This window comes from Spermophilus citellus (genome assembly GCF_964194105.1).
Source record: "Spermophilus citellus genome assembly, chromosome: 15".
In the NCBI taxonomy this organism is placed as follows: Eukaryota; Metazoa; Chordata; class Mammalia; order Rodentia; family Sciuridae; genus Spermophilus; species Spermophilus citellus.
In genome coordinates, this window is record NC_138195.1 from 97,396,133 (window position 1) to 97,497,163 (window position 101,031).

The 101,031-nt window shown below is 53.2% G+C and overlaps 6 protein-coding genes across 14 annotated transcripts; 2 read left to right on the forward strand and 4 right to left on the reverse strand.

Annotated features, from left to right (window-relative positions):
- Nucleotides 1–4,735: 4,735 nt before the first annotated feature.
- UTF1 (undifferentiated embryonic cell transcription factor 1) lies at nt 4,736–5,839 on the forward strand (the record flags this gene model as incomplete). Its single annotated transcript, XM_081267306.1, has 2 exons — nt 4,736–5,288; nt 5,370–5,839. 2 exons carry the CDS (start codon nt 4,736–4,738, stop codon nt 5,837–5,839), a joined length of 1,023 nt encoding a protein of 340 aa, XP_081123432.1.
- Nucleotides 5,840–43,020: 37,181 nt separating this feature from the next.
- Nucleotides 43,021–48,386, reverse strand: LOC308634448 (sperm flagellar protein 1-like; the record flags this gene model as incomplete). Its single annotated transcript, XM_081268264.1, has 7 exons — nt 48,119–48,386; nt 47,685–47,796; nt 46,463–46,631; nt 46,045–46,096; nt 45,551–45,638; nt 45,366–45,465; nt 43,021–43,140 (listed from the first exon to the last, which is right to left on the reverse strand). The coding sequence occupies exons 1-7, from the start codon at nt 48,252–48,254 to the stop codon at nt 43,021–43,023; spliced, it is 777 nt and encodes a 258-aa protein (XP_081124390.1). The 5' UTR covers nt 48,255–48,386.
- A 105-nt stretch (nt 48,387–48,491) lies between these two features.
- ADAM8 (ADAM metallopeptidase domain 8) lies at nt 48,492–63,170 on the reverse strand. Of its 7 annotated transcripts, XM_081267608.1 has the most exons (24): nt 60,753–63,170; nt 59,773–59,876; nt 58,614–58,690; nt 58,425–58,503; nt 58,274–58,350; nt 57,746–57,935; nt 57,448–57,510; nt 57,303–57,371; nt 56,860–57,026; nt 56,634–56,715; nt 56,211–56,359; nt 55,956–56,133; nt 55,589–55,678; nt 55,311–55,500; nt 55,146–55,227; nt 54,738–54,903; nt 54,309–54,386; nt 53,887–53,971; nt 53,309–53,423; nt 52,549–52,717; nt 52,022–52,084; nt 51,736–51,786; nt 49,724–49,801; nt 48,653–48,836 (listed from the first exon to the last, which is right to left on the reverse strand). In XM_081267608.1, the coding sequence occupies exons 1-24, from the start codon at nt 60,796–60,798 to the stop codon at nt 48,789–48,791; spliced, it is 2,496 nt and encodes an 831-aa protein (XP_081123734.1). In that variant the 5' UTR covers nt 60,799–63,170; the 3' UTR covers nt 48,653–48,788. The 7 variants fall into 7 exon arrangements, 6 of the variants coding, with proteins under 6 accessions (XP_081123732.1, XP_081123734.1, XP_081123731.1 ...); XM_081267605.1 differs by lacking the exons at nt 59,773–59,876; nt 60,753–63,170 and having other exon boundaries at nt 58,614–59,636; XM_081267607.1 differs by lacking the exons at nt 48,653–48,836; nt 49,724–49,801; nt 59,773–59,876; nt 60,753–63,170 and adding an exon at nt 51,270–51,339 and having other exon boundaries at nt 58,614–59,636.
- A 133-nt stretch (nt 63,171–63,303) lies between these two features.
- On the reverse strand, nt 63,304–80,552 carry TUBGCP2 (tubulin gamma complex component 2). 2 transcript variants are annotated; one of them, XM_081267611.1, is made up of 18 exons: nt 80,295–80,552; nt 78,738–78,928; nt 77,768–77,896; nt 76,849–77,025; nt 75,596–75,755; nt 73,094–73,301; nt 72,628–72,827; nt 72,141–72,330; nt 71,312–71,457; nt 70,484–70,664; nt 70,003–70,183; nt 67,716–67,888; nt 67,461–67,589; nt 66,719–66,839; nt 66,285–66,428; nt 65,501–65,629; nt 64,448–64,611; nt 63,304–63,761 (listed from the first exon to the last, which is right to left on the reverse strand). In XM_081267611.1, exons 2-18 carry the CDS (start codon nt 78,885–78,887, stop codon nt 63,626–63,628), a joined length of 2,718 nt encoding a protein of 905 aa, XP_081123737.1. In that variant the 5' UTR covers nt 78,888–78,928; nt 80,295–80,552; the 3' UTR covers nt 63,304–63,625. The 2 variants fall into 2 exon arrangements, with proteins under 2 accessions (XP_081123737.1, XP_081123738.1); XM_081267612.1 differs by lacking the exon at nt 67,461–67,589.
- A 106-nt stretch (nt 80,553–80,658) lies between these two features.
- ZNF511 (zinc finger protein 511) lies at nt 80,659–83,498 on the forward strand. 2 transcript variants are annotated; one of them, XM_081267613.1, is made up of 6 exons: nt 80,659–80,861; nt 80,943–81,016; nt 81,445–81,646; nt 81,722–81,846; nt 82,494–82,628; nt 83,285–83,498. In XM_081267613.1, exons 1-6 carry the CDS (start codon nt 80,709–80,711, stop codon nt 83,361–83,363), a joined length of 768 nt encoding a protein of 255 aa, XP_081123739.1. In that variant the 5' UTR covers nt 80,659–80,708; the 3' UTR covers nt 83,364–83,498. The 2 variants fall into 2 exon arrangements, with proteins under 2 accessions (XP_081123739.1, XP_081123740.1); XM_081267614.1 differs by lacking the exon at nt 83,285–83,498 and adding an exon at nt 83,088–83,211.
- A 7,920-nt stretch (nt 83,499–91,418) lies between these two features.
- On the reverse strand, nt 91,419–92,742 carry LOC308634033 (homeobox protein MSX-3-like; the record flags this gene model as incomplete). Its single annotated transcript, XM_081267624.1, has 2 exons — nt 92,472–92,742; nt 91,419–91,822 (listed from the first exon to the last, which is right to left on the reverse strand). The coding sequence occupies exons 1-2, from the start codon at nt 92,683–92,685 to the stop codon at nt 91,419–91,421; spliced, it is 618 nt and encodes a 205-aa protein (XP_081123750.1). The 5' UTR covers nt 92,686–92,742.
- Nucleotides 92,743–101,031: the final 8,289 nt, after the last annotated feature.

Consider the following 101,031-nt stretch of genomic DNA (forward strand, 5'->3'; position numbering starts at 1 on the left):
AACAGCTACCCTAAGGGACATGCCCAGGCGAAGGCTTCAGCCCTGGAACAGGGTATGAGGCACTAACAGCAGCTCCAGAGCAGGGAGGCCACCTGAGCTGAAGGCGCCTAGGCACACCTCACAGCCAGTGCGGCAGGGCTACCCATGCCTTTAGCTGCCAAGCATGTGCACTCCTGACCACCACATCCCTCTGCTTGGCACCAGCACTAGCTCTTTGTCAGACACGGACCTGAGGCTTGCTGCCCAGTGGTACCAAGCCCTTCCCTGAGTTTTGGTCTAGACAGTCTGTATTGAGCACTGGCTCAGCGAGTGGAGAGCCCCTCTGTCTGGGGGACCTGGGAACCCATGGAGTGCAGTGGGTCAGGGAGACTCACCTGCTAGACACATGGGCCGTCCCAGGAGCCTCCTGCTGTGAGACCCAAGACTGTCTGTGTTTTAGAGGCGGTGGCCCCAGTGAGCCACTAGTGACGTTTCAGGGGCAGCTGCGTGCTGTACTGTCAATGCTGAGGTTTTCCCCACCTGAACCCACTGGGACCGAGCCCTGCTTCCTCGTGTGTGAGGGTGCAGGGACGTGCCCTTGTGACTCACTGTGAGGACCCTTGTGTCCTGCCGATGAGCGCTGTCTTCAGATTTTGTCTGTGCCCAGCGCAGCAGCACCCCACCTGTCTCTGGGGAAGCAGCGGGCTTCCGGCTTCAGCACTGTTTGCATGGCACCCTGATGTCACGCGGTACAGATTTCTGAATAAAGTCATTTCTACCAAGCCATTGCTGTGCGGCTCATTCCAAAGCCATTCCCCATGGAGGGTAAGGCGAGGTATGCACAGTAGCAGATGTGCCTGGCCCAGGCCTGGAACCAAACTGCCAGGCTACAGCACCGTCACATGGTCATACTCGCACACTCAGTGACAACCAGAGGGCCCCGTCTGCAGACTTACCCTGACTCAGGTGCTACCAGAAGCCAAGTGCCTTAAATTCCCAGGAACGTGAAAGCAAACCTACCTCCTGCTGCAGGAAAGAGCCTGAGTGAGGACTGTGGACCCTAGGAAACAGGCCATTCTGCCATGTGCCCCGCTCACCCCAGCCAGTTCCCCCGCAGCCCAAACATGGCCCACAGCCATGTGAGACAGTGAGACGGTGGATCCCTTGCCCACCCAGCCAGGCCTCACCAGGACTCCGGCCCTGGCTCAGAATGGGGTGAGGTAGGGCGCTGGTGTGGGGGCTCTCGTGCCCACGTGACCACTGGTCATCGGTTAGGACTGGTGACACCCCAAAGGAGGTGTGAACTCTGCGTGTTTTTATGGAAGTCCTGTAATGAACAGTGCTGCTGTCTGCCTGGCTGTCTGCCAAAAAGACAATGGGACCGTAATGGGGCAGCCATTCCAGGTGAGTGGTCCAGGCCTCACCCACCCTAGCGTCACTGAAGCCCTAGCCCTGTGTGCCACCCCTTCCCCTCCTGCAAGGCTGGAAGACACTGCTCAGGAAGGTCTCCCATCAGGGCAGCAAGCCTGTGAACTTAGACCCGGGAGAACCCAGGGCCAGTACAGCCTCCAGGAGTGTGCCTCTCCTAGCCGACTGGAGCCTGCCCTGCACACGGCAGCAGAGGACACCACCCACACACAGGAGGTTCGAGGACCCTGCGGCCACCATGCCAGTGGCAAGCCCAAGAAGCCACATGGTGGCCTACACAGACAGACATGCCCCAGGGGCCCCGTCTAGGAGCCACCAGGCACCAGCACAGGACACCTGCAGAAGGCCTGAGAACCTCAAAAATAGCAAGCTGTAGCCCAGAAATACTGTCCCCGGGTGGGAGATATAGCTCAGTTGGTAGAATGCTTGCCTAGCACACATAAAGCCCTGGGTTCAATTCCCAGCACTACAAACAAACAATAAGAAATTATCAAAGAAAGAAAAAGTAGTACTGCCCCAGACAAACCAGGTTCATGTGGCCAGCCAGAGGCTGCCCTCACCTGCCTCAGGCATAAGAGATACAGGCAAGCAGTCCCTGGTCCTCACCCAAGCCCCTGACCAGAGTCACCAGCTAATGAAAAGGTGGTTCATTACATCCCACCTCAGATGACCAACTGTCAGGCAGGACGCTCAGCTAGTCAGCTCCCTTCTTGGAGCCTTGGTCTCCCGTCCGAGGGTTCTCACAGTCCAGGGACACCAGGGAGCACCTCATGGCTGCAGAGGCAGCATGACTCTCATGGAGGTACTGGGCTTGAGCCACCCTCTGCCTGCCCCTCCTCACCTCTCTCAGTGCCCCCACCTCCCTAGACCCGACTGCCTCACAGAGAAGCACACTTGGGGTCCCCAGCTTAGGACAGATCATGCTCCCACACAGCAGCTTTCCAAGGAATGTTTAGGGAAGTGAGCATCCACCCCACTGATCCCCAATCCTACTCCCCCACAGGACCAGATAGGGGCTGCCTTGTGGTCCATCAACGTCCTTCTGCAGGTTCTAGGGGGACATCTGGTTTCGGCTTCTCTAGATAAATACCATGGGTGCGCCTGATGGATCCTTGGGAGAGAATACTTTAGTTTTACAAGAATCCATCAGACTGTCCCAAAAGTAGCTGTTGTATGTAAACCAGGCTGAGGCAGGGGGATCCTCAGAAACTTAACAAACTGTTTGGATGACCTTAGCCTGAGCCTAAGCTACTCCATTTTAAAAACTCCAGTTTAACCTGCCGTCATTAGGCACACCCCCCAGATCCCTCCAGCATGACCTCAAACAAGTTACTTCCCCTCACCCTGCTAAAGAGAGTGAACCCCTGGGAGGCTGTCCTCGCCTAATAAGAGGGAAGGGGAGAAGATCAGGGTGGAGACCACCAGACCAGATGTTTCTGACCCCAGGGTAAATGATGTCACTGAGAAATCCAGTGGTAGCTGATAAGGATTGAAAGGGGGGTCAAAAGCCCCCAAATTTAGTATAAAAGACAAGAATTCAGCCAGCCAAAACAAGGATGCACTCGAGCTGGAGAGCCTGATGAGCACATGACATCCCATCACTTGTCATTGTTCCTGAGCCTCTGCGTGATCCTCACCACTCTCAAACTCTACCTCCTCCTCTGGACCTTGGTGAGAGCTGCAACTTCTCCCTAAGACCCCCTCCTCAACCAGTCATCCACTCCACGCCAGGAAAGGCCTGCCTTGGTTCCGGACCTGATCACCCCTGATCACCCCTGATCACCATGGTCTGAGTGAGTGTGCATCTGCTGGACTTAAAGCCTAAGGCTTAAGACTTTTGAACTTAGCATGCAGAGGAAATGTCTGTTGTTAGCTTATCATGATTAAGTAGGTTTTGCAATGCTTAGAATTAATCTAGAATTGTTTGCTGTGAATTGATCATGTCTATTGCAGTGCCTAGCATTAAGGATTGTCGTTTTCTTGATTAAGAACCTATAGAGTGAAATTGTAGTGAGTGATTTGAGTGAATAAACCATTGAAAGGGGCAGAAGTGCGTGGACATTCTTTATTTCTCCCCTCGACTGCATATGCTGCAATTTTGCAGCCTCCCAACACAAACCCTATCTCAAAATAAAAAACAAAAAGGGCTAAGGACCTAACTAAGTGGTACAGTCTCTCATATAAAAAAAAAAAAATGGTAGCTGTCGTTCTGCATCCCCACCAACTCTGGTGAGAGCACCCATTCTTCCTCACCAGCACTGGGTGTGATCAGTGTCTGGCTGGGGGGTGGGGGGGTTGCTAGGTCTCTAATGACAAATAATGGTATCTTCTCACCATTTGCCATTGGGGACCTGGAGATTATTTTTTAGTTCCTATGTACACAGTCTTCCCATCTGCAAAGAATGAGTATCTTATTGCTTGTTTTCCAGTTTTATAAATCTTATTTCTTTTTCTTGTCTTACTGCACTGGCCAGAACTTCTAGAATAAGGTTGGATGAAAGTGATGTTGGGCATTCTTGTCTTAGTTCTAGTCTCAAAGAGGAAATGCCCAGTACTTTAAGTTACCTATATTGACAGCTGCAAATACACTTTACCAGGCCAAAGATGGTCCCTTTCTGTAGCGTGTGTGAATGACTTTAGGCCCAAGAGCGGACTGATGCTCTATCAGATCAAGCTCTATCTACCTTAGGGAAGCAGCCTGGCTTCAAGGTGAACACCCCATTGATGCCTGGATTAGTACAATGAACAGGCCTGATGTGCATTTGCCAAAACACACAACTACACTGGGGAGAGGGGTGAGCCTAGCAGAGCCAGGATAAGCACTATTTGGAAAAAACACACTCCGACCTACTGAGGTCCGAAAAGAAGGCGCGACCATTTTTGTGGCTGGAAGTGTTCCACCGCTGGATATGGGCGGTGATTAAAGGGCATGGCACATGCGTAAAAATAAAATGACCCCTGAGCACCTTACTTGCATTTCTGTATTATACTGTACCTCAATACATGGCTTTAAAAATAAGATCACTAAGATCCCTATTGTTTTTGCAATTTCTTACACGTCGGACAGAGACTGAGCTCTGCTCTGTGAACTTTTCGGCCTAGGCGCTCATAAGTCAAATAAACCTAGACGCACAGACAAGCCAAGCAGAACTCGGCGGGCCTGATGGGCGGGGCAGCCGGGGGCGGGGCGCCCAGCGGTGGGAGGGTCGCGTAGACCCGGCACCGACGCGGAGGGCGGCGCAGGGTCCTCAGAGCGCGTGTGGGCGGCTCGGGCGCCTCTACGGTAAGGCCCCGACCCCCGAACCGCGCGCCCCGGCCCAGCTCCGGGATGCTGCTCCGTCCCCGGCGGCCGCCACCGCTCGCGCCTCCGGGGCCGCCGTCGCCAGACAGTCCCGACGCCGACCTGCGGCCAGCCGGGGACGGCCCCGGGACCCCACCTGTGGGTCCCACCACGCTAGGCGCGCTGGCGGAGCCCGAGTCGCCGCAGTCGCCCGTGTCCCCGGGATCGGCACAGCGCACGCCCTGGAGCGCCCGGGAGACTGAGCTGCTGCTGGGCACGCTGCTGCAGCCGGCCGTGTGGCGCTCGCTGCTGCTGGACCGCCGCCAGGCGCTGCCCACCTATCGCCGCGTGTCCGCCGCGCTGGCCCGCCAGCAGGTACGGCGCACGCCAGCGCAGTGCCGCCGCCGATACAAGTTCCTCAAGGACAAGCTCCGCGACGCACAGGGCCAGCCGCCCGGGCCCTTCGACGCACAGATCCGCGAGCTCATGGGGCTGCTGGGCGACAACGGGCGCAGGCGGGTCCGCCGCCGCCCCTCTGGACCCGGACGCCCCCAGCGCGGCCGCCGTCCGGCCGCCGCTGCGCCCGCCCATGACGACCCAGGTATGTGCGGGAGGAAAGGCTGGGGGAGGGGGAGGAAGCGACGCGCCGGGTCCCTGACCCACCACGCGCTCCGCTCCTCAGGCGCTTCGCCGCAGCCGGCCGCCCGGGATCCAGACGTGGACGCCGTCTGCGCGCTCAGGTTCAGCCCATCCGTGCCGAAGTCTGCGAACTCCTGCTGCGCCCCGGGCTCCCCACCGGCCCCCGCCCAGACGGCTCTCCGCACACTCTCCCCCGAACGCGGCCACGCGCCGGGCTCCCCACCGCCGCCGGACCCCGCCCCCGCGGACCCAGACGAGCTGCCTGGCAGCCCCGAGGACCGCGCGCCCCCACAGGCTGCGCCCCCGTCGCTGAACGCCGCGCTGCTGCAGACCTTGACGCACCTGGGCGACATCGTGGCTGTCCTGGGACCGTTGCGCGACCAGCTGCTGACCCTGAACCAGCACGTGGAGCAGCTGCGTGGCTCCTTCGACCAGACGGTGTCCCTGGCCGTGGGTTTCATCTTGGGCAGTGCAGCCGCAGAGCGGGGCGTCCTGAGGGACCCGCGAGAGTGAGGCCCGGCCGGGCCAGCCTCCCTCTTCAGGGCAGAGCCCCCGTCTGCCTAGACCCCTTCCTACAGCCCTTACCCTCACCCAAACCTAGGTGCGTTCAATAAAAAGATTGTTTTTGACCTGATCCTGTGAATGAGTGGTTAGGGGCTGCAAAGGTCAGGGCAAGGTTAAAATGCCTTGGGGTCCAGGGAGGGGCTCCAGCTTGCTCCTGATGTTTTGCTGACACTCTGGGGAGTGCTGGGACCTTGAGCACTTGTGGCACCGCGGTCTCCTCGGGGAGGACACCGGGTATCTTGTTACGGGTCCCCGTTACCACCCAGCGCTCGCAAGTCCACACCGGACCTTGCCCACCAGAATCTCCGGTTTCAGGGACCAGCGACGAGAATCGACCCTCTGCGGAAGGGCTGAAAGGCCGGAGGGGGAGGGGTAAGAAGGTGACCGCGCCGGGTCCGCCGAGCGCAGAGTGGGTGGAGCGTCCCGAAGTCCTGCCTTAGCCTGGGCTAGTCTGGAGCCTCTGGGCTGCCCTCAGTCGGAGGCTTCTCACAAAGACGATCTTAGAGCGCAGCTCCTGTGAAGGCCCTTATCTTGTCCCTGGGGAGGTGGCTGGGCTGGGGTCTAAACTTTTGGGTAGCAGAGGTTCGAAGCAAAGCTACCCAGAAGTTTTTTCTTTTTCTTTCTTTTTTTTTTTTTTTTTTGAATTTTGTAACATTTATTTATTATTCTTCGGTGGTCACAACATCTTTGTATGTGGTGCTGAGGATCGAACCCGGGGCCACACGCATGCCAGGCGAGCGCGCTACCGCTTGAGCCACAACCCCAGCCCTACCCAGAAGTTTTTTCGCAACTGCAGTTCCTGAGCCGTTCTTGGACTGGAGAGTCAGGATGGGGGAGGGCGGGTGGCCTGAGGCAAGGATGTAGCCTGAGGCCCTTCACTAGCATGACAATGTGTGCTTAAGCGAGACAATGGCCCCATTTTACAAGTATGGGAGCCCATCCGGGCCACACAGCTGAGGGGTTTGCCCAGTGGGTAGCAGGGCCACAGCCCCTCCCCCACATCCTCTGGGGAGACACCAAATAGGTCCTGGAGCTCTGTAAGAACCAGTCGGGAGCAGACTTGGATGTCACCTCATCTAAGACATGTGCCATGTGCCCCCACTCTGTTTTGAGAGTTGCAAGCCCCCAAAACCTTTTGGATGAGCCAAGCTTGCAAACAACCCGTACAAGTGCATACTCCCTGAGAAGTCAGAGACACCACTGGAGAGACTACAGGCCCCCTGCCTGGGGGCCTCAGACTTGGCAGGATCCTGTCTCAAAAGTGAAGACAAGACTGGGATAGAAAATAGCTTTGTTTAACAAAACATGGATACAGCTCTGGTGGAGTGCCCTGGGCTCAATCCCCAGTATCCAAGGGTAGAAAAAGAAAAAGATTTCTGTATTTCCCAGCAAATACACCCACATCCTAAAGATGGATCCTCTGCCACCCTCAGCCTGTAAGAGATCAGTTTCTCTGAGCTGAGGTCCTTGAGGACCAGAGAGATGCCCCCTGCCTCCCTGCTGCTTATAGTGAATGGACACTCCTGCACTGGCCCTCTTCTCATCTGGAGAGGAGCATATTTTGGTTGTGTGCTCTAGGGGCAGAGGGAGTTGAAAGGGCCAAGCTTGTGGCTCCCCTAAGTTCCTTGGCTAGTTTCCTTAGACTTTAAACCTGCCTGTGTTGCCCAAAGCTGCTGCGTCTTCACCCTGCCTACTGGAGAGGACCATCTCAGACTCATCTTGTGCCAGGCATCCTGATCTGCCCTGGTGAGTGGTGGGGCATCCCCAGCCTCAGCCCACAACTGTCTCTAACAGGGTCCCCAAGGGCCACTCCTCAGGTTAGTGCCCTTGTGGCTTGCCAGTGCCCCCTTGGCCAGCAGATCCAAACCTGTTTTAATAATATGTGACCTCTGAATCACCTCCTGCCCTTGTTGAGGTGTGGTTCAGCCAGGTACACAGCCACCTCGTGCAGCAGTACTGTATCAGAACATCTTCCTGATCAAATATTCCCCACCCACCACATTTCTTCTGTGCTGGCTCTTTTCCTCCAGGCCTACCCATTCTGTGGTGTGCACTGGGAGTCCCTTCCTTCCACCTCGCTGCTGTGAGAAATGAACACGGGTGCACACGTCTCCTAGAGACCCTGATTTTAGTTCTTCCCAGGGTGCTGGGAGGTGGTATTACTGGCTCATACAGGAATCCTCTGTTTGGGAGGACATACTCCACAGGAGCTGCTTCTTTTTAGGTTCCTACCAGCTGTGCTCAGGGCTCCTGGTTTTCTTCATCCACAACTCTCTTACTTGCTGGGTGTTTTATTCTTATTACCACTACTATTATTACTATGTTCCCAGTGGACATGAGGTTTGCCCTTTCATCTTATTTATGAATTTTGTGTCACGAAGGAACCAAGTGGCACAGATCTGTGATTTATGAACTGCACCCACCCCCACTGCACAGTAGTATTCAGGGCTTGGGGTACTGAGGCACCCCCAGCCCCCCATGTTAAAGATTTAATTAGAGCATTATAGGTATACATTGGGTCCATTCTGATGAAATCATACATGCGTGGTATTTGATTTCTGTCCCTGCTGCCCCCTTCCCTTTCTCCTCCCTCCCCCTAGTCTCCTTCCTCTATGCTACTGATCTTCCTTTTCCTCATTTGTTCATTTATTTTGATGGGTGCTTTCCACACATATATAAAGGTGAAATTCCCCATGGTATATTTCTGTGTGCACATGACATGATTTTGCTAAATGCATCCCGAATTTCCTCCCCTTTCCCATCCCCTCACTGCCCTCCAGTCTTCTACTCCACAGATCTTCCCTGTCTTTGTGATATCCTACCATCCCTCCTTTCTTACCTTTCTTTGTGCTAGCTTCCACATATGAGGGAAACACAGCCTTGACTTTCTGAGTCTGGTTCATTTCACTTAGCATGGTGTTCTCCAGTTCCATCCATTCACTGGCAAATGCCAAAACTCCTCCATTATGGCTGAGTAAAACTCCACTGTGTAAATATTCCACATTGTCTTATTCTATTCAACTATTGACAGGCAACTGGACCAGCTCTACAACTGGGCTATTGTGAATTGTGCCCAGCCCCTTTTTAAAAAATTATTTTAATTTTGCAGGACTGAGATTGAGCACAGTCTACCTCTGAGCTGCATCCCGTTCATGGCTTTCACAGCTCACGGAACGGAGAGAAAACCTTTCCTGAAGTGGTGCCTACCACACAGCTGTCAGTCATGTCCTTCATTCATATTCCACCCTGACCTGGTGCTGAGCCCCGTGGATTTGCTTTTCTGCTCAGAATTCCCCCGCTGTGGCAGGTGGAGTGTCTGCTCCCACCCAGGATGACCTCCTCTCCCATGCTTCCCACCTACCAACCAAGTAAATCTTTTCATTTTCAGGTTAACTGGCAGCCAGACTATCACCTTGTATGGGGCCAGGCTCCTCCTGAGAGATGTTCCTGAGGGAAGTTCTGGGGAACCCGTTAAACTCCCTGCTGAGCTCAATAACCCCCTCCAGGTCAGCTGGGGCCTGCCCTCTTCCCTGGAACCTTAGCCACAGTGCCTGGCCCCTGTCAGGAGAGGACACTTGGCCCTTGTCACTGTCACCAGCAGCTCCAGGATTGTTAGGGCCCTAACGTGCTCTCCAGCCATAGCTTCTGCTCAGAGCAGGAGTGAGCTTGCATCTAGCGCGCGCCCCCCGCCCCCTTTCTCCTGGGGCCTTGGTCTTGGCCTTGATTTCCTACTCAGAATCCCTTAATGCTGCCCTGGGGTGGGGGTGGGGGTGCAAATATTCATAGTTTGTGCCACCTGAGCCCCTGTGAGGTCAGCTCTTCCTAGCAATTCAAATTATTGGCTGTAAATTGTTAACTGAACTTATCAGTTTAGGATTTATTCTTTACCCCAGAAGAAGCCTATACTCTTTTTCTTTTTCTTTTGAGGCATTGGGGATGGAGCCAGGACCTGTGCATACTAAACAAGTGCTCTACCATTGAACCATATCCCTTACTTGTTAAGCTTCTAACCAGCAAAACTAGTTAACAGGGCTGGGGTGTAGCTCAGTGGTAGAGCACTTGCATAACATGCATGAGTGCCTGGGTTCCATCCCCAGCATCTCAATTAAACAAGTGAACTTGCTTTAAACCTTCAGGTTCACAGTTGCCTATCTTCCTGATCTTGATATCTGTCCAAGTCATTGTCTGCATAACAGTGTCCACTTTATGCTGTGAATATAACCCTTACTGCTCTGCCACTGCAACGGATTTTTAAAATGGTCAGGTTTCTTTCTCTTCCTCTCTCCCTGCTCCTCCCTAATCTCTTCCCCTCCCCAATCTCAAAGGAAATAGGATTACCCTGAGCACACACCCACCACAGAAACAAGGTCATCCAGTCTTTGGGGATGGTATCAGAAGATCTCAGAAATTACCATCTCCCAAATTAACAAGTAAATTACAACTCCAACAGAGAACTTATGGAATGTAGCCTTTGAGCCACTTCTTTAAAAGCCCCCTGCTCCTGCTGTTGGGCAGAATCACAACCTCTGGGACAGGAGTCCCCTGTGTTTCTCCTTTGCTAGCAAAGCAATAAGACTTTTTCCTTTTTCTCAAAACCATGTCCTTGTTAATGGGTTGGCATCTGGGACAAGGACTGAGTTTTTGGCAACAGTTCCCCCAGGGACATCCTTTGTACAGCGTCCCATCACCAAACTTGATGCTCTCTGCTCTTTGGACGGCCCGAGATCTGCAAACTTCCCTAATCTGATTTTTTTTTTTTTTTTGGCACCAGGAATTGAACCCTAGGGTGCTTTACCACTGAGCCACATCCCCAGCCCTATTTTTGTATTTTACTTAGAGACAGGCTCTCACTGAGTTGCTTAGCACCTTGTCTTGCCGAGGCTGGCTTTGAACTCCTGCCTCAGCCTCCAGAGCCACTGGGATTATAAGTGTGCACCATCATGCCCTGCTTAACCTCACTTTTCTCACTCTTAATAATGGTGTCTGTGAAGAACTTATCCTTGAGGTTCTAGAAAACCTGTGCTCACCCTTTCTGTGACTTGGGAGTCTTCACTGCTCACTGCAGCATTCTGTGGCCATTCAGCCAGTCTGACATCACTGACCACAATGCCCACTGGGGGCTCCCATCTCATCACCAGCTGGTCTTCCCAGTACCCATTCCGCCTGATCTCCAGAGAGGTCCTCGCTCGCTGCTCTTTCAGCTTTTAACAGAAGATGGCACCACCAAGGCAGGGCCTCACTTTCCCTCACCCGCCAGGCTCTTGCACTTACTCCAATCCCTCCCAGGCCTCAGAAGCAGCCCTCCTTCCCCCACTGTGGGCAGCTGGAGATTGCCAGGTTGGACCTGTCTGCAGCAGGTCTGCCACATGCTATTCCTTCTGGTAGATTTTCCACTGGTGCCCTGGGGTCTGTCAGTTTCCTGCCTACCTAGAATGAGCCGCTAGCACCTGCTCCTCCCCCAGTTCTCTGAGGCCTCTGTTCTCATCTGTACTAACGGAGGGTCCTGTCCAGACAGGTTGTAGGGCAGAATCAATCCTCCCACGTTCCTGTCCCTACCAGAGGCCTGGTGCACCTCAAGTTGGATTCCTGATTGCAGAGTCACCTCCAATGCCACCCCCCACCCCATAACCCATCCAGAATGTGCTCCAGAACTTCAGGGACTCCTGTGCCCTCTCAGTACAGCCCTCCTGTGCATGGCTGCCTGTGCTGGCTCCTGCTGTCACCTCTGCCACCATCCTCAGGTAGAGCCTGGCCCGCTCCTTACAGAGTGGCAGTCTTTCCTACATTCCCCAATGTCTGGATGTGTCGTGGGTTTCCACAGCAGCTAGCATATCCTTTGCCATCCGCACAGTGCTGAGCAGTACACTCTGGAAACATGGAATGTTCTAGAACTCCACTGGCCAGTAGGACAACAAACAAGTCCAGTGCAACCATGGGACTGAATTCTTTCCTTGATTTTGTTTAACTAAAAACACCACCTCTGCCTGAATCTGCAGCGGGCCTGTTTAGTTCTATTACTCTGGTGTTATCTGTCACCTAAGCCTAAATGTGTTCACTTGAAAAAGCCCATTTCTCTCACCACAGGTCCCAGGCTGGGTCTCCTCCACTCCCCAGTCTCGAGCAGAGCATCAGCTCCCAAGCCCACTCTAACCAGACTCCCTTCAGCACCTGCTCTTGCCACCCCTCTCTGGGGAAGGGCTGGCCACAGGCCCTCATCTCACTGTGGACTGCACCTGTGTAAGGCCCACCCAACTGTAGGACAAAAAGTCTCATGCTGCCACCCACGAGGCCTGGAAGTGGCACCCTGGATGTCAGGAGCACTACAAGGCTGATTAAAGCAAAGGGAAGGTGACGTGTACTGTGAGGGGAGGGTGCTGCACTCACCCCAGTGCCTGGACTCTGTAGCACTGGCCTTCAGTGGAATGGGGGTGGGCAACATGTCTGGGACTCCTCCAGGCCTGGGAATCCCATGTGTCCTGGGAAGACCCTGTAGACTATCATGGTATCCTCAGTAGGAACCCATCAGGCTTGACTTCTCTGGGCCAACACCCTACCAGACCTGGGTTTTATTCCTAGTCCACGCAGAGAGTGTGGCCAGAGGTGGCCAGCTGACTGCCTACCTGGCTTCTGCCTCCCTCTTGCCTACCACAACTCTCAAGGATCCCAGTGAGAGTCCAGATGGAATTCATTACTGCGTCCCACCAGAACCCCTGCTGCAACCTCTGATGGGCAGTGGGCAGGGTGGAGGCAGAACAGTCCCTGAACCTCCGGGAAGGGGTGCAGCAGGCCCCAAGAAATGAGGAGACATAAGGCAGCCCCTCCCCACATGAGCACTAGGGGCTCTGCCCCCACGGAATCCCACCCACAGGAGTCTCTTCCCCTACTGGTCTGTACTAGCAGCCAGAGAGCTCTGACCGCAAGAAGGGAGGGGCTTCCAGGGCAGAGGAGCCGGCAATCGGTGAGCAGATGCAGTCACAGGATTGAAGGAGGCAGAGCCACGAAACTGTCCTTTTCTTTTCTTTTTAATTTTTTTTTTTTTTTAGTTGTCAATGGACCTTTATTTTATTTGCGGTGCTGAGAATTGAACCCAGTGCCTCACACATGCCAGGCAAGCGCTCTACCACTGAGCCACAACCCCAGCCCCCCACCCCCACCCCCGAAACTGTCCTTTTCTCCTAGGAGTTTGCAGGGGAGAACACAGTTCCTCGGACAGGTCTTGGAGGTGCTGACGAGGAGATGCTGGTCTGAGAGCGCAAGCTCAGAACCCGGCCTGCACTGTTTCTGGGGAGTTTGGCTTTGGCTCATGGGGAGAACAGGTGCTGCCGGGCCCCCCAAGTCCTGCAGTGGACTTGGGAACATGGGCTAATGCCTTTCGCTGCTGGCTTCTACAGCGCCCAGCCCCGGGCAGGTGGGTGTGCGGGGAGCCATTCCCAGAGGGGCCGGGCTGCCGTCTGGGCCTGGAGATCCGCGCCTAGCCGCGGGTGTTTGGAGCGGAGGTGGGCACGGATCCCAGAACCGGAAAGGTACTCCTAGCAGCCAAGTAAGAAGCTGAGGCGGGGTGTCCGGGACTACAGTCATGGGCTTCAGCAGCCCCCGCGGTGCAGAGGGGCCTGTTCTCTAGAGCTGTCCCAGCTGGAAGTAGCTGACCGCTAGGGGAAGCGAGGGGACCACCCCTGGCAGCCACAAGGAATTGGGGGGCGGGACTTGTGCCCCTGCTGAGTGGAGGCTAGGGTGAGTGCCGGGTGCAGAAGGAGTCGCAGAGCTGGGACTGGGCGAGGGTGGGGGGGAGGGGCAGCATGCAGGGCAAAGAGCCCACCAAGAGATTAGAAAAAGAAATGAGTCGCGCGATGGTGCGTGCCTGTAATCCCGGCTACTCCGGAGGCTGAATCTGAGGATTCCAAATTCTAGGTCAGCTTGGGGAATTTAGACCCGGTTTCAAAATAAAGGGCTGGGGATGTAGCCCAGTGGTAAAGAGCCCCTAGGTTTATGTTTCAAAGTGAGGGAGTTAGTGATTTACAATTCATAATTAAGGCTCTAGAGCGCAAAACGCAATAATTTCCACAAGTATAATTTACTTAAGGGCCTTTGACCTTTTCCCGGCTGAGCAGCTGGGGGGGGGGGCTTACATTTGCCCTAGTGAACAACCACTCCCGGGGACAGCCTCGCCCTCGGGGCCTCTTTCCAGGGAACAAGACAGTCCCTAGTGTCGCGGTGGGTGGGAATTCCACACAGGGAGCATCCTTGGAGCAGATACCGGACACGTCCGAGGGACTCTCCGTGCGCCCTCTGCCGAGGACAACCTGCATCCTGGAAGCGTCTCGGGGTCATACAGTAGTGACTCGGATCCCCTTTCCCGGAGAACCGAGAGCTCTAGGAAGTGGCACAGCCTCTAGAGATGAAGCGGGATGGCTGGCCGTCCTTCTCCCGGAGGCCACGGCCAAAGATCCTCAGCGAGCGCCCCTCGCCAGCCTCACGCTGCAGGAACGGGAACGCTAAGGTCTGGTCTCCGGTTGAGGAAGGCAGGTCAGCGGTGCTGCAGTCCCAGCGTCGACCCTTGGCCAGCTGCGGGTCAGTCCCCCGCTGGGCTGCGGGTCCAGTGGGCTCCCCGCTCCGGGTGCCCTTTGGCTTCTCCGGGTGCCCTTTGGCTTCTCCGCAGAGGCCCGGGGGCGGGTCAGAGCGTTAATCCTGGGCCCGGTCAGGTGCGGCTGGCGCCGGCACCCCGGGAGTCAGAGTTTCGGATTGGACCTGGTCTTCGAGGGGGCCGAGGTCTCTGCGACTCCGCCCTGCCTTGGTGTGGACTTGTAACCGCCCAGCGCTCACTGGCCTGCGAACTTGGTCCCGCCTGCACTTCCACCAGCACGGTAGACCAGAGCCCTAGACGCAGACTCACAGTGCAGAGGCTTGGGTTCAGGGTGACAGTACCCGAGGCCAGAGCACGATAAGCTGGGGCTCGGGCTCCAGCCACAATTTCAGCGACACAGGTTGGTGGTCCCTTTTCTTTTCTGCTTGGAAGATGAGGTACACGGCTGTTCATGACTTGAGCCGGCAGCCAGGCAGAACAGAAGCTGCCCAAAGGGCGACAAAGTGCATAGAGGGGCCAACGTTAAAGAGCTCCCTGGGGGGCTGGGGATGTGGCTCAAGCGGTAGTGCGCTGGCCTGGCATGCGTGCAGCCCGGGTTCGATCCTCAACACCACATACAAAGATGTTGTGTCCGCCGATAACTAAAAAATAAATATTAAAATTCTCTCTCTCTCTTCCTCTCTCACTCTCTCTTAAAAAAAAAAAAAAAAGAGTTCACTGGACCGCGGTGCATCTTGTCGTAGTGTCCTTCCCTTAAATATCTGCCCTGCTGGACAACCTGGATATGCTCCACAGCCAGTGCACCCATCTTGCCAAACAACTTCCCAGGTGTTCACACCTATCACCTCTAGGCTGGGCACTGGCATGGAGTGGGGAGGGGGCTTGCTCCAGAATTAACCTCAGGAGGTTGCACCACTGGGGTGGGAGGGGACAGTCCTCAGGTTCCAGCAGCCTGGGCCAGGGTTGGCAGGGGAGATGAAAACATGTGACTAGGCCCCATGCCACACTTCCACCCCTGCTCCAAGACATCCTGGAGTCTGGGGGGTGTGAACCGCCTCCTTTGTGCTGGGAATTGAAGGCAATTAGGTGCAACTTATTTGTGGATTTGCAGCCCCCTATCCCACCTCCTCTCCCTGAGCTTATAAATTCAACCCCTGCCAAATCAGAGTCATTCCTCCATTTGGCCATCCGGGCTGTACTCCTCTCTCTGGAACTCTGTGGGTGGCTCCTACCCTTTCCCCCAAGGCTGTCCCTGGATTCTCCTCCTGGCACAGCCTGGCCTCTGTCCCTGGGCGTCCCTCCTATGTCCTCATGTAAAGACACTGCTGAGATTGGGCTACTGGGCTCCTCAGGAGCTCCTTTGACCTTGACCATCTTCTCTAAGGTCCTGCCTGGGGTTAGGACTTCAGGGTAGGGGTTTTGGGGAGACACAACTTTCCAGACGGGAAGGGCTATGGCTTGCTCATGGCTTATGGCTGCCAGCTCTAAGGACTTAGCCTTTGAGGGAAATGCTCTCTCCGTGGACTGCTCCTGCTCTTCAAGGGACAAGGGACAAGCTGGGGTTGCCTTGCCAAGCCTTGCCTTGCCTTGCCAAGCCTTGCCTTGCTTTGCCAACCCTTGCCTTGCCAAACCTTGCCTTGCCAACCCTTCCCAACCCTTGCCTTGCCAAGCCTTGCCTTGCTTTGCCAACCCTTGCCTTGCCTTGCCTTGCCAAGCCTTGCCTTGCTTTGCCAACCCTTGCCTTGCCTTGCCTTGCCAAGCCTTGCCAAGCCTTGCCTTGCTTTGCCAACCCTTGCCAACCCTTGCCTTGCCAAGCCTTTGGTGCCTGCCCCGCCTGATGGGCATCCTCCTCCAGTCTCCACTGGACAAAAGAGTGTGCAAAGAACAGAGGGTGGGAGGCTTCTGTGGAGTTGGACCCTGGATCAGGGAGAGCCTGGGAGTTGCACTAAGGACAGGCCTGGTCTGTCCTGTCACCACTGAGAGAAATGTGGCAGAGAGTGGTGGCAGAAGGCACTGAACTCACATGAGCACCCCTTGTCTGCACTGCATCAAGGGCCTCTGCTCAGGGAGGTGGCTGTGTGTGCACTGAGCACTCAGGACACAGTGAGGGGTACCTTGCCCCCAGGACAGTGTGTCCACCTGCCCGATCCACCCCAAGTGTCCTAATGAGAACAGAGGTGTGGTCCTGTGTGATGGTAACCTGCGGGACACAGTGAAAGGCGGGCAACAGTAACATGGTGTAGCAATATGCTGCCGTGGAGTTGCTCATGAAGGGACTCTGAGTTCCTTACTTAAACTCCCCTCCCGCCCTCAGGCAACCGAGACCCCAGCATGCTGACCTGCAGGTGAGGGGACCTCAGTGCCACTGACTGCTTTGTCACTGAGCCACGTCTCTCTGGTCCCCATCCTACATGAGGACAGGGAGGCCACAATGGGCTGCTAGTCATGAAGGTGGCAGTCAGTCTGCTCTGGCTGGTCTGTGTCAGGGCAGAGCCCCTGCCCTCCCAGCCTGCGCCATGGGGTGGTACTTTCAGCCAGGCGGACCTGTGCCCTGTCCTTCTCTCCAGGGTTGAACAGAGAGCCAGACCCCGTGCAGGCCGCCCCCCCCGCACCACCCCACCCCACCCCCCACCCTCACAGCCTTCACCTGGGAGCAGCTCATTGCCCTGGAGCGCACCTTCCAGCACCACCAGTACCTGGGTCCACTGGAGCGGAGGAGGCTGGCCTAGGAGGTGCAGCTGTCAGAGGCACAAGTAGGGTGAAGCCTGGGAGGGGTGCTGGGCAGGAGCCTGTTCTCACCCAGCTCTGAGCTTGTTTATCCTACAGATAAAAACGTGGTTTCAGAATCACTGGATGAAGTACAAATGTCAAACCCAGGACCCTCTGATGAAAGTCCCCTTGTCCGGGCCTCCCCACAAGGTCCTGGGCTGGGCCCTGCAGCTGCAGTACTCACAGATATCTGAGCCCCAAGCTCTGGCTGCTTCTGGTGTCTCTGCCCCGTGGAACAAGCTCCCCTAACTCCCCTTCATGAATCAAGGGCTTCATGCTGAGGCCGGCCTCTGGCATACCTTCCAGACCCTGGGAGCTACCTGCACACCTGGGACCAGCCTTGTCCAGCAGACCTTACACTCTGCTGGAGCCCAAGGGTGCCTTCTGAGGATGCCAGAGGCTCAGGCCCTCTCCTGCGCCCCCTGGAGGCTGCTGGCCATTGACATCCACCGCACAGTGGCCCGAACCCATAACTGGCCTTGACACTGTCCTGTCCACAGGTGGAACTTCAGCCCTGGCCACCCAAGACCCTGAGACTTTAAAGCTGAAGGAGTTTTGTGTTTTGTGTTTTCTTTTTCGGGTTGGGGGTCTTACTAGGCTGCCCTATGGTGGCACATATCCCTGGACTCATGGGATCCTCCCACCTCGGCCTCCCAGGTGCGGGGTCCCTGGATGTGCCACCATGCTCAGCTCTGGAGAAGCTGTAAATCTACCCCTTCACTGAAAATCTCTGCAAGCCTCAGTTCAGGAGCAGTTGATGATCAGAACGAGCTCAGAAGCTAGAAGTGGGCTTGTGATGTGCAGGGCTCCCAGCAGATGAAAGGTGTTGGAGAAACTGGTTTTCTGGCTGAAAAAACTATACATTAAAAGATTTTAGGAAAAGGAGCCTTGGACGGAAAGAAGGTGCTGTGTTGCCCTGGGCCTGAACTCCTGCAGAGCTCCTTGGACCTGCAGGGCCCATGCCCAGGAGTGTCACCGTGCCTCCCTGTGCAGAGTAATTTGAGTGAGTAAAGCATTGAAAGGGGCAGCAGCACGTGGACATTCTATTTCTCCCCTCGACTACATAGGTCACAATTTTGCCTCCTTCGACAGTTGGCATAGTCAGCAATCAAAGAAACAGACACTGTATCTGGGCAAAATGTCTTGTCCTGCCTGTGTGACAACCACATATAGGATTCAGAAACTTAACACAGTTAAGCTTATTATAATATTTACATTGGCAGTTATAGCAATAAACCCCATAGGACATTACACCTTCTGCAAAAACATATATTAAATTGGTAATAACACCACACAGATATGCCATCATATAGCAAACTACACAATCTGCTTCCTAGACAGATACATACAATAACACATGAACTGGATAGAAAAAAGCTTACACAGACACCTAGAAAGTCAAATTGCAAAAGCACTAAAGCAGAGAGACACAGACACGTCTTTTGTGTGGTATTGTAGAAAAAAGTATATTAAATTGGTCTATAGCATATTGATAAAATGAGGAATTAATTAAAGAACATCTTTAAAAAAAATTAACCAGGAGCTTAGTTCTGATAGTCCCTGGAGAGAACTAGAAAGGGCAGTACACAGGAAACTGCCAGGATTTAACAAGGGAACTGAAGGAATTGATATCCCCTTATCCCACCCAGAGGTAGTTCAGCCAATCATTGCTAGAGCCACTCCAAAAGAAATCCCGGGATTGCTAGTTAAAACTATTAAGGACATGGATGAAGACAGAACTAAAGGTGAAACCTTGGTAAGAAAGGCCCTGGAAAGGCAGAAAGTCACCCAGATAATCGTGAAGTTTTACTACTACAGGAAAGGAGCCCAAAACTCCAAGGAAAAGGGTGTCAGAAGATAGTAATGATGAAGAGGAAGTGGAAGTGAGAACTTTTAGTAGAATAGAGCTGCAGCAGTTCAGGAATGAATTTGTCCAGAAAGGGTGGCAAGATGTAGAATTTTTACTAAGACTATGGGAACATGGAGCCCACGCCATCAGAGTTAGTGGAGATGAAATGCATACAATATCCTCTATAGTAGAAAATGAATCTACGTATGAGGCCTTAGTGGCTGAAACTAGTGAGACAGGATCGCAGGAGCACACACTCCTGGAGTAGGTACATCAGCTTGGGTGAGGGCATTTCCCTAGATGGCTATAGGCAGTTTGAGTCACAGATACAATGGACTACACACCAACAGGCTATTAAATTAACTAGGAAATTAGGAATATGCTTTATGATATGCAATATACACCCATGTAGCATGCCATGACAAGCAGAGCTGTTACCTCAGATGAAAAGACTAATAATTAGAGGGGTCCACCTCATCTCAGATTAACTTTACATCAGCATCACAAGGCATGCATACACTACAAGACGTGGTGACTTATTTTAAAGAAGCCAAAGAGCTGGATGGTGCTACAGCTTTTTTTTCTTTTTTCCCAGCTCAAACCAGTTAAGTTTTCCAGCTCAGTCCTCACAAAACCCGATTAGATTCCCTTCTTATAACAACAGACAGCAAAGCAGCCTCCCAGACAAGATCCCTGTCTGGGAGGAGCTTCACACCCCGGAGGCCCAGGGGCAGTACACCATTCAGAGGAGGAATCCAGATTCCAATCAGGAGGCAGATTTCATTCCAACAGATGATCCACACCAACAACAAAGAACACAAAACAACAACTTCCCCAAACACAACAGCAATTTCAGGCACACAAACACACCAATTTACAACAGGAACATGACATTCAACAGACAAGGAAACCCAGGAGTCAGACAGCATTTTCAATATTAGAACAGCCCGGGGATAATAGAATATATATATATATATATACACACACACACACACACACACACACACACCTTTAATACTCTCAGAAAAAGCAGGAAAAATAGAAACACATAAATTCCTAATAGATACAGGAAGCCCAGTAACTATTTGGGAGTAACATAATATTATGCAAGGTGATCATAAGATAGCAGGAATAGGGAACAGAAATTAATGCAAAATGGAAAAATGTAACTATCCTTTTATGGGCCAGAGAAATCATTAAAACCAAGATACTTTTAGCTGAAATACCTTTTAAGGTCCTAGGAATGGACCTTATACCTAAAATTTTTCCATTATGGGTAACTTACAAAAAGTTTAAAAATAATACGACCAAGTCTCAGACACACCTAGCTTTTTTACTAATGGACCCCATAGTCCTACCTAAAATTAAACATTGCTTCACAAAGCAATACCCAATAAAAGGAGGACACACTGAAATAACTAATAAAATTGAAGAATTGTTGAGGGAAGACGTCAAAGAAAGAACTTTCTCATTTGACTATAGTAGCCCCATTTGGCCTATGATAAAACCTGATGGTAAATGGAGATTTACAGTTGATTATAGGGCAGTCAAAGCACTAACCCCACAGATGTCAGGAGACTTGCCAGATATTACCACAATATTACAACAAATACACTCCAACAATTTTAAATTTTTTGTAGCTATAGATTTGTCAGATATGTTCTTTGCTATCCTCATAGCAGAAGAATCCAGAGAGATGACCACATTTATGTGGAATTCTGTGCAGTGTCGCTTCAAAAGATTACCAAAGGCTATAAAAATAGCCCACTAATAGCGCATATTGCTCTATCAGAATCCCTTAAGGATCTTAAAATTAGAGATGCCTCAATATACACATATGTAGATGGTACACTAGTATCAGGATATGACAAACAGCGTCTGCATGGAGTGTCAGAGAAAGTGACCAACACCCGACAGCAAAAGGTAGACAGTCAACAGAGGGCAAGTACAGGGACCAGACCAGGCAGTGAAGTTTTCAGGAGTTTTGATCACAGCAGAAGGAAGGCAAGTCCCAGATCAAATTACAGATAGAATATTGGGACTACACCTCCTACCAATACAAAAGAAGCACAACAACTGATAGGAATATCAGGGTATTGGCGCAACCATATACCATATTTAAATCTTATTTTACAACCAATATATGCAATAACAAGGAAATCACAGGACTTTATCTGGGAATCACATCACCAAAAAGCTTCAGATATATTAAAACAGTATATGACAGGATTTAGAAAATTGCATAACCTCCAAGGAACTCTGATTGTGGACATCATTTTCACACAGGACTATGGTATATAGGGACTTTATAATAACAAAACTAAGCCCCAACCAATAGGAATCTTTTGTAAAAGATTCCCATATGCATCCAATATTCATTATTTGAAAAAATGGCATGGGTTGCCTTTGAGGCACTTAAACAAGCTAAAACCATGACCAATGATCACATTATATTAAGAACTCCTATTTTGCTTAAAGACTGGTGTAAACTCACCCCTAAAGAGACACAAAATATTGGATGGGAAAAGAAAGTCCTGATATGGCAATGGTACCTACAGCAATTTCTACAAGAGGAGGATCAAAAAGTAGGCACATATAAAATCACAGAAGAAGTAGCAAAGCTACCATTTGTACCAGTGCCTGGTATCCCAATACAACCCACACTGAAAAATATAGGCACATGGGGACCTGAATACAATGGAAATAGACAAAATGCATGGTTTACAGATGGATCACACGCACAGTAGTGAAAGGAGTCACTGAGTGGAAAGCAGCAGCATATAACCCTAAGACAGGCAAGATCTTGACAGAGCAAGGAGGATACAAATCAGCACAACATGCAGAACTTGTAGCAGTTGCATTAGCCGTTAGAGAGGCCTTGTTAACAAAATGTAAAGAAATGTGTATTTATACAGATCCATGGTGTGTTGCAAATGGCAGAGCGCTCTGGTCAGGGAAATGGGCTTCTTCAGACTTCATGTCAATGGGAAACCTTTTGGTCAAGAGGTACATGGAAAGAACTCTATGAAGCCAGTACAAAACTTAACATAGGGGCTGGGGATGTGGCTCAAGCGGTAGCGCGCTCGCCTCGCATGCGTGCGGCCCGGGTTCAATCCTCAGCACCACATACCAACAAAGATGTTGTGTCCGCCGAGAACTAAAAAATAAATATTAAAAATTCTCTCTCTCTCTCTCTCTCTCTCTCTCTCTCTCTCTCTCTCTCTCCTCTCTCACTCTCTCTAAAAAAAAAAAAAAAAAAAAACTTAACATAAAAGTTACACATGTAGATGCACTACAAACAGGGACACAGGCACCAGTACACTTAACAACACAGTAGATAAATTATCAAAAATAGCCACAATCAACCTACAAAGGAATTGGGAATTGCAACCCACCAAAGATCTTTTTAAACTTAAATTTAAAGGAACAAGGAAAAACATCAAACCTGATAACATAATAATAAACATTACTGAACATGATATTATAAAGTTACATGAGCAATTAGGTCACATAGGAGTACTTAGATGTGGCATGGAAGGCCATCAGCACTGCTGTACGTAGGTGCACCACATGCCCAAAGATGAAATTGAGATTTAATCTACATAAAATTCCCCAACCAAATTTAGAATATAAAATCTTTAACTACAGAATACAAACTGACTTCATAGGACCTCTTAAGGATTTCCACAATAAGTATGTTGCCACATTGGTGGACACATGTACAGGTATTGGGATGACACTTGCAGCTAACAAACTAGCACAACACCTCACTATAGTACGTATCCTAGGTTGGATAGCAGCTTATGGCAAACCCACTATCATCGAATCTGATCAGGGCACCCATTTCACAGGAAAATTAGTCAAACATCTAATAACAACTCTTGATATGCAATGGAATTATCATCTGGCAAACAATCCAAAGCAGCAGGGAATCTAGAGAGATGGAATGGATTACGTAAAAATGAACTGCTTTCTCACAAAGATGAACCCTTACAGAAAGCCCTACAAGAGGCTACAATGAATTTAAACAATAGACCTAGGAGAAACAGACTTTCCCCAGTTGAGGAAGTTATAGCTAGACAAGATATTCCCCTCACTTTCAATACACAAGATAACCCCATATTATTACCATATAAAATAATCAGGAGAGATAGGAAAGATGCTAGCACTACACCAGGAGAAATCATAGCACGAGGCACAGAAAATACTGTGTGGCCAACATCAGGGAAAGGAGAGTTAAAACTCACCAAAATAAAAGACATATACTAATAACCTCCTTCCCCTCTGTCCAGGTAACACCTGGACAGGCGGACAGATGTGACGCTCAGACAGTGACAATGTATGTACTGATGCATCAAATATTGCTTCTATCAATAACATTTTTGACAGCACAGACATCACAGCCTAACCCTACATTGCCAATACAGAGTGTTGATATTAATGACATATGGCTTATAGAAAACAAATACATTGAGGCTAACAGAATAGTAGACAGGGAAAGACACAATCTGACACTCATAACTAAAGCCTTTTTCTCAAAACATGCTCATTGTAGAACAGATATATATCAATAACTTAGTTTGATGAATACTATAAGGCCACCAAAGCATTACCACCACTGGCCACAGAGATTTAACGGACTTAGATAATACTAATATTTGGGACAAAACCCTTTAAGATGTGCATACATTGAATATTATAGAAACCTGACTTCCCTGGAGGCCATTAACCCCTTCTACTTCACTTCACTTAAATCCACAGAAAAATCACTCACAGGATTCAGACCTAATGGAACACAGGCAACACACATATATGAATACACAAGAACCTATATTTCCATGCAAAAGGGCTACAGAATTTAAATTCCTATCACTCTTCTTTTCACCTATGTTCCCACAAACCTCATGCCTAGAGATCACTAATGAGCAATGCATCTTAACATACACATACCTCAATGGGGACAATCCCCAAGAACTCCTACACACACCAATTACATAATCAACCATATTATCCTGAGGCAAAATTCCATCATTACAATCAATCAGCATCTATGTTCACATGTCCTGAGAATGTATGGAACTTCATTACAGGGAATTGTAACGAAGACACCACAGTGTGGTGTGTAATAGATTTTCCTGATCTCCCATACTATGGTAAATTTGACTTAGTACATGGGACATCAGATTTTAAGATAGATAATGACTCATTTCCAACAGCTGAGACATGGTTAGACATATTAGCATTAGGTACACAAACATATAAATTTCCTATAATTATTACAGATCCCATATCTCAGCCTTACAAACTGGTGAAACAAACTTGGCCACCTCCAAAACAGGAATGCCTACATTGGGATTACCTTTGCTTAAAAACAATTTTCATTGATGGGTACACTGCACAGTTTCTACTCTCAGACACCCCTGATGTACAGCCTTACACAAGAGAAACCTCACAAGCATTCTTAGAATATTCTTGCTTTAACTACAATCATAAGAATGTAACTATGTATAGGAACATAAAAACAAACAACTTTGGAGATGTATTTCAAGCTTTAGACACCAAATATAATTTCTTAAGAAAAATAGCACAAGATACCACCTTTACACATTTCAATAATTTCACACATTATGCTAATAAATCATATCTTTGCAAAGATAAGAAGGAAAACTATACATTAGAATCAGCATGTATAAAATTCGACTTAATAAACTATACAACAGGAGAACACTTATCATGTTTCATGGAATTGGACACACAATGGTACACATTGGGACTCACCTAAGCCACATTCCATGCTTCTAGAAAAGAGTCCAGTAGCATTCTTTGACTATACAGCACTTTCTAATGTATCATTCATAACACCATATAGCCCTCCACAAAACAGAAACCCAGACATATAGCAAAATGTTGGTCATATCTCTACAAGAACTAATGAAAGTAAAAAGACTTATGAATACATCCCATAGTATAGATGTCAATAAATGCACATCTAGATTATCTGTATTCTTTATGTGTGACCAAATAGCTGCAATACACATGGACAACACATTAGACTTTGAAATTCCCTTAGACATAAAAACAGACAACCAACCACGCATAATACCATACCTAGACAAAGGATCAGACCATAAACTTAACATAAGTGGAGCTGTGTGGATAGATGATCATGTAACACCAGACATACTAATGGGATCGCTACAGTGGGGTGAGTGTAAAAATGAATACACCTACTTCTACCCAGGTATAAGATAAAAGCAGCAGATAAAAGGCCTTTATCGTGGTGGAAATCAGAAGGCATGAATTTTGATAGGGTAGCACAATATAGAGTAGATTATACTTATATGCCGTACCCATTTCTATATGCTACTACCACAATGGAACAAGCCATGGGAATTAATTCAATATGATTTTGTGGCTCATACACCTCTACTTAACCGATCTTTAATTACCAAAAGATCATGGCAAGAACAGGAACATGTATTTGTATTACCTATGTCCTTTTAAAGATGTTACATTAAGAACTACCTCCAACCATGTATAATTGATAGAGGAAGTATTAATTCCACACATAAACTATTTACAGCACATTACCCATCAGGAGTAAAATTATATAGACAAAGTCCAAGACTAACCACAATCACCAGAGCATCTTATGTAATACCAAATATAAAAATTCCTCTATAACTAGTTGTAAATCCCATAATTCAGAGGATGACATTAACTATTGACACAGCAATATATGCTAAGGAGCTATATAGGAGACGCCCTCAGAAAACAACATGGCACATTACCACAATACAGAGACAACACATTAGGAGAGCAAGGGAGATTTTAGGATGGATAGCTATACCTGGACTAGCATTAGGAGAAATTGTTAATAGAAAACATATAGAGGACTTGGATGTTAGAATTACAGCCCTGGAACACACTAGAGACAAAGAAATTCATGGACTCAAAATGATTTCTAAATCTTTATATACAATCACAGAAATCATACATCAAGCTGAACTACAGAGGCACACTATAATTCAGACACTAACAGCCCAAAAGGAATATTATGATGCTTTTATACATAAAATGGATAAGAAAATGAATATAATAGCATCCAAATATGAATGTACATACTTGGAACTGTTACAAAAACAGGCCAGAGCAGACTTACAACATTTGCTGAATACAGGACAAAGTGAACAAACAAACTCACATAAAAATTATACTAGATCCCAGTAGAGACACATACTGCACTGAAACACTTTGTCAATTATCTTTACTAAAAATTCTGTTCACAGACACATACACAGCATACCATGGACGCACACTATACAAGAAAATGGGAAACACTTTCATAAAACCAGTAAGATCAGGCATTCTCCTAAATGAAACAATCTTACCAGAAGAGTCAGTGATACCAATTGGCACACTGACTTACCTATACTTAGGACATATAAACCATCATGAGTTACATACATCTAAGGTCACTATGATGACCCACAGGAAGAAGTGATACCATAAGAAAATAATCTTTTTGCAGTCTGTTCATCTAACACCTTTAGTACAACTTATCCATGTAAACACATATGCCCTACAACACAAACAATGCCAACTACACGAGACACGTCTGACAGCACCGCCCACAGTGAGGATTATTACTATTATTACTCTGAACATCCTGACACCAATATATGTTTTGATGAATGTAAACAACCCATGAAGCAGGATGCCATATGGTATCCAACACATGGAAGTTGACATTACACACTAAATCAGGTAAAACTACAACAGCATTCCCAAATCAACAGATACAGATGAAACACACATTACAGACTAATGTGGTATTTGATGAAGATGAGGATAAAACAGACATACAATTGGAACATATGAAGCAACTTCCAAACCAGATTGAACATAATATGGAACAGCTAGCTACAAAAACAGGATGCCCAAGTAACACTGGATATAGCACACCTTAACAACACAAATCACATTGTTTCACAGACAATACATGTGATGGAAACAGATTCTTTAGCATACAAACATAATGTAGTCAATAGACGATGTTCTTGGGCAGATTCATTCTATAGGCTCCTCAAGTTTGACACCGAATGCTGGCACATCCCAAATTGGTTCCAGGACAGAAAAGAAATTGTCCATTATACACTGCTGATACTCATATTCATGATAGCTTTAAAAATTTCAGGATGCATGCTAAATGGAATAAAGAAATTAAAACCAGACAAGAAGAACTTAAAACACATGTAGATAATATTAGATGGCTGTGTGACCACTCTACAATCACCTCTGATTATGGAGAAGTGGACGTAACATATATGATTATTATCTGCACTTTACAGCTCACTTGGATACCACCAGTATCTCACTTATCTGTGTTAACACCTACCTGGACTTCCTGAGAAACAGACTGTGGAGCTCAGAATATCAGTTTACGACATTGATTGAAAATCGCTTCCGCCTTCTGCTTGATGTTAACATTTTGACTTAAATCGATTGTGACAAACCTTATGATTCTTGCAAAATTGTTGTAAGTAATCTTAAATTTTGGTTTAAGACTTTGCTGTGTGCTACAGATTTGAAGTACTATATAGACACACCTCAGTTGAGTTGCTGTGGCAGATAATTCATAACAGAGTCACTAGAAAATTAAGATATTTAGGATTTAAGAGAAGCAAGACCATTTATCAGGATTTGACAGATGTTTTAATGAAAAATGAAAAGAAAGGTCATGCAATTGTATCTCATATACAACACTGTAGTTTTGTGGTGTGTGCTTCAGAGCAATGCTTGGATTTCACACAAAGCTTATACTGAGGGGTGGATATATCCATATAAACTACCACCTATTTGGGATGCTTTTAAAAGTCAAATAACCCATCTATTCATTTTTAATTTTCATGACTCCCACTTTAATATAGAATCTTGCCAGAATATAGTAAATATAGATCATATAGTGATATTAGAACATAATAGATTTGCCAGTGCTGACATTGCTCCACAGAAGCTTAAGCTTGAGCTTTATTCCTTTTATAATCTTACCCACAGTTTAGCTGTCCTGCTGCTCCCTGATCCAACTAATAACAAGACTCGTCCCTTCTCATTAGATACAAGATCCCAAATTGCAACTCTTTCAGATATGTACTTTTTATGAATAAAGCATATTATCCAGAAGAAATAATACAGGGCATAATACCTATACAGGCTGCAATACTGATCTTAATAGCAGGATCAAAGCCCATATCACCATACCAGGTCGATTTCCACATCTTACAGACAAGTTTTAAAAGGACATAATATGAGAACAAACCAGAAAACAATATGTTTTTTCTGTACAATATGTTCATGTGCAAACTTAGGGCAATACATTGACCCAGATCTCAGAGAGCTCCATAAGGATTTTGATCTAAAGGAATGGATAGAACCAGGGTGGATTCAGGAAAAGCCAGGCTCTGTTTTCCAAGATGGAAGTTTGTATTATTATAAATACAGAGAGATAGAAGTTGGGATTGCAATGTCTATGTATGTATGACCAGAGGAACCACCTTCATTCTTGAATTTTAGTCAATATTTAGATTCAGAGCATTTGACAATCTTATAGTGACTATTAGAATCAACTGGGACAATGTAACAGAATTAGTCCATTGGGACTTACATATGAGACAAACTTATAAATGTCTCAATCCTATCATACCACCTGATTTTAATTATATTATAATTAAATCTCTGGGTACATTGTGACCACTTTGGTCTCAACCAGGTGTAATTGGACTATGGTCACTATTGGTGGTTATGGAACAATACAACAAACCACAATGAGAAGTGACTCTTGAACATATGTGGAGTCCTGTCTTTGGCCGGCAGAATGGGTGATGCCTCTGTATTGATTTGCAGTGCCCAGCTTGGGCACCCCCCAGCACGGACACTGTGAATCAAGGGGTTGAACTGTGAGGATGGCCTTAGGCCTGAGCCTAAGCAACTCCATTTTTAAAATTCCAGCTTGAAACCTGCAGTCTCACCAGGCACCCCCACACAGCCCTCCAGCATGACCTCAGACAAGTTACTTCCCCTCACCCTGATAAGCAGAGTGAAGCTCCTGGCAGGCTGGCCTGGCCTGCTAAGAGGGAAAGGGCAAAAGGAGGAGAAGATCAAGGTGGAGACCACCAGACTAGATGTTTCTGACCCCAGGGTAAATGATGTCACTGAGAAATCTGGTGGTAGCTGATAAGGATTGTAGCAGAGTCAAAAGCCCCCAAATTTAGTATAAATAATAGAGCTGATAAACAGGGATTCAGCCAGCCTAAACAAGGATGCACTCGAGCTGCAGAGCCTGATGAGCACCTGACATCCCATCACTTGTCATTGTTCCTGAGCCTCTGCGTGATCCTCACAACTCTCAAACTCTACCTCCTCCTCTGGACCTTGGTGAGAGCCGCAACTTCTCCCTATGACCTTCTCCTCAACCGGTCATCCACTCCACACCAGGAAAGGCCGGCCTGGGTTCCAGACCTGGCCACCACAATCTAAGTGAGTGTGCATCTGCTGGACTTAAAGCCTAAGGCTTAAGACTTTTGAATTTAGCATACAGAGGAAATGTCTGTTGTTAGCTTATCATGATTAAGTGTGTTTTGCAGTGCCTAGAATTAATATAGAATTGTTTGCTGTGAATTGATCATGTCTATTGCAGTGCCTAGCATTAAGGATTGTTGTTTTCTTGATTAAGAACCCATAGAGTGAAATTGTAGTGAGTGATTTGAGTGAATAAAGCATTAAAAGGGGCAGAAGTGTATGGACATTCTTTATTTCTCCCCTCCACTGCATATGTCGCAATTCTGCCCCCTAGCGACACTCCCCTTCCTGGCTCCGCCCAGCCAATTGATGTCCTCACACCCTTGTCCTGGCATGGGGACCTCGCTTCCCACCCCACAGGCCAGTCTCTGGGGAACAGAAACAAGGGACATGGGTACAGGGCCTGCAGATGGCAGACGATGCCTGAAGGACTGAGGGCAGCAGAGCAGGGCAGAGCAGGAAGGGGCAGCAGGGGCCAGGAAGGGGCAGCAGGGGCCAGTGAGGGCCGGAGGATAAAGTGGCTCTTTCAGTACTGGGTGGGTCGGGAACACAGCTGTCTCAGAGCCTGCGTGATCCCCAGCCGACATTCAAAGCATTCACAACGGAGTGGGATAAAGCAGACCCTGCAGGGTGTTCACTGCTGGATTGGGGTGGTGAGATTCTGGGTGGTATTGTCCCTTTTCTTCCAAATTTTCTCCTCAAAGTATCCTAGGAAGGTTCTGGGAAGGACTGCTTGGACCACCTTCTTCCATGGCCAAGGCCATCCCGAGCCCTGGGGTGCCGAGGCCTGAGCTCTGGCAGGGAGGGGAGGTGCCCTCATGGCGAGGGGCATCTCCAGCCTTGACCCAGAGTGGAACTGGGCTGGGGAAGCCAGACTCCTGGGGCCCTGCCCCTCCACAGGAAGCTGCAGCTCCAGGCTCCCCATACCCTGCTCCCCACCAGGGGAGGGAGGCTGCTTCCCATACTCCTCCAGCATCCCCTGGGCCCCTGGGGACAATTCACTTGCAAGGGTCCTGTGGAGACAACTGTAGGGCTGAGGGGGACTGAGGCTCATCAGCAGAGCCCCTTCTTGGGGCAATAGGATGACTGGTGACCACTTGTGCAGGGAGGGCCTCTTGGGGGCTGCCAGCCTGGCCCAGCACCTTCTACCCAGAAACCCCGTCTGCCTATGGGCTGGCTGATCTTTCCCCTCTCCACACCATCTGCACCGGAGGAGGGAGGGACCAGCTACGACGTCAGGTGAGATTAAGGACAAGGTGCGGCCCAGCCCAGGGCAGGCTACCGCTGATAGAGGGCTCCACCCCCAGGCTGATTGCCTTTTGTGGGGCTTATGAAGACCCAGCAGCTGCCCAAGACAGGAGCCCAGACTCTGGGCCAGGCTGGAGGGAGAGATCCCGTCAGAGCAGCAGTGGACGTCACTGTTCACCCTGGATCCAGGGGAGTTAAGGCCACCCACTCAGGAGACTCTGCCCTGGGCTCTCCCACCCACCACAGCATCCCCAGGCTCTGGGCTTCAGAGACGGGGCGCCAGGCCCACCTCTGGCCTCCAAGCCCTGCCAGTCCCCTGAGAACCATTTTGTTCTTAGTCAGGGTCCCTGGGGGACAGTGCCTGGGCGAGAACTGACGAGGATGGAGGAAAACAGCACCACACAACTCTCTCTCTGGACTTTTATTTTTTGTTAGTTGGCCACACTGATGAGTTCCAGTGAAATCCACTTTACTGACATTTCCGCTTGCTTGCTTTGTGTTTGGATGCTGGGGATGGAACCCAGGGCCTCACTCATGCCAAGCAAGAACTCCCCTGCCAAGCCACACCCCAGCCCCAGTCTTACTGACATCTGATGAGAAAAGTCAAGGCATGCCCATTCTTTCAAAATATCATAAAGGTGTCGGGAAGCAGCAAAATCTGCACCCAGCACCACGACACACCCCTGGCTGGCACTTGGTCTCCTCCAGTGTCAGACCCACAGTCATCCACCTGTGTGCAAAGAAAGGTCACTCCTTGTGCTTTTCCACCTGTAGAGAAGTTACCAGAGAATGAGTCCTGGGTGCCCACCCCGCCCCAGGTCCCAAGCCAGATGGCCTTGCCCCACCAGGCAGCCCGGAACCCAGGCCAGCAGGGTGCGGGCACACAGGAAAGCCCACCCTTGCAGCCCTTGCCCTGGCAGGCCTGCCCGCCTCTCCCCAGGAGGAGGGCAGCAAAGCCGGCTGGATCCAGTAGAAAGGAGGTCGGGGCTGGCAGGATGCACGTGTCCGGTGCCAGCTGGTGAGGACTCGCCGCCCCATTTTCCCATGCCCTATACCTCTTTAGGCCAGATCCTCAAAGAAGTATATGCATAGGAAAAAGGAACGGCGAGAGCTTCCGGCTTCAGCCAAGGTGGCTCTTCACCCTGGGAGGGCCATCCACCAGGAGGGGTCCTGCGAAGCCAGCAGCGAGGAGCTGCTGACCAAGGCCTGTCACCCTGTGCTGTGAGGAGTGCCCCGTCCGCCGACTGTGTCCTCAGAGGCAGCCCGAGCCTTACCTGGTCCAGACTCCCGGTTGCTGGATCCTTGGTGGCCAGGGAGAAGGGCGGAGGACTCCTCTACTGTGCGGTGGCGCCCTGCTGCTGCACGGTCCCAGAGCCCCATTTATGCTCAGCGGAGACCTTGGCCAGCAGCTGTCCCATGTGGTCAGAGAGCTGCTCTGTGCCAAGGACCCCGTCCCACCCCCGCACCTGCAAGGCTGGGGCACAAAGACCTGCTCTGAGCAGGCGGGTGGGCGGGTGGGCTGCTAGGCCCCGGAGCTGGGGCTGCTGGCTCAGGATCTGGGATGGGGCCAGCCCTGGCAGGCTGCCCCTCAACACTTATCTCACAATGTTGCTTCTGCTTGCGTCAGGGGCCCAGAACATGCACACGGGGGAGAATCGCTCATCCAGGAAGGGGGGTATCTCCCCCTCGAGGGCTGCCCAGCTCGGGGACAGCAGCACCTCAGCCGGCTCTGCTGGACACTGGGCTGTGAAGACCTCAGACTCAACCAGCATGCCATGGCTGCCTTCACTCTTCCGGGCACTGAGCCCCAGACCTCTGCCCCTGGGAAGGCCACCCCATCTGGGCCTCTGGTGGCCTCTGTTCTCAGGGTCAAGTGAGGCACAGACCTCTGTCCCAAGTGTGAGGCACAAAGAGCCTTCCTGGGGGTTGCAAGACAGGGCTCTGCAGCATTGGGGGCAAGAACACAGGGCCAGCAGGGGAAGGCACCACAGAGACAGTGGACAAAAGACCCCAGGCTGCCCAGCAGGACCCTCACAGACAGGTGCTGCTCCCCAGACAAAGGGCCCTCAGGCAGGGCAAGCTCCCCTCTGCACAAGGAGAACCCCAGAAAGTCCCTGCCCTGGGGGGCGTGTGAGCCGTCAGTGTCATCTTCCCAGGACCTGGGGCAGGGAGAGGCAGCTGGGAAACCAGGCCCAGGCTCCTCAGTGGGTTCCTGGGCCTGCCTGTGCGGGCCTCTGATCCCAGACCCTCTCAGCCTGACCTGTAGAGTGTGTGTGACACAGACAAAGAGGTACACGTAGACACACAGCACCCCTGCCCAGGCTGAGTAGCTCAGCTCCTGCAGGTGAGGAATTAGGTGCTTGGTCAGTGCTGGCCAGAGCTAGGGGACAGTGGGGTTCACCTGACAAATGTCCACAGGCAGTCCATGCTCTCACCTCAAGCCCAACTGTGTCTGAGTCTGTGTGAGTGACCCGCTACTGTGTGTCTGGGTCAGCCTGGTCACTCACCCCCATCTCTGGCAGGAATTCATGGGCAGGGAGGGTTAGAGCCAGGCAGGAGGCCCACAGGACAGGCAGGGCAGGGCAGTGAGAGCCTGGGCTTGTCCTGAGGCTTGGGTGGGAGGAGCCCCTGGACCAGGCATGACTGCTGACCCCTCAGTAGATACCACTACCCCACCTGGTGCACCACGCAGGCCTGGACTTTCGGCCAGTAGGGGTGCGTGGGTGCTGTACAGGAAGGGAAGCCTGGCCCTGATGGGCTGAGCTCCACAAGGCCTGGCCTGGGGCCAAGGGGCCTTCCGGGGAGGAGGGGCTCACAGCCCCTTCCGAGGCTCAGGATCAGGGGGCAGGGGCCCCACTTTCCCCACACCCTGCACCTACAGAGAGAGCCCCCAGTGCCTCAAAGGAGGCCCGTCCTCCTGAGGGTCCATCCTGCATTGGACCTCCCCCAGGACAACCACCTCTAGGCTGCCCTGTCCTCCCTGACCTTGGGCTCTTCAGCAAGGGCAGAGGTGAGAAGAGGAAAGCCAGAGACAGAGAAGTAGAGATAGAGACAGAGACAGAGAGACAGAGACAAAGACAAAAACAAAGAGAGACACACAGAGAGACCAAGAGAGACACAGAGATAGACATAGAGACTCAGAGACAGACAGACACAGAGAGCCAGTCAGAGAGACAGAGACAGCGACAGAGAGGGCAACAGCTGAACAGGGCCCTGAACTGTTCTAAAACACCTCTCATCAAATTCTTCACTTTGAAACTGACACCTGCGATTTCCAAAGTGTTAAGACCAGAGAGGTCTAAAGAGAAAGTGGTGGTTCCCAGGTCGAGTGTGAGGATGCTGTCCCTCTGGAGGGGAAGCGGGGCTGGTACTCCTGCCAGCCTGGCCTGGCCCCAGTTGGAGCCTGAGGAACAGACCCACGGTCTGTTTTCTCCCAAGGCCACAGGGAGCCACTGAAGGTTGTGGGGCAGGGGGCGCCTTAGGGAAGTTGCTTCAGGAACCAGCCTCCCTCTGGCTGCCCTGTGGTAACTGGTCAGTGGAAGGTGGTAACTGAGGGACCAGAAGGCTAAGTGGGGGGGGGGGTTCCAGTCCCAGCCGGGCCTTCCTGGCCACGATCCCTGCAGAGTCCTGTGACCCTCGGGGTCTCAGCCCCTCTTGAGCACTGCTGTGTGGATTCAGTGAGATGAAGAAGAGGGCTTAGGAGCTCTCAGATCCTGCGAGCTGAGGTCAGGAGGGCCACCAGCAGGTTGACCTGGGTTTCCCTGCGAGCTCACCACAGCCACCCCTCTCTGTGCTCCTCTGTGGCTCCCCAGTGCTTTGAATGAAACATAAACCTGTGAGCAGGGGTGTTAGGACCCTGAGGCTGGCCCCTGACCTGCAGGCCAGAGGGCCATACAGCCCAGTTCCCATGTGTCCAGTGAACTCCCAGGCAAAGCCTGGCAGGAGCAGGGGTGACAGGGCCTAAATGCAAGTGGGCAGTCCAGGTGTGGACCCCACTCCACCCTAAGTGGTAAGGCCTCCACAGGTGTCCTTCCTACCATTTCGTCAGTCTGAGGCCTCCAGACTCACGGCCCACCCCAGGAAGACCCCAGAGTTTTGGCAAGCACAGCCAGGTGGCAAGTGCTGGTCCCGATTGCATCAGCTGGGCTCAGGAGGACCCCAAGGGACAGGGCCATGTTGCCAAGTCCTGGGCTCCATGTTCCCTAAAGGCAGCCCCCACATCTCCAAACAATCTGGGCCAGCCTCCCTCTGCTTAGAGGACAGAGAGTATCCTTGTGGCCCTGGAAGGACGTGCCTGGCGCAGAGCTGGTGAGCGATAAGGGTGGCCTTCGGGCCAGCCTGGTCCCTCCTTCGTGCTTCCTCTGGAGCGGGTGGGGGTGGGTGCAGGGTGCAGCTGTCTTCAAGCAGGCCAGGCTGCAGCCCTCCAAAGGTACCCGCTGTTAACCTGTGGTGGACTTCCCCTGCTGTACTCCCCAGAGAGGGAGACCCAGGCCCTGCACCAACACCCCTGTGTTTCACTGCAGAGTGTGGGTGAGGCCCTTGCACCCCAGACTGCCCCGCACCCCTCCCTGGGTCCAGCACCCTGGGAGTCACAGCAGTTTACCTGAATTAAGACCCTCCACCTTTGCCACCCCCAGGGGCAGCCCTGGTGGATGGGGTGGCCACTCCACACAGAAGCAGCTCACAACTGGGCTGGGCAGGCTGCTACTCCTGGCCCTAGTTTCTCCACCTCTGGGAGGAAGTGGCACAACCCCCTCAGAGTCTTATAAACTAAACCTGCATCACCCGGGGCCTGGCAATACCTTCCCAGATGTGTGCCTAAAAGGAAGGAAGTCACTGGTCCCCAGGAAGACTGTCCTCAAGCTGGGTTGCCCCAAGAGTCCCTGGAAATCTGGGGGGTTCCGGGGAGGAACAGCCTGGGTCCAGAGTGGCCATCATGGCTGTTGGGGCACTGTGTCTCACAGGGGCAGACCACAGACTGCATTTGGGAAGCCCCTGAGACTAGACACTGGAGACCGTTCACCCCACAGCCTGCAGACCCCATCTCAATAAAACAAAGTAGAAATAAAAATAAAGCTTGCCCAGAGAGACTGCTGGCCTCGTGTGGCCTCTGCCAGCAGAACCCAGGACATAGTCAGACACACACCTCAAATTGACGTGGGTCACTTCTCAGCACAGTGAAATACAATGGGGCAAACTGACACTAAAAATTATCATCCTGCATCTGAAATTCAAATTCCACAGGCATTTGGATTTTTACTTGCTAAATCTGATGGCCCTGCACCCACTGTACAGAGAGGACCTGGATTTGGTGCGAGGACCCAGGTGGGGAAGGGAATGGGCTGCCCGTGGGAAGGTCTCGATGGGCAGTGGTGCCCAGGGTCCTGTGGAGGGGGTGACCCAGTTGGCACTGGCCCCTGCCCTGGCACCAGGGTTGCACTTCAAGGCTGGGCCTGAGACTCCCCCGGGAGAGATAATCTCAGCTTCTCGATATTTCCTTCTCCTCTCCCACACCCACCCCACTGTATCCGGACACTCACGGACCATGGGAACACTCCTTCCAAGGCCGCAGGGTGCATGGCCTCCAAGACCTGCCCTGGAAGGCCTATGGCTGCACTGTCCAGACTGCTGACCTGGCTGCCCGTTCCAGGGGAGCCCTGGGCACCTGTGGTAGGAGTCTGGCCCTGGGCTGTCTGGGGAGCACAGGCACACATATGACCTACGTCCACGTGATACCACACACCCTCCTAACCCTATTCCTGCGTTTCCGTGGATCCTTGGCCAGCTGGACAAGGCGCAGCGGGGGCCGCATCCTAGGTGGGCCACAGAGGTTCATCCTTCCCAGGGTTCCAGCTGAGGCCTGCCTCTGACACCTGGGCCAGGTGTCCTCTACTGAGGGGCAGGCAAGCAGGATGGAGCCGCAGGGCCCACTGCTGCCCCCGTTGGGGTTCTCCAGGAGACTCTCCCCACCCTCCTGGCCAGTGGAGAAGCTGCCCAGCCTGACTAGGCTGGGGGTCTTGTGAGAGCCCCCTGAGGAGCTGGGGGTGCTATCACTCCAGGGCCCCCCAGGCCACGCAGCTTCCGGAGACCCCACCGCTGAGCCCCAGCAGGGGTGGGAAAGGCTGAAGAGACCCTGGTCCTGAGGTGGAGTCCGAGATGACCTTGCCCTGGCTGCTGGTGGACTTAGGAGTGCTGCCCCAAAGGGCCAGGGCAGCAAGAACTTCAAGAAAGGGACACCGGACCTTCTCCAAGTTGGCTCCAGCAGCTCAAAGGGCCACAGAGAAGAGGGCAGGGGCCTCACACACCTTCTAGAAGTTCAGGGCTGTGCAGGGCTATGAGGTCTGTGCTGTGTCCTGTGTGGGGGCCCATCGGGGGACAGCATGTGCCTGTGTGTGCGTGGGGGCTCAGGCTTGGGTGTGGGCATGAGGCCTGACATGAGCACTCGGCAGTGGACCTCAGGCTGGGTCAGGGCAGGTAGTAAAGGGTGTGCCCCACCCCTCTCCCCTGCAGTATGTGTCCAAACATGTCAACCAGGAGACAGTGGAGGGGTAGCTGAGGGACACAAAGGCAGCTGCCCAGGGCACCTGGGGCAAGGAGTGAAGTCTGGAGCAGAGCAGGGAGGGTCAGGCCCCTCCTGACAAGCTGGCCAAGTTGGCCCTGGGCATAGGAGGCAGGCACAGCTGGACCAGCGGCTGACTGGCCTGCAGTCCATTCTCGGTGACTCCTGGGAGCCCAGAGTTGTATGTGGGGTACAGGGTGAAAACTTGCTCAGTGTGCCAGCACCAGGACCTCAGCGCACCCCACCGGTGGCCTCACTCTCCCGACTCCTCAGCGGGAGGGATGGAGTGGGAGCAGGGAACAGGGTGGGGGAAAAAGACCAGAGGGTGGGGGATCACCCTGCCAGGGTCTGGGATCTCCCCGCCACTGGGCTCTGTCTTTGTGGGTGAGGTCACGGGTACACCAGGGGCTGAGACTGAGAGGTCATTGTTCATGCGACCTGGCCCCAGGGACGGCTCTTGAGAGAGTTTTTATATTTTCTTTTTAAGCATGTCTGTATGTCCCTTTCCAAGTTATGAAAACGGACTTCAGATACGCGAAACAGCAACAGCAGGACACTCGCAGACATGTTTAGGAACCACTGCTTTCCTTGCTTCCTAATTATAAGACAGTACCTTGTTACCACGGAGACCCGCAGTCGAGAACCAAGTAGGGGTTTGGCCACAAGGTCAGTGTTAGCTGTTGGCCTTGTGTAGGTTCAGGACTCAACGATGGGTTTTCTGAAGGTCACCCACCTCCCACTTCATGGCAACACCAGTGTTCTCTGGGGCACCTAGCAGGTCCCACTGACTTGGGCTGTGGTCTGCAGGCAGCTGCTGTGACTTTAACCCAGAGATGCCACCTCAGGCAGGCCTGGAGGCAGCTGAGACAGGACAAGCCGGGAACAGCTCCATGGGCCGAGCATGCAGTCTTCCAGACACATCTGAGCAGGGGTCCTCACCCAGGGTGTCTGAGAGTGGGGTCCCCCAAGGCCTCCTGAGGCACACTTGCAGTCACTTTCACTCTGAAGACCCCTTTCCACCACACACTGGACTTCTGTGATGTCCCTGTCCTCCTTCTCTGGTCACCTTTGGGCAGTTACTGGTATGCTGAGTCACTGCCCCAGGCTGGACCTGAGTGGACACTGCAGTGTTTCATGACAGCACCTGCTCAGCATAAGTCTCTGGTCACCAGAGACATCACCTCTACCACCTCCATCCATGCAGCCTAGGGAGTCAGCAAATTTCCCCCTGACATTCATTCTTAAATGATTAGAGAATCTTAACCATGCAGAAGGCTATGTGCAGTGGGTACAGAGAGCCTCCCAGCTGAGGAAGTTCATGGCATGGACCCCAGCACCTCCTGACCACACCCCATGACAGCCCTGACCCTGGGTCCACCCCGCCTGGACTCCAGCAGTGGCGCCTAGAATGTGTGTGTCCAGTCTCTTCAATCCAGCCACCTGCCTGCATTCCCCACTCCAGCACCTCAGCCCCAGCCTGTCCCCAGGGCCTTTGCAGCCACTGCTCCCTGGCCAGAGCTGCCAGCCCCTTCAGCATCTCCTCTTTACTTAGCAGTCATTCTGGGGTTCCTACGTCCTGGCAGAACACCCTGTTATCCTCCTCACTCTCTCCATGAGGGTGTGAGCCAGGCAGGGGTGCAGCATCCAAGGTTGCTGGCTAGAGCTGTCAGATGTGGCGTTTCGGTTGGGCTCTGAAATGTCTTCCCATCTTCAGAAGCACTGGACCCTGCTCGGGCCCTGGCCACCCAGGCACTGGCCTCAGTGGGGTATGCTGGGAGCAGGCCCCAGGCCGTCAAGGGGCCAATTGGATGCCACTATTGTGTTCTCCCTACCTACATAGAGGAGTTCCGTGACCCAGGCGCCCTCCCCAGCAGTCCTGGCTGATTTCTGGCTGATATGGCTCATGCAAGAGCCCTCTCAAATCCTTTCTGGATCAGAAGAGGAAGACATAAAAGGAAGGGAAATGAAGAAATTCAGGTCCAGGGCTGCCATGTTGCTGACCAGTGTTGCCACGGAAGGAACAAGAAAACTGGATTGGCCCTAGGGCCACCCTGGCCAAGGGCTGAGGGCCAGGGGCAGTGAGCTGGCCACCTCTAGGGGGTGGAGCAGAGCCACTGGTGGGCTCCAACACTTCCCAATTTTGCAAATGAGGAAGTGGTGAGGAGCCCTCACCCAGGCCTCTGCAGACAGCATGGTAGCAGCTCAGTTCACACCTCGAGTACCCTGAAGTTCCCCTTGAAACTTATTCTTTTGCAGTACTGGGGGCTGAACCCAGGAATGCACTACCCCTGAGCTATATACCCAGCCAGCCCTTTTTTTTTTTTTTTTTGAGAAAGGGTCTCGCTAAGTTGCCCAGGCTGGCCTCAAGTGTGTGACTCTCCTGCTTCAACTTCCTGAGTTGCTGTGATTACAGGTTTGCGTCACTTTTGCTCAGCTGTGGAATACCTAGCACACTGGAAAGTCTGCCTGAGAGGCTGGGGCACCCTCCTCCTTTCTAGCTAATCCTGCTGGCCTGGCCCTGGGGCAGGAGCATCCAGCACATTCCCGTTTCCACCTTTTCCACGTGTGTGAAGTGACCTGCATGGTCTGGGTGGATGATGCTCTGCTGCTTGCTCCCTAGTGTTGCCACATCTCTGCCCTGTGGCCAAAACCAGTGCTTCTGTGAGCAAGCACAGTGCACTGCAGTGAAGCATGCACTTCAGTGCTGGTTGGAGTTCAGGTGCCAGCGACCCCCTGCATGCTGCCTCCCATCCTACTGTCCCTGGAGAATCTTTAACCTTTAACCCCAACAGCAAACATTCCTGGGGACCCTGAAGCACTTGACCCGAGAGCCCTGGATCAGGCCGTCTTGGTGTCAGAAGGCTTGGGTCCCAGGTGGGGGCAGACCCTACCTCCCAGGGTGGGGGGCACAGTGCATGGGCAGAAGGGGACCAGCAGGAACAAGAGGGGTTGTGCTGGGGCCGCCCTCCCCAGACAGGGTCCAGAAGCCTTTACTTGGTGAGCCTGTGCCAGGCATACCTCCCCCAGCCCCAGAGACCAGGTGTCCCTCAGCCAGGCCAGGAGCTCCGGGGCGGCTCATGGTGTGAGTGGCCTACTTTCCTGATGCTTAAGCCCCAGGCTGAGGTCCCATGGGAAGCCCCCTGGGCACACGGGCAGCAGAGCTGGGCCTCCTGAGAGCAACAGGGTATGGGTGGGAAGGGGCATCATGGTTGCCCAAGACACAAAGGCCTGGAGCTGTGAGTACAGGGGGTCCCAGAGCCAGGTTCTCAGGTTGCTGGTCCAGGGCAAGACTCTCTGCCCAGCACACAACCAGAGTCTGGGAGGGGCTCTCCAGGCAGAGTGGCCCAGGATTCAGCACCTCATTAGAGTAGACACTGTGCAGATGCCACTGTGGGATGGCTGAGTGGCCCCGCCCAGGTTGCTGGTGGGGGCGGGCACCCTCCAGGCTCCACCCCCCAGTAGACTCCAGCATTAGAGTTAAACTCTGACAGTGGGATGCAGTCCCACCCTGGCTGCAGGGCCCTGCACAGAGGTTCTGCCTGGACCCTGTAGGGAACCTCCTGGGGGCCTGGATTGGGGTGGGCGAGCTTCAAGAACAGGGTGTTCCGGGTGAATGGAGCACAACTGCCTGCCTCCAGGCTTCCAAGACACACCTATTTGGCTCTTCTTGTCCTTGGCTTGGCACCTGATCCAGTGGGAAGTGGTCCCTCCCAGAGTGGCACTGTCACCCTGGGCCTTGTTTTCCATTTCCTGAGCTACATCCTGTGTTCAACCCCAGGCCCAGCCCCACAGGGCCCGGCAGGCAGGTGTGGACCACGGAGACAGCCCAGGGCACCCTCACACAACCTCACAGCATCAGAAAACACAGCCCCTTGGTCCACCTGGCCCTGCCCTGCCCTGACCACCGGCGCCAGCAGCCTAGTTGTATGCCCGTGTGTGTACGTGCACACAGCACCACACATGCAGAGTCAGATCACACACCTCTGGTCACAGACAGCACCACACATGGTGTCAGTCACACACACGCACATCCATGGAGTGTCACGCACAGTGTCACGTATGTGAACCCACAGTGCTACCTGCAAACACACACACACGCACACACACATACAAAGCCTCTGCCTTCCTTCAGGCCAATACTCAGCCTCAACAAGAAGCCAACCAGCCTCAGGTGTGAGCATTCGTGTTTGTGTGTGATGCACATGTGTTTGGCCATGCACATGCATGAGTGCAGTCATGTCAAGGGCACCTGGAGCAGGGCAGCTGGCTCTGTACTGTCACTGCCCCAGGGGTAGTGAGGGGCCCTGAAGGGGCCAGGGAAGGAGTGAGAAGGTGCTGGGGCCTCTGGAATTCCCAGGCTCAGCCTAGAGTAGCAGCCAGGCCAGCTGGACGGGGTCTGAAGCTGCAAGGCCTGTGCTGACTTGGATGCCTGGCCCTGGTCCATGTATTTCCTGCCCTGCCCCCAGGTGCAATGACAGCTGTGCCACTGGGACCTGGGAGCTCCCATCTCTTAGGGATTTAGGAAAAGACATCAGGAATTCGTGGGGCCACCTACAGCTGAGCTGTCCCCCTCCTTATCCCCCTCCCTGGCCATCTGGGCTGGGGATGCTCTCCTAGAGGCAGTGCTCTGGGCACCAGGCTGCTGACGAGGATGATGGTGACAGAGCCAGTCATCAGGAAGCTGCCTTCCTGGCTGTAAAGTGACTCAGGGTCAGGTGGGCAGGGGCAGCAGGATGTGCTTCTGACTCAGGGAGGAAATGGGTTCTGAAACCCTGACCCGAGTCGGCACTCCTCCCAGGAGGACAGGAGCTGGCCCTGGGGGAGGGCAGCTGGGATGAGGCAGTGGGGCTCCAGGCACCCCAGCCTGCCTGCACTGTGAATGCTCTAGCAAGGTGGCAGACCCAGAGGCCAGCCAGTCGCAGCCCTGCGCCTCTAGCTGACCAGTGTCAGGTGCACCTCGGTCACGCAGTGCCCCTGACCTGAGATACAAGCTACCCCAGAAGTGAGGCGGCAGCAGGTCAAGGCTCAATGAAGCCTGCAGAGGCCCATGGGCCCAGGTTCCACCCCCGACCCTGGCTCCCAAAGCCTCCCTAGGCAGAGGAGGTGAGGTGGGCAGCTCACTTGCTCAGGGCCTCTCATGGGCCCTCAGGCCCTCCCTCCACAGGACAGCCCAGCACAGATGGAGGTGACTTCCTGGGGCCCTGTCTGTGGAATCTCTCAGACTCTGGTGTGGCTCACCTCCATGATTCCCACCCCCTGGGCAACAACCCTAAGGCCCAGACAGAGCACACAGCACAACCTCGTGTTCACAGATGCAGTGATGAAACGCGGGGCTGGAGGGAATCCCCCTGGCTGTGTCCCAAACCCATCTGTGAGGTATTATGCCCCAGGTGACCCCCAGCAGGAACCCAACCCCCACTCTAGCTTCTAAACCTGTGCCTTATACAGATGTCCCTCCTGGAGCCTGCAGGACAGTGCAGGGACGCAGAGAAGAACCACTGGTGGGAGGAAGGCTCTGCATGGCTCAAGGTCAGGGTCTGGCTGGCTCAGGATGGGGCTCCCGGGGGCACACAGCACTCCTCAGTCCCCAGTCGCGTCAGCTCTGTGATCCGCAGGTCCTTCAGCTGCACCAGGTGCTCCAGCTTTATCACCTTCATCTGCAAAATCTTCAAAAAGCCAGGCAGGTCTGAGGAACATCAGGTGCATCCAAACAGCCAGGCCACATGTGTGCTTTCAGCCTCTGGGGATGAGTGCCACACAGCAGAGGCAGGACCAAAGGACCTCTCGTGGGGACAGTGGGAAGGAACAGATGTGGGCCCCATGGGAAATGAGTCTCAGGAACCTGGGGTTGGGGGTCCTGGGAAGGGATGACTTTCCTCTTCCCATCCCTATGCTTACTCCCGGAGCTCCCCTGACCCCCCAGCCTGCCCCCGGCTCCAGGTGGAAGGGCGTGGGCCTGGGTAGGGCAGGGCCTGGGCCCTCACCATATGAGCCTAGTGCCCAGGGCCTGGCAGGTACTCGGGGCACCTTTGCCGAGTTAACAGTTGACCGAATGAACACACAGCAGTTAGATGGTTTATTTGGTATTTACTCCTAAAAGTTGGAAACCCAAGAAAACCTTGAATTAATTGAATGAAGGTGCAGAAAGGCCCTCTGGAGACATCTGCCTCAGACATGGTGGCCACAGCAAGGCTCAGGCTGGAGTGCCTGTGGCCCTCCACACCTGCTTCAAGAATGACCATATCCCAAACCTTCCCCATCTAGAAGCATGGGCCTTGTCATGTGCCCCAAGTGAGAAATGGGGGAAATCTGGATTATAAAAGCTGGTCTGCTCCAAACCATGTGTCCATGTGAAGGTCAGGAGTGTGAAAAGGCTGCATGAGGTGGGGAGGTGGGCAGGGGTGGCCTCCTGTCACTCAAATCAAGGATCTTCCTTGAGCCTGCAGGTGGTGTGGCTGCTTCACATGGCCCACACCCTGGCCACCCTGCCAGTGCCCCTGGCTCAGTGACAAGCTGCAAGGGGCAGAGTGACCAGGGCAACACTCCAGCTGCCACCCACCACCACATAAACTGCCCCACGATGACTCCTGGGGTCTCTCTGACTCCAAGGTTTGTATCTCACTTTGTAACACGCAAATGGCCCTTGATGTGTCAACACTTAGATGGCAGGTTGAGCTGTTTCTTCTCTGGGTATTCTAAAATGAAGTACTTATTGGGCTGGGGATGTGGCTCAAGCGGTAGCCTGCTCGCCTGGCATGCGTGCGGCCCGGGTTCGATCCTCAGCACCACATGCCAACAAAGATGTTGTGTCCGCCGAGAACTAAAAAATAAATATTAAAAATTCTCTATCCCTCTCTCTCTCTCCTCTCTCACTCTCTCTTTAAAAAAAAAAAAAATAAAATGAAGTACTTATGATTCTCGGGGTCAGCCCACAAGCCAGAGCCAGAGTGGGGACAGCAAGGGTTGCGAGCTGCCCTTCATTTCTCCCCACCGCTTCCTCTCTGCTGGCCCTCTGAGGACAAGAGGGCGTTCAGCACATCCAAAGCCACACAATGATATCACTTTCCTGTTTTCTCAAGAAGACTACTCATCAAGATTTGGTCTCAGGAACTGAGATGCTGTTGCGATTTCTGATGCCTTGCAACAGTGAGGCCCATCCAGCAGGCCTGCCCCTCCCCTACACGGTCATGGGTCCTGGGCTGCCACCTGTGCTGCCAAGGTTGGGGACAGGTAAGAGTAGCAGGAGCCCTTCTGAGCACAGGAACCCTGAAGGCCCCTGTGAGACAGCAGAGGGACAGGTGTGTGCCTGCAGTCAGGTGAGCACCACAGAGCCAGCTAAGCACAATATAAACAGGTGAGCAACACAGACCTATGTGCCCACAGAGCTCCAGGCTGGAGATGCTTGCCAGACCCTGGCCCCCTGGGAGATGGGGAGAAGGAAGAGGTCCCACCCAGGCTGGAATGGAGCAAGCAGGAGACTCTAGTCAGCAACCCACCCCATTCACTTCCCAGAAAGGGAGCATCTTCTGCTCCTGACCTGGGCCCAGCACTTCTGTTGGGGCCTGGCCTGTGGCCCCAGCACATGGGCTCATGACTGATAAGGTGGTAAGGCTGGCAGTAGATACCTGGTGGTGGGAAGGACTTATACTCTTTTCTCTGCTTCTGGGTATGACTGGAATATTCCATACACTCTTTTCTAAATAATCAAACTAAATGTGGACTCTTCCTGCCAAGGTTCTGTCTACTAAACCCTGCTCTGCGACAGAGCCAGCATGGCAAGAACTCAGCTGGGGACTGGACTGAAGCTGCTAACAGCGAAGGCAGCAGGTCCCTCTGATTCCCCATCCTGCAGCTCAGGATGTCTGGGAAGGAGTACCCAGCTGGGCCATACCTGGACTGTCTCTTGCAGAATGGCCAATGCCTGCTCCTTGTCCTCCAGCAACTGCTGAACCTTGGCCAGGTGCTCCCAAGCCCCTTCAGCTGGGTCCTGACTGAAAGGCAGATACCACACTTTAATCCAGCTGGTGAAGTAAGGGGAGAGGAAGGCCTGGAAGAGGGCTGAGAGACAGGGCCTACCGTTCACAAGCACAGCTGCCCTTCTTCTCCAAGGCCCTCTGCTTCTGAAGGGTCTTCATACTGGTGGGAGCTGGGGGGCTTAGCAGGCCTGTGTCACAAACAGACACCATCAGCTCAGGTCCCCTGCCTCTAAGGGTGTGCACCTGTATGTGTGGTGGGAGGGGTGCTCAGACCACGGGTTAGGCAGATTCAGAGGCCATCATGCTGGGCTTGCACAGCCTTGGATGACTTTGAAGTGTGCTCCATTTGGAGACACAATGAATGGTCTGTGGATTCCCCTTAGGGGACTGCTCTCCAGGTGTTGATGGAGCCAGGGCCCCATCTTAGGTGTCTGCAAGTAAAACTATTTTCAGGGGCCTGTTGGGCCCTCTTTTTCAGGTGTGTGAGCCTGCAAGTGCCACAGAGCAGTCTGGGAATGTGGTAATGCCCCTCACAGGAGGACAAGAGGGCCTCTGATAGGTCAAACTTGCCTGCAACAAGGATTTCAGTCCTACCTGCCTGTGAATGGACAGCATCCATGCTGGAGAATCCTGGATCCTGCAGATTCTACAGGATGGGAAGTGGAATGTAGAAGATGAAGGTGCCTGCTCTGTCACACTCTGTGTGTGCTCCAGTCACCACTCTGGGGTGGGGGTTAGGGAGCAAACTGGAGGACAGGAAGGGGCAGGGAAACTGAGCTGGTATGGGTAGGGTTGTCCCAAGGGACAGGGTGTTTTCACCACCCTGAGGCAGGTGGGTCAGGCTGGGCAGGGAGTGAGGGACAGCAGCCTCATGTGAGGCTTGCCTCAGTTGGACCATAGGGCCACAGGGAGTGGGGGCTTTGTCACCATTTATTTGTGGGCTTTATCTCTTATAGCAGATTATCTGACTATATGCAAAGGGGAACATATACGGCCTGTTCCTGGGCTGTACCAATTTGCAGACATGAAGAGCTGTGCCAGTTGAGCCTGCCTGAGCAGGGTTGGCTTCCACTTTCTCCCTCAGTGCACACAGGATGGGCTCGATTGCCCCAGGTACATTGGCTACCACCTTACGGATGTCCTCCTCAGAGACACAGAAGCACAGCTTGCGAAAGACTTTCCTGCAAAGCAGCAAGGTGCACCCTCAGAGCAATGCCCCCCAGGGGCCAGGTATTGAGCCACAGCATAGTGCCTGATTTCCTGGGAGGGGAGAAGCTGAGTGAGGCCCCTTTTTGCCTGCACCCCCAGAGGCCCAGTGGTCACTCGATTGATGGGTGGCCCATACCCCATCAGGAGGCCACAGAACACTTCACGCGCCAGGTTGTCAGGCCAGGCTTTTCAAGGACTGTGCACAAGTACCCATCTTCCTGACTGATGCTGCTCTCTGCTCTGAGAAGTCCTGCTGACCTACCTCCCAAACACCTGGAATCTGAGTTCCTCTCACATAAGAGGGCTAACCAATGGCAGGCACCCTTTCCCCTCTGGGTCAGGGCAATGCCCTCATCTTCCCTAGGATCCTTTCCACTCCAGCCCTTCGAAATGCAAGCACCATCAGAATGTGCCCAGGCCTGAGCCCTGCAGTGCCTCTGACTTGCCTCAACTGGAGGCTTGGCCCTCATGTGGCCTCCAAGACCTCTGGGCCAACCCCTAGGACTCTCCACTCCCTCCTGCACATCCACACGTCTCCCCCATCACTCTACAGTTACTCCTCAGAGCCTTCCCTGGTTCCCCGACCTGCAACATGTCTGCCCCACCCTGGCCGTTGTTCTTCACATCATTTACCACACCCAAAACATTGATTACATTTTGTTATCCATCTGCTGACCATGAGACTCCCTGCTCCATGAAGGCAGGGACCTGTCCAATGCCAGTCTGCAGCTCTGGAGCACAGCCTGGTTCCCTTGGCTTAATGAGTGATTTGGGAAGCAGACCCACACTGACAGGCTGTCCTGGCAGGGAGAGCCCTGGAGCCCTAGGTTGAGGGTGAGGATCTGTGGACAGAACTGGCACTGAAAAGGGTCTGGCACCCACAGCTGGAAACTTGTTGCCAGCCTTCCCCTTCTCCCTCAGTGCACACAGGATGGGATCAATGGTTCTGGTGTGTTGGCTACCACCTTTCGGTCTGAAAGAGCTGGCTCCCCAGGCCAGCCTTGGAAACCCTCTGGAGCCCTTGCCTGTTGAGAAGGCTCCAGTTGCTTAGCTTCTGGTCAGTGTTGCAGGCAGGGATGTAGCTGTGCAGGTCCACCAGGCGCGGGTGAAAATGCTTCACGATCTCGGCCACCAGCACTGAGGGAATGGAGGAAGGGTAAGCCTGCATGTCCAACTCAGGCCTGGCTGCTACCGTTCCTAAGGCCTCCTGAGATGCATGCAGGAAAGGCACCAGCTTGTCCTGGAGACTTGGTTGGGGCTTCTGAACTTGGATCTGGGAGGGACCATGTGCCAAGAGAACTGGGGTTGCTCACCCAGGGAGAGATGGAGGCCTGCGTTGTCCCCCCGCCCCACCCCACCCCACCTTCCCCAGGGAACATCCAGCTGGACGCAGAGGCGTCCCCACCCCTCGGGAACCTTCGTCTACCACCGTGCCCTGCCTCCCCGGCTCCGCCCGCACCGCCGTCGCTGAAGTCCCGGGTCAGGTGGCGCTTGGGGCGGCTGAGCGGGAGTTGGTCGAGCCAGGCACAGAGGCCACGGAGGGCGTCCGGCAGCGGCCCTAGCGCCGCAGGAGACCGCCTGTTGGAGCCCGGCATGGCGGAAGGCTGGGGCTGTTGCCGGGAGACGGACCAGAAGGGGCGGGGCACAGACTGGCGTGGAGCTGTTGCCGGGAGACGAGGCGGAAGGGGCGGGCCTAAGGATGGCTGGGGGCGGGGAGACGGAAGGGGCGGGCCCGGCCTGACGGGCCCGGGCTGCTCGGTGGGCCCGGGAGGGGTTCTTGGGAAGGCCGAGGGCTGGTGATTAAATCCCGCCCCACAGAACTGGCGCGACAGTTTGCTGGGGAAACACAGCTCTTTATTGTTAGGGAGTCTAGCGCCGGGAAACGCCGAGCCGCCCTCGCTAGTGGCCGCCCGAGGGCACCGGCCCCAGCGCTCGCACACGCCGCTGTGCGGGCCCAGGCGCGAGCACTGGCCCCTGGCAGCAAGGCCGAGCAGGCCAGAGTCCTGAGTGGAGCCGAGCGTCCAGCCAGCTCCGTGGAGGCCCAGGTAGTGAGCCCGGGATGCCAGCGCTTGGTTCCCAAGTGCCTCTCCAGACTTGTGCAGTGGCTGGACACTGGGCCGGCGCCCTTGTCACCTTCGGATGGCGGGCTTCGGCGCGACCTTGAGGCCTTTGACCCCCTTACAGGAGAAAGACAGGTTGCTGTTAAAAATCAGGTGCTACGAAGGCCACAAGAGGATATTCCCTTTCACAGTTCATCCCCCACCCCTAACCACTTAGCAACATCCCTAGCCCTTTCTTTATTTTTTGAGACAGAGTCTCACTAAGTTGCTGAAGCTGGCTTTGAACTTGCAATCCTCCTGCTTCAGCCTCCCCAGCCTCTGGAACCACAGGCGTGCACCACTGCACCAGGCTCTTTTCATCTTTCTTTCTTTTTTGTAGTTGTAGATGGACACAATACCTTTATTTTATTTGTTTATTTTTATGTGGTGCCAGAGATTGAACCCAGTGCCTCATGCATGCTAGGCACGCGCTCTACCACTAAGCCACAATCCCGGCCCTCCTTTCATATATTTTTTTTTATAAATTTATTTATATGTGGTGCTGAGAATCGAACCCAGTGCCTCACACATGCTAGGCAAGCACTCCTCCAGTTAGCTACAACCCCAGCCCCACCTTTCGTATTTCTTAAAATGTATATTCTTAGTTCACCCAACAGTGAGTCTGTGCTGTCCATACAATGACAGCTGTGGTAGCCACAGTATTAATGGCTAATACTTTATATGGAGGGTAGATTTGCTTATTCTAATAGGGATAAAAGGCAAAACTGACAGCCAGTTGAAGTGACAGTCACTGAAAAGTCCTCTGACCGATTATTAAAACAAAGTTAATGAATTTTTCTTTTTTTCTCCCAGATAATCCCCAAAGTTTGTCAGACAATAATTTAAAGAAATCAATCCCCTCCCCATGCCACACATATACACTGCAGGGCAGTGCCAGTCAGGAGTGGGGCAGCTCTCTACATCTGGCACAGGTAGACCCCAAACTGTGTGCAGGGGAGGCTCACCTGAGTCATTCCAGGTGTGGTCTCTCCAGCACTGGGCTTGACAGGTGGCAACGGGGGTGCAGAGGTTGGCTTGACAGGCTGGGAGGGAGCAGAAACAGCTGATGAAGAGGCCACTTAAGTGGGCCAGGCCTTGGCCCATACTTAACTCCCCATGGCCCTCTGCTCTGCTCCTGCTGGGCTGCAGGCTTCTGTCTGCTAAGCTCTTTGTGGAAATGCCCTCTATGGCCGCGCCACCTGACAGCTAAAGCCCCAGTGCAGAGGAGCTCCCTGTGCTGGCAAACTACCCAGGCCACTGCAGCATCACCTGCACCCTCTCATCATCCCTGAAAGTTTCTTTAATTGCCAGAATGTGGGTCTTTGGAAGCTCAGAAACCAATAATTAACTACTAAAGCATGTATCCTTTCCCAGGGCAGGGGGACTGTGAAAAGGGTACCTTGGGGTGAGCACTGTGGGTCTCAGCAACATGGGAAGACGCTGCACTGTGGAGCATTTCCCTTCCTCAGACCAGGCACAGTGTGACTGGAGACCACCAGGGCCTTCCTTCTTGCCTGGCTTTTCCTTGACGTTGGCTAGAAATATCTCTGCCCATTTCTGTCCCTGTTCTTCCCATTAAGACCCTTTCTAGGTCTCCCCCCGCCCCCCAGTACTGGGAATTGAACCCAGGGTCACTCTGACACTGAGCTACACTCCCAGACCTTTTTATTTTATTTTGAGACAGGCTCTCATTAAGTTGCCCAGGCTGGCCTCGGCCTTGAGATTCTCTTGCTTCAGCCTCCTGAGTGCTGGGATTATAGGCTTGTGCCTCAGAGCCTGGCTCCTGGGACTATTTTTGCAACTCATGTAAATCTAAAATTAGTTCAAAACAAAAAGTTAAAAAGGAAAGAGAAAATCACTAGTAAGGAAACGCCATGGTAACAGTTGTTGGGGGTCAAGTTACTTATGGGTGATAACACTAGTGGGCCAGTTTGAAGAGAGAATCATGAATCCTCAATGGCCTCTCTTCTGTGTTCATTAACCACATAGCTCAGAGGGAGAAACTGCAGACACAACCAAGCCATGTGTCACATCCCTGTGACAAGATATGAGGGACCAGGCCCAGGATAATGTTGGGCAACATCCTAGAAAGGACACTTCCCTCACTATTCCTGCCCCAAACCCATCATCTCTGACAACTCACGATGAGCAGACAAACCCAAATCAAGGGACAAAACTGAGCCACCATTTGCGAAGTGCAAGGTGAGGACCAAGAGCCACTTGGGCCCCAGGAGCACCATGTGGGCCAAGCACTGCCTGCTCGTGAAGGCAGGAGCAGCTCAGGTTGTGTCCATGCTAACCCGGAGGACTATGGAGGGAACACAAGGACTCTGCCATCGCTGAAATTTTCTATAAGTCTAAAATTTGTTGGCAATTAAAATTAAACAATTCCCTAAGGCAGGGAAGGGTGTTTACCTTCAGGCCCCACACAAGCCACCTTTGGGGAGACTTCCTAGGACCCTGCCACTTTGTGGTTCTTCCCAGCCCTCAGCTGCCCACTATGATCCCCACCTTTGACCACCTAGAGGTAGACAGAGGCCTGCCTAGGAGGGCATCCAGCAACACTTGGTGGACAGCCAACCTGTACAGATGGGGCCATGCCAGACACCAGGAGAGAAAGCTGGGTCAGTCCTGCAGCTTGAGTTTGCCCAGCGGGAGGGGAACGGTCCATGGTCACAGAGTGACATCCAGGGCTGAAGCTGAGGTAGTGCTCAAGGGCCCACCTGTTCCCACAGGTTCTAGGAATGGGAGCCACATGGGGGTGGGAGAGGGACTCCAGGGGTACCCATTGGGGCAGGCAGCCCATGCTAGGGGAAGGCCTGTGACACCGCAGGGGCAAAGGGAGTCCGGGAATTAACCTCAACTTGCAAGGCTCCAGTGAGCCACACTGTGAGACACCTTTTCAAAACCCCAAAGCCATATCCCAAGGGAAGTGTCATGAGGGCTGGCGAGGGCCCCACAAGCGGAGGTGTCTTACCTGCTTGGGCTTCAGCTTTGGGAGGGGCTTGGTGGGTGGAGCAGGTCTGAGCTGATGGGGAGAGAGGAGTCAGGACCCCACATAGCAGTCCTATCTCAAGTCTAGAGGACTGATGTGTGCCCCCCTGGCCCCCATGGCTTCGCTGAATCATTTTAATGTCATCCTAGGCCAGGCTCACCTGCCTTCCCTGTGCCCCAGCCCCCCCATTCAGCCACCAGGCCCCCTGCTTCCTGGGACAGCTCAGATACTGTCAGAACACCTGGTCATCCCAATCAAGGCCACTCACCTGGTCTGGTGCCTTCTGTGGGTAGACAGGGACTGGGAAGGGTGGACTGGACATGACTGGAGGCTGCAGGGGACAGGAATGTGAGCCTGGTCCCAGAGGGCAAGGCTGAGTGCCCACCTAGTGCCCACCAAGCCCCTCCAAGCAAACAAAGCCTCTCCGTACGTGACAAATCTGCCCCAGCTCCTGAACCAGCAGGTCCTGAGCCTGGACACAAGGCCATCCCTATCCCTCAGCCATGTGGCCACATTCCAGAGCTGGAGGTAGCAGGGGTGTCATCTTCTCAGAATGAAGGCTGAGAACCCCCCAAGCCACAAGTTCAAGGTCAAACTCCAAATACAGATCTCCAAAAGGTAGCCCTGAACTCCCAGACCCTAGGACCCTGCATCACAGGTGACCACAGCAGCCTCTCTTGGCCCTAGGCCAACACAGGGACATATGAGTTAATTAACATGATGTCCCCAGTGGGTCATACACTGGGACAGAGAGAGTCCTAGGGGTCCAGGTGCCTCTCAGGGGATGGTGCTTACTGCAGGGGGCAGCCTCTTTGGGGCCACAGTGGCTCTGACGGGCTGGCTGGGGTGCGTGGGAGACACCAGCTTTGGGGGCCCTGGAGCCCTGCCCTTGGTTGGCCCACTGCTGCCTGCCTCCTGGAACAGGGGGTTGGAGAGCCCCATGGTGGTCTTGGGGGCTACACTCCTGGAGAGGAAGAGAGGAAATAGCAGTCAGTGTCCCCACCAGGGCTCAGGTCTCCTGGCCTAGTTTTTCTGGGGTCCCTCTGCTCTGGCAGACCCCATGCAGGCTGCAATGCACATAGTCACAGCCATAAGACACAAGGAGACCAAGTGCATGTCCCTGAAAGGGCAATCCCTGGGGCCCAGTCACACTGGAGAGGTGCTCAGAGGTCCCAGGCAAATCTATCCTGCTGCAGCTGGCTTGGAGTCAAGGTACTGGCCCAGGGCACAGCAGGATCCTAAAGGGGTGCTCATGGTCCTGGTTTGGGGGTGGGGGCCCCATCTCTAGACTTACCATACCCCACCTCTAGCCCAGACCACCCTTGTCTGAGCCACTGAAAGGAAGGGCCCCAGCAGAGTTCTGAGGTGGGTGGGTCCCAGCCACCTCCTGGGCTCAAGCCCTGCTACAGCCACCCGGGAGCCCAGTCCACAGCACCCCCAACCTGTGCGAGAAGTGGCTTCTTCCTCAAACAGTAGTGGAGGCCCTTTCCCAATAGCTCTAGGCCCGGAAGTATAGGTTCCACACACAGATCTGTCGCAACCAGTGAGTTCTCACCTCCTGGGGACACGGCTCCAGACCTTGCGGTGTACGATGACGCCTGCCAGGGTGGCCAGCATGGCCATCAGGAGAACTAGGGGCACCAGCACGCTGACCAGGAGACTCCCAGGTGCTGGGGAACACAGGCCTCAGCCTGGGTGGGAGGGCCCTCAGCCTCCCCAGCCGGCCATGGCCATGCCCTGGGCTCCAGGGCTCCCAGCTCCCAGCAAAGGGGCAGAAGGCATGGCAGGTGGGGGGCAGGTTCTGAGTCCACAGTGCTATGGGTGCAGCCTAGCCAGGCCCTTGAGGTCGGGGTGCTGTGGACAGCTACATGCTCAGTGGCCACTGGGGAAGAAGACACTGTGGGGCTGACTGACCCTAGGTTCCCAGCCAGGCTGAGGAGGGGCCGGAGCACTGGGCAGAGGATGGCATATTTTACTCTGAGCTGGACACTACCTTCAATCATCTAGGAGGTGGGACATAGGCTCCCTTCTGGCTGCCATAGGACTGGCTGTTGATTGCAAACCATCCCCTAAATATCACCTCACAAGGACCAGGTGCAGCCTTGAATTCAGACCTGGCCCTGAAGGCCCTACCTGCCTGCATGTCTGTCAGTAGCTCCGCACAGTGGGGCGGTGCCCAGCCCACGTGGCAGTGACATTCCCTCTTGTGGTTGCACACCTGCAGGGACAGAGGGCCTTAGGGAATGTAGCCCATAGTGCAGCATAAAGGCCCTGAGCCAGCTCTGCAAGCAGAGGCCCTCTGCACCCCTGTCCAGGTCACAACCCTGGGCTTGTAGGGGGGCAGGACCACAGGCCTGATTCCAGGTCACCCCTTCCAGCCTCAGCCCCAAGAAGGGGCCTGCTGAGATCTCCCGTTAATGGACACACTGGGCAAGGCTGAGACCCCATTCCTACATCCAATGCTGCCACCACCAGTGGCTTTGTCAGATGCAGGCAATGGCAGCAGCTTCTGGGGCACCAGGCAGGGGGCAGCTGTCCCTTGAGGCCACACGCACCCCATGGTTGTGGCACTGGGCGGAGCAGTTCTTGGATCTGTAGACCTGGAGGTCTTGGCAGCGCCCTTCCCAGCAAATCTGGAAGGCAGAGGGGGGCCTCCTAAGCAGCCTGTCTGGACCCCTTCCCTGGCCCTATTCTCAAAACCAAAGGGCTAGGTCAGCTGACCACCCCTGGAGGCCTCTGGAGGCCCAGAACCTCTGGAGTCCTGGGTTCTCGGCAATGCTCTGGGTTCCAGAGTATGAACTGGGAACAGGTGTCTCCGCCTCCCTCACCCACCTCAGTCTCACCTGAAAGTGTACAGAGAACCCCCCCCACACACTCTACCAACAGACCTCTGAGTGTGAAAATCCATCTGCAGAGGGGCCTGTGTGGGACTCGTGTCCGGGCTGCCCACATGCCTGCATGGGGCATCTGGCTACTCAGCTCACCTTCCCCTTATCACACCTGGTGCCCTGGGGCACAGGCTCATAGGCAGAGGCCTGGCTGTCCATGCGCAGAGCTTGGCAATTGCCTGAGTAGGAGCTGAGTGTACAGGAGCTGCGTTCTGGGGGCTGCCGGCCCCCTGCACAGTACAGGACCCCACATCTGTCGGCCCTGTAGACAGAGGGCAGGGCATGGTCCCAGCTGCATTGTGCACCACGCTCATGGCCCTGCACTCCAGGAGATAGGCAAAACCCTCCTTCCCTCCCTACCCTACTTCCTCCCTTCTACCACGATGCTGAGGTCAAGCTGGGATCCTGGAAGGCAGGGTGAACCCCTGGAGGGCCACCTGCCCTGCAAAGCTAGACTCCTCTCTGGGGACATCCTGTATCCTGGGCCTCTGCAGTCCAGCTCACCTGCCCAGGCTGGGGGTGATCCTGTCTCTGCAGCCTGGAGAGATGCTGAAGAAGAAGCAGGTGTCTGCAGCAACCTGTGCACCTAGGAGCTAGAGCAGATTAGCCTGGCCAAGGACCACAGCCACCCCCGGAGGCTGGCCTGTATCCTGTGCTCACAGGCCTTACCTGGACCCCACAGTTCCTGGCACCGCTGGGCCAGTGTGGGGCACTGCCCATTAAAGCAGTAGCCCCCAGGACAGGGTGTGCCGTTCTCCTGGAAGACATCCTCTGGGCACGCTGGACTCCGGCCATCGCAGAACTCCTCCAGGTCACACTGGTCCCTCTGGGGGCGGCATGGCTCCCCAGCTGGCTTCACCTGGCCCGTAGAGAGGTTCAGTGTGAAACAGGCCCAGGAGTCGCTGCTATTGGTGTGGCTGCCCTCCTACCCGCTGCCCTGGGCTCACCCTGCACTCGTGGCAGCAGGTGCCATGGGCACACTTGGCCCCCTCAGCCAGCTGGCATGTTGTGGCATTGCAGCAGCGGTTCTGACAGTCCTGGGAGACAGGGGCATGAGCAGCTGCAGCCTGGGCCAGAGCCAACTTCAGAGTGGATGGACCCCACCAACCACCAGGGGCAATCAGTGACCACTCTCCTTTGGACTCCCTTACAGATTGTTGGGGATCAAAGGAGAACAGAATTGACATGGGACACCCAAAAGCCATGTGTGTTGTGGTGCGCAGGGCATCTGGTTTGGGTGGTCATCTCAGCACAAGCACAGAGGCCACGTCTCTGATGCTGAGGAGCAGAGGGTGGGGTTGGGGCAGGACATACCTGGGGAGTGCCACAGTCACACTGCTCCCCACGCTCCACAAACATGTTCCCACACACAGGGCCTCCCACCAGCCGGTCAGGGTCAGGGGCATTGGCCAGGCAGCCCGTCTGGGGTTTCTCCAGGAACATCTCTAAGTCAGTCCTGCTGCACCTGCTGAACGTCCTGGGGAACTTGGAGCTGAGAGCAGGGGGTATGGCTGTCAGGGGCCATTGTCACACTGCCCCTTCCCACCCACTGTGTCCCACAAGGCTTACCTAATGCTGGCCGCCATGATGCAGCCACCACCCTCCCGCGGCACGGGGCAGTAGCATCCCTGGACATTCTCGTCATGGTTCATGCCCAGGTTGTGGCCCAGTTCGTGGGCCATGGTGGATGCCACGCCAATAGGGTTCTGGCTGTGGTCCTGTGCAGAGGGCTGAGCTCACTGGGGCAGCGCCTTACCCATCCACCCAGAAGGTGAGCTGCTCCCTCACCTTCAGCACCTGGGGCTTGGTGCCGCTTCCTGCTAACCACCCCTTAAAACATAAAAACAGGTGTTGAACCCGTCCCCAGGGAGGTGGCCTCTCAGGTGTGCTCCAGGGACCTGCGTGACTGCCTCCATGTGTCCAGCTCAGCCTCTGGGCTGGCTGCCGACCCACAGGCCAGTTCCAGTAAACCTGGACAGGGGCTCCCTTTACCTGATTCACAGCCCCCGAGGCCCGAGAGCACAGGGCAGACACCTGAGCCAGTCCCACGGTGGTCCCGGTAAAGTCGACCCCCCTAGAAACACACGTGACATTGATGGCCTGAAAGTGGCTCCCCTGGCCCCTCCCCAGGCCTCATGGCTCTGCCTGGATAGTTTGCCCCAGAGGCCTGGGCTAGCCAGGGCCCTGCCATGGTGGGTCAGGGTGCAGGCCCTCTCACGTGATGAGCTGCACATTGTCATGGGGGTGTCTCCCCATCAGGTCCTGTGCCCGCCAGGAGAGGAAGTTCTCCAGGGTGATGTTGGCATGGGGGCTGATGGGGACCTTGTCCCTGCTCCAGATCTCCAGGCCCACCAATACCACACGGAAATTGAGCTCCTGATAAAACTGCAGAAGACAGAAATCCTTGGGTCAGGCCTGGCTGGTAGAAGGTCAGTAAGGTAGGAGGCAGGGGACAGGGCACAGATGCAGGCCAGGTCCCAAGCTCAACACACAGAGCCCTGAGTTAGACCTTCTCTTGGTTGTCTTTCCTGCCCCACCCACTGTGGTCACTCCCCCTTCCCCCAGCTACCTGGCTCCCCACGGACCTGTGTTGCTGAGGGGTCCTGAAAACCCTGCAGGAGCTGGAAACCCTCACAGGGCCCTACAAAGACCGCAGCCCACCTTGTCCACATGGTTCACCACCTCCAGCACACGCCTGCGCACAGCCTCTCTGCTCCCCAGCTGCTGGAACTGGGGACACAGGACCCTCAGGCTGGGCCAACACCATGTCCCAACCTGCCCAGCCCACTTGTCCCCATGCCCTCACCTCCTTGCTGTCTGTGACCACATACAGCTCCACATAGCGGGTATCTCGGGACAGGGGCCAGTTCTGGGGAGAATCATGAATCTTTCCAGCACAGTCTGCCCCAGAGACCACCACTGCCCAGTGTTGGGAGGACCATCAGGCAGCTCCAGGCAGAAAAGAGTCCGCTCCACAGCTATGGGTCTGAGCCAGACCCACCTTCCAGGGCTTGGGGATGGCTCTGGGGCTGCAGACAGAAATACCCAGGCCCAAGCAAAGGGACCAGGGCAGGACCAGCCAGGTGGGGCAAGATGTTGCTTACCCGGGGCTGAGGCCTGAAGGCTGCTGAGACCCGAGGCCCCAGAAGGTTGTCCAGGCTGGCATCGCTGACCCCACAAGTCCCAGCCTTCTGCTGCAGGTGCCTGGCCTGGTACACTGCATGCTGCCCCTCCTCACCACCTCCATCTAGAGGCTCGATCACATGGATGGCAGAGCCCACCCGGAAGAAGCCCCTGAGAAGGGGAGCCAAGTGAAAAAGTGGGCATCTCCAGCCCATCCCCACCTGCCCATCTGGGAAGACCAGGGGCTCTGATCTGCACCCCAACCAGTAACACAAACTCCCCATGGGTGACACCTGGGCCCAGTGAGCAGGAGAGCAAGCTGGGTGGGCCTACCCCACAGGCTTGGCAGGGCTGGAAACTCCTCACAGAAGTCCAACAAGTGCCTTTGCACGTTTCAAACACGTGCAAGAAGGAAGCGTTTCTCTAAGCCTAATCCCAAGCCCCTTCTTTCTTGGCCTTAGTTTACCCGTCTGTAGAGTGGGACATCCTGCCAGGGTCTGAGTACACACCTGAGGCCATCACATGTGCTGAGGCTAGCAGCAGAGCTCTGGTGACCCTCCACGTGACCCTGGTAGAGGCAGTGGTCCTGTAGAAGTGTGAGAGGTCACAGGTCTGGCTCCCATGGCCCTGCTGGCCCCAGGAAGGCAGCCCCATGCCTACCTGCCCATGCCCCTGCTCTGTCACCTCAGAGCCATTGGCAGCTGAATAAGTCTCTGTGTAGCCCACGCCCAGCAGGTCCCTGGAAAAGAACCGCAGGAGTTCCCCGAGCTCTAGCATGGGGGATGCAGGTGCTGAAGCCTGCACTGTTGCTGGCCAGGGCACCAACCTGAGGGCCAGCCCCCTGCTTACCTGTTTATCCGCAGGTGCAGGGTGAAGGTGTGTCCTCCGGCCCCAAGGACATAGCTCACACTCTCAGGGTACAGGCCCTGAATGGGGGTCAGGGTTGAGCAGTCTGCAGCCTTGGGCCTGCACTCCAGGCAGCCCAAGAGCCCCCAGGTGACTCTTGGGCCCATCAGGCTCAGACAGACCAGAAGGTGGAGGGGAAGTGGAGCCAAAAAAGACCTAAGGCTCTTCATGCCTCCTGGCCTGTTTCTCCACCAGCCCCCAGATGGTAAGGACAATGCCACCTTTCCCTGGAGGAAGCCGCGGGATGGATGTCCTGTTGGGCAGCCCTTACTGCCAGGACAGCAGAGAAAGTGGGGGAAGGGGTAGGGCACAGAGGCCCCTCCAGTGCCACCCCAGCCAGCCTCCTCCCAGCACCCTGTGACCCTGCTCCCTACACACCCCAGCCCCACACTTAACATGCTAAGCCTGCGACCCTCTGGACAATGCACATCTGCCTCTGGGCAGGTGGGAGCCCAGGGCAGCAGACAGGTCTAAGGGTCCATGGCAGGTTCCGGGGCACAGAGGCAAGATCAGGGTAGGACAGGCCCTCACTAGAAACACATCCACACAAGCACAAACCTCACGGATACCCAGAGTCCATAGGTGGGTCCGCACACCCACTAGGCTTCAGGAATCCTCCTGGCAGGCCAGGAGCCCTTCTCAGTTCCCAGCCCCGGGAAATCCCGGCCCAGCCCAGAGCCCCGGAAAGTGTGTCAGACACACGCAAAACCCTGTGGTGAGCCATCATCCCACTTCTCTTCTGGAGAGGAATTTGGCTGATCAGCCCCTGCCAAGTGAAACTGGGGTGTGGTGTGCACCAGCACCAGCGCCCCTGCCCTTTTCCTGGGGCCAGAGGACCCTCCCCCCAGTCTGGCAGGGTTCCTGGAGGTGAGGCAATAAGCCTGATGCCCACCTGCAGGCCCCAGGCTCTGCCACAGGGTGGGGCAGGAGGAAGGAAGAAGGTGAGCACAGGAGGGAGGGACCCAGGTCAAGCCCGGAAGCAGAGGCCAGCCTCGGGGTCTGCCTGTGAGCCCTGGGGCTGTGCATTGCAGTACCCAGATACCCACACAGCACCCCACAGGAAAGGCTCTGAGGGGCCGCCTAGTGGGGACATCAGACTCACCCCGTGGGAGGGCAGAGCGCGGCGGGTGCGGGGTCCAGGCAGACGTTTGGGCCACACCACCTCATAGTGCTCCACGGGGGGCAAGGACGGGCTGAGTGCAGTCGCTACGGGTCAGAGTGGTTGGCAGACATAAGGCCTCCTGCCTAAGTGGCCCCCGGGGGGGGGGGGGGGGGGGTAAGCCTGCACCTCCCTGAGGCTATCACCAAACGGCCCAGGGACCAGTGACTAGAAGGTCTTACCCCACAGCCCAGGTGAGGGCTTTGTGCCTAAAGACCTTTGTGCCTAAAGAGGAGTGGGGGGAGGCAGACTGAGTGGCACACCATGTGTGCCAGAGACCCTGGAAGCCCAGTCTGGGACAAGTACACACAGGGGCTGGGGACAAGTCTCTTTGTCTCCTACATTCTCAGGATCCCATCTAACGGCACATAGCAGCCGACAGCAGCCACCCCCACCCCAGGCTGCTTGCTTCCTGATGTCCTGGAAGCTCCTTGATATCCAGCTGCAGACCCAGGACCCAGCCCTCTGTGGTAACAGAGACCACCTACCTCAGACTTCTGTCCCTGAACACCTCACAAACCTCCAGGAGAGGTAACAGGAGCAGCCCTCTAGGAGTCCCAGGCTGAAACCATACCTCATCAGAAAGCTCCCAGGGCAGCCACCCGCAGCCCCACAGTGGAACCCAGGAACCTGGCTCCTCCGGCAGCTGGAGCCGCCCTGCAACCCTCACCCCTGTGGTCTCAACCGTCCTGACAGGGAAGCGCCCCAGGCGCCAGCTTCTCTTACAGTTCACTTCTCAAAGTTCCTCCCTCTGGCCTCTGCTGTACCTTGGCCTCTCTGAGTGACCACCCACGTAACCCATTCCCCCAGGAACCAGCCTGAGGAAGGCCAGGTGACCCAGTTGGAGCCCTGGCCATCAATCAGAAGGCCACCCTGCCCCATGTCCTGAGAGGACTCCTGGGAACCATCCTCTTCCCACTCACCCTGGAGCCACAGTGCACAGAGCAGCCAGAGCCCGAGGCCGCCCATGGTGCTGTCCTGGGTCTCGTTGTGGTCTGGAGGGTCTTTGAAGAACTAAACTGAGAGCTCTGCGGGCTCCAGCCTATGCACCCGCCTGGGGACCAGCCTGGCCAATCGCGTGGCAGAGGGGCGGGGCACATGCACCTGGGGAGGGCCTCCAGGGCAGCCAGGCTAGACTGAGTCCACTTCCCGGTGGCTTCCTGGTACCCCTTCATTTCTTGCTGGTCCCCCCATAACTAAATTAACAAGGGTATGGGTGTGAATAGAACCTTGCCACTCCCTACAACTCCTAGTAACGCACGTGTACCTAGGGAGAACGAGGCCCCGCCTCTCCCGGGCCTGCCTGAGCTGTGTGGGGTCCAGCTACAAGGAGACAACTGAGGGGCAGTGAGTGACTTGTGTGTGTGAATCCTCTGGCTTCCAGGGGAAAAGCAACCCCATGCAGGGTAAACAGGACCAGCCCTGTGCCCTGCTCCAGGCCCCTGAGACCTCACTGGGGAGGAGCCAGACACTGCGGGTCCCAGCACAGATCATGTAGGTGTGGAGGCTGCCTAGGCTGGGGTCCATTCCCAGCTATGGGGTCCTTTTGGACCAAGCTCCCCGTGCAGCCCTTGTTTCTGCCCTTCCTGCCCTGTAGGGCAGGAGTGGCCCCAGAATCAGAGCCTGATCCATGTGGGTCCTCCTTTGTCCTTTGCAGCAACATCCCCCACTTTTGGTCAGGCTTTGGGGTGCAGGTGCAGGCCAACCTCACAGCCTTCCCAGACTCACTCCAGCCAGGGGCAACCAAGGGTCCTCAGCAGAGCCCAGCAGCTCAGCCTCCCTTGTGATGCAGGGGAGGATCAGGGGCCAGATAGGGAGACATGGAGATGGCTACAGTAGGCTGGAGACAGAAAGGTGACAGATTTCAGGCTCAGTATAAAGGGGCAGTGGCAAGAAGTTGGCGCCTTGGATGTTTTCCTGGGGACAGAGCTGAAGGGTCTGAGCTGGGGCAGGAGGGAACCTGTCACCTCCTTGCCCCAGCATGATGGCAGAGTCAGAAGCTAGGCAGTGGTAGCACAGATGGAAGCCATTTGCTGTCTGCATCAGTCCCAGGTGCCACTGCTAGAGGAATTCACAGGCCACTGTGAGCAGGGGAGGGACTGCTGGGTAAGGCTGGCTTCCGCCTGAGCTCACAAATGACTTATGCACGCCCATCCCAAAGCTGGGAATGGGGCTCAATGCTAGAATGCGTGCCTAGCAGGCATGAGGTACTGTGTTCCACATAAAAAAAAACAAAAAAAACAAAAACCCACACCCAGTTTCACTTCTTCCCCATGTTCCTTGATGGCAAGTCACATGACAGCAAAAGTTCAAAGTGTTGCATCTCCAGTCACATTAGAGCAGAGACAAGACACCACTGCCAGGGCAGCCTCAGCTAACCAAGCGGCACTGCAGATGGCACCAGTAATGAACACTCAACAATCAGGGCCAACTAGGGCAGCCCAACAACACCCACAGAACCTCATCCCACAGGACAGACCCAATTCCACTTCAACTCGATCCAGCAGGAGGATCTGGGAGCCCACAGCCCCGAGCTTCCCCCTCCCCCTGCAAACCCTGGAGGAATAGCAGGAAGGGCCAGGACACAGGCCAACAAGTTCCTCTGCTCACGCCTGGCACTTCTCTGTGGCAAAGGGGTAGCATGTGGATGTTGTGTTCTTAGTTGTGCTTCCATATGCTGCAGACGGGAAGTAGCAGTTGATGGCTGAAGCCAAGCTGCCCTGGCTCTGCAGATGCCCCTCTGCAAGGCAGCCACCACAGCTGCCCACCCTGGAACCTGTCTCAGGAAACCTCCTCTGTGAGGCTCCAAGCCTCCAAAAACAGGCCTCTGGTTACCACTCCTCCTGGGCCATTCCTCACTGCCCACCAGACAGATGTGTAGAACTGGATTTTTAAAATGATATACATGAAATTCAGCAGAAGGGCAGCTTGACCTGGGCATGACCAGAACATGCTACCCTGGCCAAGTAGTGCCACAGCTGGGCTGCCCACTGCAGAACGTCAGTCATTTAGTGAGCAAGGCCAGCATCTGATGAACAGAGGGAACCCAGCCCTCAGGGGACAGGAGAAGGGTCTCAGCACCACTCCTCAGGAGGTGCACCCCAGGGAGGAGGCAGCTGCCTGGGCACCAGAGGCGTGGCTTCACAGCAAGGTTCACTGCTGCACCCTAGTGTCTGAAGCAAGCAGTGCTGAGGACCTGCAGCCCTAGTCCCCAGGCAGCTCTCATCCCCTACACCATGTTTTTTTTTTGGATAGCAGGGATTGAACTCAAGGGCACTCAACCACTGAGCCACTTCCCCAGCCCTATTTTGTATTTTATTTAGAGACAGGGTCTTACTGAGTTGCTTAGCATCTTACCATTGCTGAGGCTGGCTTTGATCTTGCAATCCTCCTGCCTCAACCTCCCGAACTGCTGGGATTACATGCGTGCACCACCACGCCGGGCACCTATACCACATCTTATATAATCAAATACCTTGTTTTTACTTTGTCTTTATTTGAGACAAAAAACACCAAAAAAGGTGAAGCCTGATTTTAAAAGATAAATCAGGTAAGTCCAGGAGACCTCACCCTGCTCTGGGCAGCTTGCACATCAAGACACCCAGCGCCTGGAGAACGAGGAGCCCTGAGCTAGACAGCAATACAGACAGCACTCTACAGCAATGACACACACCACACACGTGTCTAAGTAGGACAACCGCACAACACGTGCTCCAGGAAGGAGGTGCTCAGACCCAAGCCCATCTGCACTATGGCACACCTGGCCCAGCCCTTCCTCTGAGCTGCAGCCAGGGGCTCACTGTGTGGCGACTGCCACCCTGGGTGTTTGTGCTGGGGGTGCCCGCAGGACGGGTACTTGAGGGGCTGCCTTCTGGCTCCTCTCTGCAGACAGGCGCTCTAGGCGCTCCGTGTAGAAGCCGTTGAAGTCCAGCCTGTGAGGAGGGAAAGAGAGCCAGGGTTCATGGAGAGGTGGGCAAAGCCCCACTGAGACGCATGGCTATAGGGACATGCAAGGATGCAGTGCTGGTGGCACCATTTCTCCACACAGGTAGGGGTCAAATTAGACACAACTCAAGGCCCTCTCCTGGCTGAAGGCAAGGGGGCGTGTGCTCTACCTGCCTGTGCAAGCCCCCCAGCACAGGCCTCAGCTCTTTATGCAAAACTGAGAAGGGATCTTGAAACACACAGAAACCAAAAGGCAGACAGCAGTGCTGACGGGCATCTCGGCAGCCTTCTCCTGGAGGGTATGGCCACTGAAGCACATAGACTCCTCTCCTGGCCTCTGACACATCACCTGGCCACAGGAGCCTGAGGGGACCCCAGGGACGGGAACTTGGCAGCAAGTCTCAGTGCTGGGCCACCTCAGCAGCCCCCACTCAGGAACTGGGACATGGCTGAATGGCACAGTGCACCAGGTGGTCCCACTGTCCACGCGGGCACATTCCCAAGGGCATGCGGGACATCACCCTCTTCTGGCAAAAGCTGGGAACCCTTTTCTCAAAGCCCCCCACTTCCTCCAGCTCAAGGAGCCCTAGCTAGATCCTTTTCCTTCCACCATCCTGCCAAGGGAGGGGGAGCAAGGGTCCAGGGGAAGGGGCATTGGCAGGTGGCAACAGACCTGGAAATGACACTGGCCATGCCATGCTCACAGTCGCTAGTGCTGTAGACACTCAGACGGGCCAGCAGGTCTAGCAGGTGGGCGGAGAAGTTCTTATCAAAGCTGTTGATGGTGGCCTCAAAGCCAGAGACCAGATGAGGGGCATCCATGTGCTCAGCCAGGCACTAGAAACATAGCCCAGGGTAGTGAGTGCCTGCGGCCCAATGGGCAGTCAGCCTCTGCACTGAGCCCATGGGCATTTGCTTCTTTCTCCTTCCCTGCTCCTTTTTATTTTATTTTATTTTTTTTTAAAGAGAGAGTGAGAGAGGAGAGAGAGAGCATTTTTAATATTTATTTTTTAGTTCTCAGCGGACACAACATCTTTGTTGGTATGTGGTGCTGAGGATGGAACCCGGGCCGCACGCATGCCAGGCGAGCAGGCTACCGCTTGAGCCACATCCCCAGCCCCCTGCTCCTTTTTAAATTTAAAAAAAAAAAAAAAAGAGTACTGGAACATTTCACACAACGAAATACAGGAAATTAGGATGTCAAAAAATTCCTGAGGCCGTGGCACACAGTAAGACAGCAAACACCCGGTGGGCTGGGGCTTTTGTAGACCTCACACGATTAAGAGCCAAAGGTGGCACACCCTACATTTTCACTCTAGATTTCCAAGCTCAGCCACTTTCTCCTGGTCACTTCTCAAGAAGCAAGACAAACTGTCTCCCACCCTCCCTGGCCTCAGGCCCCAGATGCTGCCCTCTGTCTCCTCTCTGCTAGCTGCAGTATGAGGGCCCTGCTCCCACCTCTCGCCTCAAAGGACACCTGGCTTGTTGGCATCTCATGGCTCTTGGGTACCTGACAGGCCACCTACCATTCCCACCAGTGTCAGGCCCTCATCACATCCATGCAGTTGCTCTACAGGTGACTGTGGCCACACCCTTGAGCCCAGAAGGCTGGATGGGAACTCCTATGGCCCTGTGGAACCCAACTGAGTCTTCTCATCACAGGGGTGACAACCACAAGAGTGGGTAGGTGACTCCTTGAGTCTGGAAAAGCTCTCAGGCTACGCACCTTTCTGGCAGTCTCCTTCCGGGGGTGCTCCTCAGCCTGCTCAGACTCTGTGGGTGGCCCCAGCATGGTGCCCTGTTCCAGTGCCCGCCGGCCCAGCTCACTATCCAGTTTCATGCTCTGTGTAAATTTCTAGAGCAGGGTCAAGAGAAAATGCTTGTTAGCTCCAACGGTAATGCTCTGCAGAAAACACTTGAGTTTCTGCAGGAGCTGAGGGCTGTGCCCATTCTGAAGGTACGGACACTCGGGTGCCTGTAGGAAGGAAGGGTGCAGGTAAGAGGGCATCGGCTAAGCCACAACCTCCTGGGGATCAGCAGCTGATTTTCTGAAAACAGAACCTGTACATGAGTTTCCCTACTCTGGAACTCAATATGGCTCCTAAGTATCTAAGGAATAGGCTCCACATGTATTCTCCTGTAACCTGCCACCATGTATGTCTCCCACCTCCCAGATCTTGAACCCTCCCCACGTGCTGTCTGCAGAGCACGCTCATGCTCCCCAGTCTTCAGCCCCCAGGCTACCCCTTCTGCCCACTGACACTTGTTTTCTGTACTGTTTTGGGGTAAGCACTTACGACAAGTTCCTCAAGAATACTTAGGCACATCAAAAAATTCAAGGTTTAATAAAAACACAAAGGGATTCAAAAAGGACCAGGGCAGGACCCCAAGGAAGCCCATGTTCAGGAAGCAGTGTACTGGTCGGGAAGACCCAGGGGCTCTGCCAGCACTGGAGATGGCACAAGCAGGGCTGCATGCCACAATGGCCCAAACCATCCACCCCGCCTCACCTGCATGCAGTTGGTGAACATGACGCACACAGACATGAGCTTGGAAAAGACCTTCAGCAGCTCAGGATTAGTCAGCATGCAGTCCTTCAGGCAGGTGTCCAAGAAGCTCGTGTGGTGGCCAAGGACATCGTCGATGTTGGAGGCCTGTGAAGGGCTAAGGCTCAGCACTGCCACAGTAGCACCCAGCCTGACCCTCAGAAACATTGCTAAATACAGCACTGGCCTGTGATCTATAGGGAAGTACCTGTCCCACAGCCCCCTCCTATCTCCCTCGCGTCATTGTGTTGGATAGATGCTGCTGCCTGCTCTCTGCTTCCTCCCTCCAATAGGACATGCTCACGGCAGCCCCAGCATGTGGCTCCCGAGATGCTGCTGTGCAACACCCCGGGCTAGGAGAGCCTTTCCAGCACCAGGATCCAGGAGCTGAAACTCACGGACTTGAGGTTTTTCTCAAGGATGTGCCAGGTTGGCTCCATCACTTCAAACATCATGTAGTACTGGATGTTCTGAACAAAGTTGAGCATCCGCTGCCGCAGAGTGAAGGCTCCCGCGAACCTGAGGGAACAAGGGTTGGTTGCAGGGGAGCCAGCAGAGCTGGGCCTCTACTGTGTCCCACATGCTGCCCACCAGCAGAGTGGACTCTCATGGCCACAGCTCCTGCGTGCTGCTGACAGCTCAGACACCTCAGTGCTGCGCCTCGGGACACTGCTCCTACCTCTGGCTGCATCAGGCTATCAGGTAAGCGACACGTCTAGCAGACTTTGCAGGGATGTGCCAAGCAGCCCACCGTGGACACAGAGAAGAGCCTCTCTGGTTATCTATGGCACCAGGGCTGGCAGGCGACCAACATGGGAACAACTACTATACAGACTCCATATTTTGTGCCTTATTGAGGCAAATTCTTAAATATTACATCAACTGTTTCTCCACACAGGACTTGTTGCCACAGACCAGGGCACAGAAGGCCTGTGAGTGGAGCAATTCCCACACACTGCTGCTGTGTGCACTCAGGAGAGGGGACAAAGGCTCCCACCCTCAGGAGGGGCTTGGGTCCTGCAGAGAGACCCAGGTGGGCAGGTACCATGCCATCAAAGGACTGAGGAGAAGGCTGTGGCTGTGAAGGTCTAAAAGCAAAGCCACCTCTCCTGGAGGGAACAAGGACTCTGATGGACGCACCACTTTGCAGAATGCAGGGCGCACTGCTTGGCCGTCTTGTTGCTGATCCAAACACTGCACAGCTGCCGCTCCACGTGCTTACAGTAGAACATGTGCCTAAAGAGCATCTGGTATCGAGTCAGTGCCTTTCTGCAAGAAGGATGCCCAGGCAAGGGTCAGCAGGAGGCCTGTGCCCAGACAGGCATCACCAGAGGTGAGGAGGCTCATGAGGAGGCTCTTGCTTCCTGCAGCCTGAATGGACAGCGAGGTCCTCACCTGTTGATGATCAGTGACAGGGGCCACTTGACGATATAGTCAAAGGAGAAGGCCTCCAGGCCACTCAGTGTGAGCTCAGTGGGATCAGCATGGGTCATTGCCTTTTCCTGCTTGGTCTCGATGGCCAGAACCCGCAAGAGCTGAGTGATGAGGTCATGAGGCATCAGGTCAATCTGGGGGTAAAGCAGTAAACAAAGCATCCAGTTTTCAGAAGAAAAGACCAGAGTCATTCCAGGCCTTCACTCAGTCCTGCCTATCAGGACCTGGAGAAGCAAATTAGGTTCCTAAATCCTGACCCTTGATATTAGAGGCTGGCTTGAAAGGCCACGCAACTACCCATAAATCCTAATCCAAAACTCACTAGGGATGCAGCTCAGTGGTGTGAGGTTCCAACCCCAGCACTGCAGAGAAAAACAAAAACTATACCTCCCAATAAGACAGGAAAAAAAAAAAAAAAAAAAAAAAAAGCAGATGACTTTCTATATGCCTCCTGCTGCTGGTATAAAGGAAAAACCACAGGGAAGGCTGGATAAACAGTTCCTGAAGGTTGACACCTTTCTTCCACAACTTATGTGGTGAGAGACAGGACAGTAATCACAGGCTGTGGGGCTCAGTGGTAGTGCACTTGCCTCACAGGCAGGCACAAGGCCCAGTGCTCAGTCCCCAGCACTGCAAAAACTCCGTAAGATTTTAAGAATAGTAACTACAAACAAATAGTACTGTCCACAACATTGATTCATTCAAATGTTTCTTAAGTGCCAACTGCATGCAGAACAGTGTGACAAGAGTTCCCACAAATCATGAAAATGACACAAGAAAAAACAAAGGAAAATAATAAGTGGGGGCAAAGAATAAAGGAAGAAGAAACACAACCCATGAACAGATTAGTTGCCCACCAGATCTAACACACAAGTGCCCCTCCTGCCCATCAGCAGCGCAGATGGGGATACCGGATGGGCAGCCTCAACTCCTCAGACAAGGACTGAGACTCAGTCCCAAAGGGGTCAGCCTAGGTGCACAGGGCACAGGCGCTGACCCAGTGAGTCACTACTTAGAATTTATCCCATGAAATCACTCCTAAGTTAAGAAGAGCCAAAACACATAAAGCAAGAAAGGGCAGAATTAGAGGGAAAATGAAGTTTAATCAGAGTAGTGGAGACCCAGTACCCAGGTGGGAGGGTAAGACGGGAGATGACCCACGTGAACAGCGGGCAGCCTGACACCTACAGAGCAGCAGCAGCACACTGCTCCAGAGGGCATGTGGACCTTCTCCAGGTATCTGTGAGGCCTGAGCAAGTCTTTTTTGTTTTTATGTGGTGCTAGGAATTAAACACAGAGCTTCACATCTGCCAGGTAAGTGGAGTACCACTGAGCTACATACCAACATTCCCCAGAGAAGTCACATTTTTTACAAAACTGGGATCAAAGTATATTCTCCAAGTACAATGGACCAAAATTAAATATAAGTAACGGGGAAAAAAGGAAAGTTTATAACATGTGGAAATTTAAAATACCAAATCAATGGGTCAAAGAAGAAATCTCAAGAGACGTTAACAAGTACCTTAAGAGGAATGGACACACAATACACAGAACTCACAGGAGGCAGTAAAAAAGTGCTCTCACAACATTCACAAAGGAGTGCCTCAAACCAGGCCCTGACCCCATGGCCCGGGACACCAGGAGGGGAGAGGGCTACACCAGCGCCCTCACCCCAGGGCCCTGGATACCAGGAGGAGAGTGAAGTAAACCCCGCGCAGCAGAAAGAAAGGCAAGTTGACAGCAAACAGCGGAGCACAGCAGAGGAGACTAACAAGCCTAGGTTCTCCTGAAATAGCCGTGAAATTGACAAACTTTTAGCTACACCAAGAAAGACGAGAGGACTCGTCACTAAACTCTGAAATGAGGGCAGAGTCCCCTGCACTGCACACCAGCATAAACTGCCCAGCAGAGATGGGCAGGAGCAGCAGGTGGCTTGATGGGTCTGGAGGGTCTGAAAGGAAACCCCATCCAACCTCAAACAAAGCACACTCCCAAACTCTCCCAAGACCACGAGGAGGCGCACACGACCCTGGCAGGCCAACACTACCTGACGCTGAACCAAACCAGCACACTGCAAGAAACAACTGACAGGCATTCCTGGACATGCAGTGAGGGCTGGCAAACCAGAGAGCCACCCAGACACGTGACAACCCTGGCCGACTTGGAAGATGCTGGGCGGGGCCCCACCCCCACCCCGCTTCAGGCACCTCAGGAGCAGGGTGCTATGCTAGGAGCCCCACGTACCCACCTTCAGGTCGTCCTTGAAGGGATCAGTGTTGGCAGTGCTCATGCGCAGGGCCAGCTCCAGCAGCGCCTCCAGGCGTGTGGGTGTGATGTCCTCTACCGGCTTTCTGAGCTCCTCCTCAGTGAGGTCCATGAAGTGCACAAAGAAGTCGCCCTGGTCCATCAGGAAGTAGCGCTTGATGGACCTGTGCCAGGGAGGAGGTGAGGAGGTGCTGAGCATGCAGCTCAGGGCTGCCACCCTGGAGCATAGCCATCTCACAGTGGGAACAGGCAAGACAGTTCTGTGGGCACAGTACCCTGGGACTCAAGAGACCTATACTAGACAGGGCCACCACAGCCCACAGAACAGGTGACACAGGTGCCAGGTCCCAGGCGGCCAGATTGCTCTTACAAGGATAAAGACAACTATTAGGAGGAACATGCTACCCTCAGTCCCAGGCCCTGAGCACCCTATTTGCTGCGCAGAAGAGTGAGCAAAGCACAACCTCAGGTGGGCCACCAGCTCTTTCTCCTCCATCAGGAAGTCCAGCAGCACCTTGCTGGCATAGTTGAATGCCTTCTCAATCTGCTCCACATATGCTCGCTCTTTGAGCGTGTAGATGATCTCTTTGGCCACGGGGCAGGTGACGTCGTGACCACACTCTCTGACCACATTGAGGTACTTTCCTGAAAAGAAGAAGGTGAAGTTGAGGAGTTGCCACACCGACCTCCGCTCAGAGCCTCATAAGCCCAACAAGCATGGGGCAGTGGGCTGGGCACAGTGCACACTTCTGTTGACACTCCACTCTAGCTAGAAAGACAACCAACACCAGTGGACAGGGCCAAAAGCCCTGGGGTTTTCCAATCAAGAGAGTGGAAGTAACTTCATAGGCCCGAGGAGAACCAGGGTGCTAAATCACCTACTGGGCCCTTACTGTGCCAGTTCAGCTTTCAGAACCCACACACCACAGTCCTGGGGGCCACTAGCACCTAAATTGGATCCTAACCTCATTCGGACCGACTAAAATGAAGGTCGTGTGTATCCTCAATGGTTTTTCCCATAGTGGTGACATTTTAGAAGTTAAAAAACAAAGACGTAAAGGATTGAGACAGCTTCCTGGTCAGGGCATGGAATAAACAAGGCCACTGCCTGAGTGTTCAGGACCCACCAGAGGCCAGCAGCCTGGTGCACGAGAAGACCCCCTGGGCAAAATCACCCCATGGGCACTGGAGCTAGAAGGCTGCAACCATCCCAGTAGGGATGTGCTGTAGCAGGAGGCCACAACCTCCCTGGGAAGGCCCCCTGGGCTGAGTGCTCCACACCATGGAGTCACCTGTGCTGAGGATCTTGCCGGCCACCTTCTGCAGGAAGGACGGGATCTGCTGCTGCACCACGGTGTATCGCTGGTCCCAATACTTGTCGTTGTAGTCTTCCTGAATCTTCTCCTTCCGTAGTTCATGCTCTTCCACCATGAACTCACTGGAAGCCACAGACAGATGCTTAGGCCACCATGGAGTGCCATTTCCAGAGAGGTCTTACCAGGGTAAGGCGACTCACCATAGTTACCTCTCAGCTGTGAGTTAAAATGAACCTCCAACCTCACTTTGGAGCAAGCAATGACCCTAGGTCAGAGGCAGGTGGTCCGATACCGCATATCTATCCTTCCCTTAGCACAGGCCACCCAGTGTCACCAAGGGGAACCAGACACCCTCCACGGAGCCTCTAGCATCACTTGCACACAGCGAGGTAGAAGCTGGGTTCCTTGATAGGCCCACCACACCAATAGCAAAGAAAAGGGGCTGGGATGCAGCTGTGTAGAAGAGGGTGTGCTCAACATGGAAGGCCCCAGTTTTGAGCACCAAAAGAAAAAAAAAAACACAATTCTATGTCACAAATATACTTCAAAAAGTTTTGACAAGCACATCTCAACACCACAGAACCCCTAAGGAACTGGCCCATTTTTGTCCTATGAATTTGGAGGCATCATGCTGAGGAGACGCCCCCCACATCAAGGTGACTGTAGACTGACTCCAGGTGACCCCAAGGGCTTCACTCAGCAGAAAAAAGCTGCAGAGCAACATCCCAGCAGCCAGATTCTCCCTGGGTGGCAGCAGATTGCACAGGGAGATGCAGGCAGGCATGGCAGCTTTGCGGAGCCCTACCTGTAAGGGTCATGGATGATGCCCCTGTAGATCCACTTCTCCAGGACCTCAAAGTAGGGCGCACTGGCCGCCTTGGTCAGGTACAGGCACAGCTCCTGCGCCTGGCTGTCCCCCGTATAGTTGAAGCTCCTGTCGTGCAGAAGGCTCAGTGTAGACCCGCCCATGCACTCGCCTCTATCCACCGAGGTGGCTGCAGAAGGAGAGAGGCTCACTGCCTAGGAAACGCCTCCTGGTCCACCCCAACCTTGCTGGACAGTGCTTCTCCCTGGGAATGCCCAGATGGTATAGCTGTAGCTGTTAACTAAAGCTCATCAAGGAAAGCTCATAGGGTCTTCCGCATGCAGACCACTAACATGGCAAGCCACAGGCTTTGCCTCGGGACTCTACTCCAGAAAGTCAACCCTGAGTGTCCTGCCCAGCCTGGGCTCCCTCCACATGTGCTATCAGGAGCCTGCCACCTGCTGCCCTCCATCAGGCAGAAACATACCAAGGGAGGCCAAGATGTCCACAGTGCGCATGGCTGGCTGGATGTAGAACCAGAGCTTCTGCAGTGACAACAGGCCCTGCCTGTGGAGCTGCTCCAGCTGAGTGATCAGAATAAGGTACTCCTTTACCAGGGTTCTCATGGCAGCCGCCAGGGCATGGTTCACCTGCCCATATTCAAAGGAAGATTTTTCTTCAATGAACCTATAGGAAAAGTGCATCAAGCATCCTTGAAAAGGCAAAACTCACATTTTCAGATCTTCTAAGTCTTTCCTCATCCAGGAAGCAAATGACACTCAAGCCCTCACCCCCAAAGGAACCTGTCCCAAGAGGGAGGAGGCCAGGTGGTGATTCTCAGACCCTTGCAACATGCCAGGAGCAAGGCAAAGCTGCAAGCCAGGGAGGAGGTGTTTCTGCAGCAAACAGGCCTGACCTCCTTCCCATGTTGCAAACTCTCAAGCCCAGCCCACCTGGTCACGGTGGAGTAGCTGGCGGCCACAGGGAGGATTCTGTTCACCAGCTCCCGGATGGACAGGTCCAGGTTGGGGTCCACAAGGAAAGTGCGGCTCTGTCTCCCAGACAGGGGCTGGGCAGTGATGTACCTGCCATCAACACCCACCAGCACGTAGAGCAGGTCCTCTACCACAGCTGACTCCTGGGAGGCCAATGGCAGCGTGCCTGCAGGACACAGACATGCTGGGAGCCCAGCCTCCCCAAAGACCAGTCACTCTTGCCTATCCCCTTCTTGGTAACCCCCCACACACTGATGGACACAATCAGCAAGCCACTACCCTAGCCTGGACAGGTCCCCCTGTAGCACCACGGGCAGTAGCAAGATATATGCCTGGACACTGCAGGGCCCTCCTTAAGCCAAGCAAATGAAAACTTATGCTAGACCAAGCCCAGTGACATACTCCTTAATCCCAGAAGCTTTGGAGGCTGAGGCAGGAGGATCACAATTTTAAAGACAGCCTCAGCAACTTGGCAAGGCCCTAAGCAACTTAGCAAGACCCTGTCTCAAAATAAGAAAATAAAAAGGGCTGGGGATGTGGCTCAGTGGTAAAATGTTCCTGAGTTCAATCCCTGGTATGAAAAAGAAAATGAAATCCTATGCAGTATTAGCTGCCTGTCACTTAGCAAGGGGAGCTCAGAGATCCTGGGCAGCCAGGTAAGCAGCCTCTACAGTCACAACTGAGAAGCCCAGGCTGTGCACAGACAAGAAAGGCCTTTCAGACAATATCTTCTTGAATTCCAAGAAACTAGCTGTTTCGAACACAGGACAACATGGTGCAGGCACAGTGAGGTTTCCCTATGACCATCCAAGGGACCTGTAAGGATAGTCAAAGGACACCTACTGAGGTTACCCACCAGCATCTCCTGCCATCCCGAGATGCCTGCAGGTGCCTGCAGCACCTGAGGCAGCTCAGGAAGATGTTGAATGACAAACTTTGGTTTGACAAAATTTCTGTTAGCCCTGCACACTCTGCTGTGCAAGGCAGTGTCCCGTGACCACAAGATAGATACAAAAATCAGGGTGCAAATGTGATCTGTGATCATTCCCCAGCAATGCCAGACACAAGTTAGACCCACAATCTCAAGTCCCACTTCTCTCCGTTGCTCCAGTGACCCTCAGCAGAGGATGGTGGCCCAAGGCCTCACCAACTCCTTGACATGGAGTGACAAGATTCAAGGCACTGGAAAGATCTGTACACAGGGCACCTGGGGGTGGTGACAGCATGATGTGGCAAGGCCAGTCGGTTCCAGAACAGCCACAAGTGGGGTGTCCTGAGAGTATAGGGGCCCAGGTCCCTAAGGCCTGCCCACAGCTGCACAGGCTTCCTTCAAGCCACTCACCAACATACCCAGGGTCAGTGTGTAATGTCCCTGTCACATAATATCTCCCTCCTTTGTGCAGCCCTTTCCAGAATGGGGAAATACATTTTCTTATAAGATGCCCTACAGGTTCTAAAACCATCTCTCATGCTCCTTGCCAGCACAGACAGCAGACTTCAGGTCTCATGCCTTCTTCTCTGCCTTTCCAGGGCTGCCCAAGATTCCAGTTAGGTTCTTGTGGGGTCTGGAATCTTATTTTTTAATTGCTTCATAATTTTGCAAGAACTGTGCCACTCCAGAGTCTAGGCCACAGCAAGCCCTTCCTGACTCTCCAATGGACAGCTCCTGGTTCTGCCCATGAGTCTGCCCACCCTGTGTTGAGGCCACTCAATAGGACCCCAGCTGAATTTCGGCTGTGCGTTGTCAGCTTAAGTTACAACTGAAAAGACACACGCAGGTAGATCATTTTCTATACCTTGTCACTGACTTGCAACAGGATCACATTTGCCTGGGGACAGGAGAAAAGTGCTGGACTTCACTCACCATCCTGTGCAGGCATGAGTGATTTCCCACTGACACTGCATGGAGCCAGGTGTGCCACTCCACACTTTCTCTTGATCCAACTGCAAGCCAATGAGCAGGATGCTACAGCTATGCTACATCCTTGATTTGCAGCCTCGTTTTCTCAGTCCAGAAAAAGGACTTATGAAATGCTGCATAAAACCTGTGGTGTGCCAGTATACAAGTCCCAGATCCCCAACGGCCTGTCCTGAAACAAGCACACCATGTACCAGACACACGACTTTCAGGGCCTTGGAGAGAACAGTGCTGACTCAAGCACCAGTGCAGAGCCCAAGGTCATTACAAACCACTCTCCCGGGGTCTGTGCCAGACACTTGGGAGGAGCCAGCTGCAGCCTGCCCCACAGCTCTAGTGAGAGGGCACAAGATGAGCCAGTGAAGACCCCAGCAAGTCAGTGTCTGCTGTGGGCAGGGACAGAATGTGGAGCATGGCCAGCCTGCCCACAACAGCATGCGAGAACAGGCATGTCACCTGTGGTCTCCTTCCCTGCCCAGCATCACCGTGCAAGCCACTCATCGTAAAATCCCCGGGTGTCAGACGGTGAAGACATGACATACCTATGGGTAAAGCCACATCTGAGCTCAAGCTGGAGCCAGTTAGGAAATCCCCGACCAGAGTTGGTCTCTCATACACCCAAGCTGGGAAGACGGGGAGCTGCTGGCCTGAATTTTTTTTGTTTTGCTTGTCTCGAAGCATCTTTCTTGTAAGTTCCAGAGACTAACAAAAACATTTTAAAAACAAAAACAGAAGATACACATCAGTGCAATGAGAACCAAGACATTTGTGGAAATGACCCATCTGTGGCGGATAAAGAACAAATTTACACACAAAGCTTAATTATGTGGAAACGAGATATATTTCCACCTGCCACTCATGATGCAAAGGCTGGGGAGCAAGAGGTGGAAAGACCCAGTCCTCTCCCCAGGCCTTGGCCGAGGCTGAAGCACCAGCAATGGGAGCGTGGGGAGCCTGTGTTTCAGACCAGAACCCTCTGCATGGGAAGAACCCAAGTCACTTTTTCCTGGAAGTTAAGTCCAACAGGACTTGCTGGACAAAGAGGCACCAGCAAAGGGCATGCTGGGGAAGGCCCCAGGACAGATCTAGAGGCAGTATCAAGGTCAACCCTCCCAGAGGACTGGACACCAGAGGGTGGCCAGCTCATATTTGGCCAGCCAGCCTGCAGAAGGACCAACTTGGTTTGTTCCAGCAACAGGTACTCATGGGGAGAGTAGTGTGAAGGCTGTATGGTCGAGAACATAGGCTCCGCACTCAATCGGCAGACATGGCATGCCAACAGCTCAGCTCTGTCCTTAGCACATGTGCTAGGCTATATGACACATGGCAGAATGTGGCTCTAAAGAGTGGTCTGGAGCCACAGAGAAGGGTCTGCATCAGCTATCAAAAACACACCTGAGACTGAGACTCACAAGTACAGACCAGAGCAGGACAATCAAGCCAAGAGCAGCAAGCTCAGGAGAAGAAAATCCAGATGACCTACGAACACAACAGCATCAGAGCCACCGCAGGCAGACACATGATGACTGAGAGGTGCAGAGTCAGAACCACTATAGGCTTCAGGAGGGAAATCGGAGTGTGACCCATGTCCCATGAGTCTGTGACAGGTGGCCCCCACTAGAATCTCACCACCATTCTGCACTCTTGTGATCCAGAATTCCTGACTGAAGGGCATGATCAGTCTTAGCCTCTCTAAAGTTGGATTCGTTCTTAATAGACAATAGAGACAAGCCTGCCCAGCTGGCACCCACTGCTGTTGCTACCGTGGCACCTAGCAGCCATGGTGGACTTGTACCTGCTGTAGTGTGGAGCCTGTGGTCACACTGCCCAGCTGCTTCCTCAGCTCTTCAAGCTCCTGCATGGACATCTTGGAGGCCGTTGCAGGGCCGCCGAAAGTGGTAGTGCTGGTGACCGCAGCAGTGGCTGCAAGCTCAGCTCTTTCTTTTGCATTCTGCTGCAAATACTGCAGAGTCTGGAAATATGCAAAACTGTGCATTCACATTGGGCCAGCATGTGCCCCCTTGCCTGGCAGAGCAAACCCCATCCTTCCTTCCTAACCCACACACCACTTGTGGAGGGCAGGTGACTCCCATGGCCCAACAGCCACAGTCTGCTCTCCAGAGGATCATGCTACATGGTATCACTTACCATACCTCCCAAATGTCAGAGGAAGGAATCTCACAGCCTTTTTAAAGAGCCAATACCTTCTTGTGCCCCCAAGAACAAGTTCTTCTCTACGCATCACCTGTGGTTCCTGGGCAGCAGCAACCACCTCCTCTAACCTATCCTGGCACTACTGGTCTATGAGCCCCTGGCACACCCCTCCACACAGCAACCTAGTACACCACTCACTGGCTTTGTCACCTTGATGCACGGTACATGTACTAGGCAGGAGCCCAGCACGACACACCGTAAAAAGCAAAAGCCCACCACCGCAGGGTGCTGTGCCAGTTTCTCAGGTCTATGCCCCTTGTGAGTTACTGTTCATTCTGATTCACCAAGCACACTCCACATGCCCTCAAAGTGTTCCTGGCATGGGATAGGAAAAAGTCAGTAAGAGAAGGGACAGGGTGCACAAGAAGAATACAAGAGGTGTAACCTGCATTGGCACAGGGGTTCCATGAGTGACCATGGTACATAAGACTCCTCCAGACACTCAAGGGTGCGCCTGACAGGCCCTGTCAGGTGGAGCAGAGGATGCACAGGGCATTTACCTCTTTGTCTTCTGTGAACTTTGACAACAAATACACCAGAGGGTCAAGGTTCCTTGTATTTTTAGACTTCAGCTCATCGTATTTCTTTAGAAAATCTTCAGGAGTACGAGAAAATTCTGCAATTTTGACCTTAAAAACACAAGCATGAGTGATCTGATGGCAATTAAGCACCTGGAAAATTTTTTAAGAAAATTAAGCACAAGACCAAAAAGAGTTAAATTATATGGGCTAAATAATCACACACCTAAAACTAAGAAAATTGACCTAAACCTTTGATCAAACCTATCCACAATTCCTCTACAGTTTCTCTCACTTTTTGCTTCTTAGACAAGAGCAAATAATAAGCACTTACCTTTTCCTGGTAGCTCACACTTTCATTTCACACCCTGAACTCTAGTTCCCATAGGATTTATTACCATGTATGGCTCTAGGACACATTTCACCCAGTGACTTGTGTGTGCTGACGATGACTACAGAAGTTCGCGTGTTTCCCTCCACCCTACCCTATTAGCTTGTCTAACTGTCCTGACTTTTATCCAAATAAGTGAAACTTCACAGTGTGTTTTAGAAACAGATTCCAAATTTAAAACCATCTTTCACTTAAAATCTTTTTAAATCATGTGTAATGTGACTGAGGAAACACCTTGAAAAATTTCAATGTGTTTAACAGCGGTAGCTTTTTACCTACAGGAATGTCCGAGCTTCGGTGAGCCTCTCCCTGGGAAACAGCAGGATAGTACCTACGTCAGGGTTAAAGCCAGCTCACTTGGGCTTCCACTGACTCATCTACACAATGTGAAGTGACAGCAGCTGCTACCAGGAGCCAGGAGAAAGGCAGAGTGGAGCATGTCCTTGGCCCATGGGAAGCACTCAACAAGTACTGTGGCTTCCCTCACGGGAGCTGCTGTAACTGCCAGAAACAAGTACCTACCCTGACGTGCATGGCCCTGCAGCAAGGACTAGTGCTCACCTTGGCACTGTGGGCAGAGACAGTGGTTGTGACATACGGGGTCCGGTTCTTCTGCAGCAGATCGATGTAGACCTCAGCTCCATCTCCACTGTGGACACGCAACAAGCTGAGCAGCTCATTGACATCATGATGAATCCGAAATTCACTCATGGTTTCAGCTCTGAGGCATCAACATCACAAGACACACTCTCCTAAAGAAAAGAATAGAGTTATTCATAAAATTAACCTCTATGAAAAAAATTAAAAGATCAAATTTGACCAACTTCATGCTTTGACAAAACAGATCACCTGGCCCAGCCCAGGCCCCCCCACACCATGATGCCCTCCCCCTCCCCTCCCACCTGTGCAGTCAGTTCTACTTGCCTCCTTTTCCTCAGGGAGCTGTGGCATGCTAGCTGGCCTCACTGCTTTCACCAGTGCTACACCCTTCTGACAACCCAAAGTGCTGCTCTTTCACAAGTTGGGCTTTTAGCACACTCTACCACTCAGGCAGTGCACCAGGCAGGTTGTGCGAATGGCCCTGTGGGCTCTTCTCTCCTGGGAGACTATGTGCACACTTAGCCCTAGGCCAGCAGGAAGTGGCTGTGCTGCTCCTCTTGGATAATGCATACACAAAGGTGTGAGGCACTGGGTTCAATCCTCTGCACCACATAAAAATAAATAAAACTTTTTAGTTGTCCATTTACAACTAAAAAGAATTAAAAAGTAACTATAAATTTCATATGAACAATTCAAAACACCTATGTGTGGGTTCTTAAGTTAGGATGCACAAATAACAAAAGAACCCTTAAAGCTAATCTTGATCATTTGTCTGTGAATTTTGTAAGGAAATGGTCTTGCAACAAATTTTTAAAGGTTCTGTGACCCAAAAGGTTAAAAAGCACCAACAGCTCAGACAGAAACAGCTGTTGAGTCAGACTTCAAGAACAGGAGACCCAGCACACACTCCCACGGCATGCTAATTTTGGAGGGACATCAACTGCAACCCTAACCTCAGGGTAATGGAAAGCTTGTTAAATGGAGGGACATCAACTGACATCGACTGCAACCCTAACCTCAGGTAACGGAAAGCTTGTTAAATGAACCTCCAGCACTGGCCAAGGTGTCTCCAAGAATGAAGGTGAGAGGAGGAGGCCTGAGTGGCGCCCAAGTCCCCAGCACCTTACTTTCCAATCAAGAGGCGCTCATGTAACCACAGTGATGGAACAGGGCCTCTCTTCCTTGGCACTGCACACAGGTACACAGAAGTCATGCTCAAAGATGAAACACCCCCCCCCAAGCGGGGTGACCCACACCTGCAATCCCAGAGACTCAGGAGGTTGAGGCACGAGGACCGTAAGCTCAAGCCCTGGCTCAAAATCAAAGGGGTTGGGGATGCAGCAGGTGGTAAAGCGCTCGTGGGTTCAGGCCCCAGCGCCAAAAAAGGAAGAAACAGCGGCGCCGGGAGAGTGAAGGCTCTCCGCCGCCGACCAGGTAAGGTGGTCCTCCGACTTTCGTCCCCCTGCGCGGCTGTGGGCTCGGGTGGCAGCACCGCCTGGGACCTCCTCGCCCCGTTACCTGTGGTGGACGGTGGAGGAGCCGGGAGAGGCTGAGCCCGCAGGACACAGGCAGGGCCGCCGGGCAGAGTTCGGGAAGCCCCCGCAGTGCGGCCGGCGGAGGCGGGTCACAGTGGACCGCCAACTTCCCCGTCCACTGGCCCAGCTGCAGGGCCGTTCCGGGGCCCGGGAGAGGCGGCCGCATCCTGCCGGTGCAGGCGGGCGGAGAATGCGGCCTGAGGGGCAGGGGCAGAGGGAGGGGCAGGGGCAGAAGCTGCACCAACGAGCCCAGCGCCGACTCACCTCCGCCGCCGCCGCCGCCGCCGTCGCCGCCGCGCGCGCGCGCGCGCGGGCCGCCACAGGAAGCGCGGCTACGTCACGTCCGGCTCCGCCTGCGGATGGTGGCCGACGGGCTGCGGCGCCGCCGCGAAGGGCGATGCTGCTGCCCGCCGCGCTGCGCGCCCGCCTGGCCGGCACGCCCGGGGCGGCTGAGCCGCTGCCAGTGGAGAGGGACCCCGCGGCCGGGGCGGCGCCCTTCCGCTTTGTGGCACGCCCGGTGCGCCTCCCGCGGGAGCACGAGCTCTTCGAGGTGCGGGGGCGCAGGGGCGCAGGGGCCGGGCCTGACGCTGGGGCGGGCCCCGGCCTTCACCTCGGCGCTTGTCTCCTGTAGGACGGGGACGTGCAGAGGCATCTCTACCTGCAGGATGTGCTCACGCAGGTGGCCGAGGAGCCGGAGAGGTCCAGGTGAGCGACTCCGCCCGCGCCCGGTCCCCCGCACCGCCTCGTGCAGCTGAGGGCTGAGATCCCTCCACAGAGACCCTCCGGTGCCAGCGTTGGCACGTCTGGTGACTGGCTTCTACTCCGTCTGTGGCCTGTTTAGGGAAATTTCATTTTTTAATAAGTAAGGCTTGGAGTGTGGCGCGGTGGCGCACTCCTCTAATCCCAGCGTTCAAGGCCAGCCTGGGTCATGTAGCAAGACCCTGTCTCAGTATAAAAATGAAAAGGGCTAGGGTTGTATGTATCTCAGTGGTAGAGCACCCCTGAGTTCAGTTCCCAGTACCAAAAGAACCTCAGGAGCTTTATTGGGCCTCTTACTCTGGATGAAAAGTCACACTGGGGTTTCTGCTTCAGCAAAGTGTGCCTCCTCCGTTGAGATTAGCCTCCTTTCCCAGGGTGCCTGAGTTCACCTGTCAGGTGCCCGGCTGCTGCCAGGTGTTCGCTGCCCTGGAGGACTACCAGCACCATTACAACATGCTACACGGGAATGCCTGCTCCCTCTGCAGCCGCGCCTTCCCCTCCGGACACCTGCTGGATGCCCACATTCTGGAGTGGCATGACTCCCTCTTCCAGATCCTGGCGGAGAGGCAGGACATGGTGGGTAATTAATCAGGCTGGGCACACGTTGTGCTAGGGACTTGGATCAGGGAGGTGACACCCTATCTTTTGCAGTACCAGTGCTTGATTGAAGGTTGTCCAGAGAAGTTTAAGACCAGCCGAGACCGGAAGGATCACATGGTGAGGTTCCACCTGTACCCCGCGGATTTCCGGTTTGATAAGCCCAAGACAAGCAGAGGGTACGTGAGGAGTAGGGTTGTTGGCCGCCCCTGGTCTTAGGAGGTGTGAGAGCAGCTTGAATGGGTGGAGCCTTTTTTTGTTTGTATATACCTGCAGGTAGCTGACATTCTGACCATGGGGATCAGTACTCAAAGGGGTTACACAAATAGGGTAGCTTCCCCTCAGAGGGAAATGGCAGAGGAGTTCCTGGCCAGGAGTAGAGTAGCAAAACAGGGATGTAGGAATGGCAGGCACTCCTTTCCCATACTTGCACCTGGGCTGAATCCCACATGCCCTAGTTTTCAGAGTTAGGAAGCTGCCAGCAGGGGCCTATGGAGTTCATCCAAAGCCATGAGCATCCTCCCCCTTGGTAGGCTTATACTACGTGGCACCATAAAAACAGTATATTTGAAAGAAAGAGTATGATCATATTTAAATATATAAAATACAGGGCATATTATGTGAACTGTGTCCTTGCCATAAGCATTCACCCTTTTTTTTTTTTTTTTTGATAGCCTGGAAATTACATTGTAAAATTAGACTATGCCAACAGAGTAAGAATATCTTTGCAAGAAAAAAAGAGTCCTTTGCTTGAAAGTTTATTTCTGGGGGAAGCCAGGGCTGTGGGAGTTATGCTGAGCCGTTGCTGACACTCTGTCTTCTGCAGCCCAGCCACTCGGGGGTCTGATGCTGACCTGTCAACTGCAGCCCTCAGGGATGAAGGGGATGCAATGGAAGTCTGCTCCGAGCCTGCAGCAGCACCCCCAGCACCTGTAGGTGAGAAGCGGACCTACATCCACAGGTCAGTGTGGACATCTTCTTGAGACAGTAACACTGGGCAAGTGTTGGCCTCATGAGGTTGAAAACCAGAACATTCTGGTGTGTTATGTACCATGAAGTCCAGGAATGCAAACTACCCTTTTAACTTCACTCAGTCCATGGGGGACCTTCACTTGTAATTGTTTCAGTCACAATCTGGCAGACTTGTTTTCTAGTATGGAGTTAAAACTGACTTGGAATCTGGTTTTGGGGAAAATGTTAACCATGGGGAAAAAATCACTGAAGACTGAACTGGCTGGAAGATGGATGTGTTTCCCTCATCTGCCTTCTCACCTTTGCCTAGACTGGCCTGTGAGTGGCCCAGACGGTAGGGGAGGTCAGGTTTCAGGGGATGGTAGATAACGGGACATGGGCACCACAGAAAGCTGGGCCACAGCTGAGATCTCAATGAGTGCCCATTGACTGGGAATGTCTTCCACAGGAAGCAGATCTGACTCCGGGAGCTGCCTCAGGGCCCAGGAGGGCAGACTCCACTTCCTGGATGTTGCACAGAGTGAGAGAGGGAACATTCTAGAATAAGAAGGAATAAAGAATCACACACAAGGCTGCTATTATGAGTTGGGTTGCTTGTTGGCAAAGGAAGTGCCATCACTTGATGTGAATTGTTTTCCATTCCAGAGTGCCTTCTACCATCTGTTTTGGCCAAGGTGCATCTCGAGGGTTTAAAAGCACCCAGAAAAGAAACAAACACCACTGACAGATCCAGATGGGAGAAAGAACCAGGCATCTGTGTGGACAGTGCAGGAATGGGGCTCCTGCAGGGGCTGGTGGCCCTCGGGCCTCTCTCACACTTGTCATGTGGGCACCCTGGGGCTAGGCCTTTGCTTCCCTCCTTGTCTGGGTCCCTCGGTAAGTTACCAGAAGCGGCAGGGGACTTAAAGCTTCCAGAGATGACTGGGACAAACAGCAGGCTCAGGAGACAGCTCACCTCTTTCTGCAGGGACCACCCTAGGGACATTCTTTTTAAGCACATGAAATAAATATTTTTCACCAAATTCTTTACTCTTATTTCTGTGTTGTTGAACTTATCAACTAAGAGTATTGCACTTTGAGGATTCACTGTTCAGAGAGATTTATGAGGAGCCCCTGAGAGTTGGTGAGTAGGTCGGGTAGAGCAGTCCCTGAGTCCTTATCTTCAAGGCCTTGAGAAGGACACCCAGATGGTCTTTGTGCCCCACCCACCCAGGAAGCTCCTCTGGGACACAGTGCTGGAGAAGGGGTGCAGCAGGAAGGCACACAGGCCTGTCAAGCAGGAGAGAACGCGGCCAGGGGTGGGAAAGGCAGCTCAGGAGGTCAGAACAGGTGTGGAAGCACAGACAGGCAGGCAGTAGCATGTCCTGGAGAAATATGATTATCCTGGGTAAAACCTGGGCTCCAGGGCCAGGCCTGGCAGAGGCCCATCCCCACTGCCAGGCATCTGGGTGCTTCTGTGCCAGAGGTACTAGCACAACAAGCCCTTCCCTGCCTCACCTCACCACCTGCTGTTTTCCTGGACTTGGGGCCTGACCAGAAGCAGCTGGTGGTCACTTGTGACTCCTGGTACAGAGGTGCAGCCAGGCTCATAGCTCTCAGAGGGAATCTTGAGGATGACCTCAAATTCAGAAAACATTCCACTGGCATTCAGGCACTAAAGCAGGTGCAAGTGCTCAAGGGAAAACAGCTTGGGTGCAGTCCTGGTGTGCAGGGAGGAAACCCAGTGCCCACTGTTGGGGTAGGAAGTGAGCATCCCCTGGGGGCAGATGTGGCCACTTGAGAAAACAGAATGCAAACCATCTCCCAACTCCCGGTGGGAGGCCTTGTCTCAGTGTGTCCACTATCCTGCTGTCCTCCTTGTATGCTAGTGCTGACCAGTGTTCTCCACAGTGATGGGATTGATCCTTTCCACAGCAGCACATTCTGCCAGACCTATGTTGTCTGCAGTTTGGGTCACCAGGAGTGTGTTGCAGCCTTTGAGGACTGTCCATGCTGGGATCCTCTCCTAGATTCCTCCCTCACTAGAAAGCTATCTGTTTTTCCTGTCTCTGTTTTTCTCTTGACAAATATGGAATGCAGAACTGATGGGAAGAAGACTCCAGCATTGCAGTGAGGTCCAGGTGAGCCGCTCAGTCTCTGGGGAGACCTCCTCTCCCTGCTGCAGAGTCCCGGTGGGTTCAGGTCCAGCTGTCAAACAGAAGCACTTTCCAGAAAGAAGTCACTTGCAGGCTTCAGGATGGAATGTGCATCAGTGCTGTTTGTGGTGGAAAACGATTGCCACGCTTGGGTTTCGGTGACATATCTGCGTTTTCTTGCTGGGGGATCAGGACCTGCTGGGGTGATGTTTCTTTCTAATTAGTGTGTGGAGCCTTGGTCTTCTCTTTGCTTTTACATGGAAAGCACCTTTCACATGGGAAACACCTTGGCCCCTAATCAGGTGTGGTAGCCATCCTCAATCCTGTGGTGCACAGTCTGCTTAGGCTCTTGGCCTCACTTTTTCTTTCCTTTTTATACCTTATTTTGGACAGAACGTGCTTTTCTCCCTCTGTCATTTTGGGGAGTTAGGCACCTTCTAGCTAATTATTTTAGTAGATGCCCTGACATTTTTAACAGAAACTCTGTTGGGCTCCAAGATTAATTGACATCTCCTTTTCCCCAACAGTCAGGGACTGTGGACACTAAACCCAGCCCCAGCTCTCTGCTCACGCTGTGTCACAGACATTTCATTTCTAGATCCTTTTGCTAATCCCGTGGCATGTCACTACCGTGGCTCAGGGCCAACGTGCAGTGAATCTGCCATAGTGGCCGCTCCTGGCTAAGCAGTCCTTGCCTCTCCCAGCTTACAAGAGATCATTCTCTTCATTGCCTTAAGCAACCTTGGAGTCTCTTTTAGTGAATCTGTGCTTGTACAGTTTTCATTCTGTTTGCCTGAAAATGCTTCTCTATCCTGGGAACAGCAGACCTGGTGCCTCTCCTGAGCTTGCTAGGCGGCTGCCCCTGCCTTCAGAGCTGCTGACAAGGCAGCCAGGTGTGGTGGGGACTCCCTGTCCCCTGAGGGTCCTCTCCAGCTACTCTCAGGACCTTCTTTGGTCTTTGGTATTCCACTGTTCTATCACCCAGGTTGGGAGAAGATATCCTTCTACCCTGCCTGCCTGCTGTCCTCTGCCTTCAAGCCTAGAGTCTAACATCTTCAGATGCTGCCTATACCCAGGCTCCCTCCCTTCTCCTGAAAGCACTGAAGTGAATGTCAGATTCTGTCATCTGCTTCCAGACCTTCTGTGTTCTATGCTGCGTGCTGGTGCCTGGAGTCTCATTGGACCTGCTTTCGTTTTCTCTCCTTTGTATCACATGTGCTGCTAAACTCCATATCTAATTCCATAAATAGGACAGTCAACTAGAGAAGCTCTAGGCTGTCTTCCTATGTTGCTGGATTTCTATAGTTTTGCTTATCAAAGTTCAACCCATTCTTTCAATTGTTGGATTAGTTTGTGGGGAATTTATGTCCAAGGCATCATTGGAAAACATGGAGCAATCTGTGGGCACTTAGCAGGCTGGGCTAGCAAAGTCCCACTGCCTCAGGACGCCAGAGGCTGAAGACATCTGAGAAGAGCTGCCGTCACTAAAACCAGATCCAGTGCCAGTGAGGAATAAGCAAGCAGAAGCATTAGCAAGATGCTATGATGTGTTACCTACAATGTTCAACTCACAACAGCAAAAAGTACAAACCATGCAAATAAAGAGGACACATGACTCATATCCCTGGGAGACAGGCAACTCCAACAGCCATCACAGAAGTGTTTGCAGAACTGAGGGAAGCATGATGACATCTCACAAATAAGGTTTCAAAGAAGAGAGAAACAAGTCTTTCAAAGAACCAAGTGGAAATTCTGGAGTTGAAAGTACCATGCCCCAAATTATAAAAATCCACCAGAGCAGTTCAACAGTAGAGCTGAACTGGCAGAAGAAAGAGGAAACTTGATGACACCAACCAAGAAAAGAGAGAAAATGAAGAACCTGGGAGAGCATGAGGGAGGCGGGGCACCTCTGGCACCCCACAGAACCTCAGGAGGAGAGGAGAGAGCAGCAGAACAGTGTGTCGGAAGAACTGCTGAGAATGGCCCAAATTTTTTGAAAAGCACACCATCATTTAGGAAGTTCAATGAATTCCAAGTAGGATAATGAATGCAAAAAGAGCCATAGACAAGTCATACTTAAAGTGCTGAAAGTCAAAGATAAGGAATTCAACTTCAGTAGCAAAAGACTTGTTGCTACAGGATTCAAAGTGGCTGCTTTCAGAAACAATGGGGCTCCCAGGGCAACTTGGTTAAAGGCCTAAGGAGCTGTCAGAACCCTCTATTGACAATCAGAATGCAAGGGGGCATCATCCCACCTGTGGAAGGATCAAAAGAGAGCTATGAACAATCAGAACAGTTGAAGGGACAAGTTCTAGACATAGGATCACTAGCAGCCAAGAAGAAGCAGAGGGTAGAGTAGAACCACAACATGAAAAAGCTAAATCAGAAGCAACAAAGATCCCAAGAGAGAAGACTCGGGGCCAAACCATCTATCACTAACGCTGGTCTTCACTGTCTAACTTGCTAGGTGATTTTTTCCCCTTGGTGGTCCAATCAGTGAGAGTATGGCATGTTATATGGACCATCAGAAATAGCCAGAACTTAGGCTGCGGTTGTGGCTCAGAGGTAGAGTGCTCGCCTAGCACGGGCAGACCTGGGTTCGATCCTCAGCACCACATAAAAATAAAGGCATTGTGTTGTGTCCATCTATACCTAAAAAATAAATATTAAAAAAAAAGAAAGAAATAGCCAAAACTTAGGCTGGAGTTGTGGCTCAGAGGTGGAGCGCTTGTCTAGCATATGTGAGGCACTAGGTTTGATTCTCAGCACCGCATTAAAAAGATAAATAAATAAAGGTATTGTATCCACCTACAACTATAAAATGAATGTTAAAAAAAGAAAGAAATAGTGAAACTGCCAATTTAGGCAACAGTTTTAAAAAACTGAAAACAAAAGTACACACCTGAGTCCCTCTGGACTCAGGAAAACAGCGCAGTCCACTTACTCATAAACGCTTCCTGAGGGCGTGCACGGGACTGAGAGCTGGGGACACTGGGCCCACAAAGACAAGCAGGAGAGCAGATGGCCTGTCCCCAGCGCCAGGCTTTTGGGGTCAGCCCAAGTGGAAATGGTATTGCTCTCCACACGCCTGCTGCTGCACCTCCACAGTTCACTGGAAGCATTTCCTAGGTAGAATAGCACGTCCTGGCAGGGGTAGCAAATGCCAGTCCTACTGCCCAGCTTGAGAATGCATCACCTTTTCAGAACTCCCCGCAAGGAGGCCCTTCGCTCCAGATCCTCACTGTCATTCAAGATCTGCTGGTCAGATTTCACAAAGTCCTTCCCCAGAGCCAGTGCAAGGCGTCCTGACCAGGCCTATTCCTCCTAGTGGTCCCCAAGCACAGCATAGTGGCCTGCAGTCCATGCCCAGGGTGGGGCCAAGAGCAGCCCCCAGAGACCCAGAGGGGTAAGGCTGGTGCTGCTGGCTGGCGGAGGCTCTAAGGGCTGACCCTACTAGGATGAGGCCCAGAGGGGTCAGCCCCTTTCACACCCAGAAGCTGGTGGGCCTTCGAGCCAGCCCTGCTATACTCCTATCTTCTGGTGATGAAGTCCCTATGTTGGGAGCCTCAGGGTTATTTTGCAGGCCCCATGAGTTCCCTTTCCCAGAAGAGCAGGTGGCCCTGTCTCGGGCGCCAGACCCGTAGTCTTTTCATGTCACTCAGTTAGACATCAGGGATGGTGGGGCTCAGTGGGCGGGTCACTGGGGCATTTCACAGACCAGCCCTCTACACTTTGACCCTGCCAGAGGCCACCAACAGTCCAGGCCATTCTACCATGTGTCCACTCCTTATTCCTGAACCACACAGCCGCCCTGCATTCCCAAAGAAGTATGTCCTACCCTGGAAGATTGCTCCGGGCCACCTTGTCAGGTGATCATCTTGCCAGAACACAAATTCCTAAGGACAGGGCAATGTCCCCAACCCCAACAAGAGTTGCCCAGCACGGACAGCTGAAAGGGCACAGATTGGCGGGCAGGACTCTGGGGTTCAAGGCATCTGTCTATAGATGGCCCACCCGCTACCTGCAGGGACACGATGGGTGACTATTCTGCCACCAGTTCCGGGCCACCTCCAGCCTTCACAGACCTCTGACTTTGAGACACACTAGCTGAATTCAGGGGGTGGCCAGCAGGTGTGTACAGCTCCAGGTTAGCCTAGGGTTCGCAGGAACTCTAATCCTGGGAGAAGGCTTCTAGCCCACATCCTCTCTCCAGGAGAAAGTCTCAGTCTTGGTAAGTTCATCTTAGTCTTTTCACAAGCAAAAGGGCTGGACAGCAACAAGGGCATATGCATGTCCTGCCCTCCAGCACAGAGATGAACTCACCCTGGAGAGGTCTGGGCACCAAGAGGACTTGGGCAGATATTTGGGGTCAGAAATAGTTTCAGAGAGATGAGTGCTATGGCACATGCCAGCTTGGGAGGCAAAGGCAGGAGGATCGTGAGTTCAAAGCCAGCCTCAGCAAAAGCAAGGAGCTAAGCAACACAGTGAGACCCTGTCAAAGTACAAAATAGGGCTGGGGATGTAGCTCAGTGGTTGAGTGCCCCTGAGTATAATCCCTGGTACCCCTACCTCCCCCCAAAAAAAGAATTGGTTACAGAAGGATAAATAAGCTAGCTCATCACTCTCAGTTCAGCAGATCTGCATCAGCTCTGGGCTGCCTGGCACTCTCCAGGGCCCTGTAGGGTGGTTTATATGCCCTTGGCCAGTGCACAGATGCCCACAAGGTGGCTAAGTTGCTGTGCGGACCCCAACTCCACTGGAATGGGCCCTGGATGCTTGTTTTCCTCATGAGTAGCTTTCAGGATTACTCAGAAATCACTAAAACTGAACCATAAAACTTGGTCCTGGCTGGCCCTATGCCACTCAGAGACCTAAGATTTGGAAACAGAATACAAGGGCCTTGAGAAGCAGCAGCCTGATGCAGCCCATGGGGGACATTGGCTGCTGAAGACCTATCCCAACCCTGGTTCCTTTGCTCTGTATATTTAGAGACCACGGGAGGGTCTGCCACTTGAAAATTTGGGCTTCAATTTAAATAGTTCAGGCCCCAGGGCGGGTGGACAAGCACAGGCACCTGAGAAGGGCAGGCACCTTCCCTTTCTCCAGCCTGGTCTCCAAGAACTGGGATCATTCCTCATTAAACCCATGGTGAGTTCCCGTTTTCTCAGAGACACAGGAAGAGTGTCTAATGGACACCACAGGGAATTTCATGCAATATTATCTTTATAACTTCCAGGTGTTTGGATTGAAGTACAAACACCCATGAAGTCTGTAGAACTGTGGTGTTTCTCCTATGCTGCCGTCCTGATGAGCAGAGTTGATCCTTCCCCTCCTGCAATCTGATCCACCTGATCTGCAGGACCCAGCCCAGTGCCATCAGCAGAGGCCTATGGGGAGAGGGGATTCCTCATGGTCTAGGCCCACTGCACCCTTGGCCATCCAGTCCTGTCTTCAGCTGCAAGTCAGGACAGGGTTGAGGGGTGGGGGGTGGGGACTTCCCACTACTCCTGCTGTGACTCCAGGGAATCTGTCGGCAAGCTCTCAGCAAGCTCAGCTTAACCCTCCAGTCTGTGGCTGCAGTTTACAAAGAAACCAGCTGTGGGTTTTCCAGAGTCTCTGTGCTGTGTGGCAGGGCTGGTGGACCTACTGGGGTAGCTCCTCAGAGCGGGTCAGATTGTTCATCTTCTTCATGTAAAGAGAGCTGTGCCCGCCTCATCAAGGAGCTCAGTGCCTTGCAAACAAAAGGTGACCAGCGGGGACCTGGGGACCTGGCCTCCACAGCACTAGAACAAGGCCTTTTGGATCCACCCGCACCCCCATCCACCATTGCAAGGAGTTCTTCCTCTTCCCTGCAAGCGGTGGGGGGATGGGGCACGGCAGCCTAGCAGAAGCATCCTGCCCAGCGCTTGTCCTCCAGGCATGTCCCCAAGCCCAGCAGGCCCACCTGCCCTGCCGCCCCCCCCCCCCCATTGCTGTCCCTGGCGCCACTAACGTGCCCATGCTCCCACCACAGCGGGTGATCAGCTTCAAGCTCCCTGAACCAATTACAGATTGCCTGAAATAAGTGCAAAAGTTTCCATCCATAATGACGTGAGAATCTAATTTGAGTGTCAGTATTTGTTTCCAGTAGTCCTGGCATCAAACTATTTTAATTTCTTTGAGAAGTAGTTCCTTGGTGTGTCCCAGAATAATCTTGCAAGTGGACAAGGCTACCTGGAGGAAACTGGACTTCAGAGCCAGAGGTGGGTCCACGGAGCAAGCCTCAGAGTACTTTGGCAGCTGCTTTATTCGAAGTAGGAAGATCTATTTTGGTCCATTTTGAGGGTACAGAATAAAGTCCATTACCTTTCAGCAAACAGTTTAGTACTAACATAATTCTTAGAAACTTGAAATCTTTGTAAGATACCCACAAATAGGCTTCAGGCATTAAATATAACATCGCATTAGCAACAAAACCGAAAAACTAAACAATAGCAACAAAAAAGGCGACACCGAAATGCGGAGGGTACCAGGAACAGGGACTCAGCGCAGGCCAGTCTTCCGTGGACTGTGGCACAGGCGGAGCCGGACTGGCCGTGTCCCTCCTGCAGGTCAAGGCCATCCCTCCTGCTAGGCGGCTCCGGGTCGGATTCTCATACCCACGCCTAAGTCAGGTAGTACACGCTGTAGGCCGTGGCTGGCCCTGCGAGGAGCCTGGACACCTGGGGAAGGGCTCCTGCGGGGCCACCGAAGGAGCCATGCAGCGGGGCGCCCAGAGGGAAGGGCAGGGCGAACGAGGGCAGCGGCGGCTTGGCCGCCAGCTTCAGCTTCTCCAGCTCGGCCTCCTGCAGCCGCTTGGCCTTAGCCCTACGGTTCTGAAACCAGATCTTCACCTGCGTGTCGGTGAGGCTCAGGCTGCTGGAGAACTCAGCGCGCTCAGCGATGGACAAGTACTGTTTCTGGTGGAACTTGCGCTCCAGCGCCAGCAGCTGCGAAGTAGTGAAGGGCGTCCGCGGCTTGCGGTGGTTCTTGTGTTTTCGGAGGATGCAGGGTGCGGGGCTGGGGGTTCCTGAAAGGAAAGAGAAGTATAAAAAGGGCCCACAAACGCTGGCGCTAGGTCATTGTCCTGACACTGCCAGACCCCTGCAAAGGCCGGTTGTTGGCGCAAGTTCCCATTCATGACTGGGCCCTTGGAGCAACGAGACCCCAAAGGCAGCTGCCGCAAGCGAAGTAAGGGCGGGGAAGCGGCGGGGCAAAGGTGGCTCCCTGTGGATTCGGGCTTTGCTCTTCAACCCACAGCCCCTCACCCCAGGGAAGATTAGGACTCTATCCACTTGGAAAAAGCGGGAGGCTCGGACTGGAGATCGTGGCCGGAAATGAGTGGGGTGAGCGTAGAGTCCAGGACTCCAAGCCAACTTTAGCCATCTCAGGAAGGAATGGGGCCGACAGGGAGTGCTTCAGTAGGAGAGTCCTGAAGCGGAAAAGCCTTGGGTTGTGGACAGGACCGAACTCTGCCTGGAGTGGGATGCAGGAGTAGCTGCTGGGCCTGGACGCGCTGCAGGGCTCCGGTGGGCAATTTTCTTTCTTTGCGCTTAGGCTGGGCGCGTTTGTGGCTATTACTTTGTAAGTTATGAGCGACAGCGCCCTTTCCGCCCTGGTTTTCATCCAGGCTGGTCGGGCGCTGCTCAGGACCCGGGACCGCGAGGCTGGGCACTTACGTAGGGGGCACGCAAGGGCAGCAGGCGGGACCCAGGCCCGGGTCTCTGCGGCGCCTAGCGGCCTCTCCTCCCCTGGCTCTGTGGGCTCCGAGTCTGGCCCGCGCTCTGCCTCCAGCAGTGACTCGACGCTGAAGGGCAGGGGACCTGAGCCCGCGCCGCCCCCACCGCGTGCCCTGAGCGCAGCGGTGTTCATCCCGAGCGACATGGGTGCCATGCGTGGGACAGTGGGTGCGGGGACTGTCGCACAGTGCGCGCGGGACGCAGAAGCAGCTTGCCGCACCACTGCCTGGGGCTCCGCGGCGCCCCCGCCCTCTGTACCCTATAAAAAGGTGGTGCAGCTTTCATGAGCCGCTGTCCAATCGTCGCGGCGGCTGATATGCGGGCCTCGGCGCGGGTTGGCTTTGCTAAAGAGGAGGCGGGAAAAACAGGGAGGGGCGGGGCCGCTGCCTGGGACCTCAGAGCCCCGGCCCAGAAGCGCTGGGCTACACTGGTGCGGAACTCGCCGCGCTGGATGAACTCTGTCAGAGATTTGCCCGCGCTTCTCCTGCCCAGAAGGCTGCGGGGACGCTCCCGCAACGCTTTGAGCTCTACCCAGTCCCCCTGAGCTGAGGAACCAACAACGGGCGCGGCGGCATGGTGGAGCTGCGGCCTGGGCAAGGGCCGGTGTCCTTGCGCGGATTCGGGGCGCTATAGACTGCGCCTCTGGCAGTCCTTGTGTGGCTCCGGGGATGCTCTTCCCAAACGTCCCAGCCTTCGGGAGCAGAACTATCGTCGTGTGCCTGCTTCGACCATGGCTCTCTCTGTGCATCCTGGGGGTCGCATGGGACGAACACTGCTCTCGAACTGGTGACTCTGCTTCTGTTTCTTTGGAGCCGAGCCATGGAATCCAGGCTCTGAGCGGCTCCTCCGGCTCCTGGATCCGCCAAGCATACTCTCGGGGAGTTGCTGCCCCTAGGCTTGCCTGTGCGTCCCAGGGACGGCTGGGCGCATTGCAGGGCTATGGGCACAGACCACCGGGACGTGAAAGGGTAGACCTGGCACTGGCCTCAGATGCCGGCTTGCAAGGCTTGGCGCCCGGGGCTGCTAGGAGCGAGAGTTCACCGCTGGGTTTTCGGCTCACTGTCCGCCTGTCCCGCTCTGCATTGCAGATAGTTTTGGCTGACCTGCGATAAGGCCCCCAGAGAGGGTGTCTGGTGGGTGGGAACAGCCAGGGTCACTCCTTGAGGCTTCGGGAGGAGGAACCTAGGAGGAGGAACCTAATGGGGACTGCATCCCAGCTCTGCAAGAAAGGAGGCTTGGCCTGATACAGACTGTGCACCTGTGGATTCCTTTTCCCAAACTAGACTGAGCTTCAGGTTTAAAGAGCTCCTGTTCTGCTTGGAAGCCGGGCTGTTTTAGAATATTTCATAAGTTGGTTTGGGATGATGACCTATGTCTGATTAGTATCCTAGAATGTAGAAACAACTAAATTAATCTATTTATTTATGAAAAACCAAAGTTGCCTTAGGACCATTCTGGGGCAGTTTAATTGTCCAGCTCACCCAGAGAAGTTAGGTTTTTCTTCATGTAGGTGTAGAAAGTCCCAGAAACCCCCCAGAGGGCTCCCAGCTGTCTATGTTGCCTGGCAGGGGACAGAGCAGCCCTTCCTGCTCCAGACTCTCCACTGTGATGGAGATGGTCTGAATTGACTGGCGATGAGTGGATCATTGAAGCGCTTTCTCTGAAGGCCTCTCTCTGGTTTTTTACTAGGCAGCTCACAGGACTGTTCAACCCGGAATTCTAATAAGGATGAGTGCCAGCTGGTCTGGGCCTGCCCCTGCCAGGGGATGCCACAAAGGTGGCCTCTTGGTGGAGAAAGCAGGAGCTTGGCTGGTGTGGCCGCCTGGGGTCCACGCTGGGCACAAGTGGGCTCAACAGGATTCTTTCCTGCCAACTTGAGGAATGGTGCTTCTTGGCTCCCTTACCTTGCCCCCACCTCCCAGTGGGTGTCCATGCTGGCATCTCTTCTGGTAGCCCTGCCCTGTGCAGCAAGACTGGCTCCTGCCTGGCTCTGTGGGCTCCAGGTAGGACACAGAGGAGGGAGGGGACAGTGCCCCAGTAGGCATGAAGGCCTAGGTCCCAACATAGTACACACAGCCCCCTTCAGCCTGGCTGGCAGAGGGCCTGGGTGGGGGGCAGTACTGGAATGAAATGGGACCCCTTTTTCAACATGGCAGCTTTGGATACAGAAATCCAAGTCCTCTGTATGAAGGATCCTGGACACTGCTCTGGCCACTGGAAGGGACAGCAATGCCCATGGACACCGGCATCCCTGAAGTTCATCAGCAGGGCTATGTGTGGACAGATAGGAAAGAGCACAGCCCTCGCAGCAAAGGGACCCCTTCCAGGTGTGCTCTAGAATGGAGGCAGACCCTGAGGCTGCCCTCTCCCTCTCTGGCTGATGCCTTCCCAGTCTGATGGCACCATTTCCTCCCTGTGTTTGGGAGTGCTGATTGCTTAGAGCAAAGGTGAAGGCAGACCGGAGAAAGAAGGGTTTTTCTGGAGTAGGGATAGAATTTATGAGGCTGGATTTCATTGTAGGGTTTACTGTCACATTTGGAACTTGGCAGGACTAAAGAGACTGTTTCTTCTCTCAGCTTCGACTGAGACTGCACAGTTTAGGCCTTGCTAGGTTGAGCCAGAAGATCCCCTGTGGTGGAGGCCACCCCCCACCGTTACAGAAGGTGACATGGCCCCTCTCGGATAACTGGGTTGGGTTCAGCCCCCTGTGCAGACTCTTCCTGCTGTCTGGCTGCCAGTGTGTGGACCTGGTACAGGCAGCTACCTCCCGTGTCTCCTACCAGAGCAGAGTCATCCACTCCAGCGTTTTCCAAAGTCTCCCTTCCCAGACACTGGTCTTCAGGGAACCACAGGGAAAAGCCAAGTTGGAAAACCTCACATCTCTGCCTGATCCTTGTCCTGGTCAGTCATGTGTCAGTTGTGGCCCTAAAGTCCCAATAACATTTCTATGGGAACTTTGGCTTTTTCCTTCACAACTTGTTGGAAAATTGTTCCAAATACAAAGTGGTATTTTACCCCGGATTCCAGCCAGAAGAAGACCAGTTTGGGTGAGCTCTGGCAGCTAACAAAGGTGACGCAGAGCAAGTGGGAAAATGAGGCACAGGGGTAAGGACATGAGGCAGGCTTGGGAGGGCTGTGCAGAGCTAGGAGCCTGGTCCTGCACCTCCTAATGATCCACCTTCCTCTCCTGCTCACCATGTCTTGTCCTTCAACACACCCTCCTGGTTACTTTTCACACTCAGGTTAATAACTTTGGCAAACTGCTTGAAGGAGGAGAGTAAAGGAGAAAACCATCCTTATTGATTGCCCCTTTCCCAGAATAACAGGAACACATTCCTTTGTGCAGTAGAGATGGCCCTCAGCCCCTCAAGATGCCCCCGTCTAATCTTCAGGACCCGGGAATGTATTCTGTGGCCGAAGAGCTGAGATGTCAATCAGCTGACCTTGAGATGAGGCATACTGTGGTTTGGGGATGGTTTGGGTGTCCCCAATGGTCCACTGTGGTTGGTAAGGTGGTGCTGTTGGGAGGTGGAGCCTGATAGGAGGTTCTGGGGTTGGTGTGCTCTTAGAAGGCAATTCTCTGTTGAGAGAATTATATATGACCACACAGTGAAGTGACTTAGCTTACTAAGTCACCTAATGCATATTATAAAAAGGGCAGGCCTGACCCCATCTCCCTGCTCCTGGTTTGAGATGTAATCACTTGCTTCCAAGGCTTTGGTCATTGCCACCCTCCATGATATGGCACAGCCCAGGGTGGCCCTCGCCAATCTGTACTACCCCATTTGGACTTTGAACCTCCCAAACCTTGTTGGTATGCTGGCAGATGGCACCCTGTGCTGTTTCAACGGTCTGAAGTCACTTGCTGCAGGTGCAGTGGGAAGCCAGTTTCCTAGGAGAGGACACATGCTCAGAGAGCTGGGGTTACTGCAGGTCTCACAGGATGGGCCTGTCTGATTCTAAAGGCCTTCCTCTTTTCTCTCTACTTGGCCTGAGGGCTGGGAGGTGGGCCTGGGGCTATTGCCCGGCCCAGCCCTACTCTCAAGTGCTCCCTGAGCTTATGGGGTCCCAGGCAGAAGGAGGCAGGGCCACGTGGCAAATGGGACCTTTGCTTAGGGGACAGCTCTCCCAGCCTCTGTCTGCCCATCATCATCTCCACTGACCACCAGGCAAGATGCAGTGCCCGTCTCTGCTCTGCTAAACCCAGCCCAGCATAGTGATTAGAGGCAGTGGCGGATGGTTAGGACCAGACATCTGGGATTTTGCTTGATGGGCTTGGTAGTGTCCACTCTAAGGCTGGCATAAATGTCCCAAGCCCAAGACTCAAGACACAGGGGTTGGTGGGGAATTGATCCCCTGAGAAAGGACAAGGCCACCTTTCAGAAAAGGAAGGTAGGCCTCTCAGAAGGGGGGTGGACTGAGAAGTAAGAGCCATGCCAGTACTAAGGACAAGTTCTGCACCCACACTGCCCTGTACAGCAGCCACTGCAGACCAACCAGCACAGCACAGCCTACTGCCCCCCACCCCCAGAAACCTAGAGACCAACTCACTCTCTGGAGGGTAAGGGTCTGGGCTTTCCTCCATTTCCTGGCATCCTGAGCCCCACCTGCCCTGGGTTGAAAGAGGGCTGTGTGCAGCCCCACTTCTCATCCAGCCACTCCTTTATCTCTGGGGCCATCTGGCTCTGCCTGCCTTGGACCTGGAAGTTAGCTGCCACCCTGCTTGAGCTCAGTCCCCAAACTAAGAAGTACCCAATGGGCAGGATTTCCTGTTAGGCAGGAGAGGGGGAACTGGCTCTGAGCCCTCTGCCCAGGCTGGGCCTGCTGGACAGCAGAAGTAAGCTGTCACCTCACCTCACTGTGTGGTCACAGAGGAGGCTGGGGGCCTGGAACCACTAGAAGAAGCAGATCTTTATGGGACATTGCTTGGGGATTACTGGATTATATTTGTTTATTTTGAGGATTAACAACTTTTCTTTGGAGATGCTTGGGGAGAAAAATGCAGAGGTGGATGGAGACAACAGCCGGAGGGACTGAGGGATGATAAGAATGAGTGGAGGGGGGACTGAGGGATGATAAGAATGAGTGGAGGGGGGCTGGGGATGTGGCTCAAGCAGTAAACGAGCTTGCCTGGCATGCACGGGGCGCTGGGTTCGATCCTCAGCACCACATAAAATAAAATAAAGATGTTGTGTCCACCAAACACTGAAAAATAAATATTTTAAAAAATTCTCTCTCTCTCTCTCTCTCTCTCTCTCTCTCTCTCTCTCTCTCTCTCTCTCTTAAAAAAAAAAAAAAAAAAGAGAAAGTGGAGGGCTGGGACTCTGGAGGAGCCCAGCAAGTGCGATTGGGCGGGCAATCTGCCTGTCTTTATCCCTGCCGCAGCACTGCCCCTTGCTCTGATAGGAGGAGCTTGGGGTTACCATCTATGTGGCTGGCTAATTTTAAAATTGGGGCGGGAAAAGGGATAGGCTTTAGTTAAAACTGCTGCGATTGAATCTTACATCCCAATTAAGTCTAAATACTATATTCTGAAAATGGACCATAGACTTTCTCTTTCTCACATTTGTCCCCTGCGACCATACATGGTTCCTGCTGTCTCCGTGGCCTCCCTGTTTTCTATCTCACAGATGCCCGTGGCAGTCTTGCTCTTCCTATCTTCTACTTAGCTTGGATTCCTTTCTTTTCTTTTATTTTTTATCTTCTTTTATTACGTTTTTCTTTTTTTCTGGAGGGTGGGTATCCGGGATTGAACTCAAGGCACTCGACAACTGAACCACTTCCCCAGCCCTATTTGTATTTTATTTAGAAACAGAGTCTCACTGAGTTGCTTAGTGCTTGCAGTTGCTGGGTCTGGTTTTGAGCTTGAGATCCACCTGTCTCAGCCTCCCAAGCCACTGGGATTACAGGCATGTGCCACTTGCCCAGCAGTTTTTTTTTTTTTTTTTAGTTGTAGATGGACACAATATCTTCTTCTTCTTTCTTTATACCTTTATTTTATTTATTTATTTTTATGTGGTGCCAGGTATCGAACCTAGTACCTCACGCATCGAGGCAAGCACTCTACCACTGAGCTATAACCCCAGCCCTCCCAGCTCCTTTTTATATTTTATTTTGAGACAGGGCCTTTAGGGCCTAGCTGAGTGGCTGAGGATGGCTTTGAACTTGTGATCCTCCTGCCTCAGCTTCTGGAGCTGCTGGGATCACAGAAGTGTGCCACTGTGCATGGCTTATTGTTTTGTTTAAATATGGAAAATGAACCATTGAATTTTAAATCTTTATTTTTAAACTATATTGTGGTACTATGGATTTATCCTAGGTACTACTTTAGTGGTGTTAAGTTGGATTGGGAATGTCCCCGAAGGCTCCTGTGTTGAAGTCTTGGTCCCTAACACAGCAGTGTTAGAGGTGGAGCTTTGGGGAAGTGATTGGATCATGAGGACTCTGACTTCTCAGTGGGATTAATCCACTGATGGATTCATAGCTGGCTGTACCATTGAGAGGAGGTGGAAACTGAGGGAGATGAGACATAGTTGAAGGGAGTGGGTCCTTGGAGGTGTGCCATTGAGGACTATTTCTTGTGTCCACACCCCACTTCTAACCTCTACCATGCCCTCTCCTCCCCGATGCTTTGCCTCACTTCAGGCCCCAGAGCAATGAGCCAGCCGACGGTGGACTGAAGCCTCTGAAACCAGGAGCCAAATAAATCTTTCCTCCCTAAAATTGTTTTTCTTGGGCTGGGGATGTGGCTCAATCGGTAGCACGCTTGCCTTGCATGCGTGCAGCCCGGGTTCGATCCTCAGCACCACATACAAACAAAGATGTTGTGTCCGCCGAAAACTAAAATAAATAAATAAATACTTTTAAAAAAATTAAAAAATAAAATTGTTTTTCTCAGGCATTTTGTCACAGCAACGAAAAGTTGACTAATACAAGTGGAATTCAACACATTTTGATATGTTTAGGTTTTCTTTCAGTTCAAAATGATAATTTCCCTCTTGGTTTCTTCTTTGACTCTGCAGTTTCTTGGAAGTGTGCTACTTAGTTTCCATCCATTTGGGGATTTTCCAGGGATGTTTCAGTAGGAATTCTCAGTTTATTTCCACTGTGGCTGGAGGACACATTTTGTCCAGCATCAGTATTCTACATTTGTTAAGACATTTTTTATGGTTCAGAACATGGCATGTCTTGGTGCATGCTCTGCATGCTTTTGGAAAGCAGTGGCCCTTCCATTCTGTGCAGGTGGTCAGGAAACATCTTTTGGGTGGAGGTGGTGAATCATGTCTCCATCTGCCATGTCTGTCATATTTCCTGCCTGTTTATCCCACCAGTTATTAAGAGAGGGTTTGACCATCATTGTGGATTTGTCCATTCCTCTTTGTGGTGATTATCAGTTATTTTGTGCATCTAGAAGCTGTCTTATTAGATCCATATCTGTTTAAGATACTTATGTTTTCTTGACCTCCGGACTCGTTTATCAACATGGAATGTTCTCTTTATTTTTGAAATGTTTTTGGTCTAAAGTCAACTTTGTCTGATATTACCACTATTATCATTGCAGTGCTGAACCCATGGAGCTCTACTGCTGAGCTACATCCCCAGCCCTTGTTATTTCTATTTTGAGAAAGGGTCTTACTAAGTTGCTGAGTTGGCCTCAGACTTGCAATCCTCCTGCATCAGCCTCTGAAGTAGCTGGAATTGCAGGTGTGCATCACTGGACCCAGCAACTTTGTTCAATGTTAATGTGTAGATTCCAGATTGTTTTCAACTGGTGTTAGCATGGCATAGCTTTTCCATCCCTTGATTTTTAACATACTTGCAACTTTATATTCAATGAGTGTTTCTTGTTATGCAGCATGGCCTTTGTGCAGTGTGAGGTACTCTGCCTCTTAGTTGAGTATTTAAACCATTTATATTTGATGTGCCCAATGGTATGGGACTATCATCTCACTATTTTATAAGTTACCATCTATTCAATTGTTTTTCTATTTTTCTTGCTTTTGGATCAATTGGATTTTTTCCTTATTTCAATATGTCTCCTTTGTTGACTCTTGTTTTAGTAGTTGCTGTAATTCTTGTTTTAGTAGTTGTGGTAGGGTTTATGTCTTCAATTTATTGCAGCTTACCTGCAGAGATGCCGCACTGCTGTATGTGGCACTTCCACCCCTAGACCCTGGCACCATGGTAGTAATACCTTCTACTCCTGTACTTCAGAGACCACACATTACAGGGATCTTTTTTTTTTTTTTGAGATGGGGCTCTCTGTGTTGCCCTTGCTGTCCTTACATCCTTAGGCTCAGGTGATCCCCTGTCTTAGCTTCCTGAGTAGCTGGAACTGTAGGTGCGCACCACCACACCAGGCCAATACAGCTTTTGTGTAGATGCTTTTTATCTTGTAAAGAGAGTTAGACAATAACCAAGTGTCTTTTCTGTTTATCCATGTACTTAGAGTTTCTGGTGCTCCTGGGTCTTCATGCAGGTTCATCTTTCCACCTGGTGT

Excerpts from the sequence above, each read along its gene's own strand:
- ADAM8 (XM_081267605.1), bottom strand. The coding sequence starts at position 59,068 with ATGTTAAGTGTGGGGCTGGGGTGTGTAGGGAGCAGGGTCACAGGGTGC. Across the intron at positions 55,228-55,310 it reads CCAGGAACTGTGGGGTCCAG|GTGCACAGGTTGCTGCAGAC; the intron begins GTAAGGCCTGTG and ends TCTAGCTCCTAG. Across the intron at positions 48,837-49,723 it reads CCACACCTGGAATGACTCAG|GGGGTCAAAGGCCTCAAGGT; the intron begins GTGAGCCTCCCC and ends TTCTCCTGTAAG.
- TUBGCP2 (XM_081267611.1), bottom strand. The coding sequence starts at position 78,887 with ATGAGTGAATTTCGGATTCATCATGATGTCAATGAGCTGCTCAGCTTG. Across the intron at positions 70,665-71,311 it reads CGGCAAGATCCTCAGCACAG|GAAAGTACCTCAATGTGGTC; the intron begins GTGACTCCATGG and ends TCTTCTTTTCAG. Across the intron at positions 64,612-65,500 it reads GGAAGGAGACTGCCAGAAAG|TGCCTGGCTGAGCACATGGA; the intron begins GTGCGTAGCCTG and ends CTATGTTTCTAG.
- ZNF511 (XM_081267613.1), top strand. The coding sequence starts at position 80,709 with ATGCTGCTGCCCGCCGCGCTGCGCGCCCGCCTGGCCGGCACGCCCGGG. Across the intron at positions 81,847-82,493 it reads AAGCCCAAGACAAGCAGAGG|CCCAGCCACTCGGGGGTCTG; the intron begins GTACGTGAGGAG and ends TGTCTTCTGCAG. Across the intron at positions 82,629-83,284 it reads AAGCGGACCTACATCCACAG|AGTGCCTTCTACCATCTGTT; the intron begins GTCAGTGTGGAC and ends TTTCCATTCCAG.